General features: G+C 39.0%; 1 protein-coding gene across 6 annotated transcripts; it reads right to left on the reverse strand.

Annotated features, from left to right (window-relative positions):
* Positions 1-539: 539 nt before the first annotated feature.
* On the reverse strand, positions 540-78833 carry CEMIP2 (cell migration inducing hyaluronidase 2). 6 transcript variants are annotated; one of them, XM_082401366.1, is made up of 25 exons: positions 77683-78199; positions 75656-75731; positions 61320-61662; positions 57037-57177; positions 55882-56443; positions 52104-52273; positions 48327-48515; positions 46477-46646; positions 44538-44747; positions 44021-44226; positions 43811-43880; positions 40011-40139; positions 37719-37807; positions 27084-27215; positions 25602-25637; positions 24684-24839; positions 21891-22068; positions 19473-19688; positions 15852-16060; positions 12578-12760; positions 10108-10327; positions 7321-7419; positions 4348-4502; positions 2920-3023; positions 540-2566 (listed from the first exon to the last, which is right to left on the reverse strand). In XM_082401366.1, exons 3-25 carry the CDS (start codon positions 61648-61650, stop codon positions 2370-2372), a joined length of 4152 nt encoding a protein of 1383 aa, XP_082257492.1. In that variant the 5' UTR covers positions 61651-61662; positions 75656-75731; positions 77683-78199; the 3' UTR covers positions 540-2369. The 6 variants fall into 6 exon arrangements, 5 of the variants coding, with proteins under 5 accessions (XP_082257492.1, XP_082257493.1, XP_082257491.1 ...); XM_082401367.1 differs by lacking the exons at positions 75656-75731; positions 77683-78199 and adding an exon at positions 78736-78833; XM_082401365.1 differs by lacking the exon at positions 75656-75731 and having other exon boundaries at positions 77683-78198.
* Between the last annotated feature and the right edge of the window lie 65346 nt (positions 78834-144179).

Below are 144179 nucleotides of genomic sequence, written 5' to 3' on the forward strand. Positions count from 1 at the left end.
AAAACTCTATTTGAAAGTTCGATTGAAAGGAGACCATAGCGAAATGCTTTGTTTAGGGCTGGGAATTCTGTAAGTAGTATAGGAACTGCAAATAAAAATAACAGATAATCTTAATTTTGTTTTCCTCACAAAAAAATTATAGACTGAAGTTAAACAGTGGGCCTATTATATTAGTGCAGTGGTTCTTAAACCTGGCTACATGTTATTAGCATCACCCAGAGAGCTTTAAAGAAAATTCCAATGCCCAGGCTGCACCCCACACCAATTAAATCTGAATGTAGGAGCTGGGGGGTGGGGCCCAGGACTTCACAGTTTTTAAAGCTCCCCAGGTGACTCCAATGTGCAGCCAACATTGAGAACCTCTGCATTGGCCTTATGAAGATTACTTAGTTTTACAAAATCTACTTAGTGGAGGACAATTTCCCTTCCTTATGTCTGCCCATAGGTTCTTTACAGCTGGGATAGGGAATAAAAAATGACAGATGGACTGATTGACTGCTTGCTAGATAAATAGAGTCACACACACATATAAAAAAATATACATGCACACATATTTTTATTTATTTAACTTAGGCCCTGATCATTAGCATATAAATCAGAAAAACTGAGTGCCTTAGAACGTACATATCCTCTCCAAATCTTTAAAGAGCCAAACTCTAAAAATCACACGTAAAAGATATTGGTCATAAAACACACACACGCACACACACACAAACAAACTTTAATCACCTTGAGGAACGATGATCCAATAATATATTTAATAGGTAAGATTTCATTCATTGATATACAAAAAAAAAAAAAACACCCCAAAACCTAAACTTTGATTAAGACATGTGCCCTTAGCAAGAGCACTTACAGTTAGAAAGGTTTATCGGTAGCACTTTGAGGTAGCATATTTTATAAAGTAATAGAAGTCACAGAGCTGCTCTGCAGTTTCTCTTGGACATAAAAGGACAGGCCATCAGCCGTTGCTCTTGGTAGAGAAAAGTGAATTTGTCTGTACTCACTGCCAAAGTCAACCTGAACATATTCCCTCGCGTCTTGCCATGGCCATCCCTCCACTACACTTCATGCATTGTGGGTTTAGGAAAAGGTAAACGCATTACAATGCTTCTTTCCTCTTGGTGTGGTGACATCCCAGGCTGTGGCACCAATCTTTTGCTACATGCAGTGCTCACTGGCAGGAGATGCATGCACCTAGGGGGAAGAAAAATATGGCATCACAGTGCCTTTTTTAAAATTGGCTCTAACAATTTAATTAAGAGTAACGGATTCCTCTAAGGCTAAAAAGAGGTTTCTGAATATTCCCTCCATTATTCTGGCCCTTAAAAGGTTCTCCCTTTTTTCTCCCCCTGAGTACAATATTTTGGGGGTATCATTAAGCTTTCTGCAATTGTCCTGCCAGGTTGGTGGGCAGTAAAGCTTAAAAAAAAATCCACACACAAAAACAACAAAAAACTGGGTGCAGGAGAAACTCCAAGAACAGACTTCCTTTGTGCAAGTTGAAACAACCCAAGTTTATAGTTCAGGAAAATGGCCTGCTTCTTTTTTTAAAAAATGTAAATATTTAGCTCAGCTCTGCATTTTAAATACAAGTATACAGTCAAAACAGGCTAAGGATTAAAGCTGCAAAAATGGTCCCACCAACATCAGACAATGGTGCAGGTCAAATTTTTGCCCAATGGTCACAGATTAAAGGGATGTCTAACCCCTAAAAGCCCTTTGTCCCAATATATTCCATACTTCCTGTTTGAAAGTTGAACCCTTAGAAGGAATCAATATACAAATGAATAAAAATAGCACACGTCCAGGCAAAAAAGGGCATGAGCTGGGCCTGAGTTGCCACTTAAAACTCTACCATTCAGTATCATACCAAATCCTCAAAGGCTGCCTGGAACCAGGGCCCAAGGCATTCCTGAACATGCCAGCCACGCAGGTCAACTGCTGATCCAAAGTCAACAACACAACTGAGCATTAGACTTCAAGTATCCAAGGTGCTACAAGAGCTGGTCCTCTCAAGGACTCAGGCTGACTCTCAGAAGCCCCCTCCCTCCCCCAAGATGTCCCATTGTACAAAAGGTGAAGCACTGCTTATGGTCACTACAAAACACAGGAGTGGGAGGTGAGGAATAAGAGAACTGATCTCTGAAATATACCAGCCTAACAAATACAAATAAATTCTTTAACATTTTGTACAACTAGAAGGTGCGTGAGCCCGTATTCAAGCAATCACTTTAAATTCTTTCTTTTCTCCCCTTTCTGTATCAAACAGGAAAATAGTTCCGTTGGGTTAACAGTGTCATTTTAAAATGCCATAAATTAAATAAGTTAGTTCACATTTTTTCCCCCAGCTAAGTTACAGTTAGTCTCTAATGTGCTTTTGAAGTTTGCTTCAACAGCTCCAAGTCTCTTCGGCGGACCGTGCCAGCTCTGGGACAACCATATCCATCCAGCTGCAAAGGTACGAATTGTTCAAGCAGCCCAAGGCCCTCTCTAGCAGGACTAGTAAACAGCTTAGTCCATGATGGTTTAAAGTTTCCACTGAATCCCAAAAATATGGTACTCCCTTAAAAAAAAGAAAAGGAAAAAGTTCAATTTGTACCTCTACTAGTTCCATGCAAGATAATGTGGGAGGTGAAGCGGAGGTGAGCAAAACAAAGATGGCTGTGAAACAAAAACAAAAAGAACTGTACTTCCTTACGTCAGAGAATGAACTCTTACCACCCACCTCTTGCCCCAAATAACAAGCCACATCCCAACACACTTCCTCTAACACTGTCTCCTGATTTAGAAATTATCTTCATGATACCCACCCCAGCCAAACAAGCTCATGAAAATAGTCTGGTAGCTATACTCCACCATAAAAATGCATATGTTGCTGGCCTCCTAAGAACTTCACAGAAGAATACAAATACAAACCTTTGTTATAAAGATTGGCTGGTTTGGCTAATCCCAGAGATACTAACGAATCTGAAATATTCAACCGCTTTATCTCTCCTCTTGTGCTCAACAGGACAATTGACCTGTAAAAGTTAGAAAATCAGAGCAAATTTCAGTAATTCAGCATGTATTTATTGAGTACTGTTCTGAACTAAATACAGTATAGAAATACTAGATAAAAGCAGAACTCAAAAAACAAACACAAAAACACCCCACATGCCTTTTCATCCTTGCTATTACAAGTGTCCCCTTCAATGCCCCACCTAGAACTTATGTTGCTATTACAAGGGGTCTGTAAATGTGGGAAAGCAAAAGTCATTTAGGTCAGTTGACCTAGTGGATGGCTTGGGACACAGCTCCGTCATGGAACAAACTATTTTAACAGAGGAGGTTAGTTTTGTTAGTTTCAGATGCTCTCTATACCTACCTACGTTCTGTTATCTATTTACTAAGTAAATGGATAAATGCCAATTCTAAAAAAAAATGAAATAAAATCTGTTCTCCATGGTTTGGTTTAAATTGCTATTTTTATTGTGAGTATATCAACACACACATTCAGATCTTTTTGTGGATTCTCTCTTCTGATCTCTCTATCCTCTGCCACTACTATACCGGCTTAATTACTATGACTTTACGGCTTATTTTAATACCTTTTGTGTCTGCCCAACACAAAAAAAGAAAGATTTTTCTCCTGTGTACCTTTGTTCAGAGACTAACAAAGAAAAATGAATCAGACTAGGGTTCTTAAAAGAGAGACTACACACTCATTCACTTAAAACTCAATTTACTCCTGGGGAATTCCCTGGCGGTCCAGTGGTTAGGACTCCACGCTTTCACTGCTGAAGGCGAGGGTTCGATCCCTGGTCAGGGAAATAAGATCCCGCAAGCCACGTGGTGCAGCCAAATTAAAAAAAAAAAAAAAATCAATTTACTCCTTTCCAGTCACTTCCAAGTGACCCAGGTGACAACTTCCTATACTACAGTCATAGCACAATGCTGTCCGAGGGTTCATCAGTGGGACAGATGGCTGCAAAGGTAAAATTGTCTATAAAATTATCTATAAAATTGCTTTAAAATGATAATGAGCCTTCTGAGTGCATTGGGTACCATGTAGACTAACTTAATACTAAAAAGTGGGATAGGAATGATCCAAAATGTTGAGCCTTTCTCCTTCCAAGAGCCTTCCCATCATTTGCAAACTCTTCTAACATCCAAGTCCTCACTTATCAATGACAAGCAACTTGGATCACACAGGCATCAACCTGAGACTAGGAAGGAATCACTATCTTTCAAGAATCCTAAATACCCTAAATGAGTAAAAGGGCAGGTAGACAAACCAAAGCTCAGAGTTAACCGGATGTCATCTTTAAGGTACCTTATCCCTCACACAGAGCAAGCTTCACCTACCTTGGAGGGATGCTTGTTTTTAAATACTCTTCCATGAGACTGACATCAGCAAAAGAGAAAACCTTTTTTTCCGTCAACCGGAAGGGAACACTGCAGGCATCCACAATCAGGAGGAGGACGCCCTCACTTCGGAAGGTAAAGTCAGTGCCGTTGATCTGAGAATACAAAAACATCTGCGGTCATCACCATTTTGGCATTTCCAGGATGACTTGTCTTTCCAGCCCCTTTCTGTCTGTCTTCTAAACCCATGAATCAAATAATAATTCCCAAACCCAAACTGCATATTCCACTACTCTTCCTCTGCCAACATTTGAAATTGAGCCTGTGTTCTCATGGACTTTTGCCTTGACTGGTCTTTTCTGACTGGCTAAGTTGCTACAAGCAAAGCATGGCAGCCCACACTCAGCTGAGCAGGGTGACTCTCTGCAGGCTCAGGGCCTTCATTCTTACACACGTACTCTCTCACTGGGGTCAGAGCTTTCCAACTCAGTGATCAGGTGGCAGCCTCTATACTGCATTGGTTCGGGAAAAATACATGTATCTATATGAAATAGATATCTAGTCAGATAGATAGATAAATAGATAGCATGCTTTAACCCGCATAAACCGCCCCCATTATAGTTTAGATTTAGAACATCAGAGAAGCCAGATTGCTTCATCTCCTTTGTTCCATATATAGCTCTCCTTTAAAATCAAAATGGAAAAATGGTAATTTTACCAGGATTTAAGCCACAGGGTATTGCTATATCTTGTTCACCATTACTATGAACTGAAATTTCCAGTTGTCCTCTTTAAATTAATGGTTGGAGACCTTTTCAAGAAAAAGGAATTCCAGATACATCCAAATTTCATTAATTCCTCAACCAAAAAGGAAGGGAAAAAAACTTACTAGACTGAAAAATGATTTAACACTAATTTAAGTCATAGGCACTGTTTCTCTTTAAAATGTGTGAAATTATAAACTATGTTAAAAGCTAACAAAGGAGAGATGCTCTCTTCACTACACCTGTCCTTGCTTGGAGAAGTGATACTTAAATTTTATTTCTAATCACTAATGATCTCATAGGAATCCAAAATGGCTTTTTGCCTGTATTTAAATAGCCCTAGTCTAGAGAATAATTCTACAAGTGCTTGACATAAAGTGCCATTTTATATTTAGAAAGACTGAAAGTGACTCAGTTATTTTTAAAAATCGGAATACTTAGAACTGAGACACATTTTATAAAAAATATACATAATGATCCTTAACACACCCAAACTGTCCCCTTGAAAAGTACCCCCCAAAAACCTGTTACTTAAAGGAAACACAAAATTTTCCGTAAAAACTAAAGCAAGGCCATGTCCAGCAAAGACTCTTCAGGTAATGCATGTGAAAAGTACTGGAGGTAAATGTGACAGAACACAGTCCTCTGTGATCTCTTTTAGGGTCCCAGGCACCCAGTGTGCAGCAATGGAGTCAAACAATGTCTACAGACCCAGAGGAATACCCTACCTGAGATTGTCTGGGCAAAACAATATCTTCTTTAATTATCTAGTGAGCTAGTAGAGCAGAGAGACTCAGCACCAACTTGCTTCCCTTTGCAACTGACACCCACCAGATTCCACACAAGTAGGCTGGGATGGGTTCTTCATGCAGCTGACTGCATTGAGATGTTGAGCTAACAAACTTCATACCAATAAAATTACATCATGAACATACTACAAAATGAAGAAATGCTAATGTAGGGCAATAGGTATATATACTTGAGAAATCTTTGAGTTACATAGGGATCTTTCACTCTTTCTCTCTTTCTTTCTAATTGTGGTAAGAACACTAACATGAGATCCATCGTCAAACATTTTAAGTGAACAATATATTATTACTGACTACAGGGACAATGTTGTACAGCAGATTTTCAGAGTTTATGCATTTTACTCAACTGAAACTTTATGCCTGTTGATTAATAACTCCCCATTTCACCCTCCCCCCCCTTAAGTAGCAGTATTTTTAATTCAGGGTTGTTAAAAAGTTCTTAATTCAGAGTTAAGTTCTAGAGATGGATGGATAATGATGATGGTTGCACAACAACATGAATGTATTTCATACCACTGAACTATATACTTAAAAATGGTTAGGATGGTGAATTTTATGTTATGTGTATTTTAACACAATACAAGAGACTGGGAAAGAGAAAAAAGAGTAAGATTTAATTTTGCTCACATATATGTGGATTTGTGAATGTGTTGTCCACCACTTAAAAAAAAACCGAGCTCCTAAGGAGACCACATGAGACAGAGCCCAGACCCTAGCTGGGTATTAGCTGGATGGCTAGATACCTCCTACCCAAAGAGCTGTTTATATAGATGCACTCAGGTCAACTCGATTTTGGACAGGCCACATGCCTAGAGCTGGTTACCTTGCGGGCTAGCTTGGCTCTTAGCCCAAATTCCAGTATTGATATGAGGCTAAGGCTTTTAACTCCCATTAACCTACTTAAAAAAGACAACTAACACTTTGCATCTTCACTTTCTTCATCTGAAAAAAATGGGAACCAGGCAACTTCAAAATAAAATGCCGAGGAAATTTTAAAACCTTCACTTCCCATATTTTAAACAAATAACTGGGGAGCTTCTTTTAAGTTTCAAAATCCAAGGTTAAAATTTCTGCATATTGATTATCTATGACAATTTTTTTAAACCAAAAACGCCTTGTCTCCAACAGAAAAGAAATCTGAATAATTACCTGAATAATTTTAACATTCACCTAAAAGTAATCAATAAACATAATTGACTGAGAAAAAAATTTTAACAAATTTATTTTATTTATTTAAAATGCAAATGTTTAGGAGGTATTTACACCTCTACTGTATTGCTCTCCACTAATAATCAAAATGTGATTATAAACAAGTGAATGTTGCCAGAGATAATTCATGTTACCAGGATAAAATGTAAAACCGAGAAGCTGAGGCAATGTACACACCAGATGGTACTCACAGAAATAACAGACAGGTCTCCACGCTGAGTCTCTGCTTGACTGGGTGACTGGAATTGCACAGGGAGGTAGCTTTTATGAGGATCACTTGTAAACACCACCTAGACAGGGAAGAAGTTCCATATCTATGTCAACTGCATCTTCCTCCAAAAAGATCCTTCAAAATAAACTCAACTATACCAAAGCCAGTGAGTGGGTTTTTGTTTTTATTTTTGTTTTCTCTGAACTTTCTGTACATATTTCATGACCTGGAATTCTGTCTTTTGATACAGGCTTTATACGAGAAGTGTATGTTCCTAACTTTCCGGAGCAATCCCAGTTTCAAATCATTGTAATCTTGTTAATAAAATCAATTCTACAAATGACTACATAAATATGCTTTATATCTAAATCTTTGTAAACATTTCATGCAAAAACAGTCACAAATCTTTTCAAAGGTCCTTTTCAGACCAGTTATCCTGAATTGGGACTCAGTCACTCCAGGACTGAGGAAAGAAGTGTAGATGACAAGGACTACCCTGTTTAAAAACTTTCAGGGGACTGTACATCACCAGGTCTAAATTCCTCCACCAGACCTGCAAAACGTTCCACAAACAGAGCCATGACCCTATTTCCCACTATTCTATCACATTCAACATGCAGGGCAGTTCCCTCACTTTCCCACAAGCGCTTTACCTCCTCTTCTGCTACCCTGCCTTTTCAGATGTTGTTCCCCTCCCAAGAACGCCCTTCCCTTTTTCCTTCTACTCCAAATCACTTCCAGTCTCCAAGTCCCACCACCCACCTCCTCCCTAAAGGCTGTCTTTTCATTCAAAAGCGCTCTAAACTCTTCACACAATTTAGCACTTAAAAGTATATGTCCTGGGGAATTCCCTGGTGGTCCAGTGGTTAGGTCCAGCGTTTTCATTACCATGGCCCAGGTTCAATCCCTGGTCAGGGAACTAAGATCCCCGCAGGTCACGCAGCGTGGCCAAACAAAAAAAAACAAAAAAAAAAGTGTATGTCCTTATAAATCAATGCCAACAAGAGCAAATAATCATGGCAAGAACAGATAATCATGATATTAAGCATCCAGAAGCTGGACATTGCTTTGAAGTCTCAGGTCTGAAGTCAAAAAATTCATGTGAATTTTCCTACTTATTCCTAATACACGTGTTTTTGACATTCAAAACAAAAATTCCCCTCAAATTTCCAAGTAAAAGTGATGTCCCCAGATGCATCAAATAATTCTCAACTGCCAGGTCACTAGTCAATACAGTTTTAAGAAATGAATTCTGATCAATGTTTTAAGCCCAAAGAATAAAGAATGCTAAACGTCAATGCATGGAACCATTTAACAAGATAGGCCCAGAATAGTTCTGAAGATGATTAAATTATTTTATAAATTGTAGTATTTCTTATAATAATTATAAATTATTTGAAGTATTTTCAGTAATGAAGGACTTTCTTAACAAATTCAACTTAAGAATTAGGCTGGAAAATTTACTTCCCCACAAAGACTATCTGAAAATTTCACTTTAACGGTCAAAACATTACATAGGACAGGCAAGGATTCATATAAACTTCTTCATGTACCTGGTTTATTTTTTTGTCTGTTCGTTGGTTGGTTGGTTTAGCTGAATTGGAGAATAGAGGTGGCTCAAGGGTATGAGCAACAAGACTATGACAGTGAGTTGTCATCAGAAAAATACTTATCATATATCACGATAGGAAGCATAAATCCCCCTTCCTTTCCCTGTTCTTACTGCTTCCAATGGACAGAAACAAGAAAAATTAGAAATAAAGAACCTGTGCAATGGAAGAATTTTTGTTTTCTCAAATCACTTATAATGATAAGAAATAAAAATAAAGATTTAGAGGTTTTCTCCATATTAATAGTAAGCATTTCTGTGGCAATAAGGACTTTCTAAAAACTCCTCTAGGCCAGTGAAACTAAAATGTGAACATGTATCAGAATCACCTCCAGGGCTTGTTAAAGCACAGGCTGCTAAGCCCCACCCCTGAAGTTTCTGATACAGTAGAACTGGGTGGGACCCAAGATTTAGAATTTTTCACAAGTTCCCAGGTGATGCTGATGCTGCTGGCCTGGGGACCACCAAGTTGAGAACCAGTCTTCTTGACCCATGTTTGTTTATATAAAGGTTAAAGATCAATTAGGGCAATATTAATTCTGTATTTCTTTTTCACCTGGAATTAGTCTAACTTCCTTCGGAAACCCCATGCCTGATTTTAGCTCATACTTTGGATTTACTTTCATTGCCATGTTTTCTCAAGATCTAGAAGGAGACCATCTCATTAAGAATATGTCACAAGAAGCATTTCACTTCTAGCCAAAGTCAGCTTGTACTTTTAATTACAGGTAAACATAATAGCACATGCTTCAAATTAATGGCTTTTCATCTTGAAGGAAACAATTTTCATACGAGTGCCTTTTCTGAAGATAAATTTCACACTTCCAAGAAAACAAATTATTTTTTGATAACACTGACATGCAAACGTAATAGCGATACTGTAATGGAATCACATCTGAGAAAGAAAAGATGACAATCAATAAATCCACAATCATCCAGGGCAAACTGATATATCACAGGGGGAAGGTAGTTTTATTATAAATTTGGACTGGTTTGCTTCTCATGAGCATCACATTCTAGAATGGGCCAAAATTCAGGAGAAACCATGCAATATTTATAAATTGGCAGCACAGATGTTTCAAAAAAAAAATGTGCTGATTGCACAGAACCTTTTGACTTTTTCTCCTGGACCACAGACCACTTTTATTCCCTGTTTACCTGACGGGTTCCGCAGCCTTGACAGAGTCCCTTGAGCACGGATGGCATCGGCTTGAGTGCTGATGGCTTTCTGTAATACTGGGGATACGCTTTGGCCATGCAGTTACTGATGTCTTTTGAGTCTGTTGCTGCCTGGATCTTGACTCTTTCGCATCCCTGAGATGAACAGTAACTGTGACCATCCCTGTGGCTTTTGGCTTTTAGATACAAAAACAGCAACCTGCACAAGACAGAAACCAGTCCAACGGGTGTTAGATTAACTTTCAAAAACTTACAAAAATTCCTCAAATAAACTCATGGCCAGAAGGGATATTCCTCCAATAAATTAATTTTTTTTAAAGAAAAATAAACTACAAAACCAATAAAGTTGTTTCCCTTTCCTTTCTACCCTCCTAGGGTTCTAACTCAAATGCAATACCACTTTAGAAAATATTTTGATAACCTGATTCAGTAGTTATGGGCAGTATCAAAGTCGATTTCTGGTTTGAATTAGTTCAATAGGTAATTTAGGAGGATGGAATTTGGCTTGGCTCAAAAATTCCTTGGAAAACTTTACACTTGTGTTGAGTTTAGGATTTGGTAAATTAGTGTGGTTTATTCTTTTTTTTTCTTTTGGTTTACAAATTGTTTTGGTTTAAGGCACAAAACTAGAATAATTAAAACAGCAACTGTGAGACTTGTTTGGTTAAGGCCAAGATATGGTCTCAAATCAATTCCTGTGATGTTTACTAACAGCAGATGGGCCTGGGGTCCTTCTGTCTGTACTTTGGCCAAAATCAAGTGAAATGAACAGTCCTACCCATTCTGAATTCTCCTCCTACTGCCAAGATGAATGGAAAAGCAACTTCCAGGCAGTAGTCCAATGTCTGTCAGCAAACCTAGGCCTTCTAAACCAAAGGAAGTCAAGATTCTAAAAAGGACTTGATCAAATGCGATTGATTACTGGAGTTCAAGAGTTCACATTTTAACATGAGGTCATTGAACAACACAAAGTTGTGATGAGGTGAAAATCAGCCACTGTTCCAAAATCCAGTAATTTTAACATATATATGAGGAATGACAGGGACTTGATTAGGCATGGGACTTTTGATATATAATTTAAATCATCAAAATGAATAGAATTAAAAAAGAATTTGAACCTCAAAAGCTGAAGGACTCCAGAAATATCCAGATGAAGAAATACTTCCCATCTTTTTACATATCAATCATTAATTCGTGATCACCAGACTGTCCTTACAAATTTGAGCGTTCCATTTATTTTTGTGGAAAATCAACTGAGAATGTGGCAGTTCTATCATCTATAGAATAAAAGCCCAACTAGGTTGGTGAAGTTGAAATCAGAGATAATGATGATAAAAAAAAGATTTAAGCTGATAACACTGGCTGCTGCACCAGCCCTGAAGGGCAAATGAGTTGCATCTTATTCAAAGGCTAACAAGACACTTGACTGAACCCTAACCTCATTCCCCCACAGTCAGTCTTGCCACCCTTCTCTCCAGTAGGAAATTTTGTCTTTCCCCAAACGTGCCATGCCATGTTCTTCATGCCTCCATGCATTTATCCACACTGTCCTTGGAACACCTTCCTCGTCTCCTCCTAGTCACTCCTCAAGAGTCAGCCCCAGTGTTATCTTCTTGGGTTGTCACTGGCCACCCAAGGCTGAAGCTCTGGGTTATCTCAAAAGGCACACTATAGGACTTGCAGCATTTAAACCTTTCGCCCTCTGATTACTTGCTTTACATGCCCACATCCTTCAATGGACAGTGAATTTGCAGAAGAAATGTGCCTTATTTACATTAGTATCTTTATAGTACCTAGACAATGGCATAGAGTAGAAATGCCAGCTTAAGGGATGGATATTGAAGGAGCATGCTACTTTCTGGAAGAGTACAGGAGAGAGAGCCTACCATAACCCAAAGGCTGAGAGACTGTAACTGGATAAAAGCAGACAAAGCCAACAGGACCCCAGCTGAACAGGATTAGAACTAAAAAGTGTAAAGATGCAGCCTAGAGAAAGTTGAAAGCAAATATGCCATGGTTACACAGTGATTTTTTTAAAACCCAAGGTCAACTTGAGAGATAGTCTTAAAGGAAGAGAAAAATGAGCTTTCACTAAAATATGAACTATATCATATGGAAGTAATCATCTTTAGAGTCGTTATGGAAAACATTATTTTAATTTTCAATTGGGCCTACTGGTTCTTTATTGACAAGGATAATTTCTCTTTCTAAATCGCCTTAATAGGTAAACAGCAAACATCTCACTCGATTCCTACTGCCAACTGTAATTACGAGTCATTCTAGTTCTCTTCTAAACCTCTAATGGTGATGAGCAGAGAATTACCCACATCAGCCGCTTTTCTAAGCAGCCGTCACATCACAATCTATTCTTAGTTACACTGAAGAACTAGTAATTTCACCACTAAAGAAAAACAGCAATAATTCTCATTCACTGGTTGCCCCGAATTACCCTGTGCTGGAGTCAAAATAGAATTTCCTCTCAGACTGTTTCCTCTGCAATTCCTCCAGCGAATGCAAGGGCTCATACTCTTCCATTTTGGATAATGAGCCATTATGCCGCTGTAGAAAGCCAAAGGTAACCTGAAAACTTGTGTTTGACGGATAGCAGAGCCCAACTCGAATCCAGTCATTCCTATAAAGGAGAGACAATAAAAACATGAATTCACATTTCAGCCAGTACATTTCGAGTATTACAGTATATATAAATTTTAGCCATGGTCTTCTCCTCCTTAAATTTCTGCTGTGTATGGAGCCACTAACAATGAAAGTCCTGAATCCTAACACACTAATGAATCATCGACTTTTACATGTTACCCAAATTTCTCTCCTCAATATACGTACAATAATGATATGGCTTATAAAAAATTCTTGGTTTCAACAGGACTTCAGGGAATGTGAATAGAAGCTGGATAAAATGTACTTAGATACTGCAAGCAGATAATAAAATTGAGACAGTTGGGTATGGGTATACTAAAATGGAAGAAACACTAATAGCTTGATAGTGGAAGTAAGTGTACACCGGTAAAGTCTTTCCGAAGAATTTTTTTATTCATAAATATATTTTTATCTTTTATAATTACGTTAGGATAAATTCTTAGTGGTAAATTTGTTAGAGATAAACGTATATGCATTTTTAAAGTCTTTGATGAATATTACCAAATTGCCATAGTGTTTTTTCTTACCTAATGTCCTAAGATATAAAATTAATACTTTTTGAAAACCATTAAGAATATTTTCCCCTTTTTTATCATTTCTTTTTTTGGCATTCTTTAAGTTGTGGCAAAATATACATGTGGTAACATATAAAATTTACCATTTTAGACCTTTTTTCACTTTACGGTTTAGTGACATTAAGTACATTCACAAGGTTGTACAACCATCACCACTATCCATTTCCAGAACTTTTTAATCATCCAAAACAATTTTAAAACAATATGTAACAATGCCTTAAAATTGTTCACACAGATTTCATCCAGTAATCCCACTAAGAAATTAGAAATACAGACCAAAAATGTATAAGAAAAGATGTTCTATCCAGTATCATTTGTAATACCAAAAGGGGGAGAGGGGCAGGAGAAAAACAATCTAAATGTTCATAGGGGAATGGAGTAGTTAAATAAATTTTGGCGTATTTATATGCTCAGAGAACACTTGAGGGTGGAGAGACACGAGAACCCTATAAATGTTTATAATGCCTCAATTTGATTAGAAGAATTATAGGTTATTGCAATTTTTTAATGTTTTTCTGTATTTCCTTATTTTGTTTAATGAATAAGTACAGCTTTTATAACTTTTAAACTGTTATTTTCAAAAGTGCCACTATGACAAAATCCATGACCTCTCTATAATTATATTAAATTTGGAAAAAAAATTATCCATCTCCTCCTCTTGCCTCTGCCCATGATGTAACTTTTACAAACTTTTAGATAATTAAACAAGGAAAGTTGGACTGAATTTCAAGCCCATATGGAGTTTTGAAACTTCTGGGCTCATCCTTTTTTTCACCTTAAAATCTTTTTACTTTCTTAGTATTTATTCAAAAGTTATGCCTTGTATGTGCAGAACCCTGCATACCATTTGATTATAATACCTCACCTCAGATTCATAACCTGCCAGATACAACTTTTTGGATTGCGGATCACTCTTCCACATATCTCCTCCACCCTCTCTGACAATCATTTGTTCCTTCATTGACTTCTAGGCAGCTCACTGATGGGGGTGACAATATCAGATTGGCTTTTAGAACCCGCACCCTGGACACAATGTGGACCAAGGATTGAAGGTGGAGGGAGGTGGGGAGACCAAGTAGGAGGCTGCTGCAGGGATCCAGGCAAGAGAGGATAATGACCTAAACTCAGTCACAAGCAGTGACGGTGGAAAGAAGTGGAGAGATTTGAAAACATTAATTAAGCAGACAGGATCAACAGGGCTTCGCCACTGATAGGATGGAGAAATGAGAGAAAAGAAAGAGGCAAGGATGAGTCCTGAGATTTTTTTGGCTTGGTTGACTCAGTAAGTGAAGGTGCAATTGTCCAGCAAGGGCATAGAGAAGCAGCAGCCAGTGTTACAGGAAAATAGTAATGGTTCAGTTTAGAGCATGTGCCAGAGGCCTATCATCTCAGAATAAGAGCATCTACCATGATGTTCAGCCATCCTTAGAGGGGAATTCCTACATGTTCTATGTCTATCTCTGTTCATTCCAATTGGGTATTTTAAGAGAGTTCTGACGAGTCAACCTTTATGACCAGTCACGTGAACAAACCAATTTTTCAGGTAGATATCTGAGCAGTTTCATGGAGTCCCATGGGTTAACCATCACACATCTAGATAGTCCCAGCTCTTGTTTCTAGTCTCATCTTCTGTCACTTCCCCGACCTACGCTCCCATCACACTCAATCCATCAGTCCCTGAGCAGAACTAGCCCTTTCCCAACTCTGCTGCTTTTGTAACAAAACTGATCACTTGCTATCACTTCTCAGTGCAGCCTGGCCCAACTCCCTTAGGCAGAATAACTGCTCTTATATTTTGTCCTTTAAAAAACAGTACTGGTTTATTTACTTAAATTTTGTTCCACCTGTATACTGTGAGCTCCTGAAGGGCAAGTACTTCTCTCAGTCATCTTTATATCAACTGGCACACAGTAAACGCTTAAATAAATTAATGTAAAAATAGAGCCCTTGATTGAAAGTAATATTATTAGAGCAGACAACTGAGAAATCAAGAAGGGATAGAAAGATGCTTTCACATTCTGGCAGGGATGGCAAATACCTGGCATTATCCATGCCACAGTTCTTCCACTTCTTGCCCATTGCTGACATGACTAATCAGTCATACTACTCTCTTCTGTAAAATCTAAACTTGGCCTCAAAAATCTTTTTACTTTCTAGGTAACCAAGTGCTCAGCTGGAACACCAGATAAAATTTATTCCCATCCCAGCTACGGAGAATTAAAGTATTCAGCAGGCGGTATTAAAACCTACCGATAAATGGCTTTCTGCCCACAATTCCTTGACCATAGAGAAAAAGACATGCTTTTAATAGGACAGAATTCAATTTATACAATCTCTTAATTCCATCAATATAACATATATAGCCTCCCCACAGGAGGAACAAAGTACATAAAGTTGGAGTTCTTTACTTGCTACAAAGGAGATAGGTTATTGTTTTTCTCCGCTAAATTACTACTTGCCCAAGTATTTGAAATAACAGTAATAGAAGCATACTTGTTGAAGTTTATGAGGTATAGAAAAGCAGTCTTCGGTGCTGGCCCATTCCAATGGATGGTGTAGCCCTTCTCCAGCATGATCACAGGCTGGTACTGCGGAAAGGTTGCCTTCTGGTTAATTCCCCGGAGCACCATAGGGTAGGCTGGATACTCATCTCGTGTGATGGTCATAGTCAGATTCTGAGTGCTCCATGTCTGCACATAGACCTTCAAAAAATAATTAAGGATCATTATTAATAAATAAATAATGAAAATTTAAGTAGCTAAAGAAAACATATCTAGCACAAAGTCAAATGTCTCTACTTTCAAAAGAGAGATTCTATGATCCGTGCCAGACTGAGTAGTAGCCAACTTCATCCTAAGCTCCACTTACAATGAAGCATGCTTAAACTGAAATAGTAAAAACAGACCATGTGTTCTGCTAGCCAAGATCTTCATCATCTCTTCCACAACAGGCCAGCTTATTTGTTAGAATATAAAACCTTTGTGGTTTACATAGCTTGTCAAAGGAATCCCTCAATCTGAAGTACACACATACAAAAAATTAGTAAATTAATGTGAAAACTGATACCCTCTAGTCAAATCTGAAAGACTTTCCTCTGAAATAAGAGATGGAAATTTAAAATATCTCAGAGCTTTGGCTTTCTATTTTCCATGACCTACATCAGCCCAAGAAGTCATTTTCCACCCATTAAAAAAAAAAGTTATAAAGAGTTCTGCAAAAACTGGAAAAACATATTAAACTGAGGCAAACTTGAAAGCCCTGAATTTATTCCAGTGGCATTTGAGCCCCAAACTGTGCCAAAACAAAATCTTCCCCAAATGTATCCTCCAAAGAACAAACCTCAGAACAATTTCCTAAAACAAATCAGTATCCTGTAACAGAATTCCCCAGAAGTATTAAAACATTTGCAGAATGTTGCATTTAATCCACGCTACTTCTCTATGTTTTCTCTTTCTCTGATTTCTGCAGTTTTATCCATATTGATTCCTCAATTATAAATTCTTTGAGCCAGAAAGGATTCTTAACTCTCATTCATGTTTGACTATAGTACTCTTCTCTACTGACACCACTTAAAGATTAAAATAGAGATAGGAAATATATATTTTGAGACTACATTTAAATATATATGTTTAATATATTATATTTATTTATTCTGTATTTAAATGTTTATATTTGATCTATATTTCATTATATAATAGGTTAAAATATAATAGAATACACCCCCGCCAAACACACACATATATATATCCTGCCTTCTTCCAAATCCAAGAAGGATTTGAGGTGGCACATTCTCCTTATGTTACCACCTTTCTTCCCGAGCACCTTTACCCTTGGGTCAGCAAAGAGCAGACATCCCATTAAAATATATTTACAAATAGCTAAAGAATGATTATTCTATCTTGAGATCCAGTTGCTTCTATCTTTTGCTAAAAAAATACAGTATTATACATCATCCAAGAAAACAAATGGCTACATATCTGGGCTCCCAGCCCAAATTCCAAATTCTCAGGAGAAAATTTCTGTCCTACCATTCCCAGAGCCCCCTGGGCAGTATTAGACACTTTTTTCTTTCTTCATCTTCAAATATAAATAGAATTACTACTTTGCTTTTTAAGATAGAAGTTATCAGGTTCACATTCTCAAATACCTTAGAAAATCCAAAGACTATATAGAGACATTTATAATGAAATATAAAGTTTTCATGAGTGAGCACATACCACTTTAAGACAGACAAATACATGTACCTTGGAATATACATGGCTACCAATTTAACTAAAACTGTAGCTACTAAAGAATTAAAAGCTTTTTATCTTTGTTTTATTTTAATTCTAGAATTTCTATATCTTCTTAGGCATTAATGAGTCAACTTAATTTTAGAGGGCAATTCTGGTTAACAATAAAACGAATGGAAGAAGAAATCACATTTTCAACCACATTCTTTTCTTCTTTATTTTACTATAATTATTTCTCCATCCTTTCCTTGTCCTTCCCAGAACTTAGGCAAGTATGACTCCTCTTGCTCCCATGGGGATGAGAAATCCCACAACAAAGAAGCTAATACTCCATTAAAATAAACCAGAAAAAGCTCTCTAATCTTTACCCCTCTTAAGCCCTTTGTCTTGTCTATAAATGAGAATCTTTTTAAAGTTTTTTTTTTTTTTAATTTAAGAATCATAGCATTCTTTAACAGTCATGATTCAAAGTCTGAAGAGTAATAAAGAATTCTGCTCCAAGAAGCTCCCACTATAGAAAGCTTAGATGGTAGAAACCACATACAACTCAGGGGGCTCAAGAAGTTGAAAAGCAGGAGCCACAAACACACCCTTGATAGGCAAAGTAGCCAGAGCTCAGTGGAGGGGCTCCGTCACAGAACTGGTCCTTCCCCAGGAAGAACCTACCCTGCAAATAAGAGCACTCAGCAGCACATTAACAAGGGAGGCTTCTTTCCTGCCTTTCAGGCTATCAGAGCCCAGTCTGCCTTGGAAGATACTTTGCTCTTCCTCTAATTCTCCTCTCCATGCTCCCATTATCGTTTTCCTCTATTATTTCTCTTAACATCTATTATTAAATATGACCATGTAATTGTCTAAAATATGGAAATAAAATTCTGCTCTCTTCAAAATTCTGGGCAACTGATACCTCCATTCTGCAATCTTTCATCCATCAAATACCACTATTAAAATCATCTTTGCAACTTAGAGCCCTGCTCTTCAAATAATACTAATTGCAGCAAGCACTTCACTATGTGCTAGGCCACGGGTGAAATGCTTTACCAATACTCGCGCATTCTATCCTCACAACAGCCATATACGAGAGGATCTAATATTATCCTCACTGAGCAGAGGCACAGAGCAGTTAATTAACTTACCCATCTCATATTTAAGGAAATAACAAAGCCAGAATTCAAACCCATGCAACCTGGTTCCGGCATCTGTGCTCTTAACATACTACCTCCCTAATTATTCCATCCTCTTATACTGGGCATCCAGTTAATAAATGCACACTAGCTTAATGTTTTCAAAGAAGTGTTTCCCAATCTATATCATCCCCTTCATATTTTCATAGACATTATATCATAATGTAATTTGCAGAATTTCCTTGGATTCCTTCCTTGTCCACTCATTCCAATTCCTAGCTCTGTTTCTGAGAACATCTCACTTTCCGTGTGACCTACTGATATTCTGCCTCACAAGTCAGAGTCCCTAATTTAGAGATAAAAATAGAGATAATAACCCTGAAAGCGAAGAGTGAAACGCCCTCTCAGGGGACACAGCTGTAGCACAGCAAAAAAACCTGGCCTAGGAACTCAGGAAATATGGGTTCTCACCCCAACTACAACCCAACCATATTTAACCAAGGGCAAGTTATCTTACTTCTCTTGGGCTCACTTTTTCACTTTTAAATTGGTTTGGAGTGGGGGAACTTTAAATAAAATTCTGTGAGTCTATGATTCCTAATGAATTTTTTTCTTTTTTTTTCCCTAAAAAAAAAAAAAAAAAACACCCATGCTTTGGAAAGTATCAATCATCCCAAAGAGCTGAAGAGTACTCCTCACAGAAGCAGTGTTGTCAGGAGCTGGTAAGGAATCAGGCATCACAATGCGTTCTGGCCTACCTGGGCATAGTTCCCACTGCATACCACTGCATTCCATTTGGTAACATTTACACAGCTTGGATGGCGGATCAGGTAGTTGTCAATTCTTCCCACGTAAGCATCCTTGTATCCTGTCACAGAGCCATCAATGTCATGGAATATGGAGTTCTTATCACCATCTAGCTCACAGTCTTCAAACCAGGGACCAGGCTTTCCAAAGAAGACATTGAGAGACACCTGAAAGCAATGAAAAACAAGGACATCGTAAAATGAGGGCTCCTGCCATGTTAGCCAGCATTCCCTGCAAGGACCCAACTTCATATCCATTACAATTACTTTAAGGTTAAAGCAGTTCTGAGTCACAGAATAGTTGTCAACCAACATTTTTGATTAATTATGACATGCACGGGGAAAAAAATTTCCCAAAGCCTTGTAGAGTTCAAGCAGCAAGCGTTCAACTTCATCTTTGGTATTTTCCCTTATTTCAACTTAAAAACTATTACCTGTTCCCCAGATAAAACTAATCCATGGTAAGAGAAACTAGAATAGTTGTGGGAAGGGGAACTATGCAGTCATATGTATTTGTTAAAACTTATGAACTTTATACTTAAGATCTCTGCGTTTCCCTGTAAGCAAACCATACCTCAATTAAATAAAAATCTATTATAAGTTCTATCTCCTGAGCTAATCATTTTATTTCACTCCAAATGCTTTAGTTAGCTTGTTAATGACCCCTCCCACCAAAAAATAAGTACAGTTCCAAACTAAAACACGATCTAAGTGTTGCCTTGGTATGGTTGCATGACCACTGGACTCACTACAACTTGTTGAAAAGTGTGTGTTATCTTCTCTCTCCTCAACATAGACCAAGTCCAGCTCAGTAATTTTCATGTCGGGTAATGTTAATTCAATGCCCTTATCGAACACATAGTACACAGCTGCAAAGCAGGCTGCAGGTTACATGCTTTATAATCTTTAGCTGCTTCTTATTAGTGGTAAGTTACTAATGTTATTCAAGCCATGCAGATACACCTCTACAATGCTTTTATCGGGAAGTTTTAAAATCAGCTGAACATCTAAATGATAAGCGGCTCAATGGAAAATCAGTGATGTGTGGGACAAGTGGCTCTAAATTCTTAGTTCTAGGCTCTTTTCTCTTTTTCCTTATACCTCCTATGGTTAACCTAAAAGAAGTCTAGGGCATATTGTCCACCTTTTTAGGAATAACAAATATGACAGACCATTCCCTTTATGAATGGTTTCAGAGCATTGCCACCTTAGAGAATTCCAGGCTGATGAAACACCAAACTGAAACAGCATGGATTCTCTTAGGCTGTCAGAACTCTAGAACTCTGCAACAAACGAAACATCTAAAAACTGTTTTTTCAGTATGAGCATGTCAGTGATCACCAAACTCTGTGCATGGGGAGAGCCATGTGGGCACTAAGCGAACATCTAACCTCTACACTGGAGAGGTAATCCAAGACCCACCCTATTTATTTACATGGGACCCTATCCACAGTGTAGCTCTTCCTCTTCCCCTGGAGTTGTGTGGCCTAGAAGAGAACCAGTCAACCAAGCTGACAGCCCAGTTTGCACGTGTGCCTCTGTTCCATGCCTCAGCTATTCACGAAAACCAGATATAGACTTTGGTAAACTATCTTAAGTTCTCTTTAAAAACTGGGCAACCACAGAGTTTGCCTGTGGACGTGAATGAGAGAACTATGAGCCACTTTCCAATTGTGGCTGCCTGTGGGAGCAGAAAGCAATACGGTCTGAGACTCAATCTCTACACCACTGTCATCTTAGAAGTGGAAAGATGGGGAGAGGCCGGGAGTATATAATCAGATTGTCCTGTGTATTAATGGTTAAGAGGGTACTGACGAAACTACTAAGAAAACTATTTCTGTGGCCTGCGGCATTGTAAACAATTATTTCTAAGTCTTCTTTGCAATCTTTATAAAAACCTTCCAATAGTTCACATAAGAAATAACCTAATTTGTTTCATATCACCCCACTATTCCTCTTCTTTCCCAATCTTTTATCCTCTAGTTCCCCAGAAGAATAGATCCCAGAAAAGTAAAATACCAGGTAAAACCCAAATCTCTTCATGATTATACTATATTTCACCAAATTATATGTCCTCTTGTTCCTATGAAATTCTACAATTCCCATCCCCGTGTCATCACTTTAAGTCATTTTCCCTTTGAAGATATCACCAGAATATCAGAAATACCCCAGGTCACATGGCACTTCTGTTCTCACCTTGAACGGAGCAGCACAGAGTACATAGAATTAGGAGTTGCTCTTGCATAGATTTCTCCTCCCAATCGTAAAAACTCAGTACGAACCCTTCGTTTGTGTTTTCGTCTTTGGAAATGTGCCATCCCTCCTCTTCCCACCATACTCACTGTGTAGGAACCATAAGAACATACTTACATGTGGACCAAACTTCACAAGGGAGATGTTATTCCTGGGGGTTATCTGCCAAGAATTCTTCATGAGGAAGCCAATAGCACTGGTATGCCTATCTGGAGTTGGCACATATTGTTTGAAAGTGCACCTGGTGACATGAATGGGCCCATCATAGATCTGAAAGCCTCTAATTGGAAATGTCCTGTTGAAATACAAGATTTTGTTTAATGCATATGGGCCCGTCCCTTTAACAGCACTTCACTTGTGTACTTGTTTTATAAATACTGTTGAATATCCCATATACACTAAGCACAATTCTAGGATACAGTGGTAACCAAGCAAGATCTCCAATCAAATGAAACCTACACTGCAGTGAGAAAGGCAAACAGAAAAACAATGGACAATTTCAGATAATAAGTGCTTAAAGAAAGTAAAGACATAGTAATACAATAGACTGGGTAGAAGAGAGATGCTATTTTGGATAGAATGGAGGCTTGTCTGAAAAGGTGACTTGGCTTCCTTGAATCAACTCAGTTAAGATCTTTTCTCTGATAACTCATATACTTTAGCTTTAGTTCCAAAATCTCTAGCATGAGAACAAAAGACAAATCTGTGCTTAAACAGAGAGAACCTCCTTTCAAGCCACTAAATGATAGTAATAAGGAGAAATGATATGCCTAAAAGTACAAAACTGTAAGTCTGCAAGGCTTACTATGTCAAAGGGGATGGCTAGATTGAGAAATTTGTTTTATTCATTTTACTCCTTTCTGTTCCAACACAAACTCCTTAACCTACTAATCATATATTATTAACCATAATTAATGTACAAAACCCATAATATTCTGGATCCCTTAGGTTTTTCCCCTATCACGTTCTTAATGGCATTGCAGAGGACCTCTATAGCAACTAATTAGTTTACAACTTGGTGGTGTTTTACAATAAAAACATAGATGCTAGCAAGCAAATCAAATAGCCTAGTTAAAAATCTATGCCTCTTGATGTGTTTCCAAGGATACATTACAAAACGGTCATCTGCCATAGAAAAGGTTGTAAAGATACAGTAAAATAAAAACTGGATCCATTGACCAACTAGGAATCTTCATTTCGAAAATTCCTCCTTAGCAAAGAAGCAATAGCATTTCGAAATAAAACTAAAGGCCAGTGTAAAATAAAAATAATGGAATTGAATTGGCCACCATTTTTACTGCAGCCCATACCCAACTAATACAGCTTTTTTTCTTTAATTTACATATCAGAAGAGGCAGCTTTAGCCTAATTGTAAAGAGCAGAGCACTGAAGCCAAACTAACAGTGTTCGAGTCCCACCTTAGCTATTTTTAGTAAGTTACTCACTTATAAAGCAGGATAATGACAGCACCTACCTCAATGAGCTTTGCAAGGATTAACTGAATAATAAAGTATTTTAGAACAGGGCCTGATACATCATAAGCATTTAATAAATGTTAGCCATTAAAAATCCATGAGGGCTTCCCTGGTGGCGCAGTGGTTGAGAATCTGCCTGCCAATGCAGGGGACACGGGTTCGAGCCCTGGTCTGGGAGGATCCCATATGCCGCGGAGCAACTGGGCCCGTGAGCCACAATTACTGAGCCTGCGCGTCTGGAGCCTGTGCTCTGCAACAAGCAAGGCCGCGATAGTGAGAGGCCCGCGCACCGCAATGAAGAGTGGCCCCCGCTTGCCGCGGCTAGAGAAAGCCCTCGCACAGAAACGAAGACCCAACACAGCCAAAAATAAACAAATAAATAAACAAATAAAATAAAAATATTAAAAAAAAAAAAAATCCATGAAGTTCCTTTCCTAGTGGCTTCCACGGTCTAACAGGAGTTCTACACATAGCGTAGCATATAGTAAAGACGTTCAATATTTCCCAACAACAAACACAGGCGAGAGGAGCCAAGCATAGGCTGCCCTTTGCCAGGAGCTAGTTAAGCCCTTCGGCCAACACTCATTACCTGTCCCCCAAAGCCAACTGTCTGTTTGCCCCATCCCCCTGACCTGTCCTAGCCCAATATCCAGACACAGTGTATAGCTTTAAGGGAATTGATGTTTGATGAATTCTGACATTAGCTCCAATGTAAGGTCTTTAGAACACTAGTATTTCTCTACCTGGTTTTCTTACGAGTAAAATGACAACTCCAAACTGTGTCTCAGAACTGAGGTACAGATTAATTACGTAATAGTTCCCTAAAAGTTCTGAAGAATCTTTCTAGTACTAAGTACTATTTTAATGACTATGATTATTTTGGCATAAAACATGCCCAAAGTCTACCCCCATACCCTTTCAACATCTGAAACATTGTTAATTATACAGCTGTGGTTAGGTTTTGAGTCAGCTTTGGCATCTATCACCTCATTTTCTAGGACTCTTTTCAATAGGTAATTTCCTTTTTCCAGTGGCTATTTCTGAAAACTAACATCACATATTGAGGGAAAACTGACTCAATGTCCATAGTTTATGGTTTGGCAATTTTCTCAAGAAGGAAAAAAAAAAAACGATTACCAGCTTATATAAGGCCTTATACAGGAAGGATAAACAAGATAGGTTCCTTCATCATAAAACTGATAATGAAATCTATAAAGTGTTTAATAGTTAATGCTCCAGAATTCCAGAGGATAATACACACAATAGTAATAGCAATAATAACAACAAGAATAATAGTTTTAATAATAATAAGATAAGGTGGGAAAAGTGTCACAGTGAGAACCAATCGATACAGAATTATTACAGAAAGTTTTGTAAGGGTTAGGTTTTCATTTATTGTTTAAATTTAACACTCCTCTGATAAAGCAATGCTTACCTGTTCCTGGGTAACGTCCGAGGCTTCTGGTCTATTCCTCCAGTGCCTACATACTTGTTCTGACCACCCTGAAATCCGTAATTCCTGCTCTCCCCAACAAAGAGAGATTCAGATACCTCTTGGCTGGAACCTTCATCACTTGGGAAGCTTCCGTCACTGTTAAAATGAGAATAATCATTAACCACACATCTCTAGGAAATTTAAACTGACCCTCAAATGAAGGCAAGCTATAACTTTAAAAACCTAAAAATTTTCAAAGTAGCCAGTAGCTTTTTCTGATACATATTAGTGAGTCATCAAAAGGTGCCTCAAAATTGAACATACCTCTTATAAATTAATATGTGCTTGGCAAATTAGATTTAAACAAACGAGATTTAATTTAGCAGCAATAACTAATTATTTCAGTCCCAAGCAACAATACTGCAAATGAGGAGAATAAACTTGCCCTGGACAATAATTAGTGGACAAGCATGTTTAAGACGGCAATGAGAATAACTGCTATCTGGAGAAAAATATATAACATAAAAAGTTTAGTTCTTAAAGACCACTGTGAAATTAGACCAACTCCTATGAAAGAAAATATTTAATCTGCTCCCAACTTTTAATCCCTTCCTCTTTATTCCCCTACTTTTTAAGATCTTGAATCTAAAGCTCAAGTGTTTTCTTTTAAGCAAAAAATATGGTGGGCCTACTCTTCTGTGTAATTCCAGCTAGATTCATCTCCTACTTTGGTATAAATTCAATTAATCAATAAAAGTGTATTTTTGGCCCTCAAGTGGCATCAGGAAGTGAGTGCTAATTTTTTTAATGTTAATAAATGATATAACATTCCTGTGTTATCAAAAAGTATATATCAAGGTTATTTTACCTTACAGCTTTAAAATAATCAGATAAGTATTTTTAAAAGTAATTACAAACCTGGCAAAGGTCAGTCCTATTCCATTATCTGCAAATCTATAAGAAAAAAGAGAATGAGGGAACATTTTAATTTATCACATCACATAAGAAGAGGTAATTCTCTCAAAATATTTAATTGTCATAAAATCCAGGAAGTTCCAGTAATGTTTACTGTCCAAGACCACATAAAAATTTCACTTTCCAATAATGAAAAGCATAGGCTCCACAGTGAAGGCACCTGGTTCCAATCTCAGCTTTGCCAATTACTAGCTGTGCGGCAAGTTATTCAACCTGTTTGTCCCTCAGTTTTCTCACCTAAAGGTTGAAATAATAATATAAGCTTCCTCATAGGATACTTGAAAGCATTCAAATGCTAATTAGTGTCAACTATTTAGAACAGTGTCTGGCACAGAGTAAGCAGCAGGTAAGTAAGTGTTAGCTATAATTATAATTTTTATCATACTTGGCCCCCATATCTGTGGGTTCTGCACCCACAGATTAAACCAACTGTGGATCAGAAATATTAAAAAAAAAATTCTGGAAAATTCCAAAAAGCAAAACTTAAATTTGTCCAGTGCTGACAACTCTTTACATAGCGTTTACATTGCATTTACAACTATTTAGATAGCATTTACATTGTCTTGGATATAATAAGTTATAGAGATGATTTAAAGTATACAGGAGGATGTGTGTAGGTTATGTGCAAATACTATGCCATTTTACATAAGGAACTTGAGCATCAGGATTTTGGTACCCATGGGGAGTCCTGGAACCAATCCCCCACGGATATCAAGGAACGACTAATTTTTAACAATTAGATCATGGTATTCTCTTCAAAACTTTTCAACATTAATACCCAAGCTATTTCTACAGATTTTATACAATATCCATTTTTTTTGCATGATAAAAGTCAGAGATGATGGTAAAATGCCAAGCAGCTAATATCAGTACCAGTCAGAAAAAAACATTTTTCTAGACTCCTGAACACCAAATCTTACCTCAACATACATCAGACTTCTCCTAAAATTATACAAATGGAAAAGTAAGATGCTTACTGCCTCAAGTCATGTTAAGACATAAGTCAACAGACTTATTAAGGGAAAATTCAAAACTTTTGTTTTGAATGGCAGTGGAAGAACATCAGGAAACTGAGTTTCCAAAGGAAGGAAAAAAATGCAGGTAGTTTCAAAATCTTTATTTAGCTCTCTGACATAGACCATGTTTGTTACATAAAGTTAAAAGTCCCAGTTTCTGTTCAATCTCATCAAAAAGCTCTCATGTCACCAGACAAGTTCAGTTCCAATAAAAGCAGCAGAATGAGACGATTCCAAACATTTGCAGTCAGTTAATGCTAGCATATTTCCTCAGAGCTTGTTCTATTAGTAATGATACTATGATTCCAGAAACCACCACTGTACTTTCAGTCTACTGGGTTTTTAAAAATAGCCTTAAAAAATAAATACATCAGTGTCATCAGATAATAATTTCATAGAGAATACCCACGCTGAATTCTGAACGACAATGTCTCCCCCTCTGACCCAAGCTCCGTTATCATTATTTTTAAAAGCAATGAGCCTGTCAATTAAAGCAGCAACACGTGGCTTTTCAGGGTCTGCATCCTGATGAGGCCGAAACCTTGGGGTTAGGAGAAAAAAAAAAAAAAAAAAAAAAAAGGACTTTTAAAAAGAGTAATGAAAAGGCAATGTAAATAAGCTATTTACGATTATAAGCTTAAGTGTCAAAAAGCAGAATTTAACTTTGAACAAAACAAATCTAAAAAAAAACTCCTTAAGACACAACTTAATTATTTGCATTTCAAATATTGAAAAAAAATACAAATTTGCAGAGAACTGCTTTCATATTTCATAGTTTATTTTTAATCAATTTATATTATAAAAGGGACATTACAGAACACTCTAAGCACTGAAACCATTTCAAAGATAAACAAAAAAACCTCAGACCAGGAAATATAGTATGTTTTCACAAATTCTCAAGCTACATGATATTAATATAAACTTACTGAGTAAATTAATCATATATTTCAACATACATATACGTGAACCAGAGCATTATTTGAGTTGTGTGCTGGTGAAATGTTTTAGGTAGAGAGAAAATTGGATTCAATATCTTTAAAAAGCCTAAATTTAAAATAGATTATATTTGTGGAATATTACTCAGCCATAAAAAAGAATGAAATTCTGCCATTTGCAACGTGGATGGACCTAAAGGGTATTCTACTTAGTGAAATAAGTCAGACAGAGAAAGACAAATACTCTATATTATCACTTATAAGTGTAACCTAAAAAATAAAACAAACAAATGAATATAACAAAACAGAAACAGACTCACAGACACAGAGAACAAACTAGTAGTTACCAGTGAGGAGAGAGTAGATGGGGGGGCAACATAAGGGTATGGGATTAAGACATACAAACTACTATGTATGAAATAAATAAGCAACAAGGATATATTGTACAGCACAGGGAAATCTAGCCATTCTTTTATAATAACTTTAAACGGAGTATAACCTATAAAAATATTGAATCACTATGTTGTATACCTGAAACTAATATTGTAAATCTACTATAATAAAAAATATAAAGAAAAAAAGTATCAGCACTTAAAAAAAGATTGTATTTCATTGACTTATTAATTATAAAGACTGAATGTTACTTTTTCTTTCTCGTCCTTGTAAAACATTTACAAGGACCTTAATGAAAACGTCAAAAAAAATTAGTATCAAAAACTGTTAACCAGGGAGATTCGTTCAAGATGGCGGAGTAGAAGGACGTGCGCTCACTCCCTCCTGCGAGAGCAACGGAATCACAACTAACTGCTGAACAATGAATGACAGGAAGACAATGGAACTCACCAAAAAAGATACCCCACATCCAAAGACAAACGAGACGCCACAATGAGACGGTAGGAGGGGCTCAATCACAAAAAAATCAAATCCTATAACTGCTGGGTAGGTGACTCAAAAACTGGAGTACACTTATACCACAGAAGATCACCCACTGGAGTGAAGGTTCTGAGCCCCATGTCATGCTTCCCAATCTGGGGGGCTGGCAACGGGAGGAGGAATTCCTAGAGAATCAGACTCTGAAGGCTAGCGGGATTTGACTGCAGGACTTCGACAGGACTGGGGGAAACAGAAACTGCACTCTTGGCGGGCACACACAAAGTAGTGTGCGCATCAGGACCCAGGGGAAGGAGCAGTGACCCCATAGGAGACTGAACCAGACCTACCTGCTAGGACTGGAGGGTCACCTGCAGAGGCGGGAGGTGGCTCTGTCTCACCATGAGGACAAGGACACTGGCGGCAAAAGTTCTGGGAAGTACTCCTTAGCGTAAGCCCTCCCACAGTCTGCCATTAGCCCCACCAAAGGCCAGGTAGGCTTCAGTGTTGGGTCGCCTCAGGCCAAACAACGAACAGGGAGGGAACCCAGCTCCACCCATCAGCAGACAAGCAGATTAAAGTTTTACTGAGCTCTGCCCACCAAAGCAATACCCAGCTCTACCTACCACCAGTCCCTAGCATCAGGAAACTTGCACAAGCCTCTTAGATAGCCTCATCCACCAGAGGGCAGACAGCAGAAGCAACAAGAACTACAATTCTGCAGCCTGCGGAAGGAAAACCACATTCACAGAAACACAGACAAAATGAAAAGGCAGAGGACTGTGTACCAGATGGAGGAACAAGATAAAACCCCAGAAAACAACTAAATGAAGTGGAGATAGGCAACCTTCCAGAAAAAGAATTCAGAATAATGATAGTGAAGATGATCCAGGACCTTGGAAAAAGAATGGAGGCAAAGATCGAGAAGATGCAAGAAATGTTTAACAAAGACCTAGAAGAATTAAAGAACAAACAAACACCTAGAAGAATTAAAGAACAAACAAACAGAGATGAACAATACAATAACTGAAATGAAAAATACACTAGAAGGAATCAATAGCAGAATAACTGAGGCAGAAGAACGCATAAGTGACCCGGAAGACAGAAAGGTGGAATTCACTGCCACAGAACAGAATAAAGAAAAAAGAATGAAAAGAAATGAAGACAGTCTAAGAGACCTCTGGGAAAACATTAAACACAACAACATTCACATAATACGGGTCCCAAAAGGAGAAGACAGAGAGAAAGGACGCAAGAAAATATTTGAAGAGATTATAGTCGAAAACTTCCCTAACATGGGAAAGGAAATAGCCACCCAAGTCCAGGAAGCGCAGAGAACCCCAGGCAGGATAAACCCAAGGAGAAACACACTGAGACACATAGTAATCAAATTCACAAAAATTAAAGACAAAGAAAAATTACTGAAAGCAACAAGGGAAAAACAACAAATAACATACAAGGGAACTCCCATAAGGTTAACAGCTGATTTCACAGCAGAAACTCAACAAGCCAGAAGGGAGTGGCATGATATATTTAAAGTGATAAAAGGGAAGAAACTACAACCCAGATTACTCTACCCGGCAAGGATCTCATTCAGATTTGACGGAGAAATCAAAAGCTTTACAGAAAAGCAAAAGCTAAGAGAATTCAGCAACACCAAACCAGCTCTACAACAAATGTTAAAGAAACTTCTCTAAGTGGGAAACACAAAAGAAGAAAAGGACTTACAAAAACAAACCCAAAACAATTAAGAAAATGCTAATAGGAACACACATATTGATAATTACCTTAAACGTGAATGGATTAAATGTTCCAACCAAAAGACACAGGCTCGCTGAATGGATACAAAAACAAGACCCATATATAGGCTGTCTACAAGAGACTCACTTCAGACCTAGGGACACATACAGACTGAAAGTGAGGGGATGGAAAAAGATATTCCATGCAAATGGAAATCAAAAGAAACCTGGAGTAGCAATACTCATATCAGATAAAATAGACTTTAAAATAAAGAATGTTACAAGAGACAAGGAAGGTCACTACATAATGATCAAGGGATCAATCCAAGAAGATATAACAATTATAAATATATATGCACCCAACATAGGAGCACCCCAATACATAAGGCAACTGCTAACAGCTATAAAAGAGGAAATCAACAGTAACACAGCAATAGTGGGGGACATTAACACCTCACTTACACCAATGGACAGATCATCCAAACAGAAAATTAATAAGGAGACACAAGCTTTAAATGACACAATAGACCAGATAGATTTAATTGATATTTATAGGACATTCCATCCAAAAACAGCAGATTACACTTTCTTTTCAAGTGCGCATGGAACATTCTCCAGGATAGATCACACCTTGGGTCACAAATCAAGCCTCAGTAAATTTAAGAAAACTGAAATCATATCAAGCACCTTTTCTGACCACAATGCTATGAGATTAGAAATCAATTACAGGGGAAAAAATGTACAAAACACAAACACATGGAGGCTAAACAATATGTTACTAAATAACCAAGAGATCACGGAAGAAATCAAAGAGGAAATCAAAAAATACCTAGAGACAAATGAAAATGAAAACACGACGATCCAAAACTTATGGGATGCAGCAAAAGCAGTTCTAAGAGGGAAGTTTATAGCAATACAAGCCTACCTCAAGAAACAAGAAAAATCTCAAATAAACATCTAACCTTACACCTAAAGGAACTAGAGAGAGAAGAACAAACAAAACCCAAAGTTTGTAGAAGGAAGGAAATCATAAAGATCAGAGCAGAAATAAATGAAGTAGAAAAAAAGAAAACAATAGCAAGGATCAATAAAACTAAAAGCTGGTTCTTTGAGAAGATAAACAAAATTGATAAACCATTAGCCAGACTCATCAAGAAAAAGAGGGAGAGGGCTCAAGTCAATAAAATTAGAAATGAAAAAGGAGAAGTTACAACAGACATCACAGAAATACAAAGCATCCTAAGAGACTACTACAAGCAACTCTATGCCAATAAAATGGACAACCTGGAAGAAATGGACAAATTCTTAGAAAAGTATAACCTTCCAAGACTGAACCAGGAAGAAATAGAAAATATGAACAGACCAATCACAAGTAATGAAATTGAAACTGTGATTTAAAAACTGCCAACAACAACAACAACAAAATCTTCCAACAATAGTCCAGGACCAGATGGCTTCACAGGTGAATTCTATCAAACATTTAGAGAAGAGATAACACCCATTCTTCTCAAACTCTTCCAAAAAACTGCAGAGGAAGGAGCACTCCCAAACTCATTCTATGAGGCCACCATCACCGTGATACCAAAACCAGACAAAGATACTACAACAAAAGAAAATGACAGACCAATACCACTGATGAATATAGATGCAAAAATCCTCAACAAAATACTAGCAAACAGAATCCAATAACACATTAAAAGGATCATGCACCATGATCAACTGGGATTTATCCCAGGGATGCAACGATTCTTCAATATACACAAGTCAATCAATGTGATACACCGTATTAACAAATTGAAGAAGAAAAACCATATGATCATCTCAATAGATACAGAAAAAGCTTTTGACAAAATTCAACACCCATTTATGATAAAAACTCTCCAGAAAGTGGGCATTGAGGGAACCTACCTCAACATAATAAAGGCCAAATACGACAAACCCACAGCAAACATCATTCTCAATGGTGAAAAACTGAAAGCATCTCCTCTAAGATCAGGAACAAGACAAGAATGTCCACTCTCACCACTATTATTCAACACAGCAAGGTAATCAGAGAAGAAAAAGAAATAAAAGGAATACAAATTGGAAAAGAAGAAGTAAAACTGTCACTGTTTGCAGATTACATGATACTATACATAGAGAATCCTAAAGATGCTACCAGAAAACTACTAGAGCTAATCAATGAATTTGGTAAAGTAGCAGGATACAAAATTAATGCAGAAATCTCTCGCATTCCTATACACTAATGAAGAAAAATCTGAAAGAGAAATTAAGCAAACACTCCCATTTACCAATGCAACAAAAAGAATAAAATACCCAGGAATAAACCTACCTAGGGAGACAAAAGACCCGTATGCAGAAAACTATAAGACACTGATGAAAAAAATTAAAGACGATACAAACAGATGAAGAGATATACCATGTTCTTGAATTGGAAGAATCAACGTTGTGAAAATGACTATACTACCCAAAGTAATCTACAGATTCAATGTAATCCCTATCAAATTACCAATGGCATTTTTTACAGAACTAGAACAAAAAATCTTAAAATTTGTATGGAGACACAAAAGACCCTGAATAGCCAAAGCAGTCTTGAGGGAAAAAAACGGAGCTGGAAGAATCAGACTCCCTGATTTCAGACTATACTACAAAGCTACAGTAATCAAGACAATATGGTACTGGCACAAAAACAGAAACATAGATCAATGGAACAGGACAGAAAGCCCAGAGATAAACCCACGCACCTATGGTCAACTAATCTATGACAAAGGAGGCAAGGATATACAATGGAGAAAAGACAGTGTCTTCAATAAGTGGTGCTGGGAAAATTGGACAGCTACAAGTAAAAGAATGAAATTAGAATACTCCCTAACACCATACACAAAAATAAACTCAAAATGGATTAGAGACCTAAATGTAAGACCAGACACTATAAAACTCTTAGAGGAAAACATAGGAAGAACACTCTTTGACATAAATCACAGCAATATCTTTTTTGATCCACCTCCTAGAGTAATGGAAATAAAAACAAAAATAAACAAATGGGACCTAATGAAACTTAAAAGCTTTTGCAAAGCAAAGGAAACTACAAACAAGACGAAAAGACAACCCTCAGAATGGGAGAAAATATTTGCAAACGAATCTCCAAAGGATTAATCTCCAAAATATATAAACAGCTCATACAGCTCAATATTAAAAAAACAAACAACCCAAGCAAGAAATGGGCAGAAGACGTAAATAGACATTTCTCCAAAGACACACAGATGGCCAAGAAGCACATGAAAAACTGCTCAACATCACTATTAGAGAAATGCAAATCAAAACTACAATGCGGTATCACCTCACACCAGTTAGAATGGGCATCATCAGAAAATCTACAAACAACAAATGCTGGAGAGGGTGTGGAGAAAAGGGAACCCTCTTGCACTGTTGGTGGGAATGTAAATTGATACTGCCACTATGGAGAACAGTATGGAGGTTCCTGAAAAAACTAAAAATAGAGTTACCATATGACCCAGCAATCCCACTACTGGACATATACCCAGAGAAAACCATAATTCAAAAAGACACATGCACCACAATGTTCATCACAGCACTATTTACAATAGCCAGGACGTGGAAGCAACCTGAAGGCCCATCGACAGACGAATGGATAAAGAAGATGTCGTACACATATACAATGGAATATTACTCAGCCATAAAAATGAACGAAATTGGATCATTTTTAGAGAGGTGGATGCATATAGAGACTGTCATACAGAGTGAAGTCAGAAAGAGAAAAACAAGTATCGTATATTAACGCATACATGTGGAACCTAGAAAAATGGTACAGATGAACCGGTTTGCAGGGCAGAAATAGAGACACAGATGTAGAGAATAAACGTATCGACACCAAGGGGGGAAAGCAGGGGTGGGGGGTGGTGGTGGTGTGATGAATTGGGAGATTGGGATTGACATATATACACTGATGTGTATAAAATGGATAACTAATAAGAACCTGCTGTCTAAAAAAATAAATAAAATAAAATTCAAAAATTCAAAATAAATTTTTTTCTTAAAAAAAAACAAAACAAAACCTGTTTACTGGGAATTCCCTGGCAGTTCAGTGGTTAGCACTCCGCACTTCCACGGCAAGGGGCATGGGTTTGATCCCTAGTCCGGGAAGTAAGATCCCACATGCCATGCAGCATGGCACCCCCCCCAAAAAAAACAAAAAAAAACCCTGTCAACTGTAACAACTCAAATAATTCCATAAGGCCACCTAATTTAAAAAAAGATCATTTCCATCATAATCTTACAAAGCTGGGCAGGTGGGGAGAGAAAAACTACACAGCTTTACAAAAACCAATTCAGCAGGTTGAGATTTTCAATCACACGTTAAAGAAACATCATTTGCACAAATGTCACTATGAAAGTTGCTAGCACATGGTAGGTGCTCATCAAATATGTATGATTTGAGAAGCAGCTATGCCCAGAAAACAGCAAGTGCAAAGGTCCTTAGGCATGAGTGAGCTTGGCATATTCAAGGAACAATAAGCAGATTGGCTGGTAAGTAAGAACCAAGAGGGAGAGGATAGACAGGAAGGCATGTGCCAGGCAAGGGTGTGGTTCTTTATTCTAAATGCAAAGGTAAAAGTAGAATGGTGGTTGCCAGGGGCTGGAGGGAGGAGGAAATGGGGAAGTGATAGTCAAAGGGCACAAAAGCTCTAGTTATGTAAGATAAATAAATTCTAGAGATCTACTCTACAGCACAGTGCCTATAGCTAAAAATACTGCATTGTATACTTAAAATTTGCTAAGAGAGTAGATCTTCAGGTAAGTGATCTTTCCTCAAAAAATTGAATTTTTTTTAATAAAGAAAATAACGACCATAAAGGAGGTAGAAGGAAACTTTGGCAGGTGATGGATAAGTCTTTGCCCTTGACAGTTCATGGGTGTGTACTTATCTCCAAACTTACCGAGTTCTATACATTATATATGCACAGCTTTTTAAATGTCAATCATATCTCAATAAAGCAGGTGGATAAATAAATAAGTGTGATGGAAAGTCATCAGAAACATGGAGTCAGGGCAGTGATATAACCGGATTTCACTTTTTAACTGGTCATTAGCTGCTACTTGGTGAAAGGATAATGGAGAACGGATGGTAAGACCAATCTAGAAAGCGCTACATCCACCCTTAGATTGTGAACATAACCCCTTACACTAAATGGCTCTGACCTAAGGGGTAAAAAGTCTGACTCTGAGCCATCACCCACTCTTCTGGCATTGTAGTTGCTGCCAAACAGCTTTGCAGTCATCACATAATATCAAGCAGATGGAAGAGTTCTGGTAAGGAAACTACACAATGTTCTAAAAGAAAGCCAAAAAGAAAAAAAAAAAAAGTACAGTAAAGCAACATCTGATTTTCTGCTGTAGTCATCTCATTTTTTCTGAAATTTCTATCCATATAAATCACTGACCACTTGCTCGGATAACCTTTATTTTTCAACCTCTTTCCCATTTGGTATGTAGAAAATGCAGTTAATTTTCTATCACCTTCATGTATAAGCCTTCAGCCCACTTCCCAACTCTCCCTTAACTGTCCTCTGCTTTAAATGCACTAGTTGGTTCTCATGCTCTTTTACCCTTTTAGATGAAATTTCCCAACCTTAAACTGGGAGCTTTCTGGATTTAAAATATCCCATCTTTGCATTCCTGTAATTTCATATCTTGAAGACACAAGGAAAGGCTCATCTGATTAACTATTAGGTCAACTTCCCCTTTGATGAACAGACTAAATATCTTCTGGATCCCATGAGCCTGATGTTTAATTCATGGGCTGGCTTATTACTCATTTGTGTTTGAGTTTTATCATTTTTACTCACGTCTGAACTGCATGAATGCATGAGGGCATATCTTATACATTAGTTTATACAAAATTAAATGTATATACTAGCTGCCAAATGTCTTGTTTCTCCTCTCCTATAATCAGTTCTTTTCAATAACAACTTCCAAATGGAGTCTAATTCCTTACCAATATGTACGTATTTATAAACTAGTAATAAAAGTAATAGAGAGCAGAGGAAAGAATACCATTATCATAATATCATACACTCACACACGGTAAAGAACTTCTTAGGCCACTATGAACAAGTTGTTTTATTGTCAAGTATAATGAAAATATCAATAGATTCTGAAATATATTTTCTCATCCATCCATTTATACACACACATGTAATTTTTTAAGGCAGATAAGAGAGTCAGTTGTGCTGTGTATAAAGATTTTTCTGTTAATACTAACTTAGCAAAGTACACATTATTAGTTCTACCAGTTGTAACAAACTCTTTTAAAAAGCAGCAGCAATCTTCTAGCAAAGATTTCTTTGTTTTGTCAGTTAATATTCTCTTTTTGGTTCATAATTTGTTGTCATCTGTATGCTCCTTTTTCATCTCAAGTTTATCTCCTTTTTCCATGTCATATCTTGCTCAGCTATTAGGTGTCCAGTACCTTCCTTGTGTTTTATTTAAACAATGCCCACAATTTCTCCACTTCTCAAATGTTTTCTGATCATTGTTTTAATATATTTCAGGCTCAACTTGACCTTTAACAATGATTAATTTTACTAACTTATTTGCCCAGTTTTCTCCCGACCTTTATTACTGTCACAAGGATTCTGCTTTACCGACCTCCAGTGTGACTCCTACTTTATTCCCTTGTGAACAATAGTGCCTGTCATCCTTTTCTTAAATAACTGTCAACAGAGCCTAGTACCTAGCACCCTTTCAGATCCTTTAGTTGGTCAATCAACTTGAAGTATAGAAAAATAACATGTACACAGCTTCTACTGAATATGACCTTAAGTTGCCATCTTTTCCAGAAAATTTTGTTTCCATTGGAGACATTTTATTTATTTTGGCTCATATACAGCACGTAAAAAAAAAACTTTGTTGAAATCCTGATCCATAGCCCAACCACATTTTGTGGTTATAAAGGAGAGTAACACATAGCCCAGCTATGATATGAATCTGAGACTACGAACAACTGAACCAGAACTAGCTTAATCATCAAGTTTGAGACTTTTCCCTTTGAAATAGATTCAACGCAACATTCCATTTTGACCACTAACAATAAATTATATATGCCTTGGTTTTCAGGGATTATATTAAAACATCTTAGCTTAACCTGTTTTTCAATGAATCATATTCTACTTTTGGCAAAATTTTGAACCCTTTTTCAACATATCTCTCTTCTTTTTCTCTCTTTCTACAACTCTCTCTAACATCAATTTACAACTGTCAAAAAGAGAAAAAGCATCAATTTCTTTGGCATCTCAATAAGATGAAAAGCCCAGCCACAGGACCTAGAACAGCAAAATAAATGTTTTTCCAAGACCCTCCTACAAACCCTGAAAACTTCAGTTTAAATATGTTACTGGAGAAAGAGCACAACAGCTTAACTCAGAAAGTTTTACTTTGGCAAGATATGGCTTGAGTGTGATTTAAAAGGACCAGTTCTACCTTGCACTGTTATCCAAACAGAGGTACTCCCTTGGGTCAGCAGCACTAGCATTGGTTGTTTTGACACCTTTGTCAATAAATAAGCCAGCCTGGAAAATATAATAATGGACTGAAATGAATATGAATCCCAAGTTATAACTATATATATAATGATTCATGAAATAAGTTTTAGCTTATCGCATCTACCAAAAAAGGAGGGAGAAGGGAATAAACAGCAAAGCAAAGGTATTACGAAAAGAGCTACTTTCCTGTATTTTTTTAATACTTTTACTCATTTGGTCATTCAGCAAACATTTATTTAGTGCCCACCTTAGGGTAGGCACCAAGCATTATACGTCAACCAGAAAACTATGGTCTCTGCTGTTACTGACACATAAACTAGCAGGAAGACATGCAATTAAATAAACAATTACCATCCAATATGATAAGCATATAACAAAGGAAGTAGATGATGCTTTGGCAGCACATAAGAAAAGCACCAAGATAAGACCTTTTGTGAAGGTAAGAGAGAGAGAATTAAGGGAATGTCTCCAAAAAGAAGTGACATCCTAAAGCTGAAACTTGAAGGAACTAACCACACAGAACAGGTCAGGGATGAAGGGCAAGGAGTGGGTGGGAAACAGTTGAAGAACCCAGCGGAAAGAACTCAAGGGAATCATTTGTACAAAACATCTGGGGATGAGAGAAAGCATGGCACATCTGAGGGAAAAAAATCTTAGCTGGACTAACAGGAAATGTATGGAGGGAGGAAAGGTAAGGAAGAAGACTAAAGAGAAGCAAATGCCAGATGGTGCAGAGTTGATACACTAAAGAAGCAAGACAATGGGACTTTTAATAAAGGCAATGTAATCAAGTGCATTTTAAGAAAGAATATTGTAGCTACAAGATGGATAATGAATTAGAAAGGGGCAAAAAGAGAGATAAGAGAAAAAATAGGAGCTGACTACAGTAATCCAGAAGAGAAATAAAGGTGATCTAGACTTGTGACAGTAGTAACAGGTAAAATAGAGTGAGAATTCTTTACTAGGTAGAATTGATACCATTTAGTAATTAATAAAATGTCTAAGGATAAGGGAAAGGAAACAAACAATAAAGGTTCATATATTTCTAGTCTGGGCAATTAAGTGGCTAATGGTTTCATTCACTGAAACGGAGATACAGAAATGGGTCTGGGGACAAAAATAAGGATTTTCGTGTTGAACACATTTTATTTATGTGTCCCTGAGACATCTAGTAGGCTGGATGTCTGATATCGCTCTGGATAGTCATTCCCAAATTTAACAAGTTAAAACCTAATAATCCACTCATTATTTAGATCTAGTATCTTTTATTTTAAATTGATACAGTAGATTACTACATGTCCTCATGGTATATGACATTAAAAAAATTAATTAGAATAAGGTATTTTTTGTAATACCACTTATAATAAGAAAATTTTGAGGATTTCTGCTTTGAAGTGCCGCTTTCAACAATTACTAGCCTTAATCAACTATTCAGTTCATAAAAACCACAATTCTTTCTAAGTTTTTTCCTCTCTCAAGTCTTCATCAAGTGATTCTAAGCTCTTCAAATTATATCACACTTAGGTTTTTAAAGGATCCTCTGAGTATCATAAATGGAAAGTATTAATTCAACTTTGATGGGCACATCAGAGTAAAGAATCTGGGCATTGTACCACATGATGAAAATATCAAGATGCCTTGTGAGCATAAAATGAACCAGATGCATTTATCACCAGGGAGGTGGGGACAAGTGCCAAATATCATGAAAGTTAGAGTTCTTAAATGGCCTTTTGTCTCCTTGACCTATATATCATTTTAAATTAGGTCAAATATTCTTAAACAATATTTCACTATTTACATAACTAGTATTAAATGTCCAATAGGACACCCTATTAGCACTGAGAAAAGAGAGAAAATATGCTTTTTAAGCTCCAGAAGCATATAATACACTAATGTGTACAGCCTTAGAAACATGTAATGATATTAAAGATTGAAAAGTAGGCAAGGGGAGGGAAGGAAGAGGATGAGGATTCATAGGTCAAGTCCATTATTATAATTATTCAGATTGCATGTACATGTGTGCCGTAGCATATATTCCTATGTGTGTATAAACAGAAAGCTGTCTATACATCCTGAATGTGGCAAGGTTAGGAGTCTGCTTATTTAATCACAAATCACTTTCTCTGATGACAAGTTCTACCTAATATTAACATTTCTCAGTTGTAATCACAGTAGTCCATCCTTTACCCTGCAAATCGTATGTACTGATTGTTAAAATTTAGGAACCTACCTTAAAACTTGAATGGACCCTGTTGTTATAAAATATTCCCAATGGAGTGAGTTCTGGTTTCGCTAAGAGCTGCAATCCACTGGATTCCCCTGTAGGTTCCTTGTGGAATAAATACCATATTCCAGCATCCTATAATTAAAAGGGCAAGATTATTAAAAAGCCTCCTTTTATAAAGCCACTCTATGAAACACTCTCACATAACCTAAGCATTTCACAAACAAGTTTCATCTTTTTAACACTAATTATTCATTGGTTCAGGTTCAAAATTGACTCTAAAGAGTTGTGCACTCATCTACCACCCTCAAAGCAGTATATCAGGCTTTAAAAAAAAAAAGCAAATTTAATTTTGCTTGTAAGATGAGACGAAAGGGCTTCCCTGGTGGGGCAGTGGTTAGGAGTCTGCCTGCCAGTGCAGGGGACACGGGTTCAAGCCTTGGTCCGGGAGGATCCCACATGCCGCGGAGCAGCTGGGCCCATGCGCCACAACTGCTGAGGCCCGCGCGCCTAGAGCCTGTGCTCTGCAGCAGGAGAGGCCACCACAATGAGAGGCCCGCGCACCGCAATGAAGAGTGGCCCCCGCTTGCTGCAACTAGAGAAGGCCCGTGCGCAGCAACGAAGGCCCAATGCAGCCAAAATTAAATAAATTAATTAATTAAAAAAAAAAATGATGGGACGAAAGATAGAATTAGCTGATACCAAAATTTATTTTCGAAGTAACTTTCCCATCATTATCTACTTTAAAAACGCATGCAGCCAGGACATGGAAGTAACCTAAATGTCCATCAACAGAGGAATGGATAAAGAAGATGTGGTATATATATATATACACATACATACATACACACACACAATGGAATATTACTCGCAATGAAAAAGAACAAAATAATGCCATTTGTAGCAACATGGATGGACCTAGAGATTGTTATACTAAGTGATGTAAGTCAGACACAGACAGACAAATAGCATATGATATCACTTATATGTGGAACCTAAAAAAAAGGGTACAAATGAACTTATTTACAAAACTGAAGTAGAATCACGGATGTATTTGGTTGGCCAAAAAGTTCATTTGGCCAATCCAATAGAAAAGAAACTTTTGGTTACCAGGGGATAAAGGGGGGTGGGGGGGAAGGAGGGATAAACTGGGAGATTGGGACTGATATATACACACGACTATATATAAAATAGATAACTAATAAGAACCTGCTGTATAGCACAGGGAACTGTACTCAGTTCTCTGTAATGGCCTATATGGGAAAAGAATCTAAAATAAAAAGAGTGGTTATATGTACATGTATAACTGAGTTACCTGAAATTAACACAACACTATAAATCAACTATACTCCAATAAAAAATTTTTTTAAATCAAGGTATTAAATAACAGCTGGGGGGAAAGAAAAAAAAAGTCATACAGAACTAGAACCAAACAATTCTCCCCTTCCCTTCCATGTGACCAAGACAGCATAGCCTTTTAGCAATATGGGTTTTTTTCCATTTACCTCCAAACCTGATCAATACATGAGTCATACCTATTAAACAACTATCCACCAACATGCAGAGATCACTGACTTCTTTCAAACAACTCCAGTGCCCTTCCTGTCCCGAGGCAATTTTTGCCAAACAGAAAAAACCACCACATGCATGAATCAGGATGCTGTCTCAGGCTGGGTCCTGTCTGTTCAACTTCAGTGTTACTTACCTTAACGAAAGCAGCAGAACAGTTTGAAAATTTCTGACACTCAAAATAAGATATAAAAATCGAAATGAAATGTTCTTAATCTCTGTGACAATTTTTTATTTTACGATTTAATTACAAATCAGCCCAATGTGAAGGACAACTTCACATTAAGGAACTTTGATTAAACAGATTGTTAAAACTCAAATATATAGTCCAAAAGTATGGTACCAATTCAAATTTAGCAAACATTTATTTAGTGCCAGGTCTCAAAGAATTCATACTCTAATGGGAAATACAGAGAGAACTAAAATATAATATACGTAATAAGTACTGTATTAGTTGTAACGAAGTCCTTTAGGAGCATAGAGAGATGAATTGTGGAAAACATATCACCAAAACGAATGCAGTATGTGGCATTTTTCCATGATAAAACTTTACAGATGGGTCTTAGTAAAACAAACTACTCTGAAAAATGTGTTTGCCACCTCTATTCTTTTGGGCACAAAACAGACTTGGAGGGCTGTGAGGAAGGCTCCATACCATAGCCCGATTATAAACTGAGGGCAGAGTAAACCCTACCAAGATGCAATGGAGTTTCAGGTTGGGGGATAGAAAAAGGGGGATAAGGCGGTAGCAGCTGTTTCCTGTTAAAACTCTGTGGTGTCAAAACAGGTAAAGGGAGCTTTGTAAAAGGCAGTGGAAAGGTACCAAGAAGAAAGGGTTTGATTTACTTTGGGAGGAAAACCCTTGCCAAAACATGAGCTTTACCGGAACAATTTTTCTGGAGAGAAAAAAAGAACTCACAGAATGAATAGGAAGAAGAACGTACAGGAGATGGAAAAGATAGAGACCTGCTTTCTTCTTTTCTCACATGAGGCCTAGTAAGGATGTCTGGCAACCTCACCTTACATTTTTCATGGACTATTTGCAATTTGCTTTGATCTTCAACCCATGACTTCTGAAAACAGCTGAAAGGAATCTCTGCTCTGACTGTTCATTTGTAATGTAACAGGTCAGAAGATGATCCTGGGGTAAGACTGCACATCAAACCCTTGGTCACCTTTACCCAAAATCTCATCTTCCAATCAGAAACTCTCAACACAAATCCTATATGGGCTCAACAAATATTTTATGAAAAATGAATGAATAGAAGCCTGAAATGATTGAATGTCCAGGTCTCTGCTCTGTCAAATGAGAATTTTGTTTTATGTTTTATGTTTTTAAGAAAAATCACAGATGTGAATTCCACCGTCACCCAGTGATACCTGTTTTCTGGTTATCTTGAAGAAATACTCCCTTCAACTAATTTTTTATTTCATCCTGGAAAACAATGCTAGGTATTTCTTTCCTTTTTAAAATGTTAATAGCCATGATGTATATATATGAATATTCAGGTTTTGCTGCAAAGCTCATATTTCTGTGCTATAGTTTTCAGCACAGATATACTCATAATAGTATCATGTCTTAAAGATTCATTTTTATGTTATAAATTAACAGCTCTAAAAACACACTTACAAATGTAAATTTCCCCAAGCTTATCCTGGAGACATTTCTGTCATCCAAAAACAGTTCATTTATACTCTTAAGTTATCCCTGTGTATGTGTATGTGAAACAATTTAAGGCACATAGTTAATTTAAGGCACACAATTGAGTCCTTGCTTTACCAAGGAGATGAAATTCCTAAGTGTATACAATCCCTGTATTTAACAAAAGGATGTGCCCCTTTGACCAGAATGACCATTGTCATAATATTCTACAGAATAATCCACTCTCACAAGGCTTTCTTTGCTCATTAATATATGACCGAAATAGGGAAGCCAGAAAGATCGTACATAATACACTAAAAATACACTCTGGAGATGACATGATAACCCTAGATATGAGCCCACCTCTTTTCTGGCATTTAGCACCTGTCTTACTACACTCATAAATACTAACTGGCACAAATGATTTAGAAGAAATAGAAGAACCATCTCAACCATAGCCTGCTCTCAATGAAATAAGCTGCACCAGAAAGCAAGGTGCTTGAGTTAGATTACCACAAACTACACTGCATATATATAAACCAGAATACTTACAAACTTGAATACAAAAAAACTGAAGCACTTTAATATTATTTACCTGTGAGCCTGCAGCTGCATTATTAATCAGATTATTGTTGGGATGAGCAATCCAGAAAGTTGAAACAGCCCTGAAAGGCATTTATTAAGGTGATTTAAACATTCATCAGGAAAAATCCCACCTATTAAAAACCTCCCCCAAAACATCTTCCCCAAAAGCCAACAGCCCTTGACCATCACAAGTGAGTTTTTCACTCCGCCAATTACTCACATACAGTCAGTGGCAGGCACAGGGATGTAATTTCCAAACACTTTTTCCCGCATGGTGGTACACATGGAGTTATTCCTATCAGTGGGAAGTAGGGTGCCTGGTTTGGTGAGGAGTCCCAGATTGTGGAACAAAGTGTTTCTCTGTTCAATACCATCTTCCAAAAAGAAACAATGACCTAGTGTGTCAAATCCGATGGTGTCTTTTATCTGCAGAAATACAAGTGTATGATGTCATTGGTAACAAGATTGACTGCAGTTTAAGCGACAAGTGCTATTCATGAGGCATGCTCAGTACAAAAGCAAAAAGAAGTTTTCATCTTAGCTGATGGGGCAAAGTCAAATGTCAGGGTTCATTGATCTCTTAAAAGAACAGAGAAAAACAGCAGAACTCTCAGTAAAGCAGGATAGAGTAAGACATGTCGTATAACAGCTTACTTATATAAAAGTGAGAAGTCATGAGAATGAAGGAGAGTTAACTGTTTCCATAATATGCATCAACATAATGTGAGGCTACTTACCAGCAAGCCATTTGTCCCATGCACAGTGATACACCTTGAGAAGCTGTGATGAATAGATAGGCCGTCCACAAATGTTGCATGTCTGTACCCTCCTTTATAATCCACGTCTCCACACAGGTGAAAATGAACAGGATACCGCCCCAGGTGCTGCTGACCCATGTGTTTCAATTCCACATGAGAAAGATGGACTGAAGTAAAATTTTTCTTTATCTGTAAGACAAAGACAACCAAAATCAAACTAATACATAAGCAAAGTAGCTTCAGCAAAGTAGCTCAGAATAGCAAAGTAGCAAAAAATATTGTTTTAAAAGAAAATATCTGAAGGAGACTAGACTAGACTGTTTTCCTGGATCGTAATTTAGCAAATGCTTCCTTACATAAGTGAATGCTTTGAAGAGCAATAAAAATAGCCTCTCATTAGGAATAAAGGAAATGTAACAAGGAAAACTACAGAAATGGTTTCTGTATATATGTTCGGGTTTGTTCAAATATTTTGGCCATTTCCAGTCTTGTCTTATTCTTTCATTTCTATAATCTCCACCAGAGTTTGATAAATAATTATTTCTAAATCCTCCCTCAATGTTTAATTAGCACACACTGTTGTTTACTTGAGTCCTTTTTAAAAACGCCACTGTTGATCCACCACTTGAGCGATCTCAATATTTACAAACACTGGATTTTTTTATCACACTACTAAAAACAAAGAAATGACACTGACCAACATTTTAGAAATCAGTGCAACAGAAACGTAGCCAACAATAATAGCCTACTCAATGTACAAAAACTGATTTTAAGACACATGTAGCCAAAATGCAGCCCAGGAGTCCAATACATTAGTACATAGAGCAATGCTTAGCACACAGTAAGTGTTCAGTACTTTAACAGAATAAAAATCTGCATACAAAAAATATCTTTACAGAAACATATTTTGAATGTGTACTGCTTACCGTTTCATAATATGTTTTTTTTAAAAAAAACTGATTCGGGGCTTCCCTGGTGGCGCAGTGGTTGGGAATCTGCCTGCCAATGCAGGGGACACGGGTTCGAGCCCTGGTCTGGGAAGATCCCACATGCCGTGGAGCAACTAGGCCCGTGAGCCACAATTGCTGAGCCTGTGCTCCGCAACAAGAGAGGCCACGATAGTGAGAGGCCCGCGCACTGCGATGAAGAGTGGCCCCCACTTGCCGCAACTAGAGAAAGCCCTCGCACAAAAACGAAGACCCGGGCTTCCCTGGTGGCGCAGTGGTTGAGAGTCTGCCTGCCAATGCAGGGGACACGGGTTCGAGCCCTGGTCTGGGAGGATCCCACATGCCGTGGAGCAACTGGGCCCGTGAGCCACAACTACTGAGCCTGCGCATCTGGAGCCTGTGCTCCGCAACAAGAGAGGCCGCGATAGTGAGAGGCCCGCGCACCGCGATGAAGAGGCACCCCCGCTTGCCGCAACTAGAGAAAGCCCTTGGGCAGAAACGAAGACCCAACGTAGCTAAAAATAAATAAATAATAAAAATGATAAAAATAAAGGAATTCCTTAAAAAAAAAACCAAAAAACTAAAACCTTAAAAAAAAAAAAAAGACCCAACACAGCCATAAATAAATAAATAAAAAATTTTAAAAAAACCAAAAAAAAACCTGATTCTTTCAGAGATTGCATGCATGATACTGAGATTATTTGTTTTTTTGTCTGTATAATTGGTTCTTCCCAATGTAAATTGATTTAATCCTTCATGGGACAATTCTTAAATGGTTTAACTATAGGTCCAGATCAACTAAATAAAGATATAACCTTATCTTTTAATCATCTAAAATCTCATTGTTATTGGATAAAGAAATAAAATATGATTTCAATAGCCATACAGATCTCATTCCAAAACTTGAAAGTTTTTTCCACATGCACTTAGCAGCCAGGGTTTCAAAGAGTTCATTAAATCCTTTTGCCTACCATGACATGTCCCCCAAAGGTATCATAATCAAAGAATTGACACTGGTTTTCAGCGTAGCATGAGTCTTCCATTTCTCCTCGGATTACAATATTCTGGGTAAGAATTCCAACCTCAGCTCTCATGTCTACACCATCTATAATCTCACCCATGTGCAGGAACTGAGGCGTTTCTGGTTGATGAGAGCAAAGCAAAAATAACATTAGAACAATGAAAACATAAAACTTATGTCAAAAAGATAGTCCTCTTTATTCTGTAACTCCAAGACATTATTGAAATGTATTGTTTTCTTCCATTCTTCAATACCTCAGAACCACAGAATCCCAGGAAGTAAAGATTTTAAGGATTATCTAGTCTAATTCCCTACTCAATGCCTTAACCCTCACTACCAACTATCAAACCCACACACAGAGAGCTTACTCCTCCCTGAAGTAGTTCAGTCCTCTCTTGAACAGCACCAATAATCCGGAATCTAACTAAGAATCCATGCTGTCTCTCTCTCTCTCTCTCTGCTTCCTGTCCGTGTGCTCTTGTTCTACTCCCTTGAGGACAGATGAAGACCCAGATGCATGTTGGATCTAGGAAAACGAATGGTTTTGTACATGTTGATAACAGAATGTCAAGTTGTTTTTGCTTCTACTTCAAAGCTAAAGTAATCTGCATTTGGACATTAACAGTACAGAAATAACCATCTTTCCTTTCCCACTTCTTATTGTAATATTATTATGCACTTTTAAATTCCCACCTTTATTGGAAGCTTAGAAACACTTTAAGAATGAGCTTTTATCTGATCTTTACTATATAAACTCAGGAAGGAAAAATACAAATAAATCAAGGAGTTGAGATTATGGAGACTCATTATCATGTAGACTTGTTAACAAGAGTGGGAATTTCCAACTGAAATTAATGCCAGATCGTATCAAGGTTTTTTAGCTTTTTGTTTTCTGCTTATACCCTGTATTGTCAAGAAAGAAAAGTACAAAACTGAATGAAACAAGAAAAAACTGCTAAGTGGGCCAATCCCATTTTTTTCTAAAGCAAAAAATTTTCCTTTAACCTTCAAAGCTCTAAATTACCCATTGAGTACTTATTAAATAGTTACTATAAATTATTTTGTTTTGTTTTTATTTTGTTTTGTATCAAAAATGTATATTTTTATTACAGAAGCAAGGAACTATAATGAGTGAAATGCACAATGAATCCCATAATTGAGGCAATGAAGTAAGAAGCTTTGCCTATTACCAGGCTCAAAATAAGTATCTGGTAAATGACAGTCATCCTTTATAAACACAGCTTACAGTAAGAATCTTATTGTACATTGCTCTCTCTCAAAAAATATATTATTCAAGATTATGATAGGAAATGTAGTTTTATGAAAATACCTTTTTGGTTTCATTTTAAATATATTAGTGAGATCTACTTTTTGCCAAGAAAGTAGACACTCAAAAACCATGAGTTTCATTTTTTTTAATTAAAAAAAGAAAGACTTCTATTAAAAAATGAATCTGGTTTACTATTATTTAATAGTGGAAAATTAATAAGAAAGTAGTTGGAAAGGATCTTGAAAAAATCAATCCATCTAGTCTGCATCTTTTTTTTTTTAACATAGAAACTGGCACAAAAACACTGATTTGCCTATAACACATCATTAACAGCAACATTATTGCTCAATGACTACTTTTATCTAACATCCTCTGGGACTCTGGTGTTCAAAGCACCCCACTGCTAAGAACTTCAATATTGATGAAGATGAAGATGATGATGATGATGACGACTGAAGGAAAAACAAAGAATTCCAGGAGTCATATCTCAAAAAGAGTGTCTCCCAAGAGCCTTCTGAGCAGTCTGATACCTTTGACTTTGACCTGGAAGCGGTTGCACTTGGGACAGGGGAGAAGGGTGAACTCCTCTGCTTGGTACATGGAATAGTCCGTGCTTGCGACCACAATCTGATCTCCGGGTTTCCAGCTACTAACGTCATCCAGCAGATGAAGTTTCACTCCATCCACGACCTCTACCCGGAAACCTGAAAGAGAAACACCTAAACCAAAAAGCAAGAAAGAAAGTGATTTTTTTTTTGTAAAATCAACCCCCTCACTGACTCACAAATCAAAAGTTAAAATAAACACAAGTCAGCAATGCTTCAATTTGATCCATGCACAGGATGAGACAGGACATTAGCACACACATAATCTTAATATTAAGAATAACAGCTTGCCTTAGGCAATCTCTCATTTCTGTGCCTTTTTTCATCCTTTAGTCTTTATCTACAGTGTCCTTCCACTCTTAATTCGTCAACCAAGATACTATTCATCTGATAAAATTCAGGCGAACCTTTAAGTACTTCCCAAACATCCTTGCTGGAAGTAACCTTTATCTCCGGTATTCTCATTCTGATATTCTCTTTGGTATGATTCGTATCATTCCAATGGGAAGACAGCTCACCTCCCTGGAAGCTACATCAGTAAAGGCAGCAAAGTACATGCATCTGTGTATTCACTGCTCTGTCTCATAGTGCAGACTCATAAATGTCTACTGAAGGGATGAGTATTCCCACTATTATCTGCAATGTGACCTAAAGGCCACATGATAGTGCCCCAGTCCAACTCAGCTCCTTTCCTGGGATAACGTCAGGCTTGCAATCCAGGGACTACTAATTATTGATCTCTCCTAATACCTCCTTTTGAAATTCAGAGTTGGTTCCCAACTAGGCAGATGAAAACTGAAAAGTTGATCCAGCATCTCCATAACTTATACTCTTTAACATGCAACCAAGTGTAGAAGTGTTTCCTGCTTCTAAACTGTCCATGATATAATCTGTCATGGTTCAAAAAGTGATTTAATGCAAATGAATATGGAATAGATGGAAGCTATGGAAAATATGGAAATGTGGGAAAACACCACATTTCAAAGATATCTGTTTACTAACTGTACTTCACTATCATCCTTCTAATTAACTGGCAAACTACTCTGGGGCTACTTTAAGATACTGACTCTAAAAGTCGATGATAGGAGTAAAAACAACTCATTTACTCAAGTTAGGGGAATAAAAAAGAGGGAAATTTAGGCAAGGCACAAAGAGTAACACAAATATCCTTACAGTCTTGAGGACATCCTGATAAAACCTAACCTGAGCAAGTCTTGAATTCTGCTCCTTTAGACTCTGATCCACCATGTTTTCCTGTTTCTACAAAGCACCAAAAAAAAAAACAAGAAAAAAAAAAGAACCTAATAAATGTAAAGTGTTTTCTTTTTTTATATGTTTCTTGCATATAAATACTAAAGCCTATAATGGAATTCTGTCTAAATAATAATAATAACTCAAACAATAACGATAGCTAACAGTTGTGGGATTTCACATACATAATAACTTTTCATCAAAACAACTTTGAGATATAGGAACTATTATATGCATTAAAGATAAAGAAAGCAAAGGCCAAGGAGTCTGACTGACAGCTGAAAAATGATAGAGCCCGCAAATGAATGCTAATTTAATTCCAGAGTCCAATTTCCTAAACTCTATATCATTCTGCCTTCCCAAGAATCAAAACAGGCAGGTTAAAAGCAAAGGTAAACAAAAACCTCATGGTAGCAATGACAATCACTACCCCAAATTTCAGATTCTACCAAAAAGAATTATCTAAAAAAAGAACTAAGAAACATTAATTTTTTCATATAAAATTTCAATAATGCTTTAAAAAAAGATTTCTAGATGAATAAGTTTTGGCTTAAAAGACCATCAGAATTTGTTTCTGTTTAAAGAAAAAAAAAAGCTATGTTACATGGAAAAAATCTGTATTGTTCGATTATTCCTCATTTTTTTCTGGCTGTAGAAGAAAATCCTACCTGAGATATCTCCTATTAGCACTACTAAATTGGAAGTATGAAAGGACATAAATTTTATCCTCCTTGCTTCCTGGAGAGAATTTCTACCTCATCCAGAAAATAGGAGCCACTGAGAACATAGAATACAAACAATATCCTACAGTAGATAGCTAGAATGTATCCTCTTCCAGAAGAGAGGAGTCATGGGTAATGTGGAAATGAAAGCAAAATTTCCCACAAAGGAAATGTTGACTCAAGGTTTGTCAGTGTTATCCTCTGCCTGGAGTCTCCCTGGAAGCAGTTCCACTAAACTCTTCATGCAGGTCCAAATTCCTGCTTAGAAATACTTCTCATCTACCTATGCTTTTTGCCAGAGGCAACCATGACGTGGTCAAAAGAGCAGTAGTCTTGGAGGCAGAAAGCTAAGGCTTGATTCCAGGTTCCTTATCCATAATAGAAACCATCTCCTCACCTCAGACTCAGAAGGCTGCTTAGATGGAACATGTGAAAAGTCCCTGTTACATACCAGGAACTCTGTTTTAAAGCAAAAGACTTTCTCTCTTTAATTACAAGGACACAAAATACACCCAGGTCATGTTTGCATTATTGTTAAAATAGCTAACCTTTATTTAGTGCTTACTATATACACTGTGCTAAAAAACTTCATATTCTTCGCATTTGATACTCACAGCAGCTCTATGTGGTAGTTTCCATAATTATCCCCATTTTTCAGATGAGGAAACTGAGGGTTAGGAAGTTAAAGTCACATGCCCATCATCATATAGTAAGTAAAAGAGCTGGGATATGAACCCAGGCATTCTGTCTCCAGAAATCCATTTCAGTGAATACTTTGCTACAGTGCTGCTCAAAACAGAGTTATAAGCTCAGTCTAAAATAAACCTTTCTGGCTAATTACAAATGTAATAAAGCATTTTTTAATGACTCATTTCACATTAATTTTGGTTGGAAAAAAAAGCTGGTGGGCAAGCACAGACAGAAGGCTGCCTATCTACCTGGAGCCAAAAAAATCTAGCAGCAAAGTCGGTAAGTACAGAAATTCTGCAGTGAACATCCTTAAGAGAAAAAATCAGAGCATCAGTGCTAGACATGATAGTGCTTCTAAAAGGTGGATTATTATTTTTAAAATATGCTGAAGAAAAAGTAAAGACCTAAGGTAACTTTACAATACATTATTTAAGGAGAGGAAAGCAGGTTAAAACAAAATGAACACTAGGGGAGGCAACATAAATTGAAGAGTGCTAATTAACTATGAATGATAGGGTTAAACATTAATTTTAGCTTTGTACTTTTCTGTGTTTTCCAATTTGTCCATCAGATAAATGTAGTAGCTGGATTATCAAGGAAAAATTGCTAAGAAAATGAGTAATTTGTTTATACAGCATGTGTTCAAAGGTAATATTTGCTGACACGCCTATATAACGAGAAAATCTAAGGTACAAGATCATTTCACTGTCACAGAACACAACCAAAGACAGCTCACCCGATCACATCCAGATTGGTTCAACTGGTACCAAATCCAGGAAGCAAATCCATTAACTACACCATATGACTCAAGAATGAAGAACAAAAGTCCAACTGGGGGGTGCCTAAACTAGATCATTTTCTAGTCCAGAAAAAACTCTTGAGTCTAAAAGATTATGTACAGTAGGGAAACTATAGGTTTCATCTTTAACCAGTTGAGAAATCTAAACAGACTGTCATTTGAATACAATACCACTTTAAAAAAAAAATCTGTCACAATACTTACCAATGTCTTACAAGAGTATAAACTGTACTCGCCTACCTTCAATCCATTCACTATAAGCTGTCACAGAGAACTTCTGACCATCCACAGTATAAAATTCTCTTTGGGCAAGAGCCTTTCCTCCACTACTATGATTCTCATAGTTTCTCACAGATTCATTGCAAGAAGTACTTCCACCATCAATAACACCAACCAAAGCCCAAGCTTGCCTAGAAGGAAAATAAGCAGGTGCATTTGATTATTTGTCATGGTACTGACCCAAATCCCCAACACAGATGTTATGACAGGTGCTGTTAATTCTATTTCATTTTTGTCAACCCCTCCACCTCTTTTTCCATGTGTGGTTGCAAGTCCAAACTTGACTGAAATAACTGACATCACAGAAGAAAATGCACCTGAATTTTAAATCCTTGTTTGTCCAGCTCTGTAACAGGTGACACACTGATGACTATGACTTCAATTAATCATTGACTTCCTTCCTCAATGCATACCCATTTCATTCCTATATCATTCTGGGCACAAACCCATTTCTTTTTAAATGATTATTACCTGCTCTCTTTTCCACTCTCCTCTCTGCTATGTTCTCAAATCTAGCTGCATAATAGAATCACACGGAGCTTTAGGAATATATCCATGCTTAGACCCAGCCCACGCTGATGCAAACAACATCTCTACAGGTGGGGCCTGGCATTAGTCTGTTTTTAAAGTTCCCCAGATGCCACGATTGTGCAGCCACACTGGAGAACCACCAAGTTAGAGCAGTGGTTCTCAAACTCTGTAGGCATCAGGATCACCTTGAGGGCTTGTTAAATCAGATTGCTGGGCCCCACCTTCTGATTGTTTGAGGCGGGGCCATAGAATTTGCATTTATGACAAGTTCCCAAGTGATGCTGATGCTGCTGGTCTGGGAACCACACTGAGAACCTCTGAGTCACAGGTCAGAGGTTAGAGCCTTAGGTATCAACCTTAACTGCACAAATTGCAGGGGGGTGTGTCCTAGCCTTCAGAGATCCTGAGGTAAATGATGTAGGGTGGGCCCTGGGCGTGGGATTTTTTTTTAAGATCTCATGTATGCAAACAAGGCTGAGCACCACTCGATTATTGGTTTCTTAATATTCTTAAATTAAAACTGTAGAATCACTATCCAATAGATTTAAAATTTTACATGCTTTATATCTATTTGTTGAAAGCAGTATGTTTGAAAAACACCATTTTATTTCTGTGATACTGTGATAAACATCCCAGGGACTTTGCTCAAGCTTGTGGCAAAATCAATCAAAAAAAAAAGAAAGAACAAAGACAAAAAGTCAGAAAATTTGCCTTAAGACTCCTGGTTTAAAACATGAGAAGAAAAATGTCAACTTCCTACTGTAGAAAAAAAAAATGCCAAATGTAATCTATGCTAGACAGATGGCTGGATATTCACGGATGAAAGTTAACCAAAGCATGCCTACAACCTTACAGATTCTACACCCACCCCTGCGTGGATTAGCTACTCTTTGGCCGACTGTGCTTTATACCTCTATTTATATTCCTTGATACAGCAGAAAGAATCAAACGAAGAATGTCTCAATTTATTATCTCCTGTGTGAGAGGGAAGAGGAAGAATATCAGAGGCTTCCTTTATTTACCAGAACTGCCTCAGCAACTATAAAACAATGTTCTATTCTATTGATATTATCTCCAAAACACTCCTACTTCCCTCCTCCACTTGAGGAAAATTTCAGCATGCCAGAACATTATCTTCAAAGGGGCATGTTTATGTACCCTGGAGATAATGTCAGTGCAATGGAATGTTGGCAAAGGATCACAACTCTAATTCCTCCATCAAATCAGCAGCAATATTTCTAAATTCTAAAGGGAATTTAGAAACAGTAGGGAGAGGAACCCAAAAAAAGTCAAACAAAATATTCATAGCTAATGAACACACAAACCTAGAACAATAATGACATAAAGAAACAAAAGTTGTAATCTCCGGTATTACTGGATAGTGAAACAAAGTAGGTGTCTGACTTTGAACAGACCACACTTCCATTCATAGGTCTATAAATTATAGAAATATGTGTACATAAGCATGAAGAGATGGATAAAAGAACACTCAGAGAAGCATATTTTATAAGAGAGGTCTGAACTGGACAACCACCCAGATGTCCAGCAGTAAATACACTGTGCTATAGTCATACAACAGAAAATAAACAGCAATGAAAATAAGCCACCCTGCATGCACCAACATAAACGACACTCAATAACGAGGCTGAGCAAATAAGCCAGACACAAAATATAACATATTGTCTGCTTCCATTTATATGAAGTTCAAAGACAGGCAAACCTGAACTTGAGTGTTCTCCACAAATTCAGGGGAGTGGTTTACCTTTGGTGAACAGAGGGAGTGGTCAGTGAACAGGATGGGATAGGATGGGGGCTTCCAGGACACTGGCAACGTTCTCTTTCTTGATCTGGGTGGTAGCTACCCTGATATCACATGGTGATAAGTCATTAAACTCTACATTCTTGTTTTTAGCACTTTTCTGTATATATATATATAATATTTAATTAAATCACCACCACCACCCCCCCAAAAAAACCACCTCTAAGCCCTCCTTCTCTACAGCCTACACAGTATACTCCTAAACTTCCCTCGGGCTTCTCACCTTTGGGAAGCCTCTACTGATTCCCCAAGGCTCCTTCTATTTGCACTCGCATCATACCCTGTAGCTGCACTAAGTGTCTCATTGTACGATCCCCTTCTACTTAGGTCTCTGTTTATCCACCAGATTAAAAGAGGACTCTGAGACAGTGTCCTTTCATCTAAGTATCTATGGGTACCCGGCGCTTAGAATCCCCTAAATATTCCCTGGGTGAGTAAAAAGCATTTTAAGAACATTACAGATGCTTTTTCTTCACTAATTTTTGCCTTCTTAACTTTCTCTACAATATCTATAGATAATATTCCATTCCAACACTGACCAAAGAAAAAATAATAACTAGATCAACCAACCATCAAAGGAAAAAAATAATAACTAGATCATTTCAACATGGGAGTTTTGAAGTCCTCTTGCTTCTCACTGCAGATATTCCCTGACTTTATTGTGAACAGTAAGCAGAATTAAAACTTCTGTTTTTTTGAATTAATTGTTGAGCCAGCTGCTTCCCCAGAACCCAGAACTGCATTAGGAAATCATGATTAACTAGACTATGGCATAAGAACACAAGAATAAATTGTAGGAATGAATCCTACTATCTGGATGAACCTCGTAGCCCTCCAACTTGTGCTTCCCCACATGTGCCAGGGCCCCAGAGGCCTGTGCCAATCAAACAAGCAGATTCAAATTAAAGGATTCAAAAAAAAAAAAAGAAAGAAAGAAAAAGAAAACTGTGCATGTTCCACCCCTCCTCAATCTTTTCAGACAACTTTTACACCTTAGCACGGAATTGGGCCCTAACCTTTCAACTCATAAGGTGCCTCAATTAGCTTGAGTTTCATATGATCTTCAGAAGATAATAAAAGAAGGAAGTCAATCTCCTTAAACTGCCTGATTGCTTTTCAGTACATTTCTGTTCTTAATTTTTCACAAGCCCAATGCTAAGGTTCACAAAGTGCTTCATAAGCCAAAGCCAAGAAAAGAACTTTGTAAACAGTCTTCTGTCCTCCAGTTCAAAGCAAGAGGCAACCAGACTTCCAAATGGTAGTGGCCATTCTGGCCCCTAAAGTCAGACTGTGAAGTGTTTTGTTTCTTTCTCCATCCCGCTCTCCTCTCACACAGACACAGATGCTAATACATAGCAGGAAGGAAGGTAAAGAGATATGTATGCCCACCTGTAGCCCAGTCCTTGGATCAGCTTACTTCCCAGCCGGTCCTGGATCATTTGTATGGTTCCTTGTAAGAGGCTTTTGACTGCTGAATCTCCAACAGCTATGGCAACAATCCGTCCTGGATCCTGGTCTCTCAGGAATTTCTGAAGTCGCCTACTTTCATTGTGGTATTCATGGGTATCAAACCTCTCAATTTCCAAAATTTTGGCTGTGTCTTGGTCAATGACCCTCACATTGAGGCCCCTGGAAAAGTCCTTTTCAAAGGCATGGGAGCCAAAGGTCAAGCCTGAGGAATTCAGAGTTCTCACCAACAGCGTCCACGATGCCTTCTGTGCCCCATGTAATTCCAGTGTCCCGCCGGCTTCCACACCAATAAATTTTTTGCCAAATGTTGGCATACTTTCACCTTCATCTGACTTGCCATACAAGGCAATTGTCGCTTTGGATTTATAGCGGCAATTTTCTGCTCCAATATGAAGCGACCCACCATCCTTGATCAGGATGTAACGAGTCCTCAAAGTAATATTTCTGGATCCATCTTTATCGTCCCCAAATACAAGCAGTCCTGCAGGGAATAACACTAAGTAAGCCAACTTCTGAAACATCTTTCTGAGGTACAGAGAAATAAATTTCATCTTAAGAGGAGAAAAAAGCACTTCCGCAGCTAAGTTGGGAAAAAGAATTTACTAGAAGTCTGCTTAGAAAATTGAACCTGTTTTCAAAACATATTAAACAAAGAAATGGAGAGTTCATATCTCAACACCCTAAAAATGCCCATGTGTATGAATTTCAATCCATTCACTTTAAAAGTAAACCATTTCTAGAAAAATATCTAAGACTCTACCAATCTGAATCTCACTTTCACGTATATTAACTCTCTCATCACTGTCCATAGTTGTAACAAAGATTTAGCTATGAGAGATGACCTTCTGGAACTATTCCCTTTTCTATAAATCAAGGGTCTTGACTTGAGTGATTTCTAAGGCCCTTCCAGCTCTTGAATTCTACTGTTCTACCTTAGGAACTTTTCCTGTCTCCATGGTTAGAGTGACACCACATCCTAAAAGCTAAGAATAGTTTTCTACATACAGAACATCAAACGTTGCCCTGTAGTAAAGAGCAACCTTGCTGTTCCCATAGACAGGGACCACTACTTACCTCCATCCTTAATGACTATAGAATTCACTGTGGCATCTGAGGTCAGGCGGAACATGTCTCCCTCCTTGATAACAACTTGTTTTGCAGAATCTTGTCCTGGATCCCAGTTCCTGAGACGGGGGTTTTGATCTGGGCAATTCTCTATAAAACAATGCAACATCGATATCCCATTAACCAACAATATGCAAAAATACCTTTAGCCAAATCCGAGTACTACCATCATTTATTGCAACCTGCAAGTAATGGGCTGACATATTTTAATTTCCTTCCATAAGGATGGAAGTCCCAGCCATCCCACCAAGCAGAGATGTGTCAAATCCTTTACTTCCTCAACATATAAAAAAGGTTTCACCACAAAACCAAGTTGCCATCCTCTAGTTTGGGTCAGAGTCCACAAGGTGAAAACAGAGTTCGCCTGAACTATCTACTCTGGAAATAAATCAACAGTAAGAGGCAAAACTCTGAATTGTTCTTGGACCCACTCTAGAAAGCCGTTTTAGAAAAGAAAATATGTTCACAACACACTGGTAAATAAAAAATGGAAATTGCTAAGCAATATGTATATTAGGTCTTCCCAGGTTCCTTCCTATGCACAGTGAATCATAAAGTAGGTGATAATAGCACTTCTTTCATTCCAAAGGCAGCTGCTGATAAACATCACCATCTTCAGACATGTACATTTTCCCAGCAAAGCTGCAAGAGTCAAATGGCCAAAGAATGACTTCTCATTTTCAGAGATGAGGAAACGGCAGATTAGAGAAGCCAAACCCTAGATTACTCAGCAAGTTGAGTGATATGGAAGTTCCCCTTTAAGAAATGAGGTTTACTTTCCTTGTAGCATTTCTTTACTAGAATTAGAATTTTCCTCTTGAGGGACTTCCCTGGTGGTATAGTGGGTAACACTTCGTGCTCCCAATGCAGGGGGACCGGGTTCGATCCCTGGTAGGGGAACTAGATCTCACATGCATGCCGCAACTAAGAGTCCAGAGGCCGCAATGCCGCAACTAAGAAGTCCGCACACAACTAAGACCTGGCGCAGCTGAAATAAATAAATAAATATTTCTTGGAAAAAAATAGATGTGTATAGTGTACATAGTATGTTAGTAACGTGTAAGATATGTTAAAAAAAAAGAAATTGACTTCCCTGGTGGCGCAGTGGTTAAGAATCCACCTGCCAATGTAGGGGACATGGGTTCGAGCCCTGGTCCGGGAAGATCCCACGTGCCGCGGAGCAACTAAGCCCGTGCGCCACAACTACTGAGCCTGCGCTCTAGAGCCTGTGAGCCACAACTACTGAGCCCATGCACCACAACTACTGAAGCTCGTGTGCCACAACTACTGGAGCCCGCGGGCCTAGAGCCCGGGCTCCACAACAAGAGAAGCCACCGCAATGAGAAGCCCACGCACCACAACGAAGAGCGGCCCCCACTCGCCACAACTAGAGAAAGCCCGCGCTCAGCAACGAAGACCCAACGCAGCCAAAAATAAATAAATTAATTAATTTTTAAAAATAAAATAAAAAATAAATGGAGTGTTCAAAAAAAAAGAATTTGCCTCTTGAATAGATCATGAAGAAAACATAGAAGTATTTTGCATTGCCACAGCTATTTAATGCATGAGACATTTAGTTTCTGCTATAATTTGGAAGAAAAGAGAGGAAAAAAAATCACACCAATTTTGACCAACTAATGACCAGGTAGTTATTGAGGATCAATTTGTCCACTCTGGACTAGATAGTGTAAAATTTATAAAGTATATAATTTATAAAATTTAGAATGAGCTCACAGCCCTCAGAGCATATAACCTAGCTTGGGAGAAAAAGCCGCCATGTATGAAATAATACTGAACAATGTGGTAGCTACTTTAGATGCAAAAGAGCTCACAGAAAGGAGGGGTGGGGCTAGAGTAACTGATGCAGCTTCAATGGAGCAGATGACACTAGACATAGATCCCCAAAGGGTGGACAGTATTTAAATAAGAGGAGCATGAAGGGGAGATAAGAATACCAGTGATACAAATATCCCTTACTATCCAAGTCCATTTGGTTGCTCATTTAGAATACCAAGATATAGCCTACATTTAAACTAAGCAAAGATAAGAATGGACAGGATATGCTTGCAAATCATATGAAGGTGGAAGGTATATGTTGGGGGATAATATGAGAAAAAGTAGAGACACTGGGTACATCACAAAGATATAATTTTCTATAGGAAGAAAATTGTGATTCCTGATTTTGAACTTGCACACCACTAATGCAAGCATCTATTTCTAAGCATTCATGTTGGCTCATGCTTTCTCTGAGGTGATAATAACCACTACAGTTAAAATTAGTCCCACTAGTTAAGACCTTGGCAATTATTTCATGGAATTAGTTTTTCTCCTAGCAGTTTCATAATCATTGATATTTAATTCTGATAAATCAATGATCATCACTATTATACTAAGAATAATCCTTAAACTTTTATTCCCATCGAAGAAACAAAACACATCTTGAATTCGTTCTGACTTAATACTGAGGATTTCTTGAGGTTTTCTTCTACCTCCCTCTCTACCCATAAAACATTTAGCTGGAATGCTCCATGATATCATAAGCAAATGTAGGCCCCAAGTAACAAGCACTGTACCCAGCTACAGAAGGAAATCCCAAAGGAATCTAAGTCTCAAAAGATCTAGAGCCTACTATAATAGTTATATAATTCCTCTTAATTGTTTATAATTATTCCCCAGGAAAGCATGCTTCATTAGAAATTTTTTATCACCAAAAATTCCAGTCTGTTTTTTTCCAGTAAAGTACACTTAATGAGAAAATATATAGTCTGCAGAAAGCATCAAAAAAATAGCTTAGCTAGCCCCACCTTCTCAGCTACCCATTTGTTGAGTAGTGGATGCATTATCAAAGTTATGTAACAGCAATAACCACAGTGAGGCTGATCCTGAAATATTTCAGCATACCAGATCTTTCCACTGATATTCTGGCCTTATACTGCCAAAATGTGAAACTAAACGATGTTGATTCAAGGAACCACATCAGCAATTCAATGTCTTAGCTGGAATATGAAAACATCAATTAAAGCCACAGATTTCAGCTCTGATTTTCCATAATCTAGCATCCCTTTACTGTAGATTACTTGGAAAGAATGAATCAACAGCAGTGAATTTGGTTATTCCTCTGGAGAAAAGGGGAGAGAAAGTCAACGCTATGTGCAATGGAAAGCAATGTTGCAAGTTCTTTATGTGGTCTACTGGCTTGGCCGGCAAAGATGCTGAATGAACATCTCTCTTACTTTAGGTCATTTTCTTAGAAGTACTGACATTACCTCCCCCCCAAAACCTTAAAGGCTATAAGACCCCAAATCACCCATGAAAACTAAATAAACTAATATTTCTAAGTCTTATAACTGGTAAAATGCTTCTCAAACATTATACCCATTTAAGGAGGCACTAATTCAACAAAAATCTGTTGCAGACTATAAAAAAAAATGCAGACCAGTATGGTGCCAATCCAGTGGCCTGGTCTGCTTTTTCCACAGTGCTGAGCCCTTTGATTTTCAGAGAGACGGATAGGGTATATTATGAGGCCATTCTTCATTGGTACTATATTGAGGCTGACTGACAATAAACTTTTCAAAATCATTCAAAGTACTGCTATATTACCAACTTGAAAAGCAAAGGCCATTTAAGAAATTAAAATCTCCCTAAATGATGTTTAACTATGAAGACAAGTGTATCAGAACTTATACCTACTAATGGATGTTTTTCTTTAAGGATATACCTTGTTCCTCAAAAATATTGGAAGCTTCTCTTTTGGAACTGTCTCCCCAACTGGTTTCAAATGGCAGAACACAAATCTTATCACTTTCACTTTTTTTTCAATTAAATATACTTTATCACTGCATTTAGTAATTTTTATTACTAAAAACTTGTGCCAGTCTGAAAATCATACCTACCACAAAAGATGAAATTGTGCTACCACAGGATTTCAATAAAGACTCTTAAAATTACTATTTTGAAAAGAAATGCTCCAAGAAAGTCTTGAGTCCTGGGACAAAGTGGGAAAATGGAAAGGAAGAGCAATCCTTTAATTTTATCATTTCCAGTGGATTCCTTTAACAATTGCTCTCATTCATAAGAAGATACACCTCATATTATCTAATTATATATTAGTAAGCTAGAGCCAAGTTAAAATAACAAAAGATTTTTCAGAATTTATTCTACTATTTCCTTCCCTTCTTTCTTCTCCTAGAATGGGTTCTGTATGCACACATGCACACATACGCACTTACCATCTGGAGCATATTTTGAGGATATTCCTAAAATGACTGCAAGTGCAACAAAAAATGAAAAACTAGTAATAGCAAAGCAAATGAAAGTATTTTTGTGCCTCTTCTGCTTTCGGCTTTCTCTCTGGGCTTGTTGTTCCTCAGATGAGAAAGCAAAGGTGGCCCGGGCTTCCGGTCTGGTAGAGGTAAATTTGGCTGAAGCTTGGCTCTTTGGAGGAGGAGGGGGACGCAGTGGGACAACCTTCCCTGGAACATAGCCAGATGAGCGATGGCTGTTTCCATTCTGAGGTTGCAGGAAAGCAGGGCAGTGGCCCCTGGAATTAGTGGCATGCATGATATACTGTCACTGTGAAAAGAAAAGAAAATTAAGGCTCAGAAATGTGAGAATTGTAATGGCTTTTTTTTAGTATTGTGGTAAAATATACATAACATGAAGCTTACCGTTTTAACCATTTTTAAACGTAAAATCAGTGGCATTAAGCACATTCACAATGTTGTACAACCATTACAACCATCCATTTCCACAACATTTGCGTCATCCCAAACAGAAACTCTATAGCCATTAAGCAATAACATTCCCCCCTTCTCCCCAGTCCCTGGTAACCACTGTAATGACTTTTTGAAAATATCAAGTCAGCTTATATCCTGGTATAATAAACTATGTCAACAATCACCTTCACTAATCGTCTTCTAATGCCATGGCTCTTCCACCCTGCACATTATAATCACCCGCTAACATTAATGCCCAGTGCCACACTCCCAAAATTAAGTCAGGAGCCAAGCATCTGTATCTTTTAAATGCTCCCCAAGTGACGCTAATGAGCATCTAGGCTGAAAGCCACTGTTCTGTGGCAACTGTTCTCAATTGTGCATAAGAATCACCAGGGAATCTTGTTAAAAATGTAGATTCCCAGGCTCTCCACCCCAGTGATTCTGGCTCACTTGGTGGAAAGAGTGCCCTGGAGTTCACATTTTTAAAATGTACCTTGGTGACACTGAAGCAGGAGGTTACACCTTGAGTATCATTACTGTAAATCTCTTCAAATTGATGTTACAGTCCATGTGTCATATGAGGACCATAGGTGGCCCTAACAAGTTCCAGCAGGCAAGCATGCATGTTTAGGTGTCTAATTTTTCCCCAAAATTTATCTCCTTGTAAAGCAACTGAACTATTTTTAACCATGTTATCACTTAACAGACTGTGAATTCATTTAATGAGAAAGTCTATATTATTTCTTTAAATCCTCAAATTTTGTTTAAAAAATAGTAGCATTCAAAGATTATGGTTAAGATGATTTTTAAAAATAGCTAACATTCATAGAGCACTTACTGCCAGGCCCTGTTCTAAACACCTTACGTGTGTTAACTCATCTAATACATTTAATTTGTCATATTCATCTAACACGACAGATCTATGAGTAGGTGCCGTTATCGACACTTTACATATGAGAAAACTGAGGACTACAAAAGTTGATTCGCTAGTTTACAGAGAACCAGGACTTGAACCCTAGAATTCTGAATCTAGAGTTCAGGCTCTTAACAGTTACACTCATGTGTCTTCCAAAACAATTGAGAGGCAATAATTTCAAAGAATCAGTTCTGCAAGGGTATAACTAGAACTGTGTTGAGTCTGAAAGGGCACCTTAATATTCTCAGAACTTCTTCATGCAGAAGTTTACCAGACTCTACATGATTCTTTCTTATTTAAGAGAAGCTGACATACACACAAAATGGCAGTCCTTTTTACTTTCTATATTCTTTATAGTAAGCATTTACCAGTTTTCAAATAAAAGAATAAGTTTTGAATGAAACCTTACTCTGTAACTTTGCCAAGTTAAAGAAAGAGAGGGAGGCTAGGAGGTAGGGAGAGAGAAAAAGAGAAAGAATGGAAGGAGGGAAGGAAGGAAAGAAGGAAGGAAGGAAGGAAGGGAGGAAGGGAGGGAGGGAAAGAAGCGCTGTCATTTAATGTTCTTATTTCAGCAACTGTGGATAAATAAGAAACATGATGTTCATTACTTCCCTTCCTTAACAACTGCAGCATCTCAGAGTCACCTGACTTCATTCAATACTCTTATAATTAATCCCCCTCACCTTCTGCCAAAACAACAAAAAAGGGTACTTCCAAACTACTCTAAACTACAGCAAATCCATTAAACACAAAATGTGGCCATTAAAGAAGCCATAAATAAGTGTTCCCAGGACCCAAACGACCTGGAAATTAATGGGGACAGAAAGGGAATCTAATCAGGAATTGATGCTGATTTTACATGGGGCAAAGAACATTCTCAGAGTGTGTCTGTCAAAAACACTTGCTTTGTGGGGTTTGATTTCTGAACAAAAGTAATTATTTAGATGAAGCTTAAGCTCTATGACAAAGGGAGAACAACATGATCAAAGGTGCTGTTAAAGAAACTGCTGTATGTGTCAAGCAGCAGACCAAAATAATAGATACATCCTGCTGGAACAAATGAGAGAGTATGACAAAGACCCCTTTATGATCATCTATTAACGAAGAAAGGACTAAACTAGATACTCTTGAGTGCCAGGCTCACCAGGGTGAGAGGGGAATCAGACTATAATCTCCTCTGAAAGGGAGTGGAAATCTTTTGTTTGAAGCTGAAATCACTTGATACTTGATTGTTTCAGGGTGAGAAAGGTTGTTATTACTTAACAGCCTGGAGGCCCCTTTTGTGGGAGATAATGTCTCCAGATGTACCCAAAACAACAGAAAAAAAGGCAGTGAGAGCCTAAATGAAGTCACCATCCCACTGGGAAAAATATTTCTCTTCACATTCACAAAATGGTATCCTAACATGAAAATTCAGATGGTGTCTGCCACAAACTAACATGATCAATAAATCAAAAATAATCATGGTATGTTTTCCCCAGGACCCTTCTGCAAAACTGTATATATATTTTTCTATATATTATGAGTCCATTAGCTCTATTTTACTGAAAAACATGTAAATACATAAGCAACAAATACAATCATTATTTTCCTAAGTAACACATTATTGAAACTATGTTAGAATAAATTTACAAGAAAATAATAATATGCAGATTTTCCTCGCAATTTATTACAATTTTTTAGTAAGACACAAATACATTGCTTTAGGATTTCACTTTACATTTATGAGCTTGCTTTAGTAGTATTATAAATCAATTACTTTAAAATATATTGATTGCTAGCTAGATTTCAATTATTAATGGGGAAAAATTGTCATTTCACTCATTCAATAAGCAATTGCGAGCTCTTACTGTCATTAGAGAATTGTGGTAGGGACTATGGGGGAAAAAGATAAAAGATATGGGCTTCCCTGGTGGCGCAGTGGTTAAGAGTCTGCCTGCCAATGCAGGGGACACGGGTTCGTGCCCCGGTCCCGGAAGATCCCACATGCCACGGAGCGGCTAGGCCCGTGAGTCACAACTGCTGAGCCTGCGCATCTGGAGCCTGTGCTCCGCAACGGGAGAGGCCCGCGCACCGCGATGAAGAGTGGCCCCCGCTCACTGCAACTAGAGAAAGCCCTCGCACAGAAACGAAGACCCAACACAGCCATAAATAAATAAATAAATAAATTTAAAAATGGTCCACATCAAAAAAAAAAAAAAAAAAGATAAAAGATATACAGCATCCCCAAGAAATGCAATTCCTAAATTCAATTTTATTATTTAGTTATTTTTAATTATTCCAAGTATTTATTTTAACAGTATTTGTGTCAATGAAATAGTATAAAAAGTTAAACAATATTACACAGAGTCCTAAATTCAATTTTAAATCACTTGCTTGAAGGAAGAGTGAAATTGACCAAGGAAATATCATGAAATACTGTGATAGGTTTCCAGGCTGCTCAGTCCATAAGGTTGTTATTACTGGTAGCATTAGTTTGAACATTAGTTTATGTTCCCAAGAACAACGGAGAAACCTAATAGAGGAAAGAGGATGAAGAGTTTCCCCTGGCTTGCAAGCTTTATTCAACGCTAGCATTAGGTGTCATTTTAAAATTTTTACTACAGATGGAAGTTTTTACTTACTATACTGTTAATTTGTTTATATCACCTGTCATTTTTAAAAGGGCTGTATTTCTAGTGGAAAGTACATAGTATACAGAAGGAACACACCAGTATTTTAAGATATATTTTAAGAGTTATTTTGGACTGTGCTAAACCCCTAAACACAGACAAACAATCCAAAATGAGGAATAACCCAAGTCATTCATATCAAATTTGGAAATACACTCTACAAAGCTTTTGGAGCATAATTTTTGGTATTTAGATGTTCCTTAGAAGAATTATCTTGTGAGTATTTATTTCCTGGATGATTAAAAACCTAGTAGCCCAAAAGCCTTGGTAATAATTAATTTAAAAATAAAATCACGCAATTAAAAATTTGCACCAGGAATTTAGGCAAAATTTAAAGTAGATAATGAAAGAAATTACTAAAAGTACGAAAAAATCATATCAACTTAAAGATATGCAAATGCTGAAAAAAGGGGTAGCGTTCAAAACCTAGTACTTTTGTCAAATTCTCAGTTGCCCTCACAAAAAAAAATACCTTAAAAATTTGCGGTTATTTTAAATAAAATTCTTCTCTTGGATAAAAAGAGTGTATAAACTCAAACAGTAACTGTGGGAGGGGCTTACAGTTGGTAAGAGTATTCAATTAATTAATTTGATTATAAATTACAATAATCACAGAAAGTAATTTATTTTGAAATTTCAACAACATTAAAGGAGATCATAGTTGGGGTTTTCTGACCTATTAAAAAGGGGCATGATTTTAAGAAAACTGAGATAGTCTCCTGTAAAGTTTTCAAATACTGTGCTATTTCATCCATGAAGGCTTCTCAGGATTCCACAATAAGTTCCCTGCCTGTTCTTCCCTGTACTCCATTTAAAACTCTTATTGAATCACCTTGCTTTCTGCCTTATGTTTCAGTTAATGTAAGTACGTGTCCATCTCCTGCAGTTGACCAAAAGCCTCTTGAGAGCAGGGACAACACCTTACTCTTCTTGGTATTCTCACAGGAACTTACACCCAGTAGGAACTCAGTAAGTGCTTACTGAACTTAGAACTTACTGTTTTCCTCTCTCTCTCTCTCTCTCTCTCTCTCTCTCTCACACACACACACACACACACAGACTGGAATTTCCCATTTACTCCTTTTTCAACATCCTTGAGGCTCTGGGAAATTTGTCTAATTTCCATATTAGTTGCCCTAATTTGGGAAAAATTGAGAACATTTACTACTTCAAGCAAAAAAGTCAACGCATTAATTTTTACAAAATGCTAATATGCAATCTAGTGGGTGACTAAAAGGGTATTATTAACAACTGCAAATAGAAATTCTAAAGATAAAGAACATCAAACCATCTAGATAAGTTCAACTTTTCACAATATTTGTAAGTTTTAACCACACATTATGAAATGCAGTAGGTACTTAGGAAAAAGGAAATGTTCCATTCCACTTTATATCGTTATGCTGACAGCAAATAAATGCTATGATCAAAGGAAAAGTCTTCCCAATACAGAGAGAGCGGCAATTAATTCAAAACTCCTAAGAACTCTTTAAAAGGGCTGAGTTTTCATTTTCTTTCTACTGCTGAGCTACTAATACAGAAGGCCAATTGCCTACCACAAGTGCTTATCACTTACACAGTGGTTGAAGACACTTGCCCTATAGTGCAAAATCATCCAGCCCCTCCAACCCAACGTAGGGGTGTCCCACAGCCCACTGCTGTGCCATGCATATTGGCCCCATCATACTGAACACCTAATGAAAATGCAATACTTTTGACTCATTTAAGTTCTTTTAAATCCTGCCTACACTTGGTATAAAAACTTATTTTTGAATGGAAAATTCAGGCTTGTAGGAACAGTCAAGAAACTGGCATGATCTCCTCAAGTTTATCTTTCTTTGATGAAGGACATAATTCTTGAAACAGTATCCAACCTAAAGGTCAGTTCCACAAATTAGTCTACTTTCTGAGAGTTTCAGTACAACTGGCCAAAACCTGGCTAAGGAAACTTTTCCTTTTATTAAGATCTTAGTAGGTCTTTGTAACACACTGGTATGCTCAGTCACAGCAAAAATAAAGGTAAATTATGTCAGGAAAGAGAGGTGTTTGTGAATTATCATGAAAACAAATGATAATTTTGTTTATAATTACTAGTAATCATGACCTAACAAAATTCTTAACCAGCTCCTAATGGCCTTGAACTTTCAATTAACGGTTCTAACTTCCAATCTCCTATTTTTAAGAGAAGGACAAGAGAGAATAACATCAAGGTGATTTTCAGGTTTGGGTTTTTTTTGTGTGTGGGGCGGGGGAGTAGGAGGTAGGATGTTTCATCTAGTTTTGTTTTAGATTCAGATTATGTCTGTAGTTGATAAACAATGAGCTCAACAACTCAATCATTCAAAACTATTCAGTAAGAAACAAACTTAGCAAAGTTGACTTTTAGGATCTTTAATTTCACAAACTGTCAAATATTTAAGTGTGATCAATATTCTCATATAAAGATTTTCAAATGCAAAGGAAAAAACAAAGAGAGTTTCGGAGAAGGGGAATTCTCTTATACATAGTTTAGCAGAATATAGTTTATTACATATTCTATTCCCAGACCAAACAAGATAAAACACATTTTTCTACAACAATGACTGCAAAGGAATTCAGCATAAATGCTAGGTCTATTCCTATAGCTATTTGAGAGAAAATAGACAGATGGTGGGAAAAAAAATAAGTTCACTTTCATTCAGAGATCTGCTTGGTTTTGTGTAACCAGACTCCCAAAGAAATGAATACTCTGAGACTTCTAAACAGGACAGTGCCTTCACACTGTCACATTCACACATTCTCCATTATTACCAAGCACTTGTCATAGCCCTTCTGTCTCTGTCCTTCAACTCTCCAAATCAGGATGAGTCACTAGCACCTGCAACTGTCTGGCACATTCCCAAGAAATAAGACACTTTGCAGAGTTAGTTTACCTGCATTGATTTCTGCTCATTTTACTAAGCTGATCACACCGAGGCCAATGCTCAGAAATGCAAGGGGAATGCACCAACCCTGAATCATAAACAGCTCCCTATGAAGTGAAAGGATAAGGTACTGAGACACTTTAATTCTAATCTTCTACCTTCTTTTCTCCACTTGGTCAATTTAGACACATATGATGAATGATATGCTCAAAAGTTAACCTACTATTATATATAAACACCAATATGCACCTGACTTCCAGTTTGGTACCATATATTGTTCACATTATCTCCCCCCTCAAAAGGAAATAACTCTCTCAATACACACTAACTCTGTTAAACCACAATACCGAGAAATCACAAGGAATATTTCAAACATATAGTCCTAAAAAGACTAAATTTACTAAAAAGAAAATTTTTCCCACTAAGCATTTGAGTTGGAATAATTATTATTTAAAGTTAGAAGACATTTTTTTCCCTGCTTAGAAATTCACTTTTCATCTAATCTATACTCTCTTTGCTAGAAAACTATAGTCAGGAAACAGTAAATCCCTGGAAAACAAAAATTAACTACAAATACCAAGAGTTTGCTTTCGTGGAAAACAACGAAACAATATATGCTCATGGGTCTGTATTTAAGGATTTCAGATTAGCAAATTAGCTACAATTTCACTGAAGTGTATATATCCTTGGCAGATTCTATTGGAATCTCCTGTTAAAATATGGTCCCTCAAAACAGAGTCTTTATTTATATCTAATGCCCAAAGTAAACCCAGTGAACACTTTCGCACTTTAAAGTAAGTGACCTTTAAGAAATAGTTTAATTCATTATTTTACCCCTCTCATTTATGCAAGGTATAGGAGGCAGATGTCTGATTTTTCTGCCACCAAATATACTCATTAATCCTGTCTTTTTTCATATCTGTTAGCCTGTCCGTGAAAAGCAATGCTTGACCCTAAAGCCAAGATGGCTGATAGCGCGAAAAGACTGGAGAACATTATCCCGGGAAACAAAAGAGAAACAAAAGGGGCAAAAATACAGATCTACAGACCAAGGCGGGTAGAAAGGGTGACAACTGAACAATATCTCTCATTCCTCATCCAATCAAAAACAAAATTTTTAAAAAAGAGCAAAGTACGTAGGCCTCTGGGTAGAAGTAAAGAACTAAAGGATAAGCAAAACTAGAGGATGATTGCTCTTCAACTTGGAAAATTGGAGAGAGAAGGAGAGGGTCATGTTACCTACCAGTTCTCTGCTCTTCACGTCTGTTTCCTTTCTTCCGACTATTATTCCTCAGATTCCTTTTTCTCCTTAATTCTTTCTACTGAAAGCTGTTCTTTTTTCTCCCCTCCCTCTCAAGGGTCTTTAGACCATCCCCCTTCGCCCTTTTTCCCCACTGGCTGGGAGGACACAGCAGAGAGACTCCCAACCTGCTGACAGTGACGGATGGCTGTGCAGAGGCACACAATGGCGGACGCAGGCATGTCATCAGCCTTGCAGCTGGCCTTCGAAAGAAAGAACCAAAGCCTAAGTCTGACCTGAGGGAGGCTGATTTAATTAAGGTCATAGCAAAGGGCAGAGCTGCCTGTGGGCTGCATTCTCTGCCGAGTGCCAGGGACAAAGCTTTAAGATGCTTCTCCAGAAGAAAAATTCAAGAAAGTCATGTTGGTAGAATGTTGAAAGGTGGGGAAAACAGAAAAGACAACAGAGATGTGTTTGATAAATAAGTATAGGTGTACCAAAAGTTTATGATCCAGTGATATACAGACATCAAAATGCAGTGACAGTAGAAAACATATACCAAGTATGTTTTGACATGCCTTTCAAACTAAGAAACATCCCAGATGAATAATGAGATGCCCAGACTGAAGTGATCCAGGCTACTCAATCCAACATCAAAGCAAAGTTTCTATTAATGGCAGGGGCAGGATCAGAATCCAAATGTATATATATTTTTAAACCTACAACACATAGTCTATTTTTCATACAGTATATTTAAGAGAAAAGCCTTACCAAACAGGGAATGCATTCAGGTTTGGGGATTGCTTATGAGACAAGGATTTTGCTAGATGATTGGGACCCAGTGGTGCAAAAAATATACATGATCTCTACCTTCAAGAAGCGCATAGCCTAGCGTTGGGGGGGGGGGGGGGGTGTGTCAGCTGATGACACAGGTAAACAAGTAATTACAATATATGTTGAGGCAAAGACACTGGGCTGGGGTGTCTAAAGGGGTGATAGCCTGATTTTATTAAATCCCAAACTTACTTACCCAAATGTATACCATCAGACTACTACTAATACCTTCCTTTGCATGTGTGAACTAAAATCTACCACTGAACTCTGCCCCTAAAATGACAACACACTGCCCAACAATAACCAATATAGGGAGAAAACAACAAACTCATGATGTCTTTCGTAGGCTCCAGAAGGCTGGCTGGCAGGTGTCACCTGCAGATGAGTTCCTGAGTTCCTGGCCAAAATACAAAAAAAAACAGTCCCTGTCTTCCTAGGGCTTGTGAAACCTAGGCCTACCATAGGGACCATATTACACGCCTTCCACAGTCTCCTTGACATTTGTCAAATTCAGGGGTACCAGAGAGTCAAAAGGCAGGACCCCCAGTGAACGAGCAATTACTCAGCACCGGAGCAGAGGCTGGACTTTGCATGGCTGAACAGGGATAGAATACTGCCAGCAGGAGCAGGACAGGTAAACAGGGGCTGAGTAATGAGCTCAAGTGATGAGGACAAGCACAAACAGGGAGCAAGAAGAAATGCTTTAAGGCTAAAGCCAAGTTCAGACGACATGGTAACCAGGCAGCTGGGGAAGGTTATCCATGAACTGACCATATACTGTGAAGGGGGGCCATATGGTAAGGACAGGCACTTGGGCAAGCAGCAACCAATATCCATCAAAAGATGTCATTAATCATGTGGATAAGACGATTTATCTCTCATTTGGCCTTTTCACCTATACCTTCATACACAGCCCACTTGCTACCAAATTGCTAGCTTCTCAACATTACTAGCACTTCATTCTGTCTGAGTACATGGCATTGGATGGTTGGGGAATGGCTATCACCAAGCACCTATTGAACAATTAAAGCCATATCTTTTGCATTAATGAAGTATAATATTTTCTAAATCTTCATACAACGTTGACTTTATAGTGGTGGCACTGGTAGTATTAAAAAGAATGGTATGTGTGGGGGTTTTTTTTTAGCCACAATTTTTTAAAAAATGACTCATTTTTCTCATTTCTTCTGTAACCGGAATCAGGCATTTGTCCTTGTGCTAAACTTAATCTTTCCAATTCCTTAAATGTTAATAATGAATTTTCCAACCTCATTGTGTGTTAAAAAACAAACAAACAAACAAACAAAAAACCTCACTCATTCTTCAGGGAAGTGAGTCACCACTAGCAGAGACCATTATGATAAGAGAAGGCTTGTAGTCTCCAAGCACAAGCCAGTAATTAGGCAAGAGCCCCCAAATCAATAATAATTTCACTCTTCGGAGAGACTTAGTAATCAGACACGACACCTAGTTTGTGGTGAATATGCATATGTTTTAAGATACTAACATCAAACTCAGAGTCAATGAGGACAATTCTTTTCTCAGTTGCTCAATATGGATTGTCTTAAACTGCAAACTTTTCAGGCAAAAACAATGTTCCAGTCGCACTTCTATGCAATGTTAAAGTCATTTTAAAAATACATTAAAGCTAAGACCGCCACAAGCTCTCCTAGGCAAACTTTTCATAATATAGAATCTCATCGAACGCTGCCAAAGTTTTACTTATTGTCCAAACTAAGATGAAGCCCTGATAAAGTAAATAAAGTGAAAGGTTTATCACTTGTCACCATGTAATGAAAATAAATATCTTGTTACAAGTCTGGTTAGTCTAATAATAACAATTTCAGAGCAGATTTGCCTACTAGATCAAAGGACTGATTTGCTGGGAGATAGCAATTCTGAGTTTTAAGTCATACACAGCTTTGAGTCTGTTTCACTTTTTGTAAAGAGACATTTTAATAAAGACCCTATGCCTCACACATCTTCGTATCATTCACAGCGACTTGCACAGTGCCTTGTACATCTTGGGAATGTAACAAAATATTTGCTGGGCATAGTTTCTAACAACCAGCATTAAAGGCTTCCCAAAGCAAGTACAGGAAAAACAAAAGAACATGCAAACCTATTTCAAAACACAAATCTGAGTAAAGTTTCTTACTCAGAAGAACTTGCTTCTTTTAAAAAATGTGCACTTCGACAGTATTTTAAATTAGTAGACTATTTATAGAAAATGCAAGTAAAGTTAACATTACTTTTACACTTAGTTCCTTATCTGATAAATTTATTACAAGTAGCTTCACCCCACTCTGTGCACCATATCATATCTAGATTCTCCCAAACAAAACAGAAGGTATAGTGTCTGCCTTAAACTTGGGCACAGTGGGTTTCTAAGCCCGAATGCAAATTATTTCACTATTAAAACATTAAAATAACTAAATGGCTAACAAAACCAAAGAGTAACAAATTAGAGTATACTGGAGAAAAAAAAAATGCTGGCTGGAAATAGGGACAAAGGGGTTCTTGTCCCTGCTCAGCCATTACTTTACTACATGACCTTACCTAATTAGTTAGCCTCTCTGGGTCTCAACTTCCTCATTTTAATATTATTTTTGAGGCCCATTTAAACTGCATGCTAAGATTCAGCATGTGTAACTGTCCTGCGAACTGATTTATAGTCATACCACCCTTCCCCCAAAAAGTCACATTTAACACGGCAGTTTTAAATATCTGAGTATGGATTTCTATCAAAGGCAATTTATTAAAATGTCAGATGAGCTTAAGTCCATTTCAAGCAGAGAATTAAGGCAAGTGTATTAAATAAAGCAAGTACTGCTTACAGATTCAAGTTTCACCTAGACAGCAGCTGTTGCTATTGAGAGCACAGCCTTTCTTTATATAAATAGTATAGTTGAAAATTACACCTCTATACAAATGGAGAAAACTATTAAGGGTGATTTTCATGGTCTCAAAAATGTAGATGTATAGTTTTTCTTGTCCTTTCTTCTCCCTTTTCTATATTCATTTTGTTAGGATCAAGACAAACAGAAGGACTAGCCTGACTTGGGAGGGAGGGAGGAGAGTGCGGAAGTTACAGTACAGACCCAGACAAGCCCCTCTCAATTGATGTACTGTACTAGACAGCCCATCCTTCTAATTAGTGTTCACAACCCAAACGCGATGGAAAGATTTCCTATGGCTGAGATGAAGATGCCTGAACAAGTGAGACTCACCATATGACAACAGCTGAAGACTTGCACTCAAGATGGGATTCAGCACACTCAGGAAAGGGCCAATAAAATAGAAATCTGTGACTGAGACCAATTAGACTAAGTTATAAACTGTATCTATTTACAGCTTTTAAAAAGAACATATTTTGAAAGTACCAAACAGCATTAGCTTGTAATGGTAAATTACAATGGTAAATTAAATCAAAGTTAATCCTCAAAGAATTCCATAAAGTTATTTTACAGATGAAGAAACAATATGTGAAGAATTTGGGGATCTGCCCAATAAGCAAATGGTTAACAATTGTCAGAGCTCTGTTTTAAACTCAATTCTGACTTCAAGTCCTCCAATCTTTAAATTTATTTATTTATTTATTTTTGGCTGTGTTGGGTCTTCGTTTCTGTGTGAGGGCTTTCTCTAGTTGCGGCAAGCGGGGGCCACTCTTCATCACGGTGCGCGGGCCTCCCACCATCGCGGCCCCTCTTGTTGCGGAGCACAGGCTCCAGACGCGCAGGCTCAGCAGCTGTGGCCCACGGGCCCAGTCGCTCCGCGGCATGTGGGATCCTCCCAGACCAGGGCTCGAACCCGTGTCCCCTGCATTGGCAGGCAGACTCTCAACCACTGCGCCACCAGGGAAGCCCCAAGTCCTCCAATCTTTACATTTCAAAATGGTACCTCTAACACCAGTTTTCAGCCCCTACTATTATGTCTGATTTAGTAAATTTTATTTTTCACTAAATTGCTTCCCCCTCCCATTCCCAATCTGATCCTCCTCTGGGTTCTTAAAGCATTCTATGCATAATTCTCCAAACACCTACTGGGCTTTCTAATTGTTCATTTCCTTTTGTACCTGAATAGACTCATTTCTTCAACAGCAGAGATTGTTTTATCTTTCTTTATACATGGAAGCCACCAGGTTATCTTTGCTCCTTGTATTTTGTGGGGTCTTTTTTTTGGCCTCGAGGCATGTGGGACCTTAGTTCCCTGACCAAGGATCGAACCCGCGCCCCCAGCATTGGCAGCAAGGGTCTTAACCACTGGACCCCCAGGGAAGTCCCTATCTTTGCTCCTTGTGACCTCTCGAATTTCAACCACTTCATCCAACTCCCTCTCCCTACCAAAAAGAACACTCCACAAAGAGAGTGGGCAGATTGCTTCCAGAAAGCCTGACACACAATAGGTGATTGATAATTGTTAGCTGAAGGGATGGTGGGTGGGTGGATGATGCAATACTCATAAATATTTTACAGCACTTTACAAGGTACACATTTATATACAGCATCCCATGTGAGTCTAAAACTGTTAATTTGACAATGATAATTTAAATTTTCTCTTTCTGACATATGGTTCATCATTCTCAATTTCAGAAACTTGCCCAGAGGCACATAGCTAGTAAGTAGTAACTTTTCAAATTCAGAAACGGCCCACAAGACTACCTTACTCTCTGCTTTGTTTCCTCTTCATTTCCAAGATAGCTGTTTGAGAACAGGCTTGATATGTCTATTAGAACATGAATGAGGTGTTGCCCCATTCTGGTTTCCTGTTGTGAAAGTTTCCTGACTTTTGAAAATTTGAGGGGTTATAGGCCAAATCAAGAAAAGAGACTTTATGGGACTTCCCTGGTGGCGCAGTGGTTAAGAATCTGCCTGCCAATGCAGGGGACACGGGTTAGAGCCCTGGTCCAGGAAGATCCCACATGCCGCAGAGCAACTAAGCCCGTGCGCCACAACTACTGAGCCTGTGCTCTAGAGCCCGTGCTCCGCAACAAGAGAAGCCACCGCAATGAGAAGCCCGCACACCATAACGAAGAATAGCCCCCACTCGCCTAGACCCCCTCGCCCCAACTAGAGAAAGTCCGCGTGCAGCAACCAAGACCCAATGCAGCCAAAATTAATAAATAAATAAACAAAAAAAACCCCAATAATCCTTAAAAAAAAAAAAGAGAGACTTTTACTCAGACAATTAGCTGTGACAAAGGAAATCTAAACAAGTACCATGTAAGAATTTACTGATTCAATTTTCCTGTCCACACACACACACACACAGTTCCCAATCCTCACCTTGCTTGCTCATTCAGACTGTAAAAGGGAAACAGGTGATGACTCAGAATTCACTTCTAACCTTACTTTTCTGGGCCTGTAAACACATTCAGATAAGACAGCATCAGGTGGACTGAACTGAAAACCACAAGACAAGACTTCCAGTTACACACACACACACACACACACACACACACACACAGATCCTGTAGTGCAGGTACACAGAAAATTGAGGAGTGGTTTTAATGTAAAGGATAGAGCACCAAAATGTGCTACCCAATGTTTACTAAGCAGAGGAAGTGCACTATCTTCTGCTTTGCCCAGAAATGCAAACTCAAAAGAACCCTTTGCATAGCTAATCAAAGACACAACCAAAGTATGATGCCCAGACCAATTTTGAAAATAGCAAGTTTCCTTCAAGGGTCAAACAAACATTAATAGCTCTTTTCTAGACAACCAAAGAACCATAAGGCTAAATATTTTAAATGTATTTGTTTTTATTTTATTTTTTTAACATCTTTATTGGAGTATAATTGCTTTACAATGTTGTGTTAGTTTCTGCTGTACAACAAAGTGAATCAGCTATACATGTACATATATCCTTATGTCTCCTCCCTCTTGTGTCTCCCTCCCTCCCTCCCTATCCCACCCCTCTAGGTGGTCACAAGGCACGGAGCTGATCTCCCAGTGCGAGGCAACGGCTTCCCACTAGCTATCTATTTTACATTTGGTAGTGTATATATGTCAATTCTACTTTCACACTTCGTCCCAGCTTACCCTTCCCCCTGCCAGTGTCCTCAAGTGCATTCTCTACCTCTGCGTCTTTATTTCTGCCCTGCCCCTAGGTTCATCAGAACCTAAATGTATTTGTTTTTAAAACAGAGACATTTCCAACAGGTAAGCCTGGCTGCTTTGAGGACTCAGTTCACACTCAGCTCAGGTGAAACCTCCCTACATCCCCCTTCCTCTAAATTCTTCTCACTTTGTACTGGGAAGAGCTCACGAAGATAGTATCTGCACACCCTCAACACGTGCAATTATGCAACATCGCATCACAGTCACACTGAAACAAGGGGAGTGAACACAAGCCAGTGAGTGGCTCCTGTGCGGAATGAAAGTTCTTAAAATTATTAAGCACTCTATCCTTAACCCTTACTGCTGATGAAAGGAGACATATATCAAAGTCTGTTTTCCTAACCTAATGCGGAGAATTTAAGTGAGCGGCTTCCGCTCCACGGGAAATCTGGGGACACAAATCAACCCTCAGCAGAGAGCATCCAGGAACGTCAGAACCTTGGTTTTATTACAAGGGGTGTAGCAACCAGCATTAACCGCAGCACTTAGGGGTCCTCACAGAGCCGGACCCCCCTGCTTTGCCAAGACCTCCCAACTTTGCAGAGGAAAGCTGGAAGTGGGGGCCAGTGCTAAGCCTTTCCCCAGCTTTAAAGAAAGCTGCAAGAGATCTTAAAGAGTCGCCTTACCTTAACTAAAAGAAACTGGGGTGGGAGACTGGGGGGTGGGGGGAGCACCAACCCAGGGTAATAAAGAGACAAAGATCACCCCAAACGCGTACGCGCGCGCTCACTGAAGCCGAAACTGCAATGCACATTCCACCAACCTTTCACTGTAGTCGGCTTCCTGTGGGGTTTATTCCCCCAAGCCAGCCCTCTCCAGAAAGTTTAAGACTGTTCACACCGACTTTCAAAGGTCCATTGTTTGCTTCCCCGTAAAAGCAATGAAAAGAGCGAGGAAGAGAAAGAAATCAAGATGTGGTTCCCAAAGACCCTTTCTTATGGACAGGACTTACTCGGGGGAGTCTTGTTACTCCTAATCCAAAGAGGAGAAAGGCGGCGCGCGGGGGGAGGGCGGGAGGGTGCTGTGGGAGGCGGGAGGATTCTGCCGTTTCAATAGAAATGCCCCAATGCCTGACTGCCGGGAGCCGGGAAGAAGCGGAGGACCATGGTCCGCGTCCTGGCAGTGGCCCCCAGCGGGCAGCAAGGGAGGCAGGGCGGAGGGGTGGGGGTGCTGGTGACCCCGTTGCTTCTTACCTTCCCCTCCCCCGCTTAGCGTCGGCTAATTCAGGTGCCTACACAGCAGTCCAAAGAGACAGAGCCGAGCTCCTGGCGTCCCCTGGTCTGGATCGTCCCTCCATGGTCAGGGAGCCCCTCCAGCCCCGGCCCGCCGCCGCTGCCGCTTTTACGCAACTGGCAGCCGCAGCCTCTGCCTGGAGGTGAAACTCTCCTCCCGGGAATGACGCGCACTTCCCTCCGCCTCCGCCTCCTCCTCCTCCAGTCCCGAGCCTCAGGGGCAAGGGCCTCGGCTCGCTCTCTCCGGAGCAGCTGCTCCGCCGTCTCCGTTCCTTCCCCTCCGAGAGGAAGAGAAGGAGAATCGTGGCCCGGGCGGCTCGGGCCGAAGCGTCCGCGCGACAATGAAGAGGGGGCGGCCGCGCGGGGCAAAGCGGGGTTCCGGGAGTCCCGCCTGTCCCTGGTCGGCGGGCGCCGCGGCTCGCTTGGGTCGCGCTCAGCCTCCGCCGCCCAGACAAGCAACCCGGCTCTGCGGGGCCGAGGGCTGCTGATTGGGCGCTCGGGCAGGCGAGACGAAGAAGGCGGGGGGAGAGGAGGAGCCTGCGGCCGGAGGAGGCGGTGACCGCGCAGGGCTCCTCCCGCTGCCCCAGCTCAGTGCGAGCTGCGAACGCCGGCGCTCAGCGCCTCTCGCTGCGGCGCCCAGGAACAGCACCTGACTGCCCGGTTGCCGGAGCAGGCCCCCCAGGCAGCGCCCCACGCTGCGGCACCCATCAACTCCAGGTTGAGCCTAACCCTGAGCCCCCATAACCTCCCAGCTGAGCTTGACTCTGTACCTTCATCACTTCCCGGCTGAGCCTGACACTGCGCCCCCCATCACTCCAAGGCTGACCTGGACATTATACCCCTATCACCTCCCGGGGGAGCCTGACTTTGCGCCCCAACATCTCACGGCTGAGCTGGACATGCCCCTTCATCGCTCCTGGCTGAGCCAAACTGTGCCCCAGCATCCCCAAAGGGACTTCCACAACTCCCGAAATTTTCCTCTGCGTTCGGCCACCGCATCACGGCTGCCCCCACCTGGCCAATCACCGGCGCTGGTTTCTTAGCCTTTCCGGGAGAACAGCCTGCTCTCGACTCAGGACAGCTCCTCCGGCAGCGTAGAGCGGTCCCAGCATCCTGCTCTCAAGCCAGAATAAATATACCTACGTCTCCCCACGCCCCCTGCCCGCGCCACTCTGGAGTGGCTGCCACTTGCAGGAGTGGCGCTGCAGGCCACTCCCCCGCCCACCCCAACTCCGATGTACCTCTCCATGGACACCCACACTAGGGCTGGAATAGCCTGGCCGCCACCACAGCTGGAGCTGCTCTCACCGAGGCAAAGCTTGGCTCCCGCTGAGGGCGCGGCCGGGGTTTTATCACTCAGGCCTATGAGGTCCCGGGCTAGTGACAGCAGCAGGACTGCCAAATCCAGGCTGTCGCCATCCGCCACTTAATCCGGAATTGGAAGTTTTCCCGCTAGAGAGCTCTTTCAGGGAATACTGTACAGACAGATTGTTCAGTTTTCAGGGTTGCTCTTTTCTTTTTTCTCCACCCTTTTCATAAAAACTCAGTCCTGTAACCATGACTCACCCAGCAGGCGGGAAGGGGAATTCTCTATTTCGAGGGTTTTGGTTCAGGACTTTGCTGGAGTCAGTGTTTCTAAATCTTGGCTGATAAAATTCCTCTGGGGCACTTTGAAAATTTTAGATTCCCAAACCTCGCACCACCTACGGAATTAGAGGTGCTGGGAATATGCAAGTTTGAGAAACAGTGCTAGAGTGCATCCCGGAATTAAATAGAACCTTGGAAAGATGCCTCTAAAATAGCAACACGGTCTAGTGCTGAGACCTTAAAGAAACCACCCAACTCTGGGAGCCACTGTCCCCTCTGGGAGAGAGAGAAAGGTTCTTAAAATAAGGCAGATGGTTTTGAACCACAAACTGGGGGGAACAAAGGACTATTTTAGTAATCTAAAGGTGAGATGTCCAGGACCATGCCTTGTAAGGACAGGACAGGAACTGTGTGACCCTGTGTGGTAGGCTAAAAAATAGTCCCCCTAAGATATCAGATCTTAATCACTAGAACCTGGAAATGTCCCCTTACAGAGAAACAGGGCCTATGCAGATTAAATTAAGGATCTTGAGTTGAGGAGATTTTCCTGGGTTTTCAGGGTGGCCCTAGCTGCAATCACATGTACCCTTATAAAAGGAAGGCAGAGAGGAAAAGGCAATGTGTCCAGGAAGGCAGGGATTGGAGTGATGCAGTCAAGGAATGCCAGCAGCCACCAGAAGCTGGAAGAGGCAAGAAAGGATTCTCCCCTAGAGCCTCCAGAGAGACAGCAGTCCTGCTCACACCTTGATTTCAGACTTCTGGCCTCCAGGAGCCTCAGAGAATAAATTTCTCCTGTCTTAAGCCACCAAGTCTGTGGTAATGTGTTAGAGCAGCCAGAGGAAACAAATATACCCTGTGACCTGTGCAGTGCCAACTTTATGTTAAAATGCCCATTTTCTGAAGCTTTTTTATGTGCCAGGCACTTTGATTAGAGTTGGGACATCTCATTTAATCCTCCCAATAATTACTATTCCAATTTTAGAGATGAGGATACTGGGACTCAAAGTTTAAGGAGCCTGCCAAGTTCACACAGCAAGAGCCTATTGGAATAAAGTCAGCCAACAACTCAAACATCAAAAATAACAATGAAAAGTTCACATAAACCATTTTAATGAAAGTTGTGGTTTGAAAGAGGTCTTCCTTCCATAACCTATATCTATTGCCAAAACCAAAGCAAATGGATGTTGCTAGTAGGGGAGACTGTGCATGTGGGAGAAGGGCAGGGGATATAGGGGAACTCTCTGCACCTTCTGCTTTTTGTTGTGAACCTAATACAGCTCTAAATAAATTCTATTAACAACAACAACAATAACAACAAAAAAGTGGGGGGGGGGGAGACTGAATCTTTGTGTAAGCTACCTTTGAGAATTTTAAAACTTTTGTTCTTAGATATTTGTCTGGAACATGGAAAATCAAAGGTCCTTTAAAAAAAAAAAAAGGCGCATGGTTTTGAAACTAACATGAAAGGAAGTTACAAAGGAGACAAAGTGAGAGGTCACAGAATGGAATTGATGTTGTCACCAATTGGGTCACAGAATGGAATTGATGTTGTCACCAATTGGGTCCCCAGGGAAGCAGGCTCTGAGACAGAGTGGTGGGATGGTCATTAAGGAATGCCCATGGGGTTGACACCTGTGGAGGGAGGGACAGGAAGTAGGATGGGACAGAAGGAGAAGTGGAGCTTCAGTGTAAACCCAACAACAGGCTCCGCAGACCTCCCCTAGAGGCCCTGCAGCTAGCCTGACTCATCAGAGTTTTGGGCCTGCGTGGCTGGACCTTTATATCGCTTCCTGAATTAGTCATTGGATGTGGTACATCCTGGGAAGTAGTACGACCTTGGGAAGGTGACTCAGCAACTGAGGCAGTCCCTGAGAGGGCCAGCTGTCGACAGCACTCAGAGCTGAGCAGCATGTCCTCCCTTGAAGGCAGATCTGGCTGGCGAACTCCATGTCACCCACTCACACCGTAGGTGACACCCTCACCCTCACCATTGTGCTGTCTTTTCCATATGAGGAGGGAAAGCCCCAGGCTGGGTGGGATGCTCATAGGATATTTTTTGATTCCTGGTGGTGGCAGTGTTCACACTTTTGAGGCAGGATAGCACACTGACTAAGACCTGAGTCCCTTCGGTCAGATTGCCTGGGTTAGAAGCAGGGTGCATAGCTCACTTGCCATATAACTTTGAACAAGATGCCTCTAAGCCTCAGCTGCTTTATTTAAAAATGGGAAAAATAATAGTACTTAGCCCACAGAGTCACTATAAGAATTAAATACGGTAATGCTGTAAAGTAGGGGTCCCCAACCCCACGTCCACGGCCTGGTAGGAACCGGGCCGCATAGCAGGAGGTGAGCGGCGGGCTAGCGAGTGAAGCTTCATCGCTCCCGATCCCTCGCCTTACCGCCTGAATCATCCCCACCACCACCCCCCACCCCACTCCACTCCACCCCCCTCCCCTGGAAAAATCATCTTCCATGAAACCGGTCCCTGATGCCAAAAACGTTGGGGACCGCTGCTCTAAAGGCCTTAGCTGCACACCTCATAAATGTTCAGCAAGTTGCGTTATGGGTGCCTCAGGTCATCTCTTCTTTAGCCCTCCGTAATTCGCTAAATTGGAAAATATATCAGGTTACACTCACAACCTGGGGATAGGAAACTGAATGCTCTTTGGATCCAGGCTGGAGGTGAAGGCCATGAGATACATACAATGAGCATTACCTAAAGGAAACTAAAATTTTCTTTTTAATGGTGAGAAACAACAGCCAGACTCCAAACATGTCTTATTCTTGCAAACCTCTCTGGCTCTGTATGTGCTTCCCTTTCCCCATCTCTCTGAAATGCCAGTTCTCCCATTCTGTACCTTGGCTGGCCCAACCCTTTACCACACTTGCCACTGTCCTTTTCATCCCCTGAGCTGTATCAAATGTCACCCTCTCTGTGAACGTTCTAGGGTCACCATTTGGGGCTTCTCCTCAGCTTCAATGGCTCTGCACACACATCTGCTACAACCATTACCACACTGCACTGTGATTATTAAACAGGTCTTACACCCAGCTATTTCCATCCTGCCCACTCCCTCACAGCTGGTGAATTGGGGACCTGAAGATTCAGAGATTCATTCATTAAAAGTGAACTTCATTCATTTTTAAATCCTCAGGGCCTAGCACTGTTGTCAAGTGACACTGCTTACTGACTGGATGACAAAGGAGTTCACAGAGCCCTTCGAGAGAGGGCAGAGGACAAAATACCATGATTTGGAAAGAGTTTGTGCACCTCCGTGCTCAGCATTTTAGTGCCTCTGCTTGCTTTGCATTTTCCAGCTCCCCTTTTTAAGACGGAACCTCACTTGACTCTTTCCCTTCTGTTTTCCCCCAGGCTGTAGAAAGTAATTCCTATGGTGTTTCATTCTATGAGGGTCTGAACAGATCGTTTTTATTTTTTTTTTTTTTTTTTATTTTTTTAAATTTGTTTCACCTGAAATTTTCCTTTATGATTCAGGAGGCTCTTTTTTTTTAATTTTTATTTATTTATTTATGTATGTACTTATTTATTTATGGCTGTGTTGGGTCTTCGTTTCTGTGCGAGGGCTTTCTCTATTTGCGGCAAGTGGGGGCCACTCTTCATCGCGGTGCGCGGGCCTCTCACTATCGCGGCCTCTCTTGTTGCGGAGCACAGGCTCCAGACGCGCAGGCTCAGCAATTGTGGCTCACGGGCCAAGTCGCTCCACAGCATGTGGGATCCTCCCAGACCAGGGCTCGAACCCGTGTCCCCTGCATTGGCAGGCAGATTCTCAACCACTGCGCCACCAGGGAAGCCCTGAACAGATCGTTTTTAAATCATGTTTTTCTATTCATACTTGCTCCCGGTTACATTTGGTGGAGGGTGTGGAAATGATTCTCCAGGTGATTAATGCTTCACTAGGAAGGTGTTGATATGCTGTTTGCCATCCTCACATTAATTAAAAGTCTTAGAGGAACTTTCCCCCCAGTGACCCAGTGCAATAACATTACAGAATGTTAGTGTGAACTTTCTCTGCTGTGGTACAGCTGAGTGTCTACAAAACCATCTTTTCTTTCTTTGTGTCCTTCCATCCACCTAACCTCATTCTCACACTTCATCAGCTTGTTATGAGGACTGTACATATTTCCAGTTCAACTCTCTGGATACTTGCTTTAAAGTATGATGTAAGCAATTCTGATATAGCTAAAATTCTGACACAGTCATTTCAGAGAAAGGAAAAAAATTATTTATTTTATTTTAAGCCTCTAAATTCTGTTAATTAAGTAGGAATTCACTGTCTTTTCTTTTTCCTGTTAAATAACTTGACATTTTACTCAGAAAAAAGTGATATCCCATCCTGATTTCTACCTTCAAATTTTGTACAAAACCCTCTTAAGTTATATACCCTTAGTATTTTTCTGTTTTAAGGACCTTTACAGGCATCTTCATATAAGTGATATTGCCTGCTGCTGGCACCCAAACCCAAGAACTAGAAGGGACATTTCCCCAGTCGTCTTATTTCACAATTGAGGACACTTCCTAATGTTCCTAAGAAGAGAAATGAGCAGCCTGAGGTCACTCAGCTAGAAAGAAGTTGCTACTGCAAGAGTTGACACTGTTGGTTTTGATTAAGATTTTCTTCTATGATGCCTAAGATATATACAATATTGCCACCACTATCTTATGTTTGCTGTATGGGGATTGCAAGATATATGTAAACTGAAAAAACACATATGAGAAATGTAGCATCTTTTAATTATATTCACACATAGATGTGTACTGATAGATTTTAAAGAGTGAATTTGTATAAGAATTGAGAAAGCTGGTTATGTACATAGATTTTAATTTGAAATAATGCCAGTATCCTGAAATCATGCATTATCTCCTGGGTTTTATCCCTTCTTTCCTGTTCCTTCCTCCCAGGCAACCAGCAAAGAAGCATAAACCCACTCTATTTTGAAAGATTAAGAATCCTGTGAACTCTTCAAAGGAACAAAATTAGAAAGAAAAAGCAAGATTAGGAGCACCTTATCTGCATAAATTTATAGCTGTCAAATTCCCCAAAGTATATTGCATAAAAGCTCTCTGCATTTTCCATAGTTATTATTAAAGACTAAGTAGGGCTTCCCTGGTGGCGCAGTGGTTGAGAATCTGCCTGCCAATGCAGGGGACACGGGTTCGAGCCCTGGTCTGGGAAGATCCCACATGCCGCGGAGCAACTGGGCCCGTGAGCCACAATTGCTGAGCCTGCGCGTCTGGAGCCTGTGCTCCGCAACAAGAGAGGCCGCAATAGTGAGAGGCCCGCGCGCCGCGATGAAGAGTGGCCCCCGCTCGCCGCAACTAGAGAAAGCCCTCGCACAGAAACGAAGACCCAACACAGCCATAAATAAATAAATAAATAAAGAAAGAAAGAAAGAAAGAAAGAAAGAAAGAAAGAAAGAAAGAAAGAAAGAAAGAAAGAAAGAAAGACTAAGTAAACTACAAGAAAAAAAAAATCCCTGTAGTCTCAGGGCCACCTGGAGGACAAAAGACCTCTTCAGGAAACTTGAAATCACCAGTGATTTGAAAATCCACAGTTAACAACTTGCCAGAAGTTACCATCCGTCCAGCTCAATTCCACAAATCCCTTTTGTGACATTTCTACATTCCTTGCTAAAGAAATGAATGAGACTATTTCGAAATAATCAAGATTACTTGAGGGCTTCCCTGGTGGCGCAGTGGTTAAGAATCCGCCTGCCAATGCAGGGGACACGGGTTTGAGCCCTGGTCCGGGAAGATCCCACATGCTGAGGAGCAACTAAGCCCGTGCGCCACAACTACTGAGCCTGCACTCTAGAGCCCGCAAGCCACAACTACTGAGCCCACGTGCCACAACTACTGAACCCCGCGCACCTAGAGCCCATGCTCCACAACAAGAGAAGCCACTGCAAGGAAGAGTAGTCCCCGCTTGACGCAACTAAAGAAAAGCCTGCATGCAGAAACGAAGACCTAATGCAGCCAAAAATAAATAAATCAATTAATTTAAAAAGATTACTTGAAATAGTATAAACTAACAAAAGTCATCAAATATACCCCAAGTTTCTAAGAGTACAATGGAAGAATGACAAAAATGACAGAAGTAGAAAAATCTGATTTTATGTTCCATTCAGATGTAAGAATTTACCACACCTTTAAACTGAGGCATTGTCTTCAGAAAACCACTGTTAAAATGTACAAGGTGCTTAAAAATGGAAGAAGGAATTTCAACCCACTCCCTGGTCACATCACCACAGGGTCTTTTGTAAAATGAGCTGAACATAGCTTAGAAAACTCAGAGCTCAGTTATTTATTCAACAAATACTTATTATTGGCCTATGTGCCAAACACTGACAGATTCTGGAAGTGAACAAGGTATCAGACACCAATGCACTTCAGTACATATTCCTCTCACTAATAGAAGGAAACAGACAAGTAAATCAATAAGCAAATGATAATATAGGTTATGATAAACTCTCTAAAGGAGATAAACAAAATTATGAATAATGAGTGGTATAGAAGTTACATCGAAAGTCCTCAATGAACCACACCTCCCAGTATTCTTGTCCTTGGAGGTCCCCTCGCATGATGACTCTGAACTTGGCCATGTGACTTGCTTTGGCCAACGCAACAATGGAAAAGTGATGTTAGAAGAGGCTTCAAAAGCGCTTCACAAGTTGTTGGAGGTCGGGTAGGGGAGGAGGTATTTAAGATAATATGGTCACAGAATACAGTGAACCTTGGAACGACACAGGTTTAAACTGCGTGGATCCAGTTATAGGTGGATTTATTTTCAATAAATACATACTGCAGTACTACATGATCCAAGATTGGTTGAATCTACGGATGTGGAACCTTGGCATACTGAGGGTCAACTGCAAAGTTATACCAGAATTTTCAACTGCATGTAGGGTGAGCACCCCTAACCTCCAAATTGTTCAGGGTCAACTGAACACAGGAAGTGATAGTTAAACTGAGATCTACAGGATGTTAACCCTAAGAACAGAAATTTCAGAAGGAAGATGAGTTATAATGGTGAAAAAGGAAGGACCAGGACAGGGTTAGCCTTACGGAGCAGAGAATCTAGGCTTGGAATATTATGGACTCAGGAGAGGCCAATGGCAAACTTTTTGCATAATTTCTCCTTGGACTGGCCTTATCCAGATACAAAATAAATCAAAAGTAGTCATTAAGGTCCAAGAATTTTCTGGACAGATTCTTCACTTTATATAGAAATGTAGAAAACTGCTTAGCTGAACATAAGCAACAGTTTTAAGAAGGCCTGGCAGCTTTCACTTTTGTGTCCTTGGTATCCCTGAGCTGCCAAGTAAAAATCTGTCTATCCTGCTGGAGAAACCACATAGAGAGAGTGTTGAACCTTCACCTTCTCTTTATACCGAGAGACCATGTGTAGGGAAAGAGGACCAGAGATGATCTTAGAGAGAGAAGAGCCAGCCATCTCAGTATCCCAGCTGAGGTCAGCCCCACCTGCCACACCAAATACATGCAGCCATATGAGTGACCACTGGCAAGAACAGCACAGGAACTGCCCAGCTGAGCCCAATCCAGATTTCAGAATCATGAGCAAATCAAATAGTTGTTATTTTAAGCCATTAAGTTTGTTGTTATGCAGTAATAAAAAAAACCTCAACCAGTCGTTCTTGACTAAGGGGAATTTTGTCCCCCATAGATATTTGGCAACGTCTGGAAGCAATTTTGGTTGCCACACTGGAGGGAGAGGTACTACAGGCATCCAGTGGGTAGAGGCCAGGCCTGCTGCTAAACATCCTGAAATGCACAGAGTAAGAATTATCTGGCCCAACATGTCAATAATGCCCAAGTTGAGAAATTGTGACCTAAACAAGGGTACATGCATTTATGATTTTGATAGGTAATTGTCAAACAGTTTTTCATAGAAGCTATGCCAATGTATTTTTCCAAGAGCAATGTATGAGAATACCTATTTTCCTATTACCTCACCAGCAATATATATTACCAGATATATGTAGATATAAATATAGACATAGATAGAAATATGTACCCATCTTTACCATAGGAAAAATGTCATAACTTTAACATATATTTACCTAATAATAACCAAGGATTAGTACACACATACAAGAGCTATTTGTAGTTCCTTTTCTGCAACTTGTCTGTTCATATCCTTTGCTCATTTTTCTCCTGGGCTGTTTTCCTTATTCTCATTAATTTGTAAAAGCTCTATAAGTATTAAGGAAATTATCCTTTTGTTTGTGATTTTTAGTTGAAACTATGGGTTCCCAGATTAGCAGACTGATTTAGAAATGGTAAAATAGCTAAAAACCAAGCTATACCAAAAAAACACACTTAAGTGAAAAAATACGTTTGTAAGCTTCAATTTGAACCAGTGCAAGAAACTAACAAATGATGTGTTGAGGAAAGAAAAGTACCATTTGCTGCCAAGAACCACACAATGGGGTACAGAGGGAACCAGCACACGTGAGAAGGGGGCTGAATGGATGGATTGCTGCAATCAGGGAAGAAGGGAGCCTCCTTTGAGGCTAGACTGTGAACCCGAGAGACTGAATTTCAAACTGTAGGCAATTATTTAAAATACTAGATGATACCACAGGTCAAAAATCAGGCTCCAAGTTCAGTCTCAGCTCCACTTCACCTTCTGGACCATTCGACTCCTGTCCCTCTCTCAGTCCCTCCTGATATAAAAACGGCTACCAACCAGAGACCCTTAAACAAGGGTCTGGAGTCACACTGTTTCAGATCCTTAGCAATATCACTTACTTGCTGTTTGACTTTGGACAAGTTACTTAAGCTCTCTGTGCCTGTTTCCTTATCTGTAAAATAGGAATAATCACCTACCCCCCCCCCCACAGAGCTGTTATGACAGTAAATGAGATAATAAATGTGAGGCATTTAGAAGAGTACCTGGTACATACAGGCATACAGTTAAAGTTATTTAATGCTATTAATACGTACCAATACACACACATACTTACTCTATTTCAGATAAGTAACACAATATCTCAAAATTTCAGTCACCTGAATTTCTCCAGAGAAGACATACAGATTGCCAACAAACACATGAAAGGGTGCTCAACATCACTAATCATTAGAGAAATGCAAATCAAAACTACAATGAGGTATCACCTCACACCAGTCAGAATGGCCATCATCAAAAAATCTACAAACAATAAATGCTGAAGAGGGTGTGGAGAAAAGGGAACCCTCTTGCACTGTTGGTGGGAATGTAAACTGATACAGCCACTATGGAGAACAGTATGGAGGTTCCTTAAAAAATTAAAAATAGAGCTACCATATGATCCAGCAATCCCACTACTGGGCATATATCCTGAGAAAACGATAATTCGAAAAGAGTCATGGGGCTTCTCTGGTGGCGCAGTGCTTAAGAATCCGCCTGCCAGTGCAGGAGACACGGATCCAAGCCCTGGTCCAGGAAGATCCCACATGCCGTGGAGCAACTAAGCCCGTGCGCCACAACTACTGAGCCTGCGCTCTAGAGCCCGCGAGCCACAACTACTGAGCCCATGTGCCACAACTACTTAAGCCCGCGCACCTAGGGCCTGTGCTCCGCAACAAGAGAAGCCACTGCAATGAGAAGCCCATGCACTTCAACAAAGAGTAGCCCCCGCTCGCCACAACTAGAGAGAAAGCCCGCGTGCAGCAACAAAGACCCAATGCAGCCAAAAATAAATAAATAAAACTTAAAAAAAAAAAACAAAAAGAGTCATGTACCACAATGTTCATTGCAGCTCTATTCACAATATCCAGGACATGGAACAACCTAAGTGTCCATCGACAGATGAATGGATAAAGAAGATGTGGCACATATATACAATGGATTATTACTCAGCCATAAAAAGAAACGAAATTGAGTTATTTGTAATGAGGTGGATGGACCTGGAGGCTGTCATACAGAGTGTAGTAAGTCAGAAAAAGAAAAACAAATACCGTATGTTAACACATATATATGGAATCTAAAAAAAAAAAAATGGTTCTGAAGAACCTAGGGGCAAGACAGGAATAAAGACGCAGACATAGAGAATGGACTTGAGGACATGGGGACGGGGAAGGGTAAGCTGGGATGAAGTGAGAGAGTGGCATGGACATATATATACTGCCAAATGTAAAATAGATAGCTAGTGGGAAGCAGCCACATAGCACAGGGAGATCAGCTCGGTGCTTTGTGACCACCTAGAGGGGTGGGATAGGGAGGGTGGGAGGGAGACGCAAGAGGGAGGAGATATGGGGATGTATATATATGTATAGCTGATCCACTTTGTTATATAGCAGAAACTAACACACCATTGTAAAGCAATTATACTCCAATAAAGATGTTAAAAATAAATAAATAAATAAATAAAGACTTAAAAAAAAATTTCAGTCACCTGTTGTGGATATATTATCTTCATTTCACAAATAAGGAAACTGAGGCTAGGAGAAAGTAAATAAGACCCACTTTTTTCATCACCTTTAGGTCATCTGCCAATATTAAAGAAAGTAGTATCTTTACAAAGAAAGCTTGGAGAAAAAAATCTTAGTTACACAGGCAACTGGAAAACCATCTTCAAGTATGTGAAGGATTATTGTGAGGACCAGAAATTAACCTTGTTCTGTTACTCCAGAGGGCAGAAGTGATATATCAATAGGTAGAAAGTCAAGGGATGCAGAATATAGTCCAGTCTTATGAAGAAATTGCTGTTTTTACTTTCCATTGTATCCCTAGTCCCCACCTCAGTGGTTGGCAACAGCTCTCAGCTCTCAATAAATATTTGTTGAATAAATAAATGAATTAAATAATAAGAGTTATCCAAAATGAAACAGGCTGCCTCAGGAACACTCCATCCTGGCCATGTGTAAGAAGAGGCTACAGCTAAGCAGCTGATGGAGAGTTAGAATAAATGCCTATTGGTACCTAATTATTCTAGCTGAGTCTTCAGGAAGAAAAATGACCCTAGTGAAAATGCAGAAAGAGAAGTTCTTCTCAGAACTACTAGGGGACTGACTTCTGACCATAAAACTTTCTGTACTACAGGAGAAACTAACTTGAAAAGGGATTCTTGTCAAGTATTTCTCTACCTGGTGAGTCATTGTCTTTGTGAACGCAGGTGACCAGGGGCAAGACTGTGCTACTGATATTTTATACAGGTAAAACCTAGTGAAGAAGAATGTTGTAAGCAGCCTACCTCAGCAAGGAAAAAAAAAAGAGGGAAAGAATGGTTCAAACATATAAAGTATTAATAGAAATTAACAATAATAATCCCTATCATTTGAGAACTTACTATGTGCCAACCACTGTGAAAAACCAAAGTCTCAATGGGAAAAGGGCAGTTACCTTCCAATAATTAAAGATATTGGAGCCTAAGAGGCCCAAGTTCAAATTCTGACAGGATCATTTAATCATTGTTTGACTCTGGGCAAATTTCTCAAATCCTCTGTGCTTCAGTTTTGTCACATGTTAATCAATAAAATGAGAATAAATAATTCCACAGGGTAACAACACAATATATGCAAAAAACCTACCATAGGACCCAGTATATTTTTGGCACTCCCTTTCTCTTCCTCCTCCCACAATGTAAGGAGCTTGTACATGATGGTTGGAATAGACCAACGATTAAATGGCTTGCTTCATGAGCTAGAGAGTTCTCCATCCCTGGAGCTGTTTATGCAGAGGCTGGACAGGTACATGAAAATTGCAACACATATAATGCTTCCTATGAGCCAGGAACTGCTGTGTGTGTCTTACAGATAGATATAGATATAGATATAGATAAAGATATAGATATAGATATAGATATAGATATAGATATAGATATAGATAGATACGAAGACAGAGATATATAGATATAGATACATTCTGCTGATCTTCATACAAGAACCCTGGGTAAATACTATTATTATCCACACTTTATAGGTAAGGGAACTAAGACAGAGCAGCTAAGTAATTTGTGTGAGATTATACAACTAGTAGGTGCCAGGAGTTTGAACCCAGGGAGTCTTGCTCTTAACCACTTCACTGAGTGTACATAAGCAAGAGTATGAAGGACATTTGACTATTAACTGAGTGGGTGCTGGCATCAATGACCTTGACGTTCCTTCCAGCACAGAGATCCCAAGAGCTCCTAATCTTAGTACGGTGTGAACAGCTAAAGGGATTCAACCTGGATAGACAGAAGAGACAAATTTAAAACGGGAAGCAGTATACGCCCACACGTGGTGCGGCCAAAGGCAGCCTCTATCTCCCAAGCTCGGAAGAGCACTTCACTCACTCTGGCTCAAGCCTAAAAAACACTTGGCTTTACGAGGCAGGACAGTGAACCAAGGATGTTTCCTAAAGCCAGACCCTAGATGCTACCCGTGTGACAGGACGACCAGTCATCCTTGCATCCTTTTGCACTTTCATTCACACAGGAAATAACACTGTCAGCAGCGCTGTGGTTCCGGCTTGTGCTGAGGGGCAATGACGCACGCAGGGCGGAAAGAGAGTAGGTGAGAAGGTGAGAGGGCAAGTGGTTTGTGCCCACACGTTTCAGCTGGTCATGGAGCTCTGCCTGCCCCGGGCCTTGGGCCTTTCTTCCGGCCCCAGGCCTCGTCTGCCGGCTGCTTATACAAGGCTCAGGCTGTTTGGAGGGGGGCATATTTGAAACTATGGTTTGAAAAGTTATTTGCATGGACTTAGGTTTGGGGTTTGGATTCTGAAGGGATAAGGGAACAGGAGGATTAATTGGTCATAACAGAACTTTTCTCCCTTTGTTCCCCTCTGCCTGTGGCAGCGTTTAGACTTATGTCTCATGCTAACTCTCAAGTTAAAAAGCCATTCTGCTGGAGAAAATGATAATAATAATGCTGACTTACATGTGCATGCTAGTGAAAAGAATGCTTTCACAAACTCAGTCTTGTTTGATCCTCATGACACACCTATGGAATAGACATGACAAGGATTATCATACCCATTATATAGATGAGAAAAGTGGGGTTCAAGGAGCCTGTAAATACTACTCAAAACAGTATTCAGTTTGTCTCTAAGAAATAAAAACATCACCTATTTTTTTTTAATTAAATACTTCTGGGGACTTCCCTGGTGGTCCAGTGGGTAAGACTCCACGCTCCCAGTGGAGGGGGCCTGGGTTTGATCCCTGGTGGGGGAACTAGATCCCGCATGCATGCTGCAACTGAGAGTCCGCATGCCGCAACTAAGACCCGGCGCAACCTAAATAAATTAATTAAATAAATAATAAAATAAATAAATATTTTTAAAAATTCAATACTTTGGTATGATTAGCCCATATTGTATACAAAGACTCAGCCTTATTCAAACTCCTTATTTAACACCCCCCCCACCAAGATTATATTTGCTGGACAGAAGAGGAAAAAAGTTACAACCCAGAGCAAGGAGGGAAACAGTTATAGATTAAAAGAGACTTAAAATACACAATAAGCAAGTGTAATGTGTGGTCCTTGATTGGATTCTGATTTGAACGAATCAGTGAAAGACACATTTGGGAGTAAATGGGAAAATTTGAATATGGACTAGAAATTAGGTGACATTTATTGCTAATTTTCTTAGGCGTGTTAATGGTGTAGTTATAAAGAACATTTTTCTTATTTTTAGAGCTTCCCACTGAAGGATTAGGCATGAAATGTCATGACATCTTTCAAAAAGTTAACAAAAAATAATAATGAAGCATATGTGACAGTATACTGACAGTTGTTCACTCTAGGTTATGGATTTATAGGTGTTTATTTCACTAATTCTATTTTTCTATGGACTTAAATTTTCACAGTAAGTTAAAGAAAAACTGTTGAGGAAAACAGTGACTCATTCTTCCTTTTACATGTAAACATCTTTGTCTTTTTAAAAATTGTTTTGTATTTTTACCTTTTCCTTGGCTCCCTTTCAGTGTATAAAAAATTTTCTGACACATAAATGGAGGAAAAGGCCTGACCTCACATTTAACTGCAGTTTTACAGCTATAACTGTCTTTGGTCACATTCCACCCTGCATCACTCCAGATTACAAATGGGAGCCCAATACAAAGACTGTGAAAAAGATTTCTCAGAAAAGAAAAAAAAAAAAGATGCTCTAAAGTTTTTTGTTTTTTGTTTTTGCTTTTTGCTTTTCATTTTGAAATCATTTCAAACTTACAGGAGTTGCAAGAATATTAGGAACTCCTGTGTATTCCTCACTTACGTTCATCAATTGTTAACACTTTCCCACATTTGCTCATCTCTCTATCTACACAGTTAAATGTATTTTCTCTGAATCATTTGAAAATAAAGGAGACCTTCAAGATGGAGGAGGAGTAAGACGTGGAGATCACCTTCCTCCCCACAAATATATCAGAAATACATCTACATGTGGAACAACTCTTACAGAACACCTACTGAACGTAGGCAGAAGACCGCAGACTTCCCAAAAGGCAAGAATATCCCCACGTACCTGGGTAGGGCAAAAGAAAAAAGAAAAAACAGAGACAAAAGAATAGGAATAGGACCTGCAACTCTGGGAGGGAGCTGTGAAGGAGGAAAGGTTTCCACACACTAGGAAGCCCCTTCACTGCTGGGGACAGGGGGTGGGTGGGGCGGAAGCTTTACAGCCACGGAGGAGAGCGCAGCAACAGGGGTGCAGAGGGCAAAGCGGAGAGATTCCCGCACAGAGGATCAGTGCCGACCAGAACTCACCAGCCCGAGAGGCTTGTCTGCTCACCCACCGGGGCAGGTGGGGACTGGGAGCTGAGACTCAGGCTTTGGAGGTCAGACCCCAGGAAGAGGACTGGGGTTACTTGTGTGAACACAGCCTGAAGGGGGCTAGTGTGCCACAGCTAGCCGGTAGGGAGTCAGGGAAAAAGTCTGGACCTGCCTAAGAGGCAAGAGACCACTGTTTTGGGGTGCGTGAGGAGAGGGGATTCCTTCCCCATGTGCCCACAGAAGGCAGGGCATCGCCTAAGCAAGCTTCAGAGACGGGCGCAAGCCGTGCCTATCAGCTTGGACCCCAGGGACGGGCATGAAACGTTAACGCTGCTGCCGCTGCCACCAAGAATCCTGTGTGCAAGCACAGGTCACTATCCACACACACACACACACACCCCCTCCAGGAGCCTGTGTAGCCTACCACTGCCAGGGTCTGGAGATCCAGGGACAACTTCCCCAGGAGAACACACAGTGTGCCTCAGGCTGTTGCAATGTCACATCAGCCTCTGCCACCGCAGGCTCACCCCACATTCCAATTATGACTACCATACCCCTCCCTCTCCCCAGCCTGAATGAGCAAGAGAGCCCAAATCAGCCGCTGCTTTAACCCCCTCCTGTCTGGGCAGGGAACAGACGCCTGAGGGCGACCTACACGCAGAGGCGGGGCCAAAACCAAAGCTGAACCCCAGGAGCTGTGTGAACAAAGAAGAGAAAGGGAAATTTCTCTGTGCAGCCTCAGGAGCAGCAGATTAAATCCCCACAATCAACTTGATGTACCCTGCATCTGTGGAATACCTGAATCGACAACAAATGCTCCCAAAATTGAGGCAGTGGACTTTGGGAGCAACTGTAGACTTGGGGTTTGCATTCTGCATCTGATTTGTTTCTGATTTTTATGTTTATCTTAGTTTAGTTTTTAGTGCTTGTTATCATTGGTGGATTTGTTTATTGGTTTGGTTGCTCTCTTCCTTTTTATTATTTATTTATTTATTTTTAATTTAAAATTTTTTTCCTTTTTTCTCTTTTTGTGAGTGTGTATGTGTATCTTTCTTTGTGTGATTTTCTCTGTTTAGGTTTGCTTTTACCATTTGTCCAAGGGTTCTGTTTGGTTTTTTGTTTGTTTGTTTTCTTTTTATGAGTGTGTGTGTGTATGTTTCTTTGTGTGACTTTGTCTGTTTAGTTTTGCTTTTACCATTTGGTTTGGGGTTCTATCCGTTCTTTTTTTTTTTTTTTCTTCCTTTTCTTCCAAGCCATGTGGCTGGCAGGGACTCTGTGCTCCAGCCGGGTGTCAGGCCTGAGCCTCTTATGTGGGAGAACCAAGTCCAGGACATTGGTCCACCAGACAACTCCTGGCCCCACGTAATATCAATAGGCAAGAGCTCTCCCAGAGATCTGCTTCTCAACACTAAGACCCAGCTCCACCCAACGGCCAGTAAGCTCCAATGCTGGACGCCCCATGCCAAACAACTAGCAAGACAGGAACACAACCCCACCCATTAGCAGAGAGGCTGCCTAAAGTCATACTAAGTTCACAGACACCTCAAAACATACCACCGGATGCAGCCCTGCCCACCAGAAGGACAAGACCCAGCTCCACCCACCAGAACACAGGCACCAGTCCCCTCCACAAAGAAGCCTACACAAGCCACTGAACCAACCTCACCTACTGGGGGAAGACACCAAAAACAACAGGAACTATGAACCTGCAGCCTGTGAAAAGGAGACCCCAAACACAGTAAATTAAACAAAATGAGAACACAGAGAAATATGCAGCAGATGAAGGACCAAGGTAAAAACTCACCAGACCAAACAAATGAATAGGAAATAGGGCGTCTCCCTGAAAAAGAATTCAGAGTAATGAAAGTAAAGATGATCCAAAATCTTGGAAATAGAATGGAGAAAATACAAGAAATGTTTAACAAGGACCTAGAAGAACTGAAGAGCAAACAAACAATGATGAGCAACACAATAAATGAAATTAAAAATTCTCTAGAAGGAATCAATAGCAGAATAACTGAGGCAGAAGAAAGGATAAGTGACCTGAAACATAAAATAGTGGAAATAACTGTGGCAGAGCAGAATAAAGAAAAAAGAATGAAAAGAATTGAGGACAGTCTCAGAGACCTCTGGGAAAACACTAAATGCACCAACATTAAAATTATATGGGTCCCAGAAGAAGAAGAGAAAAAGAAAGGGTTTGAGAAAATATTTGAAGAGATTATAGTTGAAAACTTCCCTAACATGGAAAAGAAAATAGTCAATCAAGTCCAGGAAGCACAGAGAGTCCCATATAGGATAAATCCAAGGAGAAACATGCCAAGACACATATTAATCAAACCATCAAAAATTAAATACAAAGAAAAAATATTAAAAGGAGCAAGGGAAGAGCAACAAATAACGCACACCGGAATCCCCATAAGGTTAACAGGTAATCTTTCAGCAGAAACTCTGCAGGCCAGGAGGCAGTGGCAGGGCATATTTAAAGTGATGAAAGGGAAAAACCTACAACCAAGATTACTCTACACAGCCAGGATCTCATTCAGATTCGATGAAGAAATTAAAAACTTTACAGACAAGCAAAAGTTAAGAGAATCCAGCACCACGAAACCAGCTTTACAACAAATGCTAAAGGAACTTTTCTAGGCAGGAAACACAAGAGAAGGAAAAGATCTACAAAAACAAACACAAAACAATTAAGAAAATGGTAATAGGAACATACATATCGATAATTACCTTAAACGTAAATGGATTAAATGCTCCAGCCAAAAGACACAGAATGGCTGAACAGGTACAAAAACAAGACCTGTATATATGCTGCCTACAAGAGACCCACGTCAGACCTAGGGACATATACAGACTGAAAGTGAGGGGATGGAAAAAGATATTCCATGCAAATGGAAATCAAAAGAAAGCTGGAGTAGCAATATTCATATCAGACAAAAGAGACTTTAAAACAAAGACTATTACAAGAGACAAAGAAGGACACTACATAATGATCAAGCGATCAGTCCAAGAAGAAGATATAACAGGGCTTCCCTGGTGGCGCAGCGGTTAAGAATCTGCCTGCCAATGCAGGGGACACGGGTTCGAGCCCTGGTCCAGGAAGATCCCACATGCCACGGAGCAACTGGGCCTGTGCACCACAACTACTGAGCCTGCGCTCTCGAGCCCACGAGCCACAACTACTGAGCTCTTGCACTGCAACTACTGAAGCCCGTGAGCCCTAGAGCCCGTGCTCTGCAACAAGAGAAGCCACCGCATGGAGAGGCCCGCGCACTGAAATAAGGAGTGGCCCCCACTCGCCTCAACTAGAGAAAGCCCATGCAGAGCAATGAAGACCCAGTGCAGCTAAAAATTAATTAATTAATTAATTAAAAAAAAAAAAGAAGGTATAACAATTGTAAATATTTATGCACCCAACATAGGAGCACCTCAGTACATAAGGCAAATGCTAACAGCCATCAAAGTGGAAATTGACGGTAACACAATCATAGTACGGGACTTTAACACCCCATTTTCACCAATGGACAGGTCATCCAAAATGAAAATAAATAAGGAAACACAAGCTTTAAATGATACATTAAACAAGATGGACTTAATTGACATTTAAAGGACATTCCATCCAAAAACAAGAGAATACACTTTCTTCTCAAGTGCTCATGGAACATTCTCCAGAATAGATCATAATGTGGGTCACAAATCAAGCCTTGGTAAATTTAAGAAAATTGAAATCGTATCAAGTATCTTTTCTGACCACAATGCTATGAGACTAGATATCAATTACAGGAAAAAAGCTGTAAAATATACAAACACATGGAAGCTAAACAATATGCTACTAAATAACCAAGAGATCCCTGAAGGAAACAAAGAGGAAATCAAAAAATACCTAGAAACAAATGACAATGAAAACATGATGGCCCAAAACCTATGGGATGCAGCAAAAGCAGTTCTAAGAGAGAAGTTTATAGCAATACAATCCTACCTCAAGAAACAAGAAAAATCTCAAATAAACAACCTCACCTCACACCTAAAGCAATTAGAGAAACAAGAACAACAACAAAAAAAAACCTCAAAGTTAGCAGAAGGAAAGAAATCATAAAGATCAGATCAGAAATAAGTGAAAAAGAAATGAAGGAAACGATAGCAAAGATCAATAAAACTAAAAGCTGGTTTCTGGAAGATAAATAAAATGGATAAACCATTAGCCAGACTCATCAAAAAAAAAAAAAATAGGGAGAAGACTCAAATCAACAGAATTAGAAATGAAAAAGGAAGAGTAACAACGGACACTGCAGAAATACAAAGGATCATGAGAGATTACTATAAGCAACTCTATGCCAATAAAATGGACAGCCTGGAAGAAATGGACAAATTCTTAGAAATGCACAACCTTCCAAGACTGAACCAGGAAGAAATAGAAAATATGAACCAATCACAAGTAATGAAATTGAAACTGTGATTAAAAATCTTCCAACAAACAAAAGCCCAGGAACAGATGGCTTCACAGGGGAATTCTATCAAACATTTAGAGAAGAGCTAACACCTACCTTTCTCAAACTCTTCCAAAATATAGCAGAGGGAGGAACACTCCCAAACTCATTCTATGAGGCCACCATCATCCTGATACCAAAACCAGACAAAGAGGTCACAAAGAAAGAAAACTACAGGCCAATATCACTGATGAAGATAGATGCAAAAATCCTCAACAAAATACTAGCAAACAGAATCCAACACACATTAAAAGGATCATACACCATGATCAAGTGGGGTTTATCCCAGGAATGCAAGGATTCTTCAATATACGCAAATCAATCAATGTGATACACCATATTAACAAGTTGAAGGATAAAAACCATATGATCATCTCAATAGATGCAGAAAAAGCTTTTGACAAAATTCAACACCCATTTATGATAAAAACTCTCCAGAAAGTAGGCATAGAGGGAACCTACCTCAACATAATAAAGGCCATATATGACACACCTACAGCCAACATCGTTCTCAATGGTGAAAAACTGAAAGCATTTCCTCTAAGATCAGGAACAAGACAAGGTTGCCCACTCTCACCACTATTATTCAACATAGTTTTGGAAGTTTTAGCCTCAGCAATCAGAGAAGAAAAAGAAATAAAAGGAATCCAAATCAGAAAAGAAGAAGTAAAACTATCACTGCTTGCAGATGACATGATACTATACATAGAGAATCCTAAAGATGCTACCAGAAAACTACTAGAGCTAATTAATGAATTTGGTAAAGTCACAGGACACAAAATTAACACACAGAAATCTCTTGCATTCCTATACACTACTGATGAAAAATCTGAAAGAGAAATTAAGGAAACACTCCCATTTACCATTGCAACAAAAAGAATAAAATACCTAGGAATAAACCTACCTAAGGAGACAAAAGACCTGTATGCAGAAAACTATGACACCGATGAAAGAAATTAAAGATGATACAAACAGATGAAGAGATATACCATGTTCTTGGATGGGAAGAATCAACGTTGTGAAAATGACTATACTACCCAAAGCAATCTACAGATTCAATGCAATCCCTATCAAACTACAAATGCCATTTTTCACAGAACTAGAACAAAAAATTTCACAATTTGTATGGAAACACAAAAGACCCTGAATAGCCAAAGCAATCTTGAGAAAGAAAAACAGAGCTGGAGGAATCAGGCTCCCTGACTTCAGACTATACTACAAAGCTACAGTAATCAAGACAGTATGGTACTGGCACAAAAATAGAAATATAGATATAGATCAATGTGAACAGGATAGAATGTCACGTACAGAATTTCCCCCCATCGGAATCCAGGATCCAATCTAGGATCATCCATAGCCTTTGCTTGCCATGTTTCTTTAGTTTCTCCTATTCTGGAGCAGTCCCTTGCCTTTTTCTCTCTTTCAGGACGTGAACAATGAAAAGTATAGGTGAGTTGTTTTGTATAATCTCCCTTTATTTAGGCAAAAAAAGTAATAACTCTCTTTAACTATAATAATGAGTATTTTATAAATTCAACCTCTCTCTTCCCCAAGAAAAGCTAGAATTATATTTATAGAAGAGAAAGTTTTAACTGTTAAACCTTGAAACTGTATATAATGAGCATTATTCGCCAGGAGAAGGTTCAGAAGACTCCACTGGTGAATAAGATTAGTTAAATAAATTTACATGGCAATATCAGGTTTAAACTAGGCCAAAAGATACCTGGTGACTGTAACAATTCAGCACTAAAACATACTACTAAGTGAATCTCTAGTGATCTCTAAAGGGGTTTCTTTTCTTTTAACTGAATTAATTTTAATTGTTTTACTTTTAAAAATAGCATAAATATTTCCTTATCTGGGATGTGTAAGAAATGTTTATAGAAAAGCAAGAAATCAAATTATAACTTAAGATAATCTTTCAGAATTTGAATTCTTAGAACCTTAGAGATCTTCAATTCAACTTCTTGTTTTACAGAAAAAGGGACCAAAATCCAAACTATATCCCACAGAAATAATCAGATAAGCGCACGTGGGTGTTTTACAAGGATGTTCACCCAGCACTGTTTTGAATAAGGAGAATGGGGAAAAGGAAATGATCTAAATGTCCATCAATAGGAGGTCGTTTTTTAAAATTGTTTAGTCAATACATTAGATTCTCTGTAGCCATTAAATAATAATGGAAATATATATTTAATGAAAGATGGCCATCATATATGAAATGGAAAAGCAAACTCTAAAATAACATGTGTAGTATAATCTATTTTTGTAAAAGTAAACGTGTATATGTGTGCCTGAGAGTTGAAAAAGTCTGGAAATAAATACACCAGAATAGCAATAGCCTCTAGGCAAGACTAGAATTGATTTCAACTGACTTTTTCATACTTAGTAAAGCGTGAATTTTTGTATCAATTATTACTTCACTAAACAGGAAAAATAAAGTTATTTTCATTTCAGGAAAAAGCAGGTATCTTTTTTTGATTTTCACTTTTACTGGTGAACATTAACCACCCCTAAAAGTGTGTTGAACAATGTTATGAAATTGTTATTGGAGGCATTATTCTTAATGTCCAAGATCAGAATTGCAGTAAAGATAGCAGGGAAGAAAGCCATACCAACAGTATATTTGAAAATGGAATTATGTCACTGGGGTTAGAATCTGAAGTGAAAACAGAATGTATCTCTCTCATTTGAGAAGGACATGCTGTGGGGAATTTTTTGGAGGGATGGCTAGAAGGAAGGAAGGATGGATGGATGGAAGGAAGGATGATGGTTGGATGGAGTTCAATATGTATAAATGTGCATGACCTATCATTCCATAAAAAAACTGGAGGTGGCTGGGAGGAGAGATGGACTGCTAGATTTGATCTTAGGCTTTCATCCTTTAGTATTTACAGCCAACTTTTACAGTAACTATATTTTTTGTGTGTTATTATACTCTCTTATGGAAGAAAAGGGAGAAATTCAGGCCTCTGCTACTCCTCAAGCCCCTGCCCAATCAATAGTCCTATACTGGCAACAGAGATGGATGAAGACACAGTGAATGGTGATAACTGTCATGATTTGAGGAGTTCTTAACCTCTGTAGGAGGTGTTGGGTCTCCTTTAAAATCCAGAAAAATGCACACACAATTCTGACTCAACTTCAAGAGATTCTTGAGTCCCCAGAATCTCATCCATTAATTTCATTGAGGTTCGGCAACTCCATATTAAGAACCTCTGAACTAAGTTGTAGCAGGAGATGACTAGACCTGATAATGACAGGCAGAACTGATCGTAAAAGCTTTGGAGGCCAAGCCCATGTGTTTCTATTTGGAATCTTGGCTGCTTTAAATGTAGCCGAAGCAACTGGAACTTAAAATTAAAAAGGAAGAAAATGGAAGTTTATATATTTTTCTAATTAATATTTTGAGTTCAAACAATGCCTTTCAGAATAAATAATTCACCATAGTCCCAAGTGGTGAATTAAGGACAAGAGTTCATGATTCCTTACAAAGAAAAAGAAAGAAAGAAAACTGAGGATGCATTCATTTATTCAACAAATCTATATTGAGTTCCCACGATATGCCAGGCCTTGTTCCAGGAGCTGGAGACATAGCAAAATAGACAAAGTGCCTGCCACGTGGACTAGCTTTCTTGTTGAGGTGGGGGAGGGAGACAATAAACAAGCAAACAAATAATTACATGCTATAATGTCATACTGTAATAAGTGCCAGAAAGAAAAATGCAGCAAAAGAAAGCAAGCAATGGGGCGGCTGTTTGGCAGAGGGCAGTGAGGGAAGGCTGAGAAAGAGACACTTGAACAGGTGCCAGAATGGAGTGAAGGAGTGAGCCATGCAAGCATCTGGGGAGTTTTCCAGGAAAACAGAACAGGAAATGCAAAGGCCCTGAAGAAGGAATGTGCTCCATGTGTTTGAGAAACAGCTATGAGGCCACTGTAGTTGGAGGGAGGTGAACAAGGGAGAGAGCGGTGGGAGGTTCGGGAGGCACCCTGGAGTCTGAGGCCACAGGAGGGACTTTGAGTTGTCTTCTAAGAGTTGTGGGAAGCCACCAGAAGGTTTTCAGGAGGGCAGTATCATATCTGACTTATAGTTTATGATGGGTCATTCCAGCTGCTATGTGGAAAAGAGACAGTAGGAGGATGAGTGTGAAAGCAGAGAAGAGGAAAGAGAATGCTTTCATTCCATTCCCACATGGTACCCAGCAGTTTTTGTTGGTCCTGGAAAGAGAACGTAGATACAAAGATTATCAGTATCAAACTGCACCCTTTATACCAGTTCATTCTACCCGGTATGTCACCAGTATCCAGTTGGTGGGTCCTGGAAACGAGACAGCAATCACCTACCTAACATAGCTGTGATATTGTGACTTACAATAAGAAATAAATATTTGGTCTTTGTCCAGTTCCTGGCATAGGATTCCTAAAACCCTTAGAATTTCGTAAGTGATGAGAATGAGTGCCTTTTTTTATGTTAATGGCTTTGGGGCGAAAAACCTAAGGATGGGGGCTGCTAGCCTGGAGAACCAACCATGTGATTAGAGGATTGAAACTTTAAATCCCACCCTCCCTGACTTGGGGAAGGGAAGAGGGGCTGCAGTTTGAATCAATCATCAATGGCCAATGCTTTAATCAACCATGTCTATGTAATGAAGCCTCCATAAAAACAGACAGGGTTCAGAGACCTTCCAGGTTGGTGAACATATGGAGATTTGGAGAGAGTGGTGAGCTCAGGGGAGAGCATGGAATCTCCTCACACTTTCCCCACACCTTCCCCATGCATTTCTTTCATCTGGCTGTTCCTGACATATCCTTTTTTATAATAAACTAGTAACCTAGTAAGTAAAATGTTTCTCTGAGTTCTGTGAACCCCTCTAGCAAATTAATCCAAACGAAGATGGGGGTTGTGGGAACCTTCATTCTATAGCTGGTCGGTCAGAAGCCCAGGTGGCAAACTGGAGTTGCCATTGGCACCTGAAGTGGGGTGTGGGGGGCAGTCTTGTAGGACTGAGCCCTTAACCTGTGGGCTATGACAGTATCTTTAGGTAGATAGTGTCAGCATGAGTTGAATTGCAGGGCGCCCATGTCAGCACGTCTGAAAAGTGCTTGGTGATATATGGGAAACCACCCCCTGACACTGGTTTCCAGAATTGGTACCAGAATACTATTAGCGCTTATCTTCTTTATGCAAATAATTGCTTGTCTTTTCCTAAGTCTTCCCACTGGGAGGTAGATACGGTAGCTAAGACATAGCAGCCAAAGCCCTGGACTTGGGATCAGAAGACCTGGGTCCAACACTCCATAGGACCTGTATAGATTGGGTAAGTCACATAACCTCTCTAGCCCTCAGATTCTTCATCTGTAAGATGAGGATAATGCTAGCTTCTTCACAGAGCGGTTATGAGAAGTAAAATTCAAAAATGTTTTTGAAAGGGCTTTGTGAATCCTATGCAAATGTAAGGAATTATTTTTAAAAACTTACTCCCCTCCAATTCAATCTTAACCCAGCTCAGACCCAGCAGCCACTAAAAGAAGGAAGTGACAAAACAAAGAAATGGTTCTCCCACTACTCTCTTGGACTCTTGGAGATGGGGGACGGGGTCGGGGGAGGAGGTGTTGGAGGGCAGGCTAGGATTTTGCAGAGTAAGGACAAAGAGAGGAAAAAAGAGAAGTGAATGGACGAGAGAGGGGTTTGGAGGCAGTGCATGAAGAAAAGTGAGTCTGTGTAGCAGACAAGCACTGCCCAAATCCTCCTTCAAGTCTTGCAATCAGCAGACAGCGTCCAACTATCAGTCCCTCAGGGTCTGCCCTAGCTGCAGAGAGCCACCTCATTCAAGGGGCTCCTGGGGCAGCTCGCATCTGGTGACTGATAGACAAGTGTTATAAAGGCCTACCCATTTTGGCCCACTGATGGAAAAATATGACAGGCAAATTCACACCAACATTGCCAGCTGAGCTGCTGGAAACATTGTCAGGCCTACATCACAGATAAATTTCTCCCTCTCTTCCCCTTCCTTACAAAAGTGTCGACTCCAACAAATATCTTGCAACCCAAACTCTATCTCAGCATCTGCTTCTGGAGAACCTGGACTGCACCAGGACAGGTCTGAAAGAGCAGATGATAAGATGGGGTTTACAGCCAGATCACTCTGCCCAGACTGGAGATAAGGACTCCATCAGTGAAGCACAGATAATCTCTGTCATAAACTTTCACTGGTGGTGAATTGAGAAGGTGGATCTGTGAAAGGGAATGCACTAGCAGGTGTGATGAATCAGGCATTTGAGACATATGGAGGAAATAGAAGCTATAAGGAAAACAGTATTGGATAGCTATTGCTAAGGACCACTGTTGTGCTACAGAAAGACAAGGAATAACTGAAGGTAAGAAACAAGGAATTGAAAGCCAGATGTGAAAGGAGGAGGGTCTCTTTGGTTGCAGAGAAGTTCTCATCTCCTGCAGCTGGAAAATAGAGAAAGTCAAGGTCCAAGCCTAGGTCTTAATGGAATGGCTGAACTTCAGAGATGATTAAAAGCCTAATCAAGGAAACTCTGTTATGCTAAGGTCAGAGCCCTGTTTGGGGAACTAGGGACTCTGACACATGGGCTGGGACATCTGGGTAAACACCCCCAAAGATTTTGATTCCTTAGGTTTCTTTGAACTTTCTGAGGCTGCAGATGTTGTCCATATCTCCTTATTAAGAAACAAACAATATTGCATCTTAGGACCTAAAGGATTTAGGGATTGTGGTCCTTATCATATCTTCATTAATTCACTGGTCTGTCAACTGCAGAATGCATCTAGTAGGATGATTGTAGACTACTGATAGTAGTCTAATCACAGATGCCAGGCCAGATGTGATATTTTTGATAGAGGAGATTAATATGGCCTCAGGAATACAGACTGAAGAGGACCTATCAACAGATTCTGGTAGACACTTCTGCTGGACACATGTACGCAGCAACATCAGTTGTAAGCATAAATGATGATCTAGCTTGACTTCTAAGACAAGTCTCGACCTTTGAGGTCTAAACCAATAAAACCCCACTTTGGGATAGTAACTGAGCCAGCAGCTGAAGTCTCTTTCTTCCTCCAGTCTGGAAGAATATCAAAATATCTTTGCATGGATCAAGCTTGTGTGCTTGATCGTTTTTATATTACTTTCATAAATACTCCTGTCTGCATTCTACTTCACATTTGGCTGTGGTTACCAAGTATCTGTAACCCTTAAATTTCTAGACAGTATTGTACTTTCCCTAGAAAGCCATATTCCAGCAAACTTGTGCTATAGTGTGTACCACCTGTACATGCATTGTATAGGCCATGTGTAAATATCCCAGAGAAAAACACTGTATTTAAGCACTTAGGAAACATTTCTATGTAAATTACTGTAAACTTTTTCAATAGTTGGGACAATGGCAATTCAAAAATTGACTTTGATTTTGCAAATGTGTTCTTTTCTCTCAATCAGAAAAGACAAACCAGAAACAGTTTGAGTTCACATGTAGTAGACAAAAATATATATTTTCAGTTTCCCCCCATGGATATATTAATTCTCCTTCTGTCACAATATAGTCCAAAGAGATCTGGACCACCTGGGCATCCCACAGAACATCACACTGGTCCATTACACTGGTGGCAATGTGTTGATTGGACTGGATGAGCAAGAAATGGCTAGCACTTCAGAGGCCTTGCTAAAATACATGTGTCCCAGGGAATGAAAGAGGAACCCTGTGAAGATTCAGGGCTTGCCATATCTATAAAATTTAAAGGAGTCCAATAGAAAGGGGTATGCTAGGATACCCCTCCAAAGTAAAAGATTAACTATTGTGGGACTTCCCTGGTGGTCCAGTGGTAAAGAATCTGCCTTCCAATGCAGGGGACGTGGGTTTGATCCCTGGTCGGGGAACTAAGATCCCACATACTGTGGGGCAACTAAGCCCACACACCACAACTACTGAGCTCGTGTGCCTCAACCAGAGAGAGAAAACCCACACACCACAACTAGAGAGAAGCATGGTGCTGCAACAAAGATCCCGCATGCCGCAACTAAGACCCAACTCAGCCAAAATAAAAATAAAAATAAATAAATAAAATAAAAATAAATATTTTTAAAAAAAGATTAATTATTGCATCTTATCTCCTACCATGAAGAAGGCAGCACAATGCCTGCTGGGCCTCTTTGGGTTCTGAAGGCAACACATTCCACACCTAGAGGTATGGCTTTGGCCCATGTATAGGGTGACACAATAGGCTGCCAGCCTTGAGTGAGGCCCAGAGCAGGAAAAAGCTCTGCATCAAATCTGAGCTGTGGTGCTAGCAGCCCTACTGCTGGGCCATGTGATTCGTCAGACCCTAGGGATGAGTTTAGAGCAAGTTCCAGTGGAGAATCCCAGCACAGGCTATCCTCACAGAGTACAGAGTACAGTGCCGTGAAGCTGGTCATCAAGCTGTACCTTCAGCAGGCTATTCCAACACTGCCTCAGTGTAGCAGCTTCTCAGTAGCATGGTATGTGATAGCACGATGGTCAGGGACCCACTCCCACATCTCCTTTGCTATAAAGTGAGTCCCTGGTCTGATAAAGTTACGTGCGGTCCCATACCAGTGAGTTAAACACTTTGAAAGCCCTCAGAGAGTGGTTCTATCTGAGGCCCAGAATGCAGGAAAAGGCAAACCCATACCCAGAATATGTGTCTACTCCTGAGGATGAACTGCTGGCCCTTCCAGGATAAAAGGGGCCCAATAGAGTCAATTTCTTCTTCAGTCTCTGTTGCTAGCAGGTGGACATTCAGCAGTGGCAGTCTTGGTAAATGGGAATCAACAATGCTTGTTCCCTGCATGGTTTCCATCTCCACTACTACAGCCACTTGATTCATGTATCCATCATGGAAGCACTGAGGTAGCTGATGACAGGGGCTGGCTGTCAGTCAACTGGCCAGGTCATTTTGTCTATTCGGTTGTTTAGTGTCTCTTCTGTAGATTTTCTCTGGTAGATGTTAACATTTGATGCATTTCATGCCCACTCCTGTGTCTATCCACATGCCTCTACTCCAGACCTCCTTGTCTACAAACTTCCAATCTTATTTAACCTTCCATCCAGACCACTGGCCAACTGGCCATGCTATTTGCCACTGCCACGAATTCATATATATTCTAAATTCAGGTTACTTCTCTTTCCATACAAAATGGATGACCAAGTGCACTACTCAACACTCTACACACTGGAGGATCTTCTGTTTCCACTGTCTTTCAAGGCCACCTCTGAGGGGACTGTAGAGAAGCCACTGTCCATTTCCAGCTTGCTTTTGCATTCAGAATGGACCCATCTGCAAAGCAAACCCAGACTATTTTCTCCTCCTTCAGTTGGTCATGCACAATCCCCCACACAGCTATGTGTGTGAGCTGAGGAGGGGCACTGGAGTGACAGTGGGAGGTACCATGTGTCTGGGGTGCTGTTCATGCAGCTTAGTTGTGCTCTCTGGTCCTGCTTACGCTCAGTCCTGGATGTAGCACCTTTTTAAATCATGGATTGCTTCTCTTATGACTTGATTGATCGGCCGCAGCTTGTGATGGGATGTTTCACTGTCTGGTCACTTGGTGACCACTGACAGGCTTTCTGTCTCTACTAGAGCCTTAAAGCATGGCAGGAGTACTTTCTCAAAGGGATGTGATTCTCTACTGCACACAGCATGGCCTTGCTACCAATTCCCAAGGCCCTGAATTATGATTCTTGCACTGGGGCTTGCCACAAAAACCATACAGCATCTTTTCTTACCACTGGTACCTCCAACACCATGGGGTCTGCAGGATCATATGGCCCAAGTGACAGGGTTGCTCACACCTCAGCCTGGACCTGCTGTAAAGCGCTTTCTTGCACAAGGCCCCACACACACCTGGCAGTCTTTCATGTCACTGAGCATATGAGCTGCAGCAGTAACCAAAACATACATATGGCTTTAAGCTTTCATCTATTTTTGATAAACATGAGAGTGAAGGTGGTTGAAAGCCGGGGGACCCAGCAGAAGAACTTCAATTTGCATGTAGGGACCTAGCCAGAGTAAGTAAAAACTACAGAATACAACCCCAAAGCCACCTAGGACCTTTTCTTCCTGAGGCATGCAAAAATCAAGCTTTCTAGTTGATTAGCCAGGTGTGAGAGTTCTAACTTGACAAGAAAAAAGTACATCCTGTTGTCTTCATTGCTTGATCTCAAACGGGCTCTTGTCACACACTAATACATTACAATTCTTTAAACAGGGAAGTGGCTAGGACAAATTATTTTCTCAAAGGCTCAGAATGGTATAATGCTTGTTCCTCCCCACTCCCCTTCCCAACACACAAAAGGTATCTGAGAATATACCTGGCTGTTATGTGTAAGTTTTCATTGACTCAAGTCTAGTAGAAAGGCCTAAGCAGTATATAGCATTGTTCTATTATAAATAAAAGCTCAGTACTTATTTTTAATTATTTTAAGGGAATTCACTTTGAAAAGTGTTCAGAAAGTTCAAGGGTAGTTAGTGCCATTTTTCTGTCCCATGTCCTTTAGCATAAGACTCAAATCTACCAGGTTATCACAAGATAAATAATACTCCTAGCTATCATTTATTAGTATTTATTATTATTTATTACCATAATATAATGTTAAGTATAATTACATTTAATAATTGGAAAAATCTAGTAAAGGAGGATGTGTGAGGGGTCCAAAAGGCCACTCCCAATTTCAGCAATTTGCTAGGAGGATTCACAAACTCAGCTTATAGTCATATTCATGGCTATGATTTATTATAGTAAAGAGATACAAGGAAAAATCAGCAAAGGGAAAAGGTGCTTGGGGTGAAGTTTGGAGGAAACCACAAGCTTTCAAGAGTCCTCTCCTAGTAGAGTCACACAGGACTCCGCAATGAGTTGTGACAACACATGTAAGATGGTATCTACCAGGGAAGCTCATTAGAGACCAGGTGCCCAGAATTTTTATTGGGGCTCTTCATACAGGCACTCTCTGCCCAGCATGTACTAAAATTCCAGACTCTGGAAGAAAAACAGGTGTCCAGCATAAACCATATCATTTGCACAAACAGTTAAAGCAAAGTGAGCCACTATTAGGGGAAGAGAATGGTGGAACCACCCTCCCCAAATCCAATTTCCCAGGTGCCAACCAAGGGCCAGCCTTGCAAGCAGGCCTTTCAAAGGATAGATTTCTTGGGACTGCTATGTCTTTCTACGCTATGTCTTTTAAGTCTTTTCTGTATACCAGCACTATTATCTTTTTCTTTTTCTTTTTTTCTTTTTTGCCACACCACACGGCATGTGGGATCTTAGTTCCGACCAGGGATTGAACCCGCACCCCCTGCAGTGGAAGTGTGGAGTCTTAACCACTGGACCACCAGGGAAGTCCCTATTATCCCTTTTAAAATATATTTTGTATTTTCAAACTTTATATTTTTATATGCTATTTTACTTATATATTTATTTAAAATATTTATATATTTTTTTATTTTTTATAAATTATTTATTTTTTGGTTGTGTTGGGTTTTTGTTGCTGCGTGCAGGCTTTCTCTAGTTGCGGCAAGCGGGGACGACTCTTTGTTGCGGTGCGCGGGCTTCTCATTGCGGTGGCTTCTCTTGTTGCGGAGCACGGGCTCTAGGCGCACAGGCTTCAGTAGTTGTGGCACGTGGGCTCAGTAGTTGTGGCACGCGGGCTATAGAGCTCAGGCTCAGTAGTTGTGGCGCATGGGCTTAGTTGCTCTGCGGCATGTGGGATCTTCCCGGACCAGGGATCGAACCCGTGTCCCCTGCATTGGCAGGTGGATTCTTAACCACTGCGCCACCAGAGAAGTCCCTATATTTTATTTTTATACTTATATATGTTATCCATTTTGTAAAAGAACGCAAAACAATCTCAAATAGGTTAAATATCTTGCTCAAGACCATATAGGTCATATATGGCAAAGCCAATATTCAAACCACAGTATGTCTGCCTCCAAAAGCCATACAGTTCACTAGGTTGTAATATCTCAAATCATAGCATCCAACACGTAAATTGTGTGTCTTTTTACATAGTAAGATTAACTTACATACATACAGATTCTTCTATGAATAAATTCTTTTTTTTTTTTAATTATTTATTTATTTTTGGCTGCATTGGGTCCTTGCCGCTGCGCATGGGCCCTCTCCAGTCGCGGCGAAAGGGGGCCACCCTTCCCCGCGGTGAACAGGCTTCTCATTGCAGTTGCCTCTCCCGCCGCGGAGCACGGACTCTAAGCGCGCGGGCCCCGGCAGCCGTGGCTCGCGAGCTCCAGGGCTCAGGCTCAGCACCCGTGGCGCATGGGCCCAGCTGCTCCGCGGCACGCGGGATCCTCCCGGACCAGGGCTCAAACCCGCGTCCCGGGCACTGGCAGGCGGACTCCCAACCACTGCGCCACCAGGGAAGCCCCTAATAAATTCTTTCACTGATAATTATGGCTGCTACAAATTTATAGATGGAAAGAAGAAAGGAAACAGGTTTTAATATCAGTATTTCTCATTTCTAAAAGATGTATGGGGACTTCTGGTTTCAGATCCTGCACATCAGAAGCCTGGAAGTTGCTACTCTATCTTAACAAGTAAAAAGCTGAACAAACTGTAAATCAACAACTCTTCTCAGATTCATTAGAGAAGTGAAGTCATAGGGCAAACCACTGCTTCCCAAATTGGAGAGACCAATAGGTGGATACAAAGAATTATAACTTACCAGAGCAGAAACCTCCGTGGGAACCAGTGCCAGGGTAGGGAAACCTGAACAGTAATTGACAAATTGCTGGAAGCTCAATGTGGACAAGTCTGAGAGATAAAAACTCCAGAGAATCTAGTCATCAGGAGGATACCACACTTTTATAAGTTCTACCTACCGGAACTCTACCAGGGTCTCCACTGGCAGGGGAGGGGAAAGGAACCCATTTTGAAATATACCAGATCACTGTGTTCTTCTTAACAGGTCTGCCTTCAGGAGTGACTCTTTGACCAGACCCTAATCTCCTGGGATTTTATCAGAATAGAGGGCCCAGAAATAAACCCATATTAATCTATTGGGAGGGCCAAAAAGTTAGTTCATTTAGTGAATACGTTGCTCAATAAAGTTCTTCATGAAAATGAAAAATGTCTTTTATTTTTACTTAAAATCAAACGAACTTTTTGGCCAACCCAATAGTCATGGAACTATAAGGGATTAGCAGATATAAACTACTATGTATAAAATAGATAAACAACAAGGTCCGATTATATAGCACAGGGAACTATATTCAATATCCTGTAATAAAGCATAATGGAAAAGAATATGAAAAAGAATATATATACATATGTATAACTGAATCATTTTGCTGTACACCAGAAACACAACATTGTAAATCAACTATACTTCAATTAAAAAATAAAATATATATATATACACATATAGTTCACTGATTTTTGACAAAGGGGCAAAAGCAGTACAATGGAGCAAAGATAGGCTTTTCAACAAATGGTGCTGAAACAACTAGACATCCACATGCAAAAAAGTGAATCCAGATACAGACTTTATACCCATCACAAAAATAAACTCAAAATGGATCACAGACCTAAATGTAAAACACAAAACTATAAAACTCCTAGAAGATAACATAGGAGAAAATCTAGATGACCATGGATTTGGCAATGACTTTTTAATGCACATCAAAGACATGAATCACGAAAGAAATAATTGGTAAACTGGATTTCATTAAATTAAAAACTTCTGCTCTGTGAAACATTCTATCAAGAGAATAAAGAGACAAGCCACAGACTGGGAGAAACTATTTGCAAAATATATATCTGATAAAGGATTATTTTCCAAAATATACAAAGAATTCTTAAAACTTAACAATAATAAACCAATTAAAAAATGAGGCAAAGACCTTAACAGATACCTCACCAAAGAAAATATACAGATGGAAAATTAGAAAAAAAAAGACCATATATCATCAGGGAAATGCAAATTAAAACAACAATGAGATACCACTACATACCTATTAGAATGGCCAAAATCCAGAACACTGACAACACCAAATGCTGGGAAGGGTGTGGAGCGACAGGAACTCTCATTCATTGCTGGTGGGAATGAAAAATGGTACAGCCACTTTGGAAGACAGTTTGATGGTTTCTTACAAAACTAAACATACTCTAACCATATGGTCCAGCAATTGTGTTACTTGGTATTTACCCAAAGGAGATGAAAATTTATGTCCACACAAAACCTGCACTTGAATGTTCAGAGCAGCTTTACTTAAAATTGCCAAAGCTTGGAAGCAACCAAGATATCATTCAGTAGGTGGCTGGATAATTAAAACTGTGGTACATCCATATAATGGGACATTATTCAGTGATAAAAAGAAATGAGCTATCAAACCATAAAAAAATGGGGAAATCTTAAATGTATATTACTAAGTGGAAGAAGCCAATCTGAAACAGCTACATAGGTATGACTCCAATTATATGACATTCTGGAAAAGGCAAAACTATGGAAATAGTAAAAAGATCAGTGGTTGCCAGAGGTTAACGGGTAGGGAGGGATGAATAGGCAGAGCATGTAGAATTTTTATGGCAGCGAAACTAATATGTACGATAACAAAAGGTGGATGGGTGTCATTATACATTTGTCTAAACTCATAGAATGTAAAGCAACAAGAGTGAACTCTAGTGTAAACCATGGACTTTGAGTGATAATGATGTATCAGTGTAGGTTCCTCAGTTGTAACAAACTCTGGTTGGGGATGTTGATAATGCTGGAGGCTATGAATGTGTGGGGCAGAGGGTGTATCAGAAATCCCTGTACTTTCCACTCAATTTGGTTGTGAACCTAAAACTGCTCTAAAATATAAGGTCTATTATACATTCTAAAGAAAAGTCTGTGAGTGAACATATACTTAATGAATATGTTATACCAATAAACTAATTTTAAATTTTAAAAATGATATATGAAGGAAAAGTAAGGAAATTCAGCTATGTAGTTTTGTTTACTAGTTTCTTTGTTTGATTATTTGTTTTTACTTTCTTCTATGAAAAAAAGCACCAAATAGAAGTACCCATAAGCAAGTTCCCAGATTGGGTATCCTTTACTACTTTTCAGAAAACTGTCTTTGCTACTTTTCAGCAGAGGAAAAAGAGAGAGAGGTAATGCATCAAAGCTTGCGTGTGAGAGGCAACTCTTCCTTTTTCAATTTCTTCACCGGACTGGAGGATTCTCCCTCTGAGTCATAGCCCACTAAGTGTCTACAGGACCAACAGTTATTTCAACTTCAGTAGCTTTACATGGGAAAAATCCCTGACACAGCTCTCAAGTTGAAATGAATGAAGAAATAATGTGTATTTGTGAGCCTTTTAGACACAAAAATAAGGCCACCTATGAAAACTGTTTCATGGGTATTAAAGCACAAATACAAAAGGATAAACATATTACCTAAAAAAAAAAAAAAACCTCAATGTACTCTTACCTGCTTTTACAGTGCAAAGAAACTACTTTGTAGCACAGTCTAAACTGCATGTTTGTCCTGAAAGCTTCTTGCATTTGATTTGCATGGCAGATAAAGATGTTCTCATAGGGCATTATTTATATAGCAGCACAACAAATATTTGATCTATTACCCAATCCTAATAAAATTAGGGCCCATTCATGATTCATCTCAGTCTCACTTGTTTCCTATCAAATCATAGAAGCTTTATATAAATGAAATCAGGTTTAGGCTTAAGGAAGTCAGTGGTTATTTCAACCACCCCTTGGTCCATATGTCCTTCCTTTTGTCTCCCCAAACGATGCTTTTATAACCAATATCCTGCTCTAAGTCTTGGTGAAAATTTCAGCTCCTTAATTTACAAGTGAAGTGAGTTTTGGCAAGCTACTTTAACTTTCTGGGACTTAAGTTTCTTCATCTGTAAAATGGGGATAAGAGTAATACTTATCTCATGACATGGCTCTAAGGATTAAATAATATAATGTATGTTAAGCTCTTAGCACGCTCCCTGGCATATAAAAAATGCTCAATAAATTTTGTTTTTCATTATTATCATAAGGGCCATTCAGTGACAAATAGCAATCCTTTCTGAGCTGTGTGTAATCTATTAGGACAGAAATCTTTTCCTTTCCTTTTTTTTTTTTTACCAGTAGCATTTATGCAATATTAGCATCATTCTTATCTATGGGGGCTGGATATTGAGAAAGTCACGAAAAAATCCATGTGAGACCTTCGGTGCCAAATGTTGGGAGTATGGGGATCCATCTGGGACTTTTCCAGTGCTCATGGGTGAAAGCTGAATGTCACAAGATGCCAGGAAGCAAGGAGACTGAGCACCAGCTGAGATCCTGGAAATAATTTTGGAACTAGGAATGGAGGTTCCATTTGCTGGCACTTTCTTGTAAGCTTTCCTGATAAACTTTTGCTTATTTGTCATGTGGGTTTCTATGGTGATGGGATGATGGGAAGGAATTGTACAACAGATGGTCCTAATCTATTTAAACTTTACTACAGTTTACTCCTTTGAGGTAAAACTGTGACAGCACATACCTAGCTGCCAAGATTCCAGTGAGCATCATGAGTTTAGACTTGCCTCTGTCTTTCCTTCTTTTCCTTGTGACCCAGGAAGGCCACCACTCAGGCCCAGTAGTAGGGTTTGGTGAGGGGTGAAGGGTGCTGGCAGCAATAAGAGTTTGCTTATGAAAGACTCTAGCTTTTTATTGTGGGGATCATTTCATAATGTATACAAATATCAAATCATTATGTTATACAACTGAAGCTAATGTATGTTAATTATACCTCAATTTAAAAAAAGGAATCTAGGGAGCTCCCTGCTAGTCCAGTGGTTAGGATTCCACGATTTCACTGCTGTGGCCCAGGTTCAATCCCTGGTCTGGGAACTAAGATCCCACAGGCTGCACAGCATGGCCCCAAAAAAAAAGAAAAAAAAAAAAAAAGGAATCTAGAACATTTTACTCTAAGGTTATAAAAAGAGCTTGAGATTCACAAAAATTAGGAGTTCAAAGTTTGCCTCTACCTCTTAATAGCTCTGTATCCTTACATATGTTAGTTTACCTCTGGAACCTTATAAAACAGGACAATTATGTCTATTTTCACTACTTTAGGGTTTTTAAGAGAATCAAATGAATTAACAAATGTGGAAACATATTATAAACTGTCACACATTATAACAATATTACAGCACTATCTAAATGATAGCCTTGGAGTGAAGTTTCCTGCAGTCTTTTCTGAGAAAGGAGCTTCCTGCCTCCCAGAATGAGCTGAGTGAACTGAGTCAGAAGGTGACACTCCCCAACAATCCACAATTTAATGAGTACCCCAAATGAGAACTTTGGAAAAGTACTACATTCAGTATAATTTATTTTAAACCTGTTATATATACCTTCTATCAAAAGTTTCTAGTAGGAAACACTACATTTGGAATTAAAACTCTAGAAATTAAAAGTTCACCTGATGTTTAAAATTACTCACAGCGTGGTCATTTATTTATTAAAAAAAAAATAGAGATGGAAATGAGTACAGGTCCCTTCATATCTTACCTAAACAGAAAGAACCAAGCTGTGAAATTTAGTGACAGTTTGAAATAGGATTCGTAGGAATAATGGTATGATATGTAAGCCACTTAGGCTTCCCTCTATGAAAGGGAAAAGTATGGGTAAGGTTACCAAATATTTTTCAAGCTGATTTTTTAAAAAAGTTTGACAAGCTATGCCTCAGTTTCCTTACAGTAGGTATTCCAACTTGTTACCAGGCAAAGCTCAAGATTTTTGTACTTGGGCTTTCAATTTTTAATAACATGCCTCTAGTTTTGAGATTTTCTTCAAATGAGGATATTAAGACAGAGAGACTTTTATTTTTATTAATTCTTAATGGTTTGTCTTTGAATATTTATTCGACCATGTGAGATATATAAATGTTGTGAGGGCTTAAATTTGCCTGAGCCCTTTAACAAGAGCAGAGCAAGCCAAATTTCAGCATATGTGATGTTTGTAGTTGCCTCAGATCATTTTTTTAAACATATGCTTCCATTTTCTATCTGTTCTATCTTTGAAGATGTCACATTCTTTGTAAAGAGCATAAATAAAATGTAAAGTGTGGCATACTTCCATCACTGTAGAATATTTTTTACTTCATTGAAAGCTAATACATAGACTTCTAAAATTATTAGTGTCTATATTAAGTTTTAATCTTTTTAAAATTGTTTTTCTCATTGAAAAGAAAACAATTTTTTTATAATATGCAGTATTTTACAAGGTTTGAAACATTTTATTTATTAAAAATGTTTTGGGGGGGATCAAACCATATTATTGAGGTGCTTTGGGGGAGGGTTGAAGGACTGGGAGAGCAATGAGATCTGAAAATGAGGACAATGAGATCCAAAAACCACAACAACATTTTTAAAAGAATTTTCTTGTCAGCATGAATAGTCTTTTTTCTTAACTATGCAGTACATAGAACTATGCAAAAGAAGCCATTGGTTTAAAAATACATGGCAATATAAAAGCCTTTTGCTTTCTTTTGCTTTAAGGAAATTCAATATAGGGTTTCAGCAAGGTTGGTAGGGGTGCCAACAGAGAGAAAAGGAGGTCCCCTTGCCCCAGTTCCGAGTGTTTGAAACCAAACTTGCTTTCTAGGCCATCTACTATGTGTGGCAGGTAGGCCCTTTTTTTTTTTTTTAAATAAATTTATTTATTCATTTATTTCTGGCTGCATTGGGTCTTCGTTACTGCGCGCGGGCTTTCTCTAGTTGCAGTGAGCGGAGGCTACTCTTCATTGCGGTGCAAGGGCTTCTCATTGAGGTGGCTTCTCTTGCTGCGGAGCACCGGCTTTAGGTGCACGGGCTTCAGTAGCTGTGGTACGTGGGCTCAGTAGTTGTGGCTTGTGGACTCTAGAGCGCAGGCTCAGTAGTTGTGGCGCACGGGCTTAGTTGCTCTGCGGCATGTGGGATCTTCCCGGACCAGGGCTCGAACCCATGTCCCCTGCATTGGCAGGCAGATTCTTAACCACTGAGCCACCAGGGAAGCCCAGTAGCAGGTAGGCCCTTGAATTAGAATATTTTACATAGATAAAGAGAGCCCTTTTTCAAGGAAGTGTTTCATGATATGTATGGGAAATAAAAATAAGATGGAAGCAATTCGTACCACGCAGTGATGTCAGGCTGCTTGTGGCAAACCCTTCATGTCTCAGAATGCCGTAGTGCTCAGAGGCGGGCTGTGGGATGATGTTAGGCCTCTACTGGCAATGACACCATGAAAGGAAAATACAAAGTGAGTATCGTTATTTTGCTGCACTCTAGTAATAAATAGCATGCAGACTGCCTCTCCAAATCTGGTTCATTGTCAAATGAGTCCTCATCTTTGGCTATTATGCTAATACATGTCTATACCAGCACGAAAGAGCTAGGTACTCATGATTAAGAAGAAGAGAATAGTTTAATTTAAAAAAAATGGAAAGTGGCATCTATTTCTTTGTATAGAATGGAGTTTGGGATGTTGCATCTAAATTTGTAGCATCCCTCAAGCTACTCTGTGAATAATTGCAAGTTCAGAAGCTAGCGTTGTGTATGTGGTCAACTAATAACTCAAGATAAAACAGGGGACTTTTCTCTCTGAAAGAGCTATCTGGTGTTCCTATTGCTCCAGCATCAGAAGAGTCTGTCAGTCCACTAGGTGTACTAACATATATCATTAGTATCGTTGGGGAGGAAACTTTCCTCTCCCCTTCTAGGTTCTTCTGGCTGGTTTAAGAATTAATTAAATTGACATGAGACAGATTAACAGGAGAAAATAAAATTTAGTTTTGTACGTATGGGAACTCCACATACATGAGAGGGTCAGAGACCTCACATACATGAGAGGTTTCAAGACAGAAAAGTAAAACGAGGTATATATGCCATCCTGAGCTAAGGAATGGAATAGGGGCCTGGGGCTTCCAAGGACAGGAGGATCATTCACAGGATGATAAGAAGAGCAGATATTTGGTAATTAGCTGTTCACCCTGCCATATAGATGGGGCCACTTAGATAAAATGTATCTCTGGTAATAACTCTTTTCCTGGGAAAAATCCCCAATTAAATTAATCTAGGTAGTTAAGGGAGGGGCAGTAGTTTCTCTTGAGTTCACAGAGTCTTCATTGCTTTTCACTCAAAATAATCCACATGCCAAGGTGGCACATCCTGGGGAGGCCTGTTCCAAATGCCTACAAGTATCTTATAAAAAATCTAATAGAACATCACAAGAATGGAGACTTTTTTTTCAAATATGTAAAGACATCTAAAATGCATGAACATATAGAATTTCCCAGCAATCATCCTGAAAGCTACCATTCTTTTTTTTTTTTTTTTTGGCCGCGTGGCTTGCGGGACCTTAGGTCCCTGACCAGGGATCAAATCCAGGCCCCCTGCAGCGGAAGCATGGAGTCCTAACCACTGGACCGCCAGGGAATTCCCCTGAAAGCTACCATTCTTACATGTGGAATAACTTTTTTAAACACATTGACATAGATCTTAAGAATACTCATATCTTTGATGGGAATGCTGCAGATTTACAAACAGAATGTGATGCATTTGAAAAGAAAGTATAAATAAGCTGGAGGAATAGATCTATATTTTGGAAGTAATGATCCTCCTAACAGACACACATGAGGCATTTGTCCTGCACAAGGCAATGGAGGAAGGAGTCTGGCACGTGTGGATGGTTTCCCCTTTCCGTCAGCATCTCTGAACTCTTTTTGTGTATGATGAAGATGCTATTTTAGAACTAAGAGTTAAAACTGTGAACTGCTTAAAGGTTTAATGTATGTACCCAATAAACTTGTGGATCCACTATACACTATGATAGAATTTGAAGTGGATTGGAGCAAAATTTTGCTTGAATAAACAGAATACTTTTTATAAGATGTAGATGAATTTCAGCTATGTAGTATGATGAAACATGGGGGATTTCTAAGATTGTCATTTTTAAAAGTCCAATTATCTATTTGTTAAGCACTCCATATTTAGAATGTATCTATTTTACACTAGGACTTAGGAGTTAGCTTTCATGACTGATCAGCTGTTTATTATAAATAAATATCTTAATTACAAATAAACATTATTATACATAGTTAGCCTATAAAACAACACAGAAGTGAAGTATCTGCCAGTGTAATAAATTTTAAAAGTCACTTTAAAGGTGGAAATTCTGTACATCAAGTACTATTCAGGATGTAACTCCAGTGGCATAATGTACATAGGTGTATATTTTTAAATTATATGAAGGCACTACAAGCCTTTCAGGTATCAACTATCACTGCAAACCTTAATTTTGGAATGATATCTTTATATTTCCTCTGCCTTATACACAAACTTTTTTCTATATAATTGCCTTAGTCGTCTGCCTACAGTGGCATCTGGACATAGAATATATTGTTGGTGAAGGAAAGCTGAAGAGAAGACAGTACCTAAAAGTACAGTTTATGTCCTTTTGAAAAGTATGTATAGTGCATATTTTTGGTGCACCTTCTTCTTTAGCATCTTTTTAAGAAATGTGCTTTTATTTTTATTTAATGACTTGGGATCATGTCCTTAATATAAATAGCTTGGCTATTATGAGCTTTATACTAATAGCACACTAAGGAAATTCTTTTGATGAAAAATTTCTGATTGTTGTTAAACTTCATAAATGATTAATTTTATTCTTTATATACTGAAAAATGTCTAAAAGAATAATATCATGAAGTATACATAAAAGGAATTACTGTAAACTACTTTCGATTGCCATAGCAATTTGCATTTTAAATTGAAAATATATTGTTTTCTACCTTTAACTCAAAGCTCATAATAAATAAAGAGCTAGCTGGAAGATCTTAGGGTGTGCTATAAAATGATCTATTCCAGTACCCAAAGCCATCAGCATCAGATTCTCCATCCCCTTTCTGGAAATGCTCTGCTCTGCCAGGAGAGGGCACCATTGCCTACCAGGCAAAGAGAGTCAAAGGCTTACTATTAAGTACATCTGCTTCTAGCTCTTGGTTTCTTTCTCTTTGAAGAAATAACCCAGCCAGTGTGGGTATGATTGGGGGTAGGTTGCTACAGCACTTGTGTGGAAATTCAAGCTTTTCTATAATGCCCCTGATCATTTCAATACCCAGAAGAGCCTAAGTTCAGCCTTATCCCTGCTGGGAACACAGAGTATAATTATAATTGAATGATTGTTTTTAGAGGCTGCTGGCAAAACGGACAGAGTGAGAGTTGAGGACATGATTTTATGTTTGAGGCAGGTCATGCAACAAAAATAAGACAAGGCCTGGGGGTCAGGAGACCTGGTTCTATTTTCAGCTAGACCAATTCCTGAGTAACTTCATACAAGCAAAGAGAGAGAACCAAGTTCTGTATATATTTAGAAGCTTTGCCCTGGATTTTATTATGCATGCTCAATATAAGGACTCATATTTCTTTTACTTTGCTGTCATAATTATGAAAATTTGTGTTTCTATCACTTAAATATTAATTAAATATTTGGTATGGAAGAATACATTCATATTTTTTATGCACAGTATGTTTAAGATTTAACTGCAGTTACCATTCAGAATGCAATATTAATATAATTCAGAATTCCCTAATTTTTAATCTAGCAAAGAACAGATAGCAATGGCTGAGGTTACTGAAGAAATTTGAAAACTTGTGCATATTTGATTCAATATTTCTTTGAGACTCTCCTAAAAATAGGCATGCAATGCCTCAAGATAAAAATGCCCAAGTTGGGACTTCTCCAGTTTGCCAGTGGTAAAGAATCCACCTTCCAATGCAGGGGATATGGGTTTGATTCCTGGTCGGGGAACTAAGATCCCACATGCCATGGGGCAACTAAGCCCACATGCCACAACTACCAAGGCCGCGCGCCTCACTGAGAGACACCGGGTGCCGCAAACTACAGAGCCCACGCGGTCTGGAGCCCACATGCCACAACTAGAGAGAAGCCCGCGTGCCGCAACGAAGATCCCGGGTGCCGCAACTAAGACCCGAAGCAGCCATAAATAAATAAATAACAATTAAAAAACAAAAAAAAAGCCCAAGTTTCCAGAGGCAGAATTTTATATGGAGGGAAAAAAACCCACATTGTTGAATTGTTCAAAATATTAGACAAAATATATGTGAAGGGGCTGGCATGTAATAAATGGTCTGTTTTTCTGTTTATTCATAACATTTTATGAGTGACGGCTGCAGTTGAAGTAGCTCTCTCTAGCTCATAAGTCTAACCTGAAAACAATAGGACTATCTCATGTGCAGGTTCATCACGTTGTCATGCCTGAAAGAAAGACAAATCCTGCTCCGAAGAGCCATAAAGAGTTATACAGATCTTAACTCTGGGTCTCATTGCACAACACACAACAAAACTTTATAAACCTCTTTCTTAGCAAACACCCACCTTTCCTTTCCTTTTCCCCAATATCAGTTTCTCTTTCTTCAATCATTCTCCTTAAAACACTCACCATTCCAGCCTTCCTTCTCAGTTCTCTTGCTCCCTATTTTTCCCTTTCCTCGGGTAGTTCCTTGCACTTGCTTCTGTAGTATAATTCACGTTTCTTCAGCATTGCATCTCTTCCATTTCATCTCTCAGCAAAAGATAACCCTTGGAAAGTGAAGGAAAGGGAAAGACTGCATTTCTATCTATACAACATAAGAAGTGATGGGGGAAATTCCCTGGCAGTCCAGTGATTAGGACTCCACGCTTCCACTGCAGGGGGCACGGGTTCAATCCTTGGTTGCAGATCTAAGACCCCATGAGCTGTACAGTGCAGCCAAAAAAAAAGTGATGGGAATATCATACTGCCAAAAAGAGAAGGGAAAGAATAGGAGAGAAAGAAACTACTTCTGTAAAGAGATACTTGGCAAAATGATGTTTACTTTTGTTAGATTTGACGTCAGCCAAATTTGACACTACCTGGCTAAACTACATTATCAAAATCACAAATAGAGTCAGAAACTCCTTGACCTGGAAGAGATCATTAAGTCCAAATCCAACATTTTACACATCAGAAGCTGAGACTCAGAAGGGTATTGGATTGTCCATAATTCCCTCATTGGTCACAAAGGTGGGATCAGAATTCAGATCCATTTACCCTGACCTCCTTTGCCCATTACAGCATACTTTCTTGCGCTAAGTGTTTAGCTACAGCATTTGCATTTTAGTGAGATCTTACATAAGAAAAGCCAAAATCTTAAAACAGAAATAAAATCATCTTTCTTAGGATTTTCTCCCCCTGCTGCAATTATAGAAAAACTTTTCTGCCTATACAGAGAATAAACATTCAATATTAAAGTATTTATTAATTGCAAATATTTTTCATCCAAGTGAAACACTATAAATACTTCAGAAAAATAGTTTATATATTTTTATAAAAGGTGATTTTGCAAATATTTGGGAAACCAAAGGTAGGTAACATTACATTAGTTTACTTAAAATAAAATACAACTACAGAAATTTTCTAAATTAATCATCTCCATTTTTTTGATAAGAAACATAATGAACTTTTTTTCTCCTTTACCATCGATGGCTTTGTTCTCAGATCACGTACAGACCTTCATGAGAAGTAGTAAGTTCTGAGTAGAACATGTTTTCCAGCACAGCTATAGGCACTAGGAATACAAAGATGAGTGTGCCGTTCTCTTGAGCACAACAACCTAGCCATACTTACTCTTGATTACTGAAACCATCTGACCAACCAGAATGACTTGTTCCTCTCTAACAACCTGTAAATAATTCCACAAAAATGTTTCAAGTTTTTCTTCCCAGAAGGTGAAAAAAAAGTCTGCTCCAACAATACCTCTACTGTATGAAACACAAAATATGATACATTCCATTCTTATCAAAATATTGCTGCACAGTAGCATTTACCTTGACTTTCCTGGCAGCATACTTATGATACCTATGAAATAAACAGTTATTGGAAATATTCCCTATCATAACTGCAAAAGGCAGGATAACCACTTTTCTTCTCTGAAAAAAAAAAAAAAAAGATATAAAGGTTTTTCTGCTCCAGGATGAGTATTATCATCTGCAAGCTGAAAAACTGAGTCTGGGATGGCATCATAGCTTTTGTGCAAGTAACAAAAAAAAAAATTATACATGCACAAATGACTTAATTATGATTATCTTCATCTGGGAACAAATCTGACTGTATATGAATCTTTGCAACTTTAGCTTGGTTTAAATTAAGGCAATGTGTGGTGGTCAACCGCCTGTATTTAAGTGTAAAGGTGAAATGCTAACATTTTTCACTTATCACATTGGCAAAGATTGTACGTGCTAACTCCCCATGTTAGTCGGGACACTGAGAAACTGGCTCTCTAATACACCATTGGTGGGAATGTAAACTGGCATAACCTTGCTGGAAGGCAATTTGGCAGTAGATATCAAAGCTTTAAAACTAGGAACTAATGCTATGTTTCAACAATTGTGCTTTTAAGACTTTGCTTTTGAATACAATCACAGTTAAGCAAAAAAGAGGTTTATCACCACATTACATAAAAAAGCAAAAAGCTGAAGAGCACTTAAACATCCAGCAATAGGGTTATAAGCATAGGATGGAATACTATGCAGCTGCTAAAAATAGTGTTAAATAAGATTTAATGGTATACAAAAATGTCTATGATGTATTTTAAGAAAAAAAATATAATACACACAAGTAGAATCCATATACATATGTTTTAAAATCTGTAAAGAATATATATAACAGGGAATTCCCTGGTGGTCCAGTGGTTAGGGCTCTGCACTCTCACTGTCGAGGGCCCACTCCTTGGTCAGGGAACTAATATCCCACAAGCCATGCGGGGTGGCCAAAAATAAAACAATAAATAAAATAAAATAAAATAAAATAAAAAGAGGGACTTCCCTGGTGGTCCAGTGGGTAAGACCCTGTGCTCCCAGTGCAGGGGGCCTGGGTTCAATCCCTGGTCAGGTAACTAGATCCCACATGCATACGGCCACTAAGAAGTCCACAGCCACAACTAAGAAGCCCGCATGCCACAACCAACATCCTGCGTGCCGCAACTAAGACCCGGGGCAGCCTAAATAAATAAATTATATGTATATATATATAAAACAAAAACTTCCTGATGAGTCCCCCAGGATGGTAATCTAATAGTTGGCATTTATTTTCTTCTTTGTATTTGTCTGTACTTTCTAAATTTTCTACAATAAATATGTAGTACTTTTGCAATTAAGAAAAATAATATTTCTTTTCTTTAAAGCCTGGTCTTTCTCAGTTGATTGTCCCAATGTGATGACATGTATTTAGGAGAAAGTTTGCAACAGTGTGCAACTGTCTTCAGATCACACTTGCTGTTGCACATTTATGCAAGCCATTTGTCACCCTTGGCTCTGGAGCTCAGCACAGAGCTTCCTTTCCTTTAGCAACATGCAATCAATCCAAGGAGGAGTGCCTCAGTGGACTGGCCCCAAGCCATCTACCCTTCCAAAACCCTGTTAGAGGAGCAGAAAAGCCAGTTCCCCCACTAATAGGTAGATGGTGAAACATCCTCTTGGCTCCTGTAAATCCAGCCATATTGGTTCAGACACAGCTGAGAAAAAAGGCAAGCAAGTTCCCTAAGGCCAGGCAAAACTAGTCCTCTCTTAGGGAGTGTTGTTCCATGCCAGCTGGCATTTCCTGCAATGCCCTCAGCTTTTTTCAAGGGTGAACAATGGGCAAAAAAGTAGAGGCTGTAAACTTGAGACCTGAGCATCTCAACTGGAGAGGAGATAGGCATTGAGCCCTGTGAATACACTGTCAGGAAGCAAAGGATTCCATATGACAGCAAAGTAGAAAGAGTTCTGGATTATGAATTAGGAGCCCTGGGTGCTAGTGATGTCTTCCTTACTCCCCTCTTCGAATTTCAGTTCCTTCTATAAAGTAGTGGGGTGAGAAGTAGATAGATTAGAAGAGCTATAAAGTTGCTTCTAGCCTTCAAAACCTTTATAATGATTTATAATGAGGTTATACAATATACATTTCATTCAATAAAAATTTACTCAATGCCTACTGTACCAGGCAAGCAGGAGCCAAGGTGAAAAAAAACATTTTGCCTACCCTTAGGACTTACAGTCCAAAGCACTGACAAATTTCCCAGCTCCGATATGTATAATTATTCACTATACCATTTATTTAAGAAAATATTTTTCAGCAAGATTGAATTTTCTCTTTTGCTAATATAACTTCTTATCCCACTGTCAACAAGCAATGTGTCTACTATATACTGGGAGGCAATATAGGTGTGGGTTAAGAGCATGAGATAGAATCAGAGTTCCAGTTAAATCTGAGCTTTACCTCATGCTAACTGGAGAAGCTTGGAAAAGTTACTTAAATTCTCTCAGCTTCAGTTTCTTCATCAAAATAGGATTAATAATAATACCTACTTCCTAGGGTAATTATAGAGAGAAAGTGACTTGAAGCATGCCAAGTAAGTTCTCATAAATCATTCTTATTTGTTGTTAATATGTAAAGTATAAAAATAATTTTAGGCCATTATCAAAAAATCTACAAACAATAAATGCTGGAGAGGGTATGGAGAAAAGGGAACCCGCCTACACTGTTGGTGGGAATGTAAACTGGTACAGCCACTATGGAGAACAGTATGGAGGTTCCCTTAAAAAACTAAAAATAGAGCTACCATATGATCCAGCAATCCTACTCTTGGGCGTATATCTGGAGAAAACCATAATTCAAAAAGATCCATGTACCCCAATGTTCATTGCAGCACTGTTTACAATAGCCAGGACATGGAAGCAACCTAAATGTCCATTGGTGGAGGAATGGATAAAGAGGATGTGGTACATATATACAATGGAATATTACTCAGCCATAAAAAAGAATGAAATAATGCCATTTGCAGCAACATGGATGGACCTAGAGATTGTCATACTGAGTGAAGTAAGTCAGACAGAGAAAGACAAATATCATATGATATCGCTTATATGTGGAATCTAAAAAAATGGTACAAATGGGGGACTTCCCCGGTGGCACAGCGGTTAAGAATCTGCCTGCCAATGCAGGGGATGTGGGTTCAAGCCCTGGTCTGGGAAGATCCCACATGCCGTGGAGCAACTAAGCCTGTGCACCACAACTACTGAGCCTGCGCTCTAGAGCCCGTGCGCCACAACTACTGAGCCTGTGCGCCACAACTACTGAAGCCCACACGCCCCAGAGCCCATGCTCCGCAACAAAAGAAGCCACTACAATGAGAAGCCCGCGCACCACAGCAAAGAGTAGCCTCCACTCGCAGCAACCAGAGAAAGCCCACGCACAGCAACGAAGACCCAACGCAGCCAAAAATAAAAAAATAAACATAAATAAATAAATAAGATTTTTTTTTTAAATGGTACAAATGAACCTATTTACAAAATAGAAATAGAGTCACAGATGTAGAAAACAAACTTATGGTTACCAAAGGGGGAAAGCGGGGGTGGGGGGAAAGGGATAAACTGGGAGATTGGGATTGACATATACATACTACTATATATAAAATAGATAACTAATAAGAATCTACTGTATAGCACAGGGAACTCTACTCAATACTCTGTATATAGGGAATAGAATCTAAAAAATAGTGGATATATGTATATATATAACTGATTCACCTTTCTGTACAGCAGAAATAAACAAAACACTGTAAATCAACTATACTCCAATAAAAATTAATTTAAAAAATTTTTTAAAATTAAAATAATTTTAATGTCAGTTTAAAGGTACAGATTTTTAGGATTTTAGATTAAAAGGGACCTTAGAAATAATCAATTTCATTTCGATTCTCTCGTTTTATAGTAACGCAAAGACGTTGAATAGAGCTCTGGGACCCCTTATTCTCCTTACACATCCCAGGAATTAATTAGGTAACGTAAAGTGCTTTTCTGAGAAAAAAAAATTTCCTAAATCATGTGGATATTATTGCTATGATTTCTATTATTTTGAACCTTCTATTTGCCATTTACTGAAATTTGACTGCTGTTTCAGAGAGTCTTTCCAAAAAGAATATGGTATTTTGGCTAAATAGCTCAATTGATCTTTGCCCCAGCTTCTCCAAGTAGACTTAGAATCTCCCTCTCTGTGTGTATATACCATGAAGCCTGTTTTCTCTCTTGGTTTTACTAGCCATTTATAGCTAGTTAGAAAAAAAATAATTTCAAGTTTAGATAAGCCAAGTTTGTTTCATTGACTCCAGTCAGACAAAAACACCTCCTCTGGAAATCAAGTCTCTAGATATTCAACAGTATCTGCAGGGCAATAAGATAAAAGGAAAGGGAGCTCATAGAGAACAGAGAGAAAGCAAACTAACATTTTCCCATGCTTTCCCAGCAGCCAGGGATTCACTTAGTCCTCACAATGACCCTGTGAATTGGATATTACTATCCCCACTGCAGGTAAAAAAGCTGAGGGCCAGAGAGCAATTTGTGTGAAGTCACCCAGACAGGAAATGATGGAGCCTGAATTTGCACCCAGGCCAGTCTGTTTCCAAACTCTTTCCAGTAAATCAGCCACATTCTCTCCCACCCATGGTCTTCACGGCATTCAACTGATAAGAGTACTTCTTAATGCAAAAAATAAAAAAATAAAAATAAAGGATTCCTACAAGATGGCGTAGTCACACTTTTGGAGAAAAGAGATCCGTTATGCAATTCACTAGAAGTATGTTGAATGTCTAGAAGGTACTACCAAGGCATTGCACTTCAATCACTAAGAATCATCTAAAGTGATGTTTTAGTCCTTCCTAATAAGATTTTCTTGTATTATGTATTATGATTCTTGTATCATAAGAAGAGAGAGAAACTTAATGGATAAAGACATAGAAAGAATTGTATACATTTTATTTCTATAACAATTTTTCTCTAAATCCAATCTCCTTGCAATTGATCGAGTCATTTTTCGTGGACTTTTCAGGGTAAATGTTTTGTATTTTCCTTCACCTCCCTCTTCTGGTTTTGTTTTCAAAGCATTTTTCCAGTCCACTTACAGTTCAGAACAGATGTAGATGCTGGCCTGCTCCCAGAATCTTGCTGCTATATCACGACTCCACCATTCCCCATGGACTTAGTAGTGCCAAAGTAGAAAATGACTTCAACCCACAGCAGAATCTGTGTTGCAGCCAATCCAATATAAGTCCAAAGGAATCAATCCTATTTGCAGCTTTTTATTCTTCATTTCAGTATGCTGAGAATGTGTAGTATGTTGATTTTGATGATTTATAGAGTATTCTCTCCTCCACTGCCCCAAAATTGTCATTTGTCAATTCTCCAGACTGGAAGAGCAGCAAAAAGAGAAAAGTGTTCAGAAAACCTGAGACAAACAGATAAAAAGGAACTCAACAAGAAAATAACGGTAAATCATTTAAAATGTGATAAAGTTAGAGTATATGAACCGGAAGATTAATACAACATAACTTTGGGTTACTCAGCATGTACTAATGTCAGCAGTATCATTTCCCCATCACTTACAGGTACAGGAAACAGTACAATGTTGATAAAGAGCAGATGAGAAGGGAACGGCTGTCAGTAACTCAGCCTTTTATTACAACAAAGCTACTCCAGAAAACTCTGACTCAAAAAACTACAGTATGCAACAAACAGCAGGAACACAAAGAGACAAAAAAATATTGTTACCACCTTCAATTCCAGGGACATTTGGACAATATCTAATTGAAAAGCCCTGGACTAGGTGCAGCTGATCATCTTCATTATAGATCAAGCAAAAGCATCAAGTGGTTTCCATACGGCAGATTTTGAGCCTCAAAGAACCTGTCTCTTCAGGGTTGTCTTTCTCACTTGTTTCAATATATTTAGGCTAAGTTCTGACATTCCCCCAAACGAGCTTACTGACCTCATTCATTATTCTGTCGACTAAAAAAATTATTCACAACCTAAAAGTTGAGAGTTATGTTTTATTTGGCAGGAATTTTTAGGACTTCAGGCCCGGGAGGCAGCATCACAAGTAACCCTGAGAAAACTGCTCCGAGGAGGCAATGGGGGGAGCCAGGTTATATAGAAGTTTTGCAACAAAGGGCAGGTAGTCAGGAACATCAAAAGATTATCGTGAATTAAAGAAAACCAGATATCCCAAGTTAAGGAATTTAGCGCTTTTCTGTGTATGGGAAGATGCAAGAGTCGGGGCTCACTGAAATCATTCCTTTGATATGCACCTCAGCTGTCTTCGGGCCATTATCCCATGTTTTCACATCCTGAGTTTCCTCAGGGCTCACCATAGGGAATGGCTGCAGTCTGATAGCTGCTAGATAGCAGGTATTCTTTTCCTTCCTGAGTTCCTTCAGGGCTCACCAGCTCACAGCTGGCAGTGGCTGCAATCGCTGATGACTGTGACATCCTTTGTTAACTGATATGGCAGGAAATATTGCATTTCTCAATTCATTCACCAAATATTTGTTGAGCTCCTACTAGGGTCAGACACTGTCTGAGGCACCAGAATAGAGTACTGAATAAAAAAGACAAGGCATTCATTCCAGAATCATACTGCTTATGTTCTCAAAAGACAAATTTTAAGCATGTGATCTATTTCATCAGTGTAGAAACTACTTAGTCCTCACAAGTGTATTTCAAAGTGAATATGTTTTACCGCCAATGTCCATATTTTTCTTCTTCAATGGATCTGTTCATTTTTTAGCCACAAAACATATTGTCTTAAATCGTAGTAAAAACAAGCAATGAAAACATGGAACTTTTAGAAGAGTCATTTATTGCTATAAACTCTGCTAAGCTTGCCCTATCCTAAAATCTCCATAGAATGAAAACATAAAAATCCAAAGGGACACACATTCACCAAAGGGGCACACTGGTCTTTGACTCATATAACGCTCAAGAAATAACTTAGTTTTTTATTAACATTTGATGAACTTTGACAAATTAGCATGAAGGACTAAATGAAATGACCTATTTTAACAGGAAGGCTAAGCAAATGGCACAGAAAATAACGTGTAACTGAAAAGGAGTAGGATTTGACACCCCAAAGTATACCTCTTTGGCATAAGGATTATCTTAGGTTGGTTATTTCTGAGAAGCTGCAGACACAGGAGAATCTCTGAAAACAGAGCAGAAGTTGCCCTTTTGTGAAGGAAATTTATGTGTATAGGGATATCTCCATTTGTAAGGATTTTTCCCTTTGCAACCAGGAAGAGAAGGATAAGACTTCTAATCTCTAGAAACTCTTTACCAATAGAGAGGATTCCTTTTAAATGTGCATAACAACCTTACCCTTGTTTACGGTGCTTTCCCTGGTAACCTTTCATTACAGGCTCCCCCACTCCCACCCCAAACATCTTTCTTTTGTCACTAGCTGAAGATGGTATTTAAGGTGGTAGCTTGGGCCATTTTGAGGAGTTAATCAGTTTTCCTGGGTTTCTCCCATGTGTACAGGAGGTATACATGTTATTCATGTTATTTGTTTTTCTTTTCTTAATCTGTCTTTTATTACAGAAAGCTATGGGGAAGGAAAAATAATTTTCCCTCTACCCTTCTAGGTTCTTGACTGAAAGCTCCCCTTAAAAACCATCTTCAGCTAAAGACAAAAGAAAGATGTTGGGGGGTGGGGGAAACTGGTTATGGGAGGTTACCAGGAAAAGCACAGTAAACAAGGGTATGCTTATTATGTAGATTTAAATAGAACCTTCTGCATTCATAAAGAGTTTCTAGAGATTAGAGTCTCATCCTTCTCTTCCTGGGTACAGAGAGGGAGACATTCTTACAAATGAAGATTTCCCTTATAAATGTAAATATCTCTTACAAAAAGGTAACTTCTATTTAGTTTTCAGAGCTTCCCCTGTGTCTGCTGTTTCTTAAAAATGACATGTTCAAGATAATCCTTATGCCAAAGAGGCATATATTGGGCTGGCATATTCTGCTCCCCTTCAGGGGTCTCAGGCAAGAACCCAGAAGGGTAGAGGGAAAATTATTTTTCCTCCTCTGCTTAACTCTCTTATAAGGGATGTTGGACTAAAGTGTACCCTTTTTATAGATGGGGAAACTGAGACTTCCAAGAGGTAAAGTGACTGGCTCCAAAACACAGAATTAGAGTTAAGGTAAGGAGGTCACTGGGGTGGGGAGAGCTCTATGGTAACAACGATGACCACTAGATTTCAGCTCCTCATCAGTAAAGGTTCACATCCTTCTCACGGAGGGAAAAAAAAAAAAAAAAAAAAAAGGAGAGCAGCCAGAAGCCAAGTTTCAGCTAGGAACAATGGGAAGCAGCAGCAAATTGAGAGTCATTATGGCCACTTCAAAAGGCAAAACGTGAGGAACCGGCATGGCCAAGCAAATAAAAATGTATCTTTGAGCACAAGAGGACAGAAATCAGGATTTCAGACTCTGGGGTGCAATGATGAATAAGACATGGGGGGATCTGTTCTCCAAGAACTCTGAGTCTAGTAGAGGAAACAGACTAATTACAGTATGTGAGAAAAGGGCACAGGAGTCAAAATGAGCAAACAGTCAGCCCAGGGGAGTCAGGTGATAAGTCAAATAACATAGGCATCATACAGGAGGGATTATATACTGGGTATCAAAGTATAAATAGAAATTTTCCAGGTAGAAAGTAGGTGAAGACCATAGCATTCTAACTTAGAGAACAGCAAGTGCAATGGTGATGAACTGAAATCATGTATTGATATTATGGCTAAAGCTTAAACACCATAGGGAGAAAGAGTAGGAGATGAGTCTGAAGAAGTAAGTAAGGGCTTTGGACATTATTCTGAGGAAGCCAGTGATGTTTTTGTTTTGATTGTTTAACCTTGTTTTGAAAATTATTTCAAACTTATAGAAAAGTTGCAGCGGTAAGAAAAGTACATAGAACATCTGCATATCTTTTACCCAGATTCACCCATTAACATTCTGTCCCATTTGCTTTATCATTTTCTCTCTCTCTCTGAAGGACAGGGAAGAGCAGAACCCAGGTTTTGGGACTGGATAACTGAATGGTGGAGGCCCTGCCAGGACAGACAGTAATGATAACAGCACAACAATATGAATAACTTACATATTATGTATGCTAGTTATATGCAAGGCACTGTTCTAAATGCTTTAGATATAGTAACTTATTTAATCCTCAAAACAACCTTATGAGGTTAGTTTACTTATTAACTTCATTTTACAGATAAGAAAAATAGATATTTCAAGGGGAAAGATGATGGAGTCAGTTTTTGAGAGAGTAAGCAACACCTACTCATTCTAGAAACTTCCAAGAAAAGGGCAAGAGACATTTATGACAAACCCACAGCCAATATAATACTCAATGTGAAAAGATGAAAGGCTTCCCACTAAATTCTGGAACAAGAGAAGGATGCCCATTCTTATCACTTCTGTTCAACGTAGTATTGGAAGTTCTAGTCACAGCAATCAGACAAGAAAAAGAAATAAAAGGGAAGATGACAATTGCAGATGACATGATACTCTATATAGAAAACCCTAATGACTCCACACAAAAACTATTAGGACTAATAAATGAATTCAGCAAAGTAGCAGGATACAAGATTAATATACAGAAATCTGTTGCATTTCTTTACAGTAACAATGAAATATCAGAAAGAGAAAGTGAAAAAAAAAAAAATACTGTTGAAAATTGTGTCAAAAAAACACCAAAAACAAAAGCAAAAATACCGTAGGAATAGCCTAACCAAGGAGGTGAAAGACCTATATGCTGAAAACTATAAAACATTGATAAAGGAAATTGAAGATGATGCAAAGAAATGAAAAGATATCCTGTGCTCTTGGACTAGAAGAGTTAATAGTTAAAATGGCCATACTACCCAAAGCAACCTAAAGATTTAATGCAATCCCTATCAGATTATCTGTGACATTTTTAACAGAACTAGAAAAAATAATCCTAAAATTTATATGGAACCACAAAAGCAATCCTGAGGAAAAAGAATCAAGCTGGAGGCATAACCCTCCCAGACTTCAGACAATACTATTATAAAGCTGCAGTAAATGAAACAGTGTAGTACTGGCACAAAAACACACATATAGGTCAATGGAACAGAATAGAGAGCCAAGAAATAAACCCACACCCCTACGGTCAATTAATCTATGACAAAGGAGGCAAGAATATACAATGAAGAAAAGACAGTTTCCTCGGCAAGTGGTGTTGAGAAAGCTGGACAGCCTTATGTAAATCAATGTAGTTAGAACACACCCTCACACCATACACAAAAATAAACTCAAAATGGCTTAAAGATTCAACTATAAGATATGACACCATAAAACTCCCAGAAGAGAACATAGGCAAAACATTTTCAGACATAAATCATATCAATATTTTCTTAGATTGGTATCCCAAGGCAAAAGAAATAAAAGTAAAAATAAACAAATGGGACCTAATCAAACAAACACAGCAAAGGAAACCATCAATAAAATGAAAAGACAACCTATGAAATGGAAGAAAATATTTGCAAATGATGCAACAAGGGGTTAATTTCTAAAATACACAAAGAACTCATACAACTCAATATCAAAAAAACAAACAACCCAATAAAAAATGGTCAGAAGACCTAAATAGACATTTCTCCAAAGAAGACACACAGATGGCCAAGAGGTACATGAAAAGATGCTCAACATCGCTAATTATTAGAGAAATGCAAATCAAAACCACAATGAGCAATCACCTCACACTGGTCAGAATGGCCGTCATCTAACAGTCCACAAATAAATGCTAGAGAGGGTGTGTAGAAAAGGGAACCCTCCTACACTGTTGGTGGGAATGTAAATTGGTGTAGCCACTATGGAAAACAATATGGAGGTTCCTTAAAAAACTAAAAATAGAGCTACCATATGATCCAGCAATCCCACTTTTGGGCATATATCTGGAGAAAACCATAATTCAAAAAGATACATGGGGACTTCCCAGGTGGCATAGTGGTTAAGAATCCGCCTGCCAATGCAGGGGACATGGGTTCGAGCCCTGGTCTGGGAAGATCCCACATGCCACGGAGCAACTAGGCCCATGCACCACAACTACTGAGCCTGCGCTCTAGAGCCCGCATGCCACATCTACTGAGCCCACATGCTGCAACTGCTGAAGCCCGCACGCCTAGAGCCCGTGCTCCGCAACGAGAGAAGCCACCGCAATGAGAAGGCTGTGCACTGCAACAAAGAGTAGCCCCTGCTCACTGCAACTAGAGAAAGCCCGCGTGCAGCAACAAAGACCCAACGCAGCCAAAAATAAAATAAAATAAATAAATTTATTTAAAAAAAAAAAAAGATACATGTACCCCAATGTTCATTGCAGCACTATTTATAATAACCAAGGTGAAGAAACAACCCAAATGCCCATCAACAGATGATTGGTTTATGAAGATGTGAGATATATATTAATATATAGATATAGTTGTCTATATTAATATCTCACTCAATGGAATATTACTCAGCCATAAAAAATGAAAGATTCCCATTTGCAGCCACATGGATGAACCTAGATAATATTATACTAAGTGAGGTAAGTCAGACAGAGAAAGACAAATATATGATATCACTTATATGTGGAATCTAAAAAATAATACAAATGAATATATACATTTTATAAAACAGAAACAGACTCAGAGACATAGAAAACAAACTTATGGTTTCCAAAGGGGAAGGGGAGGGGAGAAGGGATAAATTAGAATACGGGATTAACAAATACAAACTACTATACATAAAATAGATAAGCAACAGGGATTTGCTGTATAACACACAGAACAGTATTCAATATCTTGCAGTAATCTTATTGCATCTATATTCAATATCTTCCCTATAATGGAAAATAATCTGAAAAAATATATATATATAACTGAATCACTCTGCTGTACACCTGAGACTAACACAATACTGTAAATCAACTATACTGCAATTAAAAAAAGAAAAGAGCAAGAGAAATGTGGGAACTATGGGTCAAGAGATTATCTTAGAAAATTTGGAACATTTATCCTTCATTCACATCAGGAGATAGCTTGCCACTCTCTAAACCTCCAACCTTAGCTTGAGTGCTAAAGATTACATTAATTTTATATGTCTGTAATGCTGGAAATTATATATATATTATATTAATATAGCTTCAGCTCACATAGAAGAAAATTAAACCCAAAATACCAAAACGTAAGAGATGCTTTCAACCACAAATTTATTTCAAATTATGAAGTAAAATTAGACATGGAAATGGAAAACCAATTTTATTTGTATTTTAATATTCAAAATGGTTTTAAATTACTGAGATGGAAATCAGCATCTCTCAGTCGCCGCCTGGTGGCTTGGTTTAGTGATTTCCAAATTGATCAGATGGACAGACTTGACCTGAAGAACTTTATGAAATAGTTTCCAAGGCTGCATCTATGATCATAACAGGGTAGGAAAAGACCTATATTTTTAAAAAGCTCTCTGAAGTGATTTTGATGACCAGCCAGTGTAAAAACTGGCAGCGTAAAAATTATCTTTTTTTTTTTCAAGTTCACCTGAAACAACTTCATACACAGTTTTTAGAACAAGAAGGAAACTTAGAGGCCATTTTGTCCCGTTGTTTCATTTCACTTGTGAAGAGACTGAAACTAAAGCTGTGAAATGGCTTGTCCAAGGTCACAGTAAATGGCCAAACCCAGAGCAGAACCTAACATCTCTTGGCTCTAAATTCAGCATGATTAATTGGAACAATTCAGTCTAATCCAATCCATCTCCACCTGTTTATCCCTTAACTTACTGAGAGTTCAACAATGTCCCTACCCTCCACATCACTTCTGCCTAAGGAAAGCATGGGCAGAGTTGCCAACAGATATTCTTTGGAGAGAAATGCTTTCCTTTTAATATTTGGCATATCTTAAAGATTGATTTCAAGGAGGCAGGGGAAATTAAGCAGGATAAAATATTCCCTATAGGACAAGCCACTTCAACTGGTGGTCTCTTCCCTTCTCCAGGATCTGTCTACATCAGCTTTGAAGGAGGGCTGAGCAGGGACCCCTTCCCCCAAATATCAAAGTATCACCTCTCATTCTACATAATAAAGTTAATTATCCTTTGGGTCTAGAAATTTGAAAGTGCAGTTGAAAATACAGCTTCCTGGGAGGGGTTACAGGAAAAAACACCTTCCAGTCTGCCCCCAGGCAAGGATTAGTGAGTTAATCTGTAGAAAGATGGACTAAGGGGTGGGCAGGTGTTGAATGAGGAAAGGAATTTGGAAAGTGGGGAAATAGGCCTGGCAAAGTTTGTCTGTTTCACCATTTTGCAAGGGTTAGATCTGTTTATCCCCAACATAATTACATTTCTGGGATTCCTTTCAGTCCTTTCCCTCTGATCTCTTTCAGTGTCCACATCAACTTTGAGAAGTTCTGGGCTCATCTAAAATAAAACCTTGCCTTTTCAAAAGTCAGACCAGCAGCCTGGGCATCTCCTGTGAAAAATGCAGAATCTTGAGCCCCACCCCAAACCTACTGAAGCAGAATTGGCATTGTAACAAGATCCTGAAGTGATTCATATGCAGGTTAAGGTTTAAGAGATACTGCTCTAAAAGATAAATTGCAGAATAGTGTGGCTGGAAGAGAAACAAATGTTACCTAGGCCAGTTCAGAGTTTTCTCAACTATATTAAAATCCAGGGTTTCATGAAGTGGTTCCATGATTCTAAGAAGCATAATTATGTTTTGCTGAAATTGTTGAATGTATAAATGTTTTAAGCTTGAGGACTGTATCAGAATTCAGTTTCTTTCTCTCTTCCTTTAAATTACACTCTTAACTTCACCTATGGTGGGGCATTTGTTTCTAAATGCAGTCAAAAAGAACTAGTTCGGACTTCCCCGGTGGCACAGTGGTTAAGAATCCACCTGCCAGTGCAGGGGACACGGGTTTGAGCCCTGGTCCGGGAAGATCCCACATGCCGCGGAGCAACTAAGCCCGTGAGCCACAACTACTGAGCCTGTGTGCTGCAACTACTGAAACACGCGTGGCCTAGAGCCTGTGCTCTGCAACAAGAGAAGCCACCGCACTGAGTAGCCCGTGCACCCCAACGAAGAGTAGCCCCTGCTCGCTGCAACTAGAGAAAGCCCGTGGGCAGCAACGAAGACCCAACACAGCCAAAAATAAAATATAAATAAATAAATAAATTTATATTAAAAAAAAAAAAGAACTAGTTCAAGCATTGTCATTTGAAGTAGAAGCTGCAAGAAGCCAGCAACAGCTCTCAGCATGTAATGAGTTATGTGGACTTCAGCAAATTACATGGTTTTCTTGAATATTAATCACCACATCCGTAAGATGGAGACACTACTGTCTGTCCCTGTATACCTCCCAAAAGAGTAAAGGATCAAAAGGATTCCTAGTTTCTGGAAATAGCGCTGCTGATAACTTAGTGGCTCAGATCAGAAACGTAGAAGCCATTCTTGACTTCCCACATCAGGTCCATCACCAATTAATCTCAAGCTTATTACTTCTCCCACAACCTTCCATTTCTTTTATTCTCACTGCCACTAATCTAGACCAAACCACCACATATTTTTTCCTAAACCATGGCCTCCTCTGGGTGACCCCTGCCCCTGCTGCCCTTTAAGACATCATTTACTCTGAAACTAGAAGGATTTTTCAAAAAGCACTGTTTTGATCACAGATTTTCCCTACCTAGGACTCTTCAATGGCTTTCTAGGGCTTTTATGGGAAAGTTCCAAATCCTCCTGTGATTCATTCTGCTTCAGATCTGGCCTTTGCCACCTTCTTTACAATCTCTTCTCTTGCTGCTCTCTAGTTATATCATTTTTGAAAATCAGAACATCATGAAGAAACAATATGTCTCCCACTGTCCCTTTAACCTTTCATGTGACTGTTTCTTCTCTCACACTTAGATGAAAGTACCAGCAGTTGCAATAACTTTTTGGTTCCCTATTGGGTAATAGAAAATATTATGCTCACTTCCAATGTCAACACATTCTCAGTTCAATATTTCAAGACATCAAGTCCCATATGACACTGAAAACACTCAAGTTGATTCAAAATTGAATTGTGCCCCTCCCCCATGCTGGAGCCCAACGTGGGCTGGTTGCTTGTGGAAGAAGAGGGTGGGTCATAGTCTCTTCTCTTTTTCCCCACATGGTGCTCCCACCTCTCCCATCCACCTCCAATGTGCTAAACCTGGTTTCTGATTCCACCAGCGGGTTGAAGCAGGGGAAGAGAGGAGTGGTAAGGAAAGGGTTAAACTTCTTCCCTGGCTCATATTGTCTAAAGATGCCTCACCAAATGTAGACGTCAAGCTGCTGCCTGCTGACCTCTCTTCTCGCTCTGTAACTGCAGATGACTCCAGTTTTTAAAGCATGAGTTGACATCAGTCCACCACGCCCCCTAAACTCCTCAGGGTACATATTAAATTCTCCTACTGGTCCAAGGGAAGTCCTTCTCTCTAATCTGGAGATGAAAGGGAGCACCGCAGTCCCCTCCCCCTTGCAGAGGTTGGAGGAAATAACTCTGTCTCCAAAAAATCATCTCCACAAATCATTCCCTCATTTGGAATTCAGGAGTCAAATAACCAGGAATGTTTAATTTGAAATTACTATAGAGTGGTCTGTTGTAGAACTTGCTTCAGTTTCAGATCTCTCTTACCTTAAAGTCAAAGCTTGCATTTTAGCAACATATTGCATGGGATTTCTGTTGGTTTCTCAAACACACCACATTCTCATTGATTTCTGGCCTTTCAAACATGGTGTCTTCTCTTCTTCCACTCATTCATTTATCTTGGCACTACTCATGTATCTCCAATTCCTCAGCCACATGTCAGTATAAAAGGGTTGAGAAAGTAAAGATAAAGAGAGATACGAACTGTATTTATTTCATAGATAAGGAAATCAGAAAAGCCAATAAATACATGAAAAGATGCTCAACCAAATAAATTATGTAGGAACTACAAATTAAAACTAATAGACACCACTTTCCACCTACCAGACCAGCAAACATGAGAAAGTATAACAATATCAAATGTTGAGAGGATATGTAAATACTTAGCTATTGCTGATACCAGTGTAAACTGGTCTAAACTCTTTAGAAGACAATTTGTCATTGCCTTATCAAGGTGAACATGTGCATACTCTGTGACTCAGAAATTTACTTCTAGGTAGTAACATAATGCTCAGGAGATGTGTACAAGGATGTTCATGATAGCACTATTTGTGATGGTCAAAAACGGGGAACAATCCAAATGCCCATTGACAGAAAGAATAGATTAAGGTATGTTCATACAATAGAATACTATACCTCAGTAAAAATGAATGAACCACAGCTCTATGTGACAAAATGGATAAATCTCGGGAACATAACGTTAAATTTTAAAAAAGCAAGTTGCAGAAGAATACTTGAAGTATAATACCTTACATATGAAGTTAAAAACAAAGTTAATAAAATATTTTGCACATGCATATACATAGACATGTAATAAAACCATACAGAAAAGCAAGGGGAAAATAAAAAATTTAAGACAGTGGTAATTTCTGGATAAAGAGATTCTTTATATATATATTATATATATATGAAGAAATTTTATATACATGGGTGATGGGCACATATGTGTTTATTTTATTATATTCTTTAACTTACCTATTTTTATTCATATTTTGTATATAAATGACATATCCATAAATTATTTTATATGCATAAAATATTTGATTTTAAAAGTATGGTTTTACTCATTTCTCCATTTATCTGCCATAATCAGTTGTCTCTGTCTGTTATTTCAAGGTAGGACCTATGATTCCTTTTTTTTTTTTTTTTTTTTAAATATGAAACGCTTCACGAATTTGCATGTCATCCTTGTGCAGGGGCCATGCTAATCTTCTCTGTATCATTCCAATTTTAGTATATGTGTTGCCGAAGCGAGCACGGACCTATGATTCTTGACTATCAACCTGTTTCAGGGCCAAAGTCTGAACCCCAGTTCTGAGGAGCCATTTTGCCTCCATACTAAGTCCAGTATTAGACAGCAGGGAAAGTAGGATAAGAATTACGTTCTAGTCCTGGCTCTGCCATTTATCAGCTGTACAATTTCAGGAATCTCAGCCTCAGTTTTCTTGCCTACAAAATGGGACAATACAACTCCAACCTTGGACTTGCTGTGGAGGATTAAATGAGACAAACATTCACAAAGTACTCAGGACGTTAATAAGTGCTCAGAACATGTTAATGTCCTTCTGCATTATGAAAGCAGTAGGTAAGAGGCTGTGTTCAAAATGGTGCACAACCATTACTGTTATTTACAAGTTAAACTGAAGCCTGGGCACTACTTTCTTTAACTCACTATTTCATTTGACAGACATTCATTGAATGGTTACTAGGCACCAGATATTTTGATGATGGGTCAGTAGCTTCAGCCTCTTAAGTGAAAAATGGCATTTGTTCTAACCTCAGGGCTAGGCCTAATGAAGAGATTTCTGACCCAAGGCATGCACAACATGAGAATTGAGTTACAGGGACTTAGGCTGTGAGCAAGTAAAATGTTTAATAAATAATGAAAATACGACCCTTGGCGCCAGCATGGTACTTAAGGCCATCTGCTGAGTCATTGCTAAGCTGGGGAAACGTAAGTTCCTGAAGCTACCTGGAAAGCTGGTTATGTCATCTCTGCTTGAAATGAATTCCGAGATATATGTCACCTCCTGGAATGGTGTGGGTGTGGGGAAAGGTTTTAACTCCTGGGAAGTGAGATATTACTTTGTTCCATTTTGCAAAAATGATCTATTAGACTCCATTCCCAGAAACTGTCTCCTGAATGGCTTAAAGCAGGGCTAAAGAAACAGAATGCATATTTTACATAGATTCTGTCTTTCTTTGAGCTGAACTCCAAGTTGCCTAATAAATTTTTAAATTCCCAAAGAGCTAGATGCATTCAGAGTGACTCCAAAAAAGATGTTCTATTTTGGGATGTCACAGGCATCACTGCCATAAATCATCACAAACAAAACTGCTGCTTTGACTAATTGGGGGCTATACAAAAGGCCGACCTCTTCGTCCTCATCTGCCTTCCCCTTCTTCCCTTTATTGGATATCAGTTTTCAGAATTAAGGATATGAATCTGATCTATCTTCCTCTTAATAATTCAGACTTTAGGTCATAGAAGGACCATAGGATTTCAGAGCTGACAACTGGAACTCAAGAGTTCTTGCATGCATTTCTCAAGGTCATACATCTTAGTGCAGTGGTTCTCAAGCTGTGGTGTGTAATAGAATCACCTGGAGGGCTTGTAAAAACACAGATTCCTGGGTCCCATTCCCCGAGTTTCTGATTCAGTATGCATGGGGTGGGGCCTGAGAATCTGCATTTCTGGCCATTTTTAAGGTGTTATTGATCCTTCTGGTCCAGGTCATAGTTTGAGAGCTACTGTCTCAGTTATTTGAAGGACAAGATATAGAAGCCAACCCTCAAACTGTCCGGTACTTTCTCCAAGGCAGCTCTTCTATAGCATATAGATTTTATGTCCTATCCTTTATAAAGTTATGGAAACCAGAGTTTCTTCTCCTCCTAAAAGGGGAGAATTCCATTGGAGGTAGAGCTAAAAGCATGAGCTTTGGAATCAGACAGGCCTGGGTAAGGGATTAGCTATTCCACAGTTCAGTTTTGTGATTTGCGGCAAGTTACTTAGCTTATTTGAGTTCTAGTTTCTTCATCTGTAAATTAGTAATTATTAGCTGTTCTAATGCTTTGAGACTCCTGAATGAACCGTTCAAAAACTATCTGACATAGAGTTATAGGACTGTAAGCCATTAATAAAGCATCTAATTTAGCTTCTTCACTTTCTAGATGTGGAAACAAAGACCCAGGGAAAGTAAGTGTCTTAACTGAGATCTCATAGCATATGGCAAAGGAGGACCAGGATCCTGGCCTTTTAATGAGTTTTGTTTTGTTTTAATCCTTCACATTGAATGAATATTTCCAAACCAAACACTTCAAAACTAAACTAAACACTTTAATAATGGAAGTCCAGGCATATGACAATATATAGACTTATGACAAACATTTTAGAGAGCCATATAAGCCAAGTTCTGTGATTTAATCTGCTTTTCAAAATACCATTTTTTTTTTGGTACAAGGTTATATATTACACTTATACAGTGGGACATATTATATGGGAAGATAGTAAAGAATCTATTCTACTCACATTTAACAACTAAAAGAAAACTTACAGCAAGTCTCCAAAATTTATTTTATTTTTATTTACAATGGAATTTCAAAAAAGAACCTTCCTTGTGACATGGTGGTGTTTTGCAAAAGGGGTGTGGCTGTTGATAGAATTTTTGTCTTTGCTGTTAGAATTGAGTACATTTGAAAAATGAGAGTTAGCAGATGGGAAGTCATTTTCTACATCAAGGAGAAAAATGTTTTAAATGTATTAGGAAAATTATAGCAAATGTTTAAAAGAGAAAAAGGCAACTCAAAGGACATCATTGCACACTCAAGCTGTACTTGTTTGGGATGTATAAAAATTAAGAGTGTTTGAGGGCTAGCTTAAACTCTTCATCTAGTGAACACGGACCCTGGGGTGCAGTGGTGTCGGGAGATTTGCTGAACTGAGCAAATGGCTTTGGCAAAGAGGAGCATGGAGCCCAGTTGAGTGCTTTTGGCGCGGTGACCAGCTTATCATCGCTTTCATTTTTTAAAATAGTAATATTTTCCAAAATATTAATATTTTGATGAAGCCAAGAAACAAAGGGTCAGTGTTGTGGATTTAGAAACCAAGGTGTGCTTTGCTGCTCTCTTGTTATTTGTCTTGATGTGAGCTGACTGTTTACATCTAAATCACTATTTGGTTTATAGTAAGACTAAGACCAATATATTTTAGAAAGCTTATTTGATCCAAGTAATTTAAAGCTCTTATTCTGATAAGAGATATATCCACTAAGTGACCACTAGCTGGTTGGTTAAGTAGACAAATAATGGGCCTCTTCTCACAACTCTTTAGTTTCCTGTTTCAACCTGCAGTATCCAGATTTAATCAATGCTGCAGCCATTCCAAGATGGCAGGAATATTCAATTGCCTTGGAAGCATATACTGATGTGTTGCATGATCAGAGGGGGTAAGGCAGAGGGCTTTGTTCACAGCTAAGCGACAGGGGATTGTGCCTATCAGAAAGCCTAGCTTATAAGAAAAGAAAAGCCTAGATAAGAAAAGCCTTATCTGCCCGGCACCTGATAATTAACAACCCTCACTAATGGGAAGGTGCAATCCCAGGAAGATAATGGAAATACCTTTAAAAAGCCAATTTGACCCTTGCCAAAATTTGCAATGGGCCCTACCTCAGATGATTTGGAGCTCATTTTAATAGGCTTGAAAATCTGAAAATAAATGATTTTGAAGTGACGATATAAATTATGTATGAGTATCAACTGAATATTCAAGTATAATGAGTTTATGGAATACAAGAGAGTATTTCTTTTGAGATGCTGCAATACTGTTATTGTTAGATTCAGAGCCCAGCTGATTGCTTATAGGGAGCCTTTGTGCAAATTTGAAAAAGGCACCCCCTCTGAGTGATGTAGCCATGTGGGTACATGATTTGGCAAGAGGAGCCTGGGCTGGATCTTAACTCCCTTTTGTCCCATTGGCTGGGTGCTTTTGTACAATGCACAAATTGCAATTCCTTAAGTGGCAGCCCCAATTGCTATATGAAATGTGTGCCAGTAGCAAGG

Source organism: Balaenoptera borealis (genome assembly GCF_965194805.1).
Source record: "Balaenoptera borealis genome assembly, chromosome: 8".
Lineage (NCBI taxonomy): Eukaryota > Metazoa > Chordata > Mammalia > Artiodactyla > Balaenopteridae > Balaenoptera > Balaenoptera borealis.

Excerpts from the sequence above, each read along its gene's own strand:
- CEMIP2 (XM_082401367.1), bottom strand. The coding sequence starts at position 61,650 with ATGCATGCCACTAATTCCAGGGGCCACTGCCCTGCTTTCCTGCAACCT. Across the intron at positions 24,840-25,601 it reads ATAGGACTGACCTTTGCCAG|TGACGGAAGCTTCCCAAGTG; the intron begins GTTTGTAATTAC and ends TCATTTTAACAG. Across the intron at positions 12,761-15,851 it reads TACCTCATAAACTTCAACAA|GAATGACTGGATTCGAGTTG; the intron begins GTATGCTTCTAT and ends TCTCCTTTATAG.